The sequence below is a fragment of the Embiotoca jacksoni genome, unplaced genomic scaffold (assembly GCF_022577435.1).
Source record: "Embiotoca jacksoni isolate LCO1_2020_lvr unplaced genomic scaffold, fEmbJac1.0.p SCAF_6, whole genome shotgun sequence".
Taxonomy (NCBI): domain Eukaryota; kingdom Metazoa; phylum Chordata; class Actinopteri; family Embiotocidae; genus Embiotoca; species Embiotoca jacksoni.
The window spans coordinates 11,274,008-11,400,349 of NW_027185414.1; the positions used below are offsets into that span (position 1 = coordinate 11,274,008).

Consider the following 126,342-nt stretch of genomic DNA (forward strand, 5'->3'; position numbering starts at 1 on the left):
TGTACGAGTAAATGGGGAAATGATCCTGTTTTTATCAAGAAAAACAGACTGCACAAGCCGAGACTTGTTGATGAAATATATAAAGGCTGCAAATAATACTTGTAGACTGTAGACACTGAAATTCTCACTCGTGTTTCCCCAATCTGATTAACTCCACTGCCTACAACTCATAAACTCATACAATCTCCTCACAAGCTTATAGTAAAGTGTATTTTTCATATGCTACAGTGTCTTGCTTGCTGTTAACATATCCCTGCTTGCCATGATCATATCCAAGATAGAGTTGACTGTTTTCAGTGTTTACATGCTCCAACCTACAAGAAGAAAAGTAATAATGTCTGTGAGGAAACGGCCCATACAGGAGGGTCTGTTAGGTCTTTTTAAGTTGTGTGGCTGCTGGTGCGTTTGTTCATTGTTGGTCCAGCCTCCTCTCTCCCATCTGCCGCTACTCATTAGCATGGAAACAGGACCGGGAGCATTTTCACACATACACACACTGGCCATTAATCAAGAAGTCAGACCAGGGTCCATTCCCACACATACACACCACACACATGAAAACAAAGACCATGCACACACACAGACACAATGCCTTATCACAGAAATATCCCAGAGCACACTTTACTAGATTTCGACCACTCCTCTCGTCTCGGCGGATCAGAGCTGGAGACCCAAATGTTTGTTTGTCAAATCTGCCAACAAAGTGACGTCTCAATTGCTCATTACGTGAAGTGATGACTGCTCCCTCGTGGCACTGTGAGTGAACATGAGAAGATTTGTTCCCATCAGCTGTTCTCCTTTTTATCTCCCTGGGATGAACTGGCAAGTATTATTGTTTGAATTTGCTGTCTAATTTGTCTACCCTTCATGAATGGCCACGTTGAAGAGAAGAGTGTATTCCCATGAGCTGACTACATCATGTGTGAGGGGTGCGTAGAGGCAAGCCAGCACACTGTGCTGCTGATGGAAACTCCTCCATGTTTGGAAATATAAATGTGTTCAGAACTTTAATTTGATAAAGTTACAGAACATAGATTTAAAGCACACAGACAGCACACCGATTAAAAGCACTGCAACAAACAGCTCAAACAAAAAACAAATATCTTTCAAAAAAATTAAAACAATACATAAAAAGTCATGTCATTTAAAAACCTCACCATTTAAAGTTATCTTTGAGTTAAGGCCTTAAATTGGAATATTTTCAAGCTGCCTTGATTGGTACAATTTTACAATTGTTATTAGAAACCACCGGAAATAAGATAAAAATTGGAGATTTGACTCTTAAAAATCCAGTTCAATCCTCAGCACGACTTAGTGCATGAGCTAAACATGAGAAACCGAGGCTGTGTCTCAGCTCGTGTTCTTCCATTACTGCACTTACATGTAGTACACTACACAGAAAGGACGACTGTAACATTTGAACACATCACCTGTGGAAACATCTGCTGGCTTTGTTTGGTCATTTTATTCAAAACCTGATTGTGTTGTCGTGGCCCCTTGTTTCACGCAGACTATAAACACACGGATGTCTTCTATCCGACAACAGTACAAGTGGTACTAAGTAAGAAATCAACCCTTTTACCCTGTTAACACTTCCTGTGTGTTTAAATGTGACTTGTGAGTTTTACAGCATGTGATCACACTTCAGTTTTTCACGGCAAACTTTCCACGTCTTCTCTGGTGTCTGACATCAAACAAAGATAAATGTTTCCTGCCATTATGTCCTCTCGCTCTGTCTCTAAGTAAGATATATGTCATAGGACTTTTAATGGGCAACTCGGTAGTTTAAAGGGTTGAGAAGAAATCTGAGGGGAACATTAGGAACACTTTGGCTGTAGAAGTCTGTTTCCAGGAAATATCCTGCACCACTGCAGAGAGAATCGATCACAATAGAGATGTGCAAATGTTTGTCCAGCCTGGCGTACTCTGGACTTTCACCTGTTCAACAAAGTAGCAATCATTCTGTCAGACGCAGGTAAAGCTGCCTTTTCTTCACACCTGCTGCCTAAGAGTTGAACACAAATCAAACTCACCGCAGAAAGAGAGAGAGAGATAGAGAGACATCTGCTGTCTCTGTCTCTCTCTCCCCTCCTGTGTGTCCTCTGTGACAACATCTGCTTTCTCTGCTGCTCGTTCCCATCATGCGGTGGGCGTGTCCTTTGTGTTGCCCCCCAGCTTCATTGTTGTAGCCAATCATTGTCCTCGCCAAGCTGTTCCCACGATGCACCAGTAATGACCAGAAGGTGCTGATGGGAGCTGGTGTCTCTGAAGGAATGACTCTGTCTTTACAACCGCTTCAACCCCCATGGGAGAGATGACAATAAACAAAATACAAACAAAAACAATGCTCTCAAAGAGAGCTGAGAAATGTGGCTCGGTTTAATTGCTTCTGACTTCAAACTACACCCCAAATCTACGATTTAAAAAGAAAATGTGTGAACGTTAGAAAGGGGGACAAAAATATTAGAGACATGTTCTGCAAATATTAGCAGAGTCAGAGAGAGACAATCAGGAAAAGAGGAAGAAAGAGAGTGTGAAGTGAGTGAAAGAGAGAGTTGGAGCTCTGGGAAAAGATCAGAGCCTGGTCCCTTGGGAGCTGCGACAGATGAAGTAGCTGAATAAGCTGTCTGTCATTGTGTGACTCGGGCTGCTGTGGTCACTTCGTTTGTTCAAACTCAACAATGGAGGAAGGCTGAGAGAGAAATCTCTGTTTTCCCACAAGATTTAACCCAAAAATCTCTAGTCAGTGATGCTCTGTGAGTGTGGGGATTTGTCCCAGTGACAAATTGAAATGCTAATAATAGACAGAGTGAACAGCGGTGCGGTGTCAGTGGGTCACTGTTATGATGCCGTTTCTTGAAACTGTGAATCAGCAAAAAGGCGAAGACATGGAGAGAAGAGAAGGCTGGACATTTACTTTGTGTTTCAATAAATCAATATACTTGTAGACAAGACTGTCACGCACTGCTGTCATGTGCATAGTGATCAAGTGGTAGTAGATGATTACGCTTTAGTACTTATGCCAATTTGACACATGAATAGTTTAGAAACAGCAGAGTAAATCAAGTTCCTCATAATCATTGTTTTTTATTATTAATATGTTAAAGAAGCCACAAAATACTGTTATTGTCTTTTATTCAAAGTGGGACAATGTCCATAAAACGATGCGATGAAAATGTTTCTGCAACATGTTTGGCTGATAAATCCACATTTACTGAAAATTGAACTGAGACAATTCTTCAACACATTGAACTGCATCCAAAATTATTGTACAGGAAAGAAGGTACCAGAGCTGGATTAAGTCTTTATTTAGTTCATTTAGTCTTTTTAGGCATCCAAAGACCTGGTTTATGTCGTGTTATTCTTTGTTCCTCAATTCCCAGAATAAATGTTTTAGATAGATTTCATTAAGAATTCTCTCCAAAAATTAGCATGGATCCTTTTTAAGTATTGATTATCAGGCAGTACACCTGCACATATTGTTGAAGGCATTGATAGGTAGGTTGCTCTAAGCATCATGGAGAACTTGCTATAGTTCCTCTCTTGACTCAGGCCATTTTAGTTGCTTCTATCTCTTCTTGTAATCCTAGACTGACTCCATGATTTGGACAGACCATCTGTTGCAGGACTCCTTGTTCTGCAAAGGAACCTTTATGATCATCTTTCTGACTCTTGCTGTGTGTTTGAGCTTGTTGTCATGCTGCAGAATTACCTTCGAACCAATTAAATGCCTCTGATGCCCTGATGATGTTCAGTGGTGGGTAGAAATCGAAACATCTGAAGTGGCTTAAACCTTTGCTCAGTACCATACAGTATGTTCATTGGGAATTTTATGTCTTTATTAGAGAAATGATAGGAAATGAGGGTGGACACCTTAAACCCTTCGAGGAAACCCCAGTTTCAAAGGCTTTCGGTAAGGTACTGGTGGTGTGTGTGTGTGTGTGACAGGTGAGCGGAGCACAGACAAAAGAAGAGTCAGTGGTGAAGTGTGAACTTTTTTCTTCCCTCCCTGTTACCCTCTTCCCACTAGTCTGCCTCTGTTCCCCTCCAAACACACACCAACACCAGCAGAGAGTGACATGCATGTTTACATACAAGAACACACTGGCGCACACACACACACACACACACACACACACACACACACACACACACACACACACACACTTATACATTCACAGAGATTATGCGAGAGAGCAGTGTATGAATGGACAGATTAATCAGATTATAGCAGAGACACACTTAAACAGCCTGTTCCCTGGATTAGCTACGGTCCTGCCTACTCCCTGTCAAGATAATAGGTGTATGAGAGTATAGACTGAATGAGACAATACATCTACCGACACATACTTATATTTCGTGAATATTTATGTTCACATTTTTTGTTGATGTCATCAACATTAGGCATGATCCATGACTGTGTTACCCGGCAATGGAAGTCCTGAACCATATGAATCTAAAAAAGCTAACTCTAAAATAGAAACACAATGTTCACGTATTGGCTGCAGGATGAGTGCCATATGAGAAAGAGGAAAAACTCCATGTGAATGTTGGACTGACTGAATAAACATTTCCCCCTATATATTAGAGCATGAAGAAGTTTCGATTTCTGTCTCAGAAGTTCAAAGAGTGCTGTTCTTTATGTGCAGCAGGGCAGCATATGGCAGCCAGTGACCAGGGCTTTGTCTGACTATTGACACCAGAGAGATGCAGAGAGGGAGGATGCGAGTGTGTGCGACTGTTCGGGGGCCGGAGGACAGCCTAACAACAACAAAGGACCAGCTTTAAGCCTGTCTCCTGTGATTTTCCAACTCAGCGAAAAGCTATTGTGGCACTGAAAAAAAGTTAAGTTAAAAAGCTTAGCATGGTATGTGCTAACAACTGCTCGCTGCTTGTGTAATACAAGCAAATACTTTTTGAGCAGCCACAGTTGCAGTCTTTGAAAGGGCAACCGTCACTGTGTCTAGAGCCGGTGGGCAGGTCACGGGTACGATCTGCTGGCCTGTTCACTCAGATGAGATGTGAGGGACACGTCACCCATAATGGGACTCTGTATCAATATATAAGTGAATAGATTAACTTGTGTAGACTATGTTCTCCATTTTGACTCTTACTTCAATCAGCCAGGCCATGACCTTTGTAAGTGTGTGTGTGTGCGTGTGTGTGTGTGTGCGTGCGTGCGTGCTCGAGCTAATGTGCTCCACGTCGACACTTAATACAGTTTGTCCTCTGTAATTGTAGAACATTTCTGATCATCTGTCATCCAATTTCACCGTCTTGTGTGTGTGTGTTTATATAAGACTGCAAACCAGATGAGTTTCTTTGATGACTACTTCTACGTTCCCAGTGGTCGCTAAATGATACATACACACACGTGTACACACACACACACACACACACACACACACACACACACACACATACTGAGTAGTCAGGCAGGGGCAACCGGGACTAAATCCAGGCTTTTGGTTTCTCTCTCCAGCTATAAATACCCCTCTGTTTAAAAAGATCACACACGCACACAGACACACACACACACACACTGATACTCATGTCCTCTTGTAGATAAAAATATCTCCTTCTCAAACACATTAAGGTACAGATTAATATAAACACACACACACACACACACATATATATACTCTCTCTCTCTCTCTCTCTCTCTCTCTCTCTCTCTCTCTCGCTCTGTTACACACAAACACACAAAAAAATACTCATACACACACACACACACAAAGAGATGGCTCTGGCCTCAGATGAGGCTAGCTAAGCGGTCTATGATTATGGGGTGTGTCTTTGTCTCATTTCGTGGTTCCACAAGGAGACAGTCTTCTGCTGCGTCAGACAAACGCACACACACACACACACACACACACACACACACACACACACACACACACACACACACACACACAATACCACTTATACTATCACTTAGTGACAACAAATCCCTCAGCTTGAACTGGTTTGATCGCTTTTTAGAGGAGCTGCAAATTTAAAAATGGCTGCTGATGACTGTATACATTTATTTTTTGTTTTTGCTAATAATGTATCACTTGAGATGATGAACACACAGCAAGACCTTGAACCAAGAGTGTCTCTGTCATGATCAGCCTATTATTGAAACAAACATATAGCCTTTAAATATAAAATCATTCCGGACCAGATGTGCTATATTTCATTCATATTTTATTTTGGAAAAATATTGCGCTTTTTTTCCAGTAATAAAAATGACAGGCTCTGTACATACGACTTTTCTCTTAAATACAACACAGTCACAGTGGTCTCAAGTGCCTAACACAGACATGCATACATACATACATACTTACATACATACATTATCTGCCAAATAAAAAAAAATCCAACTTAAATTATAACAGGTTCAACAAAAACATCACAACAAAATGGAGCACAAATAATTACATGATTAAATTAAAAGAATACATCTTTCTTTAGATAACAAATAAAATAAAAACTAATGGACCTAACCAACGGCAGGCAGGGTGATGGTGTCCTTGAATTGGCTAATAGTGGAAGACCGGGAGTGAAGGGAGCAGGAGTGGGCAGTGCATACATTGACACCATACACAGGCATTACCTCCTCTGTACATACACACACTCACACTCACACAAACACCTCCATAGTGCAATGAGGTCTTGGCAGTTAAGACTAGTCCTTTATAGCTCGGCCTACTTGGGAAAAACAACAGCATCATTAGAGGTCAGGAAGCCCAAACTGTCCATTTTAAATTGCTGCAAGATTGATGCAACATTAATTCCACTGAATCCAGGTGTTTCTTTTTGTAAATGGATTGTAAAAATACAGAATAAAAATGACAGATGAATTGGCAATACACCTCACTTATGTTTTGTTTGGTTTGTTTCAACTAGGTCTCCTTTTTTTTTTGTCCTCGGATGCTGAAAGTGTTTCCTAAGTTGTCCTGCCCAAAAACATTGCCCTGTGTATCACAACCTTTAGGGGTCAGAGGCCAGTATGGCCCAACAGAATCCATGTTGGATCGATCTGCAGTCACTACTGGAGTCTTCAGTTTTCTATTTTCCGCTGAGAACCAGCTCAGCCGACACTGTTTCTCTGTCAGTGCTGCAGAGTTAAAGATGTTCAGCAGCTGTACAAGTCCCAATGTTATTTATTTACTTCTTGTTATTATTTCCAGGAAAGCTCCAATTGAGATTATGGGAATGAATTCTTGACATTAAATAGACTTCAAGTGTCCAGGGATGTCTAATGCTGCTCCACTCTACTCTGCAGCACTGCACAGAACATGAACTATTCAATATCTATCACAGATTTTACACTGCATTGTAAAACCACAGCACATAACAGTACTACAACAGTACTTCAAAAGTTCTCAGTACTCCAAAGGTACTACACTGTTCTTTCAATCAGTACGCCACGGTACTACAATATCATCGGTCAACATCCAAGTCAATACTCGACTGTTTATCAGGAGAGGAGAGTTCATCCTGGTCCGAGCTGTAATTCTTCCTTTTACTGCAGAAGACATTAAGCGCGCTCTTCATCAGTTCTGCAGCAGTCTTCATTTGACTGCATGAGTACTCTGTTAGCACCATTTCTGTACAAAGTCTGTACGAGTGCTGGCAGCGTCATCCGGTGCTTCGTCTGAGTCACTGAGTCAGCATTAGACCTACATCCTTTGAAGGTAAAAAATACTCAGAATTCAACCGTAGTACTACTGTAGTACTAAGTCCTCGCCAAGTAGGTACTGACTGTGCGTTGGCTAATCAGCACCTCGGCTCAAAGTCCTCTGGTAAATCCCAGGGAACAGCAGCAAACAGCAGGAGTAAAACCTCCTGGAGACAAGCTGAGCTCTACTGCTCAGGGCTGGTGTGTGTGGACCGCCATCGACCGGAGGAACCTGGTCCGATCGCGTCTTGACTGGTATCATACCTGTAATACGGAAAGGAAAAAAAGTCAGCGTCTTTATGGAACTTCAGTTATTTTGTGTGTTTTCTCACCAGATAAATCAATGTTTGTGCACTCACCTCTGTAGCGATGATACATTCATCTTTCTGGTCCGATATGACGTAGACTGACTGGTATTTGGTGTCGGTGGTACACTGGTACCGGCTGTCAGTGGGACTTGGGTATTCAACATCACTGGCTGACTGGAATTTGACGTCACCAGCTGACTGGTATTTCGGATCACTTGCTGCCTGATAGTTCAATTCAGTGGATGACTGATATTTTGCTTCGCTGCAGCTTGCGGACTCGACCACTTGTTTGCTCTCTGATGCATCACTGTGGGAGGAGGGACACAAACAGATTCAGAAATGCTGTCCTACAAACAACACATGTTTTGAGTCTATTCAGGGTGATACCTGCATCTGAGCTAGCTTAGTTTAAGGCGTGCACCATGCAAAGCTGAACAACAGAAATATGTATGAAGTTATTTTGACACCTGTGTACCTGTTCTGTCTCTTCCTGTATCTTTCTTCTGTTTCAGACTCATCCAGCATTTCACATTTGGCTTCTGGCTCATCGTGCTCCTCCTCTTTACACAGTAACAGCTCCTCAGGCCGCAGCTCGTGGACCAGGTTGTACTCCACACTGGGGTAGCGAGTCTTAAAGCCGTTCTTCTCTGGTCCGTTGAGCCCGCTGATTCCACTCAGGCCACCCAGTGACCCAGCAAGGTCCGAATGGTAATCTACCTTCTTGTTGGTGTTTTTAATTGACGTTGTCATCATAGCACCGAGTTCCTTGTCACTGCGGAGACAATTGTTGGTGGTCGTCAGGTTGTTCATGGTCTCATGGCTGTCACTGTGGACACTGTCACCGTGGTGACTGTGTCGCTCCTGCAGTTTGACCCTGATGTAGACCACCAGCACTGAGCAGCCGATCAGGACCACAAGAACGAGGAAGATGCCGGCGCACACTGCAGTCCACGGAAATCCACTGTTCTCATCCTCCTCATCATCAGCATTTCCACTTTCGGGGAAAGAATAGCGCCGATCTGGTCCATCTACAACCGGCTGACCCCTGGGAACCTCAGGTAAGAGGAACTGGCAGTTGTGACCGCCGTAGCCGGGCACGCAGGCGCACACGTAGCGACCGCTGCGCTCGTGGCAGGTGGCCCCATTGTGGCAGGGGTTGTGATGGCAACGGGAGATCGGGGAGCTGCAGTTCTTGCCAGTGTAGCCTGCAAAAGGAGTTTTAGAGTCAGAAAAACTGCTACAAAACTACAGAAAAAACAAATGTAGACACAGAGGAATCTGAGTGCTGTCATACCTGGAGGGCAGGTGCAGGTGTAGCCATTCGCTCCCTCCTGGCACGTCCCACCGTTCTGACAAGGGAAGGACAGACAGTATCCAGAGATGCTGCTGCTATCCTCGCAGTTTGGACCTGAAAATCCCTCGGGACACTGACAGAGGTAGGAGTTCACCAGATCCACACACACTGCACCTGCAGAGGAGAGAGGGATTCAGACAAAGACCAAGATTAGTCTACAGATATTTTAATTCTAGGTTTAGGCTTAATTGTAGGTGCCGGTGAAGTTACTGACACAGAAGACAACGTACCATTTAAACAGGGGTTGGAGGTGCAGTGATCGATTTTCTTCTCGCAGTTGAAGCCAGCGTATCCATTCGGGCACTGACAGAAGTAGCCACCTTCAGGGTTGTCAACACAACGCCCATCATTGAAGCAAGGCCCATCTGCACAGGTATTGGCACTTAACTCACAGTTGTTGCCATAGAAACCAGGAGGGCAGGTGCACTTATAGCCATTGTCTTCGTCCTAAATTGGAAAGAATGTAAACAGTGTTTACACACAGGCTTGTTAGGATGACTGTACTTGCTTTTTTTTTTTTTTTTTAAACATTGCCTCTCTGTCTCTCTTCCTCTCACGGGATACTCACAGTGCAGCTCCCTCCGTTGTGACAGGGATTTCCAGAACATTCGTTGACCTGGATCTCACAGCTGGCACCCGTGTGTCCAGGTAGACAAGAGCAAGTGTAGCTGCCCTGGCCAGTGTTGGTACAGGTGGCTCCATTAAGACAGGGTTTGTGGTGTGTGCAGTAGTTCAGATCTGGAAACATTAACAATAAACAACATTAATAAATAACAAAGTGAAATAATGAAGCAAAGAAGGTTGATCGCATAATAGAAGGGCCAAACCATAAAGTTAATTTGTCAGTAAAACTCACCCTGGTTGCAGAACAGCCCACCCCATCCCTCCTGGCAGTTACATTGCCACGGTTGTTGGCAGGTGCCATGGAGGCAGCCCGGGTAACGGATGCAGTCATCACAGTAACGCCCACTGAAGCCGACACGACACCTGGAAACACAGCATTCATTTAGATTTGTTAATAACAAGGCGAAGGGTGATTGTTTCATATATTTATTCATTAAAATTAGGGACCCATCAAAGCAGTTTTGTTGGACTTACTTGCACTCTCCGGGTTTATCACAGAAGCCATGTTCTTCATCACACCCAGGAAGGCAGATTGCTGCAGAGAGGAGACAGTGTCAGAGAACTCATGGGAAATCCAGTGCGTTTCCCCTCCATCAATGTCCATTCACAGAAAGCCTTTTCAAACTGCTGCCTGCCTGCCTGCCTGATTGGTGCCCTGGTCTTCTTGTTTGTTGGCTTGTGGGTCTTTCAGCTTGTCTGGTGGCCTCTCTGTCTGTCCGATATGTTTACCTGCCCGGCTGTCTGTCTGCAGCCTCTTTTATTCTCTCTATTAGCCTGTCACAGAGGCCTAATGTTGATAATTAAAAGTCGTAATAAACAAATTTAGCTGCCACACTGGAAAATGATAATATCTGGGGCGGTAATCAGTGTCATCAGGTCATTCTTAACCTTAGGCTGACGTATGCTCGTCTTCTCAGTACTGAAAAAGTTGCTGAAAATATTCCCTTTAGCTTTTACAGATAAACAGGGAGCTACAACAGTTTTAGTCATCAAACGGGGGAACCAGCCAACAAGCCCTCTCTTTTAACATGGTTGCTCTCCAACACAAAAGCCTCCAACACAAAGCCTCCTTTCTCCCCTTGACTATGGGTCAGAAGTCCCTTTTCTCACCCTTGGCCCTTCTCCTCCTCTTCCCTCTCCCTCCTCCTTCTGATCCTTCTCTCCTCCCTTCCTCTTCCATCCACCTATCCCCTCCCTTCTCCTCCTCTCTTCCTCTTCTCCTCTCCTACATTCTCCTCTCCTCCCTCCTCTGCTCCTCCAGTCTCTCCTCACTCCCCTCCTCCTCCCCCCAGGGCCAGCTGGTCTGTGTGGAGCTAACCACCAGACAGCTGCTCCATTGTCTCCTCTCACCGAGCAGCTGCCCCCTCCACAACAATACACAACCCCGCTTGGCCAATCACCAGCTCGAGCCTCAACAATACCGGACCCCCACTTGGCCAATCGGGGAGGAGGTTTGGGGCGAGGAGGCCCCAGTGGTCTAATGGAAGGCACGCGGCCTGTGAATTACTGAGGAGCCACTGCGGCTCATTAGAAAGGAGGCCTCTGGTGCTATGGGATAACTAACTGACGCCTGTTGCACACGGGCCCCGCATTATGAGGTGGAAAATGTCCCTAAACAATAAAGACAGGCAAATGACTGTTGGGGAAATGAACTTTGAAAGGTAGTTTTATCAACTTTGGAGAAATGGAAAAGTTATTTTCCTCTTTAGTGTTGGCAGTCTAATAAAAAAAAATTTGAAGATGGTATTGATTCCAGTTGGTAAAGTAAATTTGTATTATTACTGCATTAGTTTGAGGCATTATTTTGGGAGCAAGCAGTTTATGTAAACATCAGCACCTGCTACAAATGCCTGTGCTGCTCCTTCTTCTTATCTATCCCAGCAGCAGCTATCAGTGCATTTAAATATTAACTAGTGCATTACTACTAAGGTGAAAAAGTGTTTGTTCCCTTTATCTCCCACTTATGGCCTTTCCTCAAGTGACTCCACACAGACTGAATGATAGTGATGGATTAAAAAGCAAACCCACTTACGTTCTGTGCAATACGGTCCTTTCCAGCCAGAGTTGCATATGATCTCTCCACGCTCTCCGCAGGTGAAGTGTCCAAAAGCATCGTCTCGGGGCCGGCAGAAGACGGAGCAGCCGTCGCCGTAGTAGTGCTCATCACACAGGAAGCGGTAGGAGTAACGCAGCTCCGTCCTGCCGGATGTCTGCATGTCCTTGGACCACTCTTCTCCCACAGTGAGGTGACGCTGAGTGGTGATCCTGCTGATCAGACGCTCTGGGTTGTCTGTGAATGTAAGTCACACAGCTTGTTATGGGTCATGTGTTGTTACTGTTTGTGTTGTGATAGCTAGCAGCATGTAGTTCTACTAAAAATCACCAGCTTGGTGCAATGGGGGAGTTTTATGTGAGCAGCACCCTTTCATTGCACGAGTTATCAATTATATTCCTATTGTTTACTACAGATCTCAGATTGTTGTATCTTTCTCTAATGTAAACTTGTTTACTTGCTCTTCAACAGCACACATGTTAGTATTTTTGAACATGAGGCTGCCATTACTATTTTTTACTGGCTCAAAGTGGTGGACACTGCTGTCTGAATTAAAACAATGCTTCTCTTGTGAACTGTGTTTCACAAATGGAGACAGGTTACACCATAAAAACTGTGGTGTCCACCAGAGATATTTATTTTGTCCACCTCATCCACACATACTTTGCACTGTTGGTTCGTCATCCTCAGTACAGAGGTGAGAGCAGAGCATAAAGATGTCAAAAGCAAATCTCACCACAGGGCAAAACATCAGATCGCCTTTGAATTAAGATATTTATCATCATGATCCACAAGTACATCTACATGAAAAAACATGTCACTATTTACACAAAAACAGGTATTATGGCAGAAAGTGGCTGTTGGAATCAGTTTTTCAGCATCAAAGATGTTATATCAAAAATATGGTGTACATTTTGTTTAATAGAATGAAATATGAGCCAATTTGTCACATTGGGGCAAAAACATCAGATGATAATTAAATGTCTTCTATTTGTACAAAAATATCTACTGTATGTGTGGGGTACAAAATAAGTGAATGTTTGGCTCTTAATTGGGTGTCAAGAAAAGGTCTTAGATAACAGAAATGTGAGACATTACTTAAACTTTGTGTGTCCTGTCATCACTAATGACTGAGCACGAAGTGAAAAACATGCCACTGCAAGAAAACAAAGCCACTATTAGCATTCTGGTCTGTCTTTGAGTTACACTGCTGCCTTCTCTGGCTGCCACCCACCTGTTGTCAGGTCGTCCAGGGAGTCAGTGTGCAGAGCTTCAATGATCAGTGAAAACGTCCCCTGAGGAGAGACAGAGAGAGTCAACAGCTGCTCAGCCTGGAGGCCTCCCTCACAACCCAGAGCAGCAGAGGGCCATTACGAGGCCTCCCAATAAACTTCACAGCCTAATTCCCGTGTTGATTAGGGGCCTAATAAGGCCTGCTACCTGCTCATTTTTCACACCCTTGCTACTATCACACTCTGACATCGCCATAAAACCAAACGAGGCGGAATTTCACGCTGTGCTGCCAATGATGTGCCAACTCAGAGGATGTTAAATTTCCCACCACGGCTGTTCGGAGGAGAGAAGCGTTTGGTGAAACACCCCCACCCCTCGCTCCCCTCTTTCCCTCTCTCTCCCTCTCTCGCTCACACACACACACACACACACACACACACACACACACACACACACACACACACACACACACACACACACACACACCCTCCTCCCCTTCCCCGTTTTATCCTCCCAAAGAGCACAGAAATACTACAATAGCCCCTCTCACACACTGCTGACAAAGACCCTCACAAGTGTTGAGTTTAGGAGCATCTGTTGCGTTTTGCACTCTTCAAAGCTAATATGTCCCACTGGAATAAGACTAGAGTAATTTCAGTCTGTCCTTGGTTTTCATTCACCCCCTTAAAATGCATCTATATCTGTCTTTACTATAAAATAAATTTGGTTATTTTTAATACCCAACAGGAATCCTTCAGGTTAGGTTAGGCTAAATAAACAAAAATGTAGCTTACAAAAGCTTTATTATCACTAAGTGGTGTCTTATTGATTAAAAGATTAATATTTTATAAATACTAATAACAATCCTCATAAAATACTCACTGGCCATGTGAAGCCGAAGGAGAAGTTGATTGGGTTGGTGAAGCTGTCCGCGTTGGTCTCCGGCACCTGGAAGGAGTTGGAGCCCAGGACGGGAGTCACAGCCCCGCCATAAGTGCAGGGAGGCTCCGGGGAGACGTTGGCTTGATAATGCTTCAGACAGACCCGAAAGAAGGTCTTGCACTCACACTGCTGGTGGCCCTGCGGATGCGCGGAGCCTCCTGGGCAGCAGTTTGCGTTGCCCGTGATCCCCTTCTTGTTGAGGAACTCCTGCAGCTTCAGCTCAAACACTCCGGAGCACAAAACCTATAACGCACACACACAATCAATCAGTCGAGTGTGTTTGAGGTAGATGACTTCGGGATGGTTTTGGAAACATGGGCATTATTCTTAAGCAGGACATATTTAAAACATACTATTATCAAATAAATATATAGAAACACAGTGTGCATTTTAATATCCTTGTTATATCTTTAAATTGGACTTACCTGGCAGGTGAGTAGGGAGAGATTGACAACCAGGAGCAGACACAGGCGTCCCATTGTGTTGACAGCCCCTCAACAAGCAGTGAAAGCTCCACAGGTCCGTGTAGCCCGGCTCAAACAATCATGGAGAAAGTTTTAAAAGATTTCCGTTGTTTCACAGTCAAGGTGAGATTTTGACGCGCGCGACGGAAGATGAACGTGTCCTTCTGACTTGTGCCCCTCTACTTTCCCATAGGAGGCGTTAGTTTCTGACAGAAAGAATAAAAGTTTTACTGTGTAAAGTAATCCTCAGCAGAAGGATCCACTTGAAAAAGCGTGAATGAAATCCCCGATGGAAATATGTAACAGTTAATTCCAATCAGTCGGTGTGGAGGCAGCTCTCGATGGCCTTGTTTATTTTTCCACTTGATTGCGCATGATATGCTGATCCTAAACACAAAAAAACAAGTCTCCGTCCCTGTCTGCTTCTCTTGGTATAACAGTGCGTATGTCTGATGGGTCTCCTGCCCTGCGCAGGGTTTTATACCGGGCCAGCAGGCGCAGGGTAATAAGATGCAAATGAGCCCCTCTGCTCCTCTTCTTCCCCTCCCTCCACCACCACCACAAGTCCGCCCCGGGGCCATCACAAAGAAGGGGTTGGGGGGCGCAACTTTTTCTAAACCCGCCCCCCTCCTCTCTTTCTCTCAAAGGGACAGACCAAATGGCTAGTGAGCTGTTAAATGTGCAACAACCCCTTGTTTCCCCTGATGTCTCCCTCCTCCACAACACACAGGGCCCATTTACATTCCGTCAAATTCTTTAACCTCTGCACGAAATCCTCCACTCCGTCAAGAGATTTATACTCGCAGCAGCCAGTCTGACGGTGGCTTCTCATATTTTGGGGTTATGGCAAAACCTTGGCTGCCCTGCTCCCTGCATGGCCAGCCGGCCAGCCAGCCGTCCCAACTGCGTTACAACGACCATCTGCTCCACCACATTCCTATGGTGTTACCCCTGCAGTGGTTTTCACATGTTCACACCCCCAAAACAACTCGATCTGTTCTTATTATCTTATCTTAATTTCTTGGCTTTGATACCGTATATCTCTCCACGTGTGCACTCATAGAGACATTTGCAATTTAATAATGTGCTACATAGTCTACTTGCGTTGTTGTTACTCTGATCGGTAAATGAAAAGTCAAACAGGGCGTTATCATCTAGAAATGTCAGATGCATTAATTTACACTATATCATCCTAAATTCCCAAATTCCTATTTACTCTGACTATTAACAATCTTAAATTATATTTTGAACCATTTAAAGTGGATAAAGACCAGCTTTACAATGTGGGACCGTAAAATATTCTCTGAAAGAAAATCTAAACCAAGTGCGCAAAGACGCACCAATGGCCACAGGCCAGTACACCTAAACCGTTTTCACCGCATGCCGGTGTATTTCCCTCACTCGCTCTTTGGTAGAGGCAGTAAAAAAGACTTGGTGGTGTGTCACTCGCGTGGCTGTCATTAAGGGACTTTGTGAGGAGAGGGAGGGGGAGAACGACGAGGAGGGGAGTCATAGAGGGAGTAAAGTTTTTTTTTTTTCTTTGGGCTTTCAGCTGTATGGTAATTGGGCCGGCAGCACCTGCTCTCCCACAATAATACAACACCAGAGAGAGAGAGAGAGAGACACTGAGAGAGATAGAGAGAAATAGAGGGAAAGCATGGCCGGTTACATAAACAGTAATCTTACAACATGTTTGATAATTAAATATTACATTACCTACATACAGTTACACGAGATAAAACATTACAGACTCGGGTTCAGCAAAAATACCTGAAAGTGTACGTCTGTGGTCATGTGGAAACAGGACACTAACGTCGCACATGGACCCACTGTCTAATTTGCATATGTATGTATATCCGCAGAAAAATGAGAGGAAGAATGCGCACTTGTTGGCATGATGTTATTATGCGCTTAACTCTGCATGTGAAGTAACAGAAGATGTTCCGAAGCAATGAATATTGTCCCAACTTGTATTAAACAGTCTCAAACAAGTCCTCGAATGTGATGTGATTCTGCCGATGTCTTTAGCTATATATACTATGGGTTTATTTGTCATAAGAAATCGAGGATGGCTATTAATTACAAATTAATAATTACAAATATAAGGCTGCTGATAAATGTGATACCTCTAAAATAGATCTGCACATGTTTTATAATGTGGGGTTATGGCTGTTCATAAAAAAAAGGAAATGAAAGAGCTGGGAAGAGAGTTGCTGATTGGACAGTTAATTGGGTTTTGGTGCCACACTTGTCGATCAACCCAACCTTCACAACACATTACAACAAAGATCCAAAGAAGGCAAGAAGGCCTTCTTCCTGAATTATTTATTTATCATTGTGTCGGAGCAGCAGTGGAGCCCACTGGAGAGCAAGCATCAGAGCACTATACCACTTGTAATGTTTACACACACACACACACACACACACACACACACACACACACACACACACACACACACACACACACACACACACACACACCGGGAGGAAGGGGTCTTAATTAACAACTCTAATTGAAGCTGCTCCCTCTGCATGGCATCACTGTTTTTGTCTGCTGCTGTCTACAAACAAGGCCTTCATTCACAGCTTCACATCTAACATATGGACAACTCTCAGCCTGCCATGTCAACACATATAGTGCTGTTGCATTGCCGTGTGAGAGCTGGAGTCCCATCACTGCACCAGCTTGATGGCCGTGCTTGGCTATTCCCTATGGGTAAACGTGTGGATGCTTAATGTGGTTGCGTGTCCATGATGTGCTCTTTACACCCCTTGAGGCTGATTGAAAGGCCGTTAACCTTAAGCTTTAACACTATTATCCTTGCCTGCCACAGTCTTTCCAGATACCAGTATGTGTGTTTAGCTGCAGGACGCTGCTCCGAGCTGCTCATTTCATTTAAGTTGATTTCAGCCCCCTTGTCAATAGTCTGCAATGCTCCTATGTGGCGTGCCGTAAAATTTCTGTCTTGAAGCCTTTTATTTACACTCATCCCAACTTTCAGAGGTCCCCGGCACTCTTTCTCTCCCTCCCTGTATTAGGCCAATATACTATCAGTCATTCATCACCATGACGTGGCACACATTTTCCGATTACGCCAGCAAAGCGTGACTGAAAGGCATGATGGGATGGAAAGTGACCCCCCCCCCCCCCCTTCACCAGCATCAAGACGACATTTTCCCCTAAAACATAATTTATGCCAGGAGATTCTCTAATTGTGTCTTAAGGAAACAGCAGAAAGTAGTTCCTCCCCTCTGATCCCTCCTTGTGTGCGTGTGTGTGTGCGCGCACGCGCGCGCGTACATGTGAGGTTAAAAAATTGTTTAACTGGAGGTCGATTGTTTAACTGAAGTGCTTTCCTGTTGTCTATGTGTGTACGTGTAACTGCGCGTGCGCGTGTTTGTCAGTGTGTGTGTGTGTGTGTGTGTGTGACCAGGAGCTCTGTGACACGCAGGGGGAACAACAAAGGAAGAGGTCTCGCGCCCCGCCGCCCATTCATCCCTTTCTCTCGCGAAGTAATTCCCATTGATTCCCATTGAACGGCGAGTCGCGAGCCCCTCGGGGGAGAACTGTGTGATTTGTGAAGGGTCGCGAGGACAAGACACGCCCCTCCTCGAGCCCCAGCCATCTGCTCACCAAACACCACAACACCAACCAACAACCAAATGGCTTCCCTCATCTCTATCTCTCTAGTCTCTTCATTTCTCAGTTCATACCCTCGTCTTCCTCACTCTGTCAGTCTGTTTCTCCCATCTCTCCGCCATCCCTCCATCCACTCCTTCATTCTTTGTCTTTATCCTCCAACAGAAAAGGCCACATGCCTCTGGAGGTGAAACTACTAGTTGCTCCCAGGGCCACACCACTGAGTGGAGGCATGCAACGGGTATGAGGTGGCCATATGGCCTGTGCGTGTGTGTGTGCCAAGAAATGGATGGATGGCCGTCGTGGGAACCTCCACATAATCACCATCACACCAGCTACACACACACACACACACACACACACACACACACACACACACACACACACACACACACACACACACACACACACTCTGTTGCACAAATGGCGGCCTTTGGTCTGGTCAGTTGTAGGAAGTTCACAGGGACTCTGGATCATTCAGTTAAAGTCCAAACAAGTGTAACTCATTCTCCCATGGTTTCCTCCAGGCACAGCAAGGACACTGGTTTTAATTAGCTGACTGGCGACGAGTGCTGACTGAAATATTTGATTAATGACTGAGCTGAATGAAAAGAGACAGCAAGATGCACTCCAAGTTAAATAGAGATAGATAGATAGATAGATAGATAGATAGATAGATAGATAGATGGATAGATAGATAGATAGATAGATAGATAGATAGATAGATAGATAGATAGATAGATAGATAGATAGATAGATAGATAGATAGATAGATAGATAGATAGATAGATAGATAGATAGATAGATAGATAGATAGATAGATAGATAGATAGATAGATAGATAGATAGATAGATAGATCATTCGATCGACTGACCGACCGACAGGTGCTGAGGGTCTTTAAATTATGATTATGATGATGAAGAGAGAATCGTGTGGCCCGGCCTGTGGCTTGACGGATACGACTCCCCCTGCAGAAACTTGAGACTCACCTGCCTTATACGAGCCACAAAGACCCACCTATTACCCCAGTCAGGTACATGGTGACTTACACCACCTGTCACTCTCAATGTGGGACAATGAGTTATACATGTAACAAAGTAGGCTATTTTGACAACTGGTCTTATTTGAGCTATCCTTAATTGATTAGTCGATCACCAGCAAAGTATCCCTGCAAATATTTTGATAATCAATTGTTTAGGTATTCTTTTCAGCAAAATAGGCAATTGATCAGTTTTATAGTTTTTTAAATATGAGAATTTGCTGCTCTTGTTTTGTTGTTTTTTGCGATATTGAACTGCATTTTGGATTTTTGAAGAAAACAAGTCATTTAAATACATTTCCCACAATTTCTGACATCTTATACACTAATAAATTTATTTCGGGAGAAATAATTGGTAATGAAAACAATAAAAAAAAAAAAAAAAAAAAAAAAAAAAAGGAAAGCTCTTGTTTTATGGTTCTATCATTGCATTAAATGGAAATTTCTAGTTTTTTGTTTTCATAAATTTTACATGCTCCCCTGAGATTTGCCGTGGTGGTCTTGATCAGGATGTAAATTACATCCTGCCACTGTAAACAGTTCTTGACTGCAAACGTGAGTTAACAATAGTAAATCTACTTCTGAAGAGGAATCGGACTTGTGAAGATAATGACACGGCTTTTAAATTCCCACAGGACGCTTTTATTTTTTGTTTGGCTTCACTGTGACATTTAATGTTTGATTTGGACTTAAAACCAGCAAGCAAACAAACAAACAAAAACCCCTGCATTTAGAACAAATCACACACTCCCTGCTCGCTGAGATCCCTGCCCTGTGGCCCCCCAGGGGTCCCTGGCCTTTGGTTTGAGAAGCAGTGGCCTCCAGCAGCAGGATTAGCCAGGCCAGCTGCCCACAGAGACCCTGGGCCCTGGACGCTGACACCGGGCCTGACCCCAGGGTGGCTAGTATCAGGGACCCTGAGGGGATCTGGACAGCACTTGGTGTGTGTGTGTATGTGTGTGTTGTTCACTCAGTTGGACAACTGTTGAGCCTGTACAGATTTGGGCAGCGGTGTTCTTTGTATGAGTGTGTGCGTGCCTGTATGGTCGATTCTTTCCGGGGGTTAACTGCTGATCCAGTACAAATGGGAGGTGTTGGGGGTGGGGTGGGGCTGAGGGCAGTCGTGTGCTCCTTGAACATCTGCCTCTGTTTCTCCTGAGTCAAGCTTTGGTCAGGAGAAGGGAGGAGGAGAGGTGATGGGGGAGGAACTCAAACGGGGGGAGATCGAAGAGGAGAAGGAAGAGTCAGTGTAGGAGGAGGAGGAAGTTGAAAAGATCCAACGTGAATAGGCAACAGACCCAAACACTGAGTGCTGAAAATGGGATGCAGGATTATGTAAGCCCCCTTCTCAGGGCTGGGTACTGTGTTACCCCTGTGTATATGAGTATGAGTGTATTTGTGCATATGTGTGCACATTCAGGTGTATATTGTATGCCTTACCTGTAGGTTTTTCATATGTGACATGAACATAGACTCTATCTACCTCATTGTCAGCATGATTTAGGTACTGCAGTCCTGATCGAGTCAGTACGAACAGCAAAGCTTTAACAGTTCAAATGAAACAAAAACAAACTGTCATGGAGTATAAATGGGGAGAATGAACATAACAAAATACTGTTCATGACATTCCAAAAGTCCTACGGAGACACACAAACACTATCACTCCACATTCAATGAGGATTTCTTCTCCTTCTGACTTTAGTCTAATCTTTCAAGCAGAGCTCCATCTGTTTCAGCTTCTCAAAAGTAAATGTGTTTTTGGTTTTTGTACTTGAGGTCTGTTGGCCCATTTTGGCAACCTGTGACAATGTTTCATCATTTGCTGCCATTTTACAGACTATAACTAAAATTGTGAATCAATCATCAATGAAATGAAACGTTAGCTGCAGTCAGATTGAAGGCCACACACAAACTATCCCAGGTGCTCAGCACTTTCTTTTTGTCCAACCATCTCATTCCTGAACTTCATAACATTAAAGATGACTCAGAAGATTATATCCCACAATTGGAAAACAAATATAGTTAAATGACCCATAAATAATTAATGTACCCCTTTAGATTTGTCATCAGTAGAACCAATTACTTCAGATTAGACAGCTCCACAGTTTCCAACATCAATTTGAAGCTCTATAGTAAGTTGTAAAAGAACAGAATATTAATGCAGCTATTTCAACATCTGTACAGAGTCAGGGTGTAAATTGTTTTAAGGCAAAGTAAAAATAGACTATAAAATATAGTAAAGAGTCATTTTAACCGCAGGTGCTTTTGGGAAAGTTGCCCAAAACCTGTAGGCCAAGTTCTTTGAGATAAATCAAAATGCCTGCATTGTCTCCATGAGTCCAGCAGTCACAACTCTCCACCGGGTGATTGAAAATCATGGTGGGCAGATTTACAACACAGCTCCTCCCTCCTTGAAGATCAGTTGTTTGGGAGAAGTGGGTTGTCCTCACAATCCGCAGAGCATCTGGCTGAGGAACGACAGATGCTGACAGCTGGACTGACAGCCAGCATATGTCCCTTTCTTTATACTGGCTCTGCTCGGACAATAGAGTGGAAGGGACGGGGCTGCTTTGTGTTGAGAAGGTAGACCTAATAGGCTGTGACTCTTGAGAGGAACCCCCATTCTCCAGGGGAGCAATTAGCCCGCCTCTGATCTTGGCCTGGAGAGGTATTATGAGGAGGACTGAGCCCCTCAAAACCCACAGAGGTTCATTCTTATTCATGACACTTTGGGATGTTTATTTCAGCGTCAGTACTATGGCGGTCTATATTACATTTCATTTTTTTTTTTTTTTGGCCCTGCACAGTCTTTAACGTTTGTATGAATCACGCATATAATCTTAAAAAAAGCGACCTACTGATCTTGAACGGCCCCCACCGCCAAGCACGTGCGCTTTGTTTTGCAGCGTGATGACGCCACGCGTCGATCACAGGAAGTAATTCGAATTTACACAGAGGGAGCACAGCACGGACAAATGCTGCTCAAGATTTGAAAGTAAGTTTGTTTGTTTTTTTTGCCACGTGGAGCCATACTAGGGTTAATAGTATTTGCAAATATAACGTAGTATTACATGAGTTTGTTTGTAGGGACAGGAAACGCGTTTGCCTCGGAAATATATAAACGAGTTAAGCGTCTAGCGGCTAAGCTAACGTTTAGAAACCAGGTGTACGCTCACCCGACACTGAGGTGAATCATCTTCACCAGCTGCCACTGTGTGCTTGTCGTCCTGCAGCGATGACAGTTGACCTATTTATTAGTTAAAGAAACGGGAAATGACACCTTCAGTCCAATAGTTTGACATAATTCAACACAGACAGAGCCGAGATGTTTGCAGTAAATGTCTCTCTTTGTTTCTGTCTGTTTCTGTTTCTGCAGGAATGGGTGTGAAAGGTCTTCAGTCCTTTATGGAGCGCTGCTGTCCGCAAGCGTGTGTGACAGTGAACCTGAGGGAGATGGCCAGACGACATGCTGCCAACAGCCAGCAAGGCTTCACAACCACAGCGGACACCATCAGCTGAGTTTATTTCAGTGAAATAATGACGTTCGTAAATGAGCAAACAAATAAAAAGCAGTACATTTATCCACGTAGACCTTTCAAATGCGTGCATTGAAAACGATGACATAAAATCCTACAATAATATCAGGAAATGGCCAAACAAAAACGTAAAGAGAGAACAGGCAGATACAGTGTAAATGGAGATCTGCTTCACTGCTCCAGCAAATAATAAATAGTGTTTACACCTGCCCACATTGGTTTTTTTTCAGTTCATGTCAATGTCATGCAATATAATCACGTTACATCATGTTTGTACTCACAGGTGGATTCAGCTTCAAACTGTTGTGCTTTTCATAAAGTCACAAAGACACAAATTATGGGCTAATGACAGTATTGTGAATCATTTTGGAAATAAAAGACAAATACATGTAATAGAAATAAATGTTTTCTTAAGAACAATATAGTTTTGTTATATTCATAGTATAGTGTTAGCAGTGGCATTTAGTGGCTGTAGTCTAGTGGTAGGTACATGTAAGTCTTCTCTTTAACTGCAGGTCTTAACAATAGACGTAAAGTTTGTAAAGTCTGTAAATTAAAAAAGATAACACTTTACAAGCCCATAATTAGTAGATGTAAGCACTATAGAAATATTTATTTAATGATTTATAACAGAGTATAATGTAGTTGTATGAAGATATGGGGGCAGTTTAATGTTTATTAATGTAGAGTTAGTATTTACAGTTGTCTGCTTAGAGTGGGTTTGCATGCAGGCTTGCTCTCTGTTACATTTGTATTTCTCTATTTCGCAGGTCCAACACTTGTTGTGGACGGTATGGCCTGCCTGCGTCACTGGTACTCATGTAGGGACTGGGTGTGTGGGGGACAGTGGAAGGAGTACATTGATGTCCTGAAGAGCTGGGTGGAGGTGTTTACCTCCGCGGGCATCAGACTGGTCTTTTTCTTTGATGGAGTGGTGGAAGAGCAGAAAAGACCAGAGTGGGTGAGTAGGAAGAAAGATAGTTTTGTGTTGGTGAGTTTTACAGTCACTGAAATATTTATAAAGCAAATATTCATTTTGCACTGAATATTTTTTCTGAGTTTTGACAATTGTACACATTTCCCATTAAGCTAAATGGACTTACCTATAGCACTACACTAGATATTTTCATTAATAACTTAAGGAGTGTTACAAATGGAACTTCTTTATGGGAATATGGTCATGTTTAATTTTTGGTTTTCCTTTATAGCTCTTATGGTGTGTTCATGGTGTGTTTATGGAGACACAGCGCATGTTTTAGCTCATCAATCCAGCTTTTGTGAACCATCATTTGAAGAGTTAGACCATCATTCAGCTGGGGATGCCACTTGATATCCTCAGAAACATGGCTGATCTAACACCAGAGGCCGGGCTCGTTGTGCACTCCAATAACACAAAGGATTGTTGAGCCACACACAAACCATCTTGAGCTCCATTTGCGAGTGATTTACTCAACTGATTTTTCAAGTTTACCTGGTCTCCCCCTCCTGAATACAAACAATATCCTCTGCGGTCTACAGGTGAAGAGGAGACGCAGAGTGAACGGGGAGGTTTCTAAAATGTTTGGCTACATCAAGGAGCACGGAGAGCAGCCTGGCAGGGAGCTCTTCTGTCTGCCGTCTGGTCTCGCAACATTCACACCATTTGCTCTCAGGTCAGCATTGAACAGAAGGATGATGTGCTATCTATCTTGTTCAAAATATATACAGTGATCCCAAAGTTAATTATTGATTTAAGCGAGTACGTTTCCCCAGATTGGATTTAGTCGGTTATAGATCCTGTTGTTGTTGCAGGTCGATGGGCCAGCAAGTGTTTTGCACAGTGCGGGAGGCGGACTACGAGATTGCAAGTTACGCTCGTCAGCATGGCAGCATGGGCATTCTGGGGCAGGACTCAGACTTCATCATATATGACAGGTTTGTAAAAATGATCACGTTGTTACACTTGGATTTTAAAAGTAATTTAAAATGGCTGCAGAATGACTTAAAATGCTGAATGTGATAACAAACTCCCAGATGTTTGGGACTTAGTGTTTATGATAAATAAGGCTGTCTGATGTGATCATGTAGTTTAATCTTATCTCCAAAGTGCCCCCTACTTGTCTGTGGCAAAGCTGCGTATAAACAGCCTCACCACCGTCATGTACGACCGGCAGAGGCTCTGCCAAACCATTGGACTGCCTGTTACCCAGCTGCCACTGCTGGCCTGTCTCCTAGGTAATGATGTGGTGTCTGAGGAGCAGATGCAGCATATCAGGAACATTGCCATGGCAACATACAGGTATGTGTGGAGTTTTTCTCTCTATTGATGTTTACTGTGAATATAGCATTTGAATTTGCAGTGTTATCCTCTTCTAAATATATGCTGGCTTTGTTATTGACTAGATTTACCACATAGAGGCCACCCTTACATAATATTTAAAAGGAATTTCCATTGAGTTATTTTCAAAACCCTCCTTACTTCAAAGTTTTTGTCGTCTGACAAATTGTGATAACTGTACCCGTGTCTGAACATTAGCATGTTCAGTTTTGATGTTCTGAAACCAGATCCACATGACGTGCCGAACCGACACTTATCTTTTTTTGACATTTGCAAGTGAGCCAACATAGTTAAAGGTCTTTATTTTCTTGTTCTCAGGAAAAACCAGCCTGCTCCACACTCTGCTGCTCCTCAGGGCCAGGTGGTGCTAGCAGTGTCCCAGCTGGTGAGCTCTTTGTGGAACAGAGAGGAGGAAGAACCTGGACTCGTCCCACAGTCTCTGAATCTGTCCGCCCCTGACACAGAGGTCCTCCAGAAGGGGATTCGCTCCTATGTTTTACCAGGACAGAAAGGTCTTGAGCTGGGGGAGGACATTTCTGCACCTCCTTCTGCCTCTGCCTTTGAGACATATGTTAGTTCAGAAATATTAAAGGTATGTTGTGTATCACACACTGTCTGTGTATATGTACTGTGGAACTCCCTGCAGTCTTTAGTCTACCAGAATGGCTAAATATTTTTCACTGTGTGGTTTTCCACAGGCATGTAGAGAGAAGCACATAGCAGCAGAGGGTTTCATGGTTTACAATGTTGTGTGTGCGGGAGTCACTGAATGCAGCAACACACTGGAGGATGAGGAGGACGCTGAGCTGCTGCCTCAAGCCCTCGTCTACAAGCCCTGTAGACAACAGATCTACGGTCTGCTGCTGCTGCTCGGGCACGATGGTACGACAGTAAACACACAGGTTACACACACTGACATAAGCACACATGTATATATACACAACGTGAAAAAAATGCATGTGCAGAAAGACACATGAAAACGTACATCGGAGAGTTCACGGTATTACCCACTGTGCACACACACCTCATGAGAAATACATGTCCAGAAGTGGAGTTTGTATTGTTACTTTTTTGTGTTAAAATTGTGGTTGAAGAAATAATGACAAGAATGCTTTGAAGTCAATCTAAGAATAACTTGGACTTCTTCTGTGTTTTTAGGCAGCACTGTGGACCTTCCAGCAATCAGAGAATGGTTTGTCTTCCCTGGAAACCCTTTAAGGGAACCTGACATGGTCCAACCGGTCCCCGTCAGCCTCCCATGTACTGTCCCTGATCATTTTTTATACTTCACACTTTATGTCTGGGGACAGGTTAAGGCAAAATGGGATTTCAGTCTGCTTTTTTTTTTTTTTTTAAATACAAAGGTTTTCATAATCTAGCTCTACAGATTTTTTTCCCCTCACTTTTACAGAGCATCTGGAAAGTATTCACAGCGCTTAACTTTTTCCAGTTTTCAAGTTTAACATTTTTGCAAATCTATTAAAAATAAAGAACGAAAATATAACACGTACATAAGTATTCACAGCCTTTGCTCAATACTTTGTTGAAGCACCTTTGGCAACAATTATAGCCTCAAGTCTTTTTGAGTATGATGCTATAAGCTTGGCACCTATTCTTGGACAGTTTCTCCCATTCTTATTTGCAGGACCTCTCAAGCTCCATCAGGTTGGATGGGGAGCGTCGGTGCACAGCCATTTTCAGATCTCTCCAGAGATGTTCAATCGGGTTCAAGTCTGGGCTCTGGCTGGGCCACTCAAGGACATTCACAGAGTTGTCCCAAAGACACTCCTTTGTTATCTTGGCTGTGTGCTTCGGGTTGTTGTCCTGTTAGAAGATAAACCTTCACCCCAGTCTGAGGTCCAGAGCGCTCTGGAGCAGGTTTTCATCAAGGATGTCTCTGTACATTACTGCATTCATCTTTCCCTCCATCCTGACTAGTCTCCCAGTTCCTGCCGCTGAAAAACATCCCCACAGCATGAAGATGCCACCACCGTGCTTCACCGTAGAGATGGTATTGGCCACGTGATGAGCGGTGCCTGGTTTCCTCCAGACATGACGCTTGGCATTCAGGCCAAAGGGTTCAATCTTTGTTTCATCAGACCAGAGAATTTAGTTTCTCATGGTCTGACAGTCCTTCAGGTGCCTTTTGGTAAACTCCATGCGGGCTGTCATGTGCCTTTTACTGAGGAGTGGCTTTCATCTGGCCACTCTACCATACAGGCCTGCTTGGTGGAGTGCTGCAGAGATGGTTGTCCTTCTGGAAGGTTCTCCTCTCTTCACAGAACAACGTTGGAGCTCTGTCAGAGTGACCATCGGGTTCTTGGTCACCTCCCTGACTAAGGCACTTCTCCCCGATCGCTCAGTTTGGCCGGGCGGCCAACTCTAGGAAGAGTCCTGGTGGTTCCAAACTTCTTCCATTTACAGATGATGGAGGCCACTGTGCTCATTGGGACCTTCAATGCGTCAGAAATGTTTCTGTACCCTTCCCCAGATGTGTGCCTCGATACAATCCTGTCTCGGAGGTCTACAGACAATTTCTTGGATTTCATGGCTTGGTTTGTGCTCTGACATGCACTGTCCACTGTGGGACCTTATATAGACAGTGTGTGCCTTAACAAATCATGTCCAATCAACTGAATTTACCACAGATGGACTCCAATCAAGTTGTAGAAACATCTCAAGGATGATCAGTGGAAACAGGATGAACCTGAGCTCAATTTTGAGTGTCATGGCAAAGGCTGTGAATACTTATGTACATGTGATTTTTTTTTATTTTTTATTTTTAATAGATTTGCAAAAATTTTAAAATAACTTTTTTCACATCATTATGGGGTATTGTGTGTAGAATTTTGAGGAAAAAAATGAATTTAATCCATTTTGGAATAAGGCTGTAACATAACAAAATGTGGAAAAAGTGAAGCGCTGTGAATACTTTCTGGATGCACTGTACAATGATTCACAGATTGTGCCAGCGTGTCTTGGTTGGTTAACTTTGGAATATTCCAAATAAGCACAACACAAGTCGTGTGGTAATATATTTATTTTAAGATTTCCTTGGTACTATGCTTCCTCTGTAAATAAATTAGGTCTAGACTTCACCTCTTGGGCATCAGTGACCATCACAATGACTTTGAAGTATCGTCATGCTTAATACATTAATGACGTGTTTTTCTAATCCAAAATCCTACAGTATCTTTTCTTCTGTCTGAATTTGTAGGTGATCGACCCAGTCTGGACTTGTTATGGTTCAGCACTGGTCCTGAGGTTTCTGCTCTTCGCCTCACAGCCTTTCTTTCGATTTTTGAGTGCCTCAAGTTGTCAGAGCTGCACGGCGTTATTGACGACTCTCTGCTGGCGGCTCTTTGTCTCGTCACATACATTGTCCTACAGGTAGTGTCAGTTTCATAGTAAGGTAATAAAAACACAGCCAGAATAATTTTTATTTGGTTAACAAAAGTTAATTGACGATAAAAAGGAGGAAATGTGTTGTTTAACTAGAAGATTTATGCAGGCAGTCTGATGATTTCATTCTTAGACATATTCGGTAATGTCTCAAGATTTATTTAAATCAATCCCAAATGGCAAATTTAATTTAGTTTCTTTTTAATTGAAACACAGGTAAGTGATTTTCTCTGCTGTTATACATGTTTTTATCCTCTCCCGCGATCTTATCTTGAGTCTCATGTTGGGTTTTCCAGTTATAGAAAACATGAAAACATCATTATTGACAGGTCCTTTGAAAATGATGACGTCTTCTCTGTGGTTGATTGGTCTCTTTTGGTTTTCATTGGTCAGGCTGCGTGTTTGGCTTTGGCTCCAAAGAACAAGTTAAGCTGTGAAATGAATGGGTCGTATAGCTACACCTTGTGATTTATGTAAACAGAAAATGAAAGACCAAATATATTTGGTGACAATTAAACATAGCAGTGAGCTTTTGATTTGGGATTTACATCTATGACACATACACAACAATTATTCTGCTCTTTTGTCAACATGTGATGTGAAGTTAAACATCGCTTGTTGACTCTGTTCCGTGTTGTTTTGTCGTGGCTTGATTGTAGCCATTGTCACCCAATGGGAGCCCAGGTTAGCCACAGACACTGGTCTTTGTAACTCCATCTCTTACGTCAACAACAGGTCTGATAACCATCCAGAGGCTTTGAATATATCAAGAGTAAATTCTTAATTCACCTCAGTGATCTTATGTCCTCATATTGGTTGTTTAAACTCCATAAATCGGAGCTGTTTGTGATCCTGTTGTAATGCCTTGCGACTACTTTTCAAAGTCTGTGAAAGAAGCAGAGATTTGTGCTCTTGGTTTGTGCGTTTTGCATTGACGTCATGTGATTGAGCTTTAACACAACAGAGATCACATCACCTGGATAAAGGATAAAGGTTCGTGCGTCACGTAAGAGAAGAAAACATATATTATGCTGCAGTTTAATTAATTAACTCTGCAGCAAACACTGTTAAATGATTCTTAAATGCCGCCATACAAAGTTGCTTTTTCAAAGAATTTAAACATCTTGAGTTTTCAAACGGTGCTCGTGAAATTTGAGTTCTGTCTTATAATGTTTCAAAATAATGCCTAAATTCAGTGGTTGTTGTTTGCCACACTTTATATGAGATTCATTGTGTTTAACTTGTAGCATTTGATCTTTTTCACATATTCACATAATTTTACCAGCTCAAACAGACGCAGCTGAACTCTTTGAGACACAAAGATCGTCTGGTATCCTTCCAGACTGATGCAGGTTTGTAGTCAAACAGATGGGCGGGTCAGTAGCAGCCAGTGATTAAATGGAATGATGGACCACCAGACATACAGGGAAGCAGCTTGTTAGATGGACCTTTAGACGGCCTGCCAGACAATAGTAGCTTTTGTCTGATCACTGCTACATTCACATTCCCTCCTCACTCTTTTATTTAAATAACTCAAGGGTTTGTTTGTTTTGCCCATACAACTGGGCAGCCTTGTTTGGGCCGTCAGCATTGTTTCTTTTTCTGTTGAAATGTTGCAGTGAGCAGACAAAACAAACTGACCCACACAGGGACGTGATCGAATTGGCTAACCGTATATTTTCCATTGTGTGTGTGTGTATGTTTTCAGGTTCAAACTTTGTCTCAGGAGGACGTGGATGCTTACCTGAGTCAGGCTGTGTGTCTGAGACTAAAATCCCCTGAGGAGCTCCAGCAGATCGAGGTCTGTCACAGCCACCAACGCACACACACACACACACACACACACACACACACACACACACACACACACACACACACACACACACACACACACACACACACACACACTCTCTCAAACACACACACACACACACGCGATATTAAAGCCCATTGTTTCTCATTGTTCGTAAAAAATGTGATTCTGAATTTCACCCTCACTTTCTGTCACCATAAATCCAAACATTTCTGTGTTTCCTGGTGCGAGGAGACAGTGTTCAATGACGTTGACAGTAAACAAAGCCCTCTTGTGGTAAACAAAGCTCTGAAAACTTTTCCATTAATAGAAAGTGAAGAGAAAGAGGAGAGAAAACACAAATGAGCTGCTGATTGACAGTGTGTCCAAGGAAATGCAAAACAATAACAAAAACAGAAACAGTTATGACAAATAGCAGTGTGGTTATGTTGCAAATGGAAATTTTGAACTATGGATTTTTTCAAAAGTCTTTAAAGTTGAAAATAAACACGTTTATTCCGATTTTCATTTTCTCTTTTGTAGTTAAATATTTAAAATGTTTTAAACTTTCTGTAGCTGATGATTTTATATTTTTAATTATTCTGGTATCATTTGTTGAGTCTAGAAAAACTAAAACTCTGTGAATAATTTGGTAGAACATGAAAGGTATTAATGAATGAATGACACATTTTTAGGTTAGTAATGTCGATAAATATGAATGATCCTCAGCTGAAGTTTGAATCAGAAGTGTATTTAAAGTCATCGAGGCAGCAGTCATACTACTGTCTTCTCACATCTCTTCAGGGAGCTCGGTGGATGTGAGTTCTCACAGATCTGAGCATCCGAAAGTCACCAGTGCTTTTCCATTCTCTGGGAAAACGGCTGTTGTGTTTGCTGCCTTTTTGTAGCCCCATTTATTTTTACTGCTTAATTACCATACTTATGTCTAGTAATTTGTATTTTTGCTGCTTGTCTGTTTTCTACACAATAATTAGGGCTGGGCGTTGATTTGAATATGCTGTCTGGGAGAGATGCAGAGCTGCAGGAGGGGTTTTAACTGAGTGGCTAGTGTATGGATTAAATACACAAACACACACACACACACACACACACACACACACACACACACACACACACACTCTCCTTACATGTACAGTGTATATACTGATATGCAGACGGACAAATGGTAAAATATTGATTGTGTGTGGTTTTGCATTTGCACATTCACATCTGTGTGTGTTTGTGTGTGTGTATGTATTTAATCCATACAGATCCATACAGCAAGTTTGTCTACTCACATTACAACTTGAAAATCTTCCTCTGTATTTTATTACAACAAACCATATAAGATGTTAATTTATTAGAGAATAATGTGTGTGTTTGAGAAAATGAGTCACTCAATGTGTGTGTGTGTGTGTGTGTGTGTGTGTGTGTGTGTGTGTGTGTGTGTGTGTGTGTGTGTGTGTGTGTTTAGGGGAAAGGGGCTGTGAGTGGGTTTTGGGATGCGTCGGTTTTGTTGCAACATTCCTCCCCATGGGACTATGATTTGTGTGTGTGTGTGTGTGTGTGTGTGTGTGTGTGTGAGAGAGAGAGAGAGAGAGAGAGAGAGACGGAGAATATGCTGGCGACAGTCGCCTGTCTGTCCTGGCTGACGCTCACCACATGGAGCTATTTACACCACACACACTCCACCCCACTGGACACACACACACACACACACACACACACACACACACACACACACACACACACACACACACACACACACACACACACACACTTCTGTCTTTGTCTCCCTCCTGTTTTGTGTTCTCATGTTCTTCCACTTTCTACACTCGACCACTTTCTCTTTTTCTGTCTCTCTTCATGTTGCTTTTTTTTCTCCCTCTTTCTTTGTGTGTTTGTGTGTGCCGTCAGGCTTTTGTGTCTCTGTCCAGTGGTTCCTTGTTTTCAGAAGGTGAAGCTGTGTTTGACTGGAAGCAGGTGGCAGACAGGGCTGTGTGCGTGCATGTGTGTGTGTGGGCGCGCGCTTTTGTGTGTGTGTGTGTGTGTGTGTGTGTGTGTGTGTGTGTAATCACTGTTATCAGTGCTATCTGCCAGAGGGCAGCTGAGAGCACACACACACACACGCACACACACACATCTGCCTGCTGTTACCGGCTGCTGTCGTTACAGTCAGCTTGTTCTCTGCGTCTTTATCATCCTCTTACTCTCTATTGTCCTTCTCTATTTAGTTTTTCTCTCAGTAGCACAAATAGTTTGTATCTAATGTTGTCTCTATATTAAAAGTAATCAATAAGTTTAGACATCTTAATTTTTTATAAAATTTTGAGTTTCATAATGTTAATTGCATTTTTTATTTGTTGATTGGACTGCTTTGCTTTTTAAAATAATACAATAACTTGTATTTTATATTTAGATAGATATAAAGTACACTTAGTTTCCGTCCCATTTATTTCCCTGTGCCTCATTGTTGACATAAAGCATTTAAATTCATACAAAGGCAACGTAATGTCTTGCTTTACTTTGTAATTAAATTAAGTCAAAGTAATCAAATACGTTTCACCACCACTTACAATCATCCCAATTCTTTTGGCCACAAATAGACAGATAAATGTACAGATACAGAGATCCTCACTGTTGAGCGAGGGGAACCGGGGTCGAGTAACAGTGAAGTGGGTGGTCTGAGTTGTATTTCATCATGTGATTTATGTGTCAGGGCTGAGCAGATAAGATTGTGCAAATTGGGGTTGGGAAACACTAATTATTTTAGCAACTGTGAGGGAAATGTTCAGGAATTTGTTTTCAGGGTGGTGACACCAAGGTTAAAGAAACAGATGGCTCTTTACAGCAGGACTCTTCAAAGATGCTGCAGTGCAGGAGGATATTTGTGGAGTGAAGATTAAAGTTGGCATTGATGCATCAAGTAATGCCACGGCTTGTCATGATGATATTGTTAATCAGTCAAAGATGAATGAGTCAACGTCAAACGTAGCAATGATACAGCAAATCTGCTGAGTGTGACATTTAGATGTGGCTGAAAGCTCAGACAGACAGTAAGCAGATTTAAGATGTTAAGTTAAGATTTTTTTGTCAAATGAAGATTTGGTAATAATCAGAGATTTATCAATTACATAAGTGAATGAAACAGCAAAGTCTCTCTACATGGACTATTGAGTAATCGGCTGTGTGGTTGGTTGTTGTGGGAAACTGAAGACCTGTTCTTCGGTTTGTAAAACTTGAGCTGAAAAAAATATTTCCACGCGTGTGATCTGCTGGCACCAAACCTCCCGACTGTGTTATCTATCTTTACGCTTGGTGTCAGAACATACAGCAAAATATCGAACGTCACGATAAAGGTGATCTACCAAACATACCAAATATACAACCATCTCTTTCTTTCTTCTCAGCTGCCTCTCCTCTCCAGTCGTGCCGTGCAGCTGGGATCTCTGTACGTCCGAGGACTGAGCCACCTGCTGGGTGCAAACACTGCCAGCGGCTGCCCGCTGCCCAGCGCGGCCCTGATGCCTTGGCACAGCTTCGACGGACGGCTGTTCCACTCAAAGTACCTGCTGGCACACAGCGGCACCGAGACAACCAAGCTGCTGGACAGCGACGTGAGTGGAGACACAACAAAAAGGGGAAAGTGTGCGTGTGTGCGTGTGTCAAGATTTTCAGGAGAAAAAAAAAAAGGGACTGCTTGTATGTTTTTGTTTTTACCGTGTATGATCAGTATCATTTTGAGTCTAATCATACACATTAGACTATGGATGCAGTCTAATGTGTGTTGTAGTCTAATGTGTGTTGTCGTCTGCCTCTCTCCCCAGCAGTCCTGCCTCTCTCTGTTTCTGCAGCTGAGGGTGAAACTTACAGAAATCTGCAGGAAGAGAGGCAGAATCCTGCCGTCCAGACCCAACGCACCACAGCAAAGGCCTAAAACAACACGACACAGACACACAGGTGAGTCACTGACTGATCCCTCTTTTTAGTTATGGGCCACCTTCCTACCACTTTAGGTACCTGCTTACAGGAGATCTTTCCACTTGGCTGAAAGTTTTTCATCATCAGCTCACGTCAGAGCGATCACCAGTGCTGTCTGTCATCTGTCAACTGCTGTGAATAAAGACCTTGCTGTATTTATCCAAAACAACCAAAGAGTAACAGTTTCCTTCAGACTAAATAAAAAACACAAGAATGGTCATTATGCATGGTAAAAGTATTTCAAGTGTCTTTTGAAATCTTCGCATATGCAACACTTTTAAATTAATCTTGGTTCATTTTAACCACAAAATGAACAAGTGCAGTTGTTTTGAATACTTGTTCTAGATTTGTTGACATGTTGACTGTTTTTTAAGTGATTTAATGCCTTTTATATTTCCGTCTTTTCTTAGTCTTACTCAACATTCACTCTGTGAAGCTATTGTTTGCGTGAAGTATAATAATGCTGCCATTTGGGCAAGGACTCTGGAAAAAAAAGTTTTGATTTTGAGACCTTCAGGATCAGAGAGAGAAAAATGTTTTGACCTGAATTAAGAAATGTTATAGTGTTTCCAGGGTGCCCTGGTTAGCATATAACCACAATGGGCTCAGTACAATGCTGCGGACCTTTGTTGACTGCCAAAGCCGTATTTTTCTACTTGTGATTCCTGTCTGTATTTACTCTGTAACCTTTCCAATAAGAAGGCAGAAAAGCCTTAAAAGAGATGTCATAATGTCTCTATCATTTGTAATGCTTCAGTTTAATTTTTATAGTCTGAGTTAATCAACGTCCAAAGTACAGCGAACCAAAGAGGTCATCGAAATCGCAGCTCACATAAAAAACGGATGAAAATATTCCTGGAGCCAAACTGAGACGCCTCATTTTAATCTGACAGTTGATCTGCGGTTGTAGTTCTCTGGGCCCCTCACAGAACCACATTACCCAGAGGGCCGTGCTGTAACGAGCTCCATGTGTGCTGCGGCCTTAATGCATACCGCCGTGTGTGTGCACACACTCACGCTCACATGCACGCTTGGATCCAAGACTTGCTTTGTCAGTGCACTAGTAATAGTAGGTTTCTGTTTATAGGCTGGGAGAGCTCTATTTTAAGACACACAACAAGACTAACTGATTACAGACTCCTCTCGGCTGCCTCTCCCCTCTTACGGCTCCCCTTCCCCTCAGTTGTTCCCCTCAGTTGTTCCCCTCTCTTTCTTCCTTTTATTTCTCTCTTCTCTCTTTGTCCTCTCTCTGCTTCTTTTTCTAATCTCTCCCTGTAATTCTCACTCTTGTGCTTTTGAGTACTTCTCACTCTCCAATAATCTTTCTTGCTTGTCAGTTACAGTTCTTGAGACAGATTTACCTTCTTACACACCTACTGGTTTGTTTTGTTTATGTGTTCTGTCTCTATATGATGGACTTTGCTGCCCTGCGCATTAGAGTAGGCTTTAGGCCAAGTTGAGCTCTCTGTTGGCACAAAACTCGTCTGTAGTTTACAGACTCCATCCTGCTCGGTGGTCAATCACACAAGAAGACTCAGCAGCAGCTTATGAAATGTGAACCCGTAGTTTCTGTTCAACCCTGTGAATTATAAACCTTTTTTCTCTGCGTGCCATGTTGGCGCAGAGTTTCCGATTTGCGCCGAACTGTCTGCTTTTTGCCCAAGTCAACCCTTGTGGGTCTCACGAGGATGTTTCTGGTTTTACAGATGGAAGGTTATACACTCTTTATACCTCAGTGTTTCATTTCTGGCAGACGCAGACACCAATCATTACTACAAAACTATGGGGAAATGAAGAGTGTGTGTGAGAGACGGAGAGAGAGAGAGAGTGTGTGTGTGTGCGTGAGAGAAGTGGTGGCGCTATGTGGTATCGTTGAGGACCCGGTTTGGTTTTTGTTTGGAATCAGGCCTGATGTTTAGTCTCCTCAGCAAATATCTCCTCTGCCCGCCTGCCCTCGCAATTACACTCCGACAGTGAATCCAGTATAGCTGCTCACCCACATCTCTTCAGTTTATTTCAGTCCAAAAAGACACGATGTAAATGAAAACAACCTCTAGCTCTACAAGGCTCTTTCCGGTGTGCATCTTTCTCTGAGGCTGAGGGGAGTGACGTACCTCTCATCTCTACTCCAATCTGTCCTATGATTTTGAATTGTCATGAGCTCACATTTAACTCTCTCATGGACATGATATATCCAGCCTAATCTCTAATCACAAACCCTAATTATCTCCCTCTTTCGGTTTTACTCCGAATCTCAATCTGAGAAAACTTTACAAAAGACAACAACCACAGAAGTAGACCCGTAAAACGTTTTGGTGCTTGTGGCTTCACTGACACATCGTAGCATGCTGGCATGTGCTTTTTTCCTGCACTTTCGCAATCAGGCAGCGAATGGAAGTTTGGATGGTGGCCTGATTTAGCCGAGCAAGCTACAACTCTCTTTTGGTGAAGCCTGAAGATGTTCTATTTTGAGCACTTTGTAATTGGCTTAAAATCACATGCCACATCTGACAGAGTTCCTGAAGTGAGAAGTCTGTCGCAACCTTTTCTGAATACTTGAAGAGTTTAAAAGCAGTTCAACAGGCATCAGGAAACATTCAGCTTTTTCCTGCCAGTTAATCAATTTTATAAACAATAGTTGAGCAAACGTCTTTCACAGCCATCAGTACAAAATAAACCTCTTCCTTCTCAAATGTTTTTTGATTCGTTAGATGACAAGAAACATGAAACTTTATTCTTTCTTTGAACGATTCGGCTTTCAACGCTGTCAGACTTGTCGAGTGTGTGTGTCCTCTGATAAAACTTTTTTGGATGATTGCGGACAGATTTGAAAGGCAAAACAGGAATGCGTGTGAGCGTTTGACAGGGAAACAATTGTTGTTACTTTTAGCACAAAGAGGAGCATTTAAGATGTACGCAGATAGCTAAATTTAAAAAAAAAAAAAAACATTCAATCTTAATGTATTGCTCCCATCAAAGTCCATTTCTTGATCTTTTACAGAATAAACAGTGAAGGCGAGTGTGTTAACAAACAAACTAACACGTTATGGACTGCATACACAATGTAAGAAACAACACTAAAGCTTGGCAGAAGTTATCTTTGAAGCAAAGTTAAAGCAGCTAAAATCTTTGTGTATAATAACAGGGAAATGTAAAATGTGGCTCACAATGATGAGTTTATAGAGACTCATCAGATGACTGAAGCTTTACATCTTTCAGTTTGCTCTACTCTCGAATCGCTCATCAGCACCGATGCTGGCCTTGATTTTCCAAACTTTGTTAATGAAGGTTTTTATGACTAAACGAGCTCCACATTAGAGTAAATATTTGAAACTTCAATAACTCAGGTAACTGCTTCATCAGGATCCCGTGGATATTGTTAACTCAGACCTGACATCACTTTTTTTCCCCCATTAGAGCCCAGTGCACTTAAATCAGTGATACAATCGCAGACAATAGAAATCGAAGACTGCATGTACGATCCCATCGCTAAGAGTCTAAAGCTGTTTGATAAAATGTGCTTTCATTTTTGAATGTTTGCTTCAGCCTCAGCTTCATTTCTCACGCTCAGGTTGGTCTCCAGGTGGTGGTGAGGCCTGGAGGGGAAGAAGAGACGAAGCGGGAGGCCATCGACATGAACGTGGATGGAGGGAGAGAGGAGACGAAAGAAGAAACCAAAGTGAATATGAAAACAGAAAACAGAGCCAGCCTCCGAAACAGTCCAGCGGTCGATCGTATAACAACAGAGGGAGATACCAACTGGCTCCCAGGTAACACCAGTATGACACAAAAAATGTACCTGGACTTTTCTCTTCTTCTCTAATGTCTCCTCTCCTCTCCTCTCCTCTCCTCTCCTCTCCTCTCCTCTCCTCTCCTCTCCTCTCGTCTCCTCTCGTCTCGTCTCAGCTGGTCGCTGCCTCCTGCTCCAGGAACATAACTCCACCCTGAACACCGAGGAGAGGAGTAAAGGATTAGAGGGGAGGACAGAGGGAGTTAAGAGGATGGAGAGTCGTGATGAAAGGAGAGAAGGAATCAAATTTCTCTGAACAAACCGATTAGTGAATGACCCTCAGGAATGTTTGTCCAAAGGATGCGGTAGGTAGAGAAATGGGGATTAAGAGGAGGCAGAATGAGGAGATTAGGAATACATTTGATTTGTCAGTTCAGCCTGAATTAGTCTGTCTGTGCTTCTCAAAATAATCCTGTGGAGAAGTCAATCACCGGCCTCTGCTTTATCTCAAGACAACTTATCTGATTAGTGTGACAGAAAAAACAGTATGAAGGAGAAGTCATCATACAAACACAAAGTGAGCCAAACACAAGCCTGTTTCTGTCTCTTATCTCTGATAGTAAAAGGGCAAATATCTTAAAAGCTGTGTGTATTCAGTGGCATAATCCTTTTAAAGGCACTGGTTTAAGTAGAGAAGTGATTCTGGAATCAAATATCAAATGAAATAGAACATCAGTTCCACAGGTTCAAACACTTATACAATCAGATACCATTTATCATGTGTCAAAAACAAAAAGTGAGGCCACCAAAGTTGATGCTTTTTCAGACATACAACACCATTAGCTGTCTGATATAGATACTAATGGAAGAAGGTGTATCATTTTTACATTTGCTTTTTCACTCTGAATATAAATTGTCTTTAAACTAGGCACTACACTACTCTTATCCTACAGCTCCAAAAATCTTTCATTATATCTTATTATAAGATTATTATAAGACAGGGAATCAGTGAATAAGGCCTGAGTCAAGTGAGCATGAATATAATATCTGTTGTAAAGATCCCCAGAAGCATCACTGTGTTGTAACAAAGCTGACCTGTTGTTTTTGGTGCTTTTTTTCACCACTCTGTAATAGCTGTAATTATTTTCACACTTAGCGAGGATACCATTTGAATTTAGTGTGTGGGGATCAAATTACATTTGTGCATATGTGTGTTTGTTTATTAGGTGGGTTGATGAGGAATGTGTGGTGTGTATATTCTTCTTGTATCACTGTAAACATTGTAAAATATACGAGAAAATAAATAGATTCTCTCATTCCTCTTGTGTGTGTGTGTGTGTGTGTGTGTGTGTGTGTGTGTGTGTGTGTGTGTGTGTGTGTGTGTGTGTAAACAAATGGAGTGGAATCAGCTTGTTGACACGATGGTGAGACTGTGTTTCTCATAACAGAGCTGATCCACACGAGTTCAAAGATCCGCTCGGCGCTCACACACATGCTGCTCCAAACTGCATGTCTTCAAGGAAGTGAATAATAATATTTATAAAAGTGCGTTTAATAAATATGCAATGCAATGCGCTTCACGAATCATGAGAAATGTTGTGATGTTTAAACAATAGTAAAGGTTTCTAAATGAACAATTTGAAGTTTTGTTGTTGTTGTTGTTTAATACGCATTAAACCTGCAGGGAGGCTGTTCAGAATTTGTGGTGGGGGTGGGAGAGATCTGGCCTTAAAATACAATATGACAAAATACTAAAAAGTATTCTATTTTACATTCAAAGACTATACAATTGCAACAAAATAAGTGTCAAATGAACAGGTTGCCTTTGAATATTCGCACATATTATCGAGGTTTGTTGTACATCTGATCTTTTGTAACCAAACGTTTTCCACACTGCTGAAGTGAAATACCTCATCCACCGTGCAGCCGCTTTCAGCCCTGCTTGTTGTTGCTGTGCATAACACAGATAACACTTCATATCATTTCACAGTGTAACGGTATGATGCATTTTACGTTAAAAAGTTTTCTTCATCATATTATTCAGAAGTATGACACAAGCCAACATGACACAACCCTAGTTTGAACTAAATGCAGTATCGGTGCTTTACAGCGCTGAACAGAGCAACAGTTAATGTGAGAAAGTCTGCAGACCACTGTGATCTGTAAGGATCATGAAGTGAGATTGATGTAGTCTATCGAGGCTGTGTAGTCATTTCAATACGATGACACGCACCGAATATTCAACTGCAGAGCTCACTGGTTACCGCTGGAGAGATCGTATTTGTTTTAGTCCTGACTGCTGTGCTGTGAACCAGCTGTAGTCTGAGGAGATTTCAGAAAATAAAATAAGAAAAATGTTAATAACTAATCTGGTGTTGAAGGCTGATACTTAAACAAATGAATACCAACAACAGGGGAAGATTAAAGGTCCTGTAAATTTAGCACCAAAATATGAGTCTTGAGTCTTTTGACTCCCGATCTGCTTGACTTGTATTATCTGCTGAAGTTCTCTGGATATGACTTTACAGTGTTTTTATTCTAATAACACTGGAGTTTGCGTAGGCTTCGTGTTGTGTTGTTTTTCTATTTTCTGTTGTGATTTTACCTGATTGTGTAATCACTTCCAGGCCAAAATATATGTAAAGTAGCTTAACAAGAGCATCAACATGCTGTTTTACAGCTTCATCATAATTGAAGTAACATGTTATATGAAATGCTGCATACTGTATCGGTGTATTTACGTGTTTTACGAATACTAGATTTCAAGAAATGTGCGAATTTGCTAGAAATCTTTAAAATTGTGAGTATTTAAGGAGAAAAATCTGGCTAATCCCTTTGATTCTTTAGTTTCAGTCTATTTAATATATGCATCAGACAACAGACTGTTGACATAACTGCTGAAGAGATAAGGGTAGATATTTGATGAACACTTTACTGATTTAAGCACATCACATTATGGAAATGTGTTCCTAAGAAAATAATGACTTTGTGTGTGCTGTATGTATAGATGTGACTGCAGAGGAAAAGTAGTGCGAATGTTTTTAGTTTCACAGAAATATGAGTCAGGCTGCTTGTCAAACATTATTTTGATATGTCGCATTGTAAGTTTATATATAGTGTACAAGGCCTCTGTAAAAGACAAACATTTTATCTGCTTCGGTTATAACGGTTCAGAGAAGCACTAAATTGAGCACCTCAAAGACTGATAGACGTATAAAACCTTTTTTAACGGCTTGCGACCACACCGTCCACTCCCTGTCTTTCTTCTCAGGCCAGTGGCAGCAGAAGAAACAACAGAGCATGTGGGTGTTTTGGGGTTAGTAACTGTGGTGAGTGGAGTGGGTGTGTATGTGAGGAGGCACAAGGGTGGGGCACGCAACACACACATCCACAACTCGGGTCCAGCCGCCCCTTGTAGATAATAACAATAACAGGAGGAGGGATGTTTTCTGTGGTGAAGAGGAAGTGAGGGATGGAAGGTTAAACAGAGAGGAAGAGGGGAAGAAAAGCAAATGTTAGAGGGAAATGGAGGAGTTAAAAGACGAAAGGAGTAAACATTGAGAAAGACAAGGAGCAAAGGAAACCCGCCAGAGCGATGGACGACAGAGAGGCGGGAGACTGAGAATAGAGAAAACAACAGAGAATAGGATGAGGGCAGAAGTGAGAGGAGGTGAAGTTAAAGGTGAGGAAAGGGGAAGACGACAGGAGAGCTCAGCGCACAAGCAGCCTCGGAGTTGCTAGTCTTGGGTGAATCAGAGGAAACCCTGTTGGCTCCCTGACAGATCAGCGTCCTGTCTCTCTGTGTGTGTGTGTGTGTGTGTGTGTGTGTGTGTGTGTGTGTGTGTGTGTGTGTGTGTGGTGGAGGTCTGGGCGTGGTCCCTCCAACAGCAGGGAGACAAACAGACAGTCAAACCCCCTTCTGCGGTCTCCTCCCTGAGATTGGCTCAGGCCTCTTTCCTCCCCGGTGGTGGTCATTCAACAGGCTGTCTGCTTTTTTTGTGTCACACACTCTCTCTGTCTTATCTAAACTTTCGGAGGTTTTCTTCCCGCTGGGGTCATCAAACCAGATGCCCGTTTGTGTAACCCAGTTGGACCAAAAGGGGATTTGAATGAAAGCCTTGTGGTACCCAGTAGTGGCCACAGAGGGCTGGATCTAAACAGATCCTATGGGGACCACAAAACGCTTCAGATTTGAGTATCCCAAGCAAAAGGCTCAGAGGGGTCATTTGTGCTGATTGTGCAGTCACCTGTAGACAGGTGTAACATGGTAACACTACTTTCTACTGATGATACCGACTCTACTCCACTTACTCTACTCAGTTCTGGTATCAGGTACTTCTTTTGATCTCCTCTGCAGTAAGTACCCGCTCAGGACATCATGCGGCATTTCTATACTAATGACGCCACATGAAACTGCCATGACATAATTTACATGAATCAACTACGGCACTGATGGCGATTACATGTTTACATTTTACAATGAAAAGGTCATCTTCAATGTCTCATGAGATGAAACTTCTGTAACTGTCATGGCATGAAGTCATTTTTTTCAAATTGATTTTCATGTCTCTTCTTTCATGACTCTGTCTCCACACTGAAATAACAGCTTATTGGATAGATTGTTAGGAAGTTGGGCACAGACGTTAATGCCACCCTCAGGACGGGTTGTAATAAATCGGTGACCTTTAACATTTGATATTGTCATCCAGTTAAAACTTTAGCTTGTCCAATACTTTGGTGTGTGTGTGTGTGTGTGTGCGTGCGTGCGTGCGTGCGTGTGTGTGTGTGTGTGTGTGTTTGCATGTGTGCGCTGGACATGTTTTTATATCCCGATGTGGACTAAAACCCAAGTATGCACCAACCCAAGGGAACGTGTCACTGTGGACAACAAATGAGGTCCTCAGGGGTAGAGTCTGCTTTTGGACAGTTTTAGGGTTAGGGTAAGGGGCTGGGGAATGCTTTATGTCAATGAAATCTCCATGGGGACAGTTTAATAGTCCGTGTGTGTGTGTGTGTGTGTGTGTGTGTGTGTGTGTGTGTGTGCATGCGTGCGTGCGTGCGTGCGTGCGCACATATGTGTGTAAACATGCACAAAGAAAGACTCTTGTTGACGGGAACGGCTGTTATTTTGTTGTTGTTTGAGTTGATTTTACAAAGGCACGCGCCAGTGAGACTCAGGGGTCCAAAAATACACCGAGTCATAGTGAACAAATATAACCCCAGTGTATTTACAGCAGAGTCTATATATACAAGCTGCTTTCTTTAGCTGAGGCCTAAACACAGGGAACAAGTCCCACACTGTTCTCTCTCTCTCTCTCTCTCTGTGTGTGTGTGTGTGTGTGTGTGTGTGTGTGTGTGTGTGTGTGTGTGTGTGTGTGTGTGTGTGTGTGTGTGTGTGTGTGTGTGTGTGTGCGCGCGCTGGTTGATAACATGTAGTTAGTGGAGCTGGACAGAGAGAGGGAGAGTGGAGGTGATTAAAAAAAGGAAGACAGTAATGGTAAATGACAGAAAAATAAACAAACTCCAACTGAGAAGCAGATGAGAGAAGCAGCTTTATTACCCCGACCTAAAATGTCTTAGATCACCCCCTTATGTAACCTCTCTTCGCCGCCACACCAGCCAAGTCTGAAGCTGATCACCAAGCCTTAACTTTCAGACACTTTGTTTTGGGTGTTTGCAATTACTGCTGATGACACTTGAATAGACAGGAAGTACACAATTACTAAAATATTTTGTATTGGTTTTATTCATCTTTCGATGCCATGCAACACATTCACAGCCTTTAGGTTAGGTTAGGTTAGGTAGTTACTTTATTAATCCCCGAGGGGAAATTTTTTTGCTACAGCAGCATACAGGAAGTAATAAGATAATAATAGAACAATAGAAAAGCAATAAAATAGCAGTACAAAATATTAAATATAAAATGCACAGCATATACAGTATATACAGTACAGTATATATCTATATATATTATATACAAATTTACAATGACTGGCAGTGAATAACACTTGTGTTTTAGATGATATATTTTCCCCTGTGCACAAAAATACAAACAACTACCCGGAAATATACGTATGACAGCTCAGCAAGGAAACGCAGAAAACAAAAGGGAAGAACTTCCTATGAAAAATACTGCAACTTTGGAAGAAACTGTGTTGATCTTGCAAAAGTGATGGTGACAAAATGATTTCAACACACATACAGTCTGGTATTTGAATATTGTATTGCAGCAGTTTAACATTGAACAATGCTTATTATTTGGTTTTAGGAACTAGTTTACTTCGTGCTCATGTGACTGTTAATGATCCAGTGAGGACGATGCAGTGAAGCTCTGGTAACGGCAGCCACTAGTTAATGAACTTTTCAGGAAGCTGTTTTCCTTAGTTTGACTGAATATTAAAAAAAAAAATTCAGATTCACAATTTATGCCTATAAACTGAGAGCTGCGGATTTTTTATACAACAGCAAAAACAAAAAGGTGTGGCCTCGCTCTTCACCGCCATGTCAACATCAGCACTGTCGGCCAGTGTGTTTGGTTCCAGCGGTGGGCAGGAGCTCTTTGACCACTCCCTCCCTCTTCTTTCTCTCCTCCAATCAGCCCCTTACTCCCTTTTCTCATCTCCCCCTCCCTCCTCCTTTATCTCTTTTCACCTCCATCCATCCCTCTCCCTCACTCTTTTGCCTACCTCCGTCTCTCCACAGCCAGCCCCCACCCACCCAGCACCCAGCACCCACCACCCCCGTCTGTCCTTGAATGAATGCTCTCTGACTAGTGGAACATATGCTGCTGGTTGTTCAATACCCTCCCTCTGAGCGGGGGCGCATCCATGCATGTGTGTGTGAATGAGACTCAGAGTGTCGTGGGTGTGTGTATGTGTGTCTGTCCTTGTGTGAATACAAGTCAGTGTGTGTGTGTGTGTGTGTGTGTGTGCGTGCGTGTGTGTGTGTGTGTGTGTGTGTGTGTGTGTGTGTGTGTGTGTGTGTGCTTGCGTGTGTGTCTGTGTGTGTGTGTGTGCGTGCGTGCGTGCGTGCGTGTGTGTGTGTGTGTGTGTGTGTGTGTGTGTGTGTGTGTGTGTGTTCATTGAAACATATGCCTCCTGTTGCACATTGGCCATCTGTTCCTTGAATGGACTGATGGAGTGCTGCTGTAACCATGACGATAGGCCATTCAGTCAAATAGCCCATCAAACAACCCCTGTCTCGGTGTGTGTGTGTGTGTGTGTGTGTGTGTGTGTGTGTGTGTGTGTGTGTGTGTGTGTGCGTGTGTGTGTGTGTGTGTGTGTGCGTGTGTATGTGTGTTTGTATGTGTTTATGTTTAGGAATTGACTGGCAGAGTGGAGGAATTCCCACATGTTGATGAAATGAGGTTGACCCTCCAACACGACCTGCTCCCACTTTGTCCCAATATTCTCCACTGGTCTCCACATCCACACAGATTTTGTTATACTGTAGCTGACAGGATATCATCTCCACAAGACCTGCTCACCCAACCAGACCATTTACAAACCAGGGTGAAAACACCGCACCAATTAAACACCAGCAAATAATGGAAATTATCAGGTAAGAAGTAAAAAAGGTAAATGCTCAAAACTTGAAATTGTCTTTTGTTATGTTCAGATTCCTTTTTATTTCAACTTGATGCAATGAAAGTGTAGTTTTGTGTTAGTATTTTCTTTATTTTGTTTTTATTTTGTTGTACTTTCATGTGAACAAAACCTTATTATTCATCTGAAAGAACTTTCAGACACACACACACAATCAAATAGCAGCAGGGCAACAGTGAAAATGAATATTGAGTTTCAACTGTCTCTAACCACTGGTCTATTCATCTGCACCCTCAGTCAGACCATTCAGCAGCCCCACCCTCTCACACACACACACACACACACACACACACACACACACACACACACACCCTGCCCCACCCAGTGCAGTGGTCTGCTGGCCATATGTCAGCCCATCTCCTCTGAGACACCTCTCCTGGGACCCCCACTTCTTTTGTATGTGTGTGTGTGCGTGTGTGTGTGTTTGCCATCTCCTCTCACTATCTCTCCCATCGCTCTCCACCGCATTCAGTAAAATTACAACAAAGCGTGTTAGTCCAGCTGACCACATAACATCTGTGTAGTTTCAACATTTTTAAATTCTGGTCTCGCTGCTGAAAACAAAAACTTTTTTCTGATTTGTGATAAAAACAGTGGATGTGTTTTAATTTGAACCTGCTGAAACCAGTGGCTTGTTTCTCTGCGGGGCATCACTGACGCAAATTTCTGGAGACACAACAGTAAACTCAGAATCTGGGTTTCAGCGAGTCGTCATAGTGGCGTCTGTGTGTGTGTGTGTGTGTGTGTCTGTCTGTCTCACTGTAGACCCTCTAACGTAAACAGTCACTCAAAAATAACGCAAAACAGAAACAACCTTTCCACCAATGCTCGCAGCTCAAGTTATACACGACAGTGTGTTCTGGTCCTAAAATGACTTAATCTCAGATATGGTCTCTTTTCTTTTCGATTATCACCCGTATCTTCCTTCAACTTGCTTTTTGTTTTTAGCTAGCTCTTAAATTTATCATCACACCAAAGGACTGTTAAACGAATTCCATGTTTTCATTTATCTCTAGTTATGACAAAAAGCTCTATTTTAAAAGAAACCTCATTAGAAAGTGGTACCTCACTCTTAACTTAGTGGTGTCAGGAAATGTAGAAAGTTTTAATTAGATTTCATAGATTCAACTGCAATATCTCTTCACAAACCCAGTGTCCTGATTCCTCTTGATAATCCCCGAACTTCAATCAGGCATTTTTATAATAGACTACAACTTCAGTACAGCTCCTGTAAAGATTCTGAAAAGATAATGACGTGCACTTTGACACGATGTCTCTATAAGAGAGCATTTCTAAAGCGATGGTACAACACCTGTTTCCACTCCACAGTGTTCAAGAACCACTGATCTCATATCTCATTTGAACATTTCCTGTTCTTTAATACAATCTGGAGGAATATACAAGTGCATGTTACAGGATTTATGCGATTTTTGTTTGTTTTGGTAAGATGTAAGTAGGCAACATAACAACAGGTTTAGACTATATGTTTTGTATATTATCTTACTATTTATTTAATGTTCATCTTTAAAAGATACAGCTATTCTGTACTTTTGTTTTACTGTTTATAAATCCCCTGAAAAGTGCAAAACAAAAAAAATTCATTAGTTAATCTCTCAGTAACTTCTTTGGGTCTGATTTCCAAACATATTAGTGTTTATTGTGGACTGAAATCTTTTGTAAAAAAAAAGAAAAAAAGCCGTGGGATTCAGTTGGACAGCTGGACACTGTAGTTTTGACAAAACCTTACTCTGACAGGAGCAAATAATGCATTTGTTGGGAACTATTTTCAAAGGCGCAATAACTAAAAAAATGTTTGTTCTAATGAGTATTTGTGGCTGCAGGACAGTGTATGTGAGATTATATCCAAATAAACTACAGTGCCCAGATATACTGTAATGTAATGTATCCTCATAGTTTATGTGGAAATTGTTGGGTTTCTCTGTATAATATTGTAAAGTTCTGCTGTAAGGACTTTGATGTGTTAAGTGCCATGAAATAACCTCTGTTATGATTTGGCACTATATAAATTAAATTGAATTGAATTGAATTGAATTAATGATGGAGCATGTCACCCAGAGCAACACTGGCTCTTTGGTGTATTTTTTTTCATTACTTTTTGGAAAAAGATTATGTGCTCTTCATAAAATGTATTGTTGCATGAAATGAAAACGCACCAAACAGAGCAGCAGGTTTTGGAGAGGCCAATGCAGTAAGTGGTTATTAGCGTCCTTATAATGCATTATTTATTGATTAACAACATGTCATGAGTTATCTTTTAATCAGTTGATGAGCATTAATGTGCAAAAATGAATGTTTAATGCATGGAAATGATGGTGGTGGGATGAAAACATCTAAAACAACAGCTCGGCACTCACTGGAGCGTCCTTGTTGTTTGGCAGGCGGAGGCTCATTCCATGTTGTGGTGTTTTGTGTTTGAGCCCAAATTATGATCTTGGTTTAATGTCAACCACCTAAATTCTTTCCCATTTTGTTGGTCTCTCACCACTGTCTCCTCTATCTAGTAACTCAGACATGGCTTAAATATACAATTACATTTTCCATAAGTAATACTTTAGCTATTATGAGTGTTAATGCTGATTGGTTGTCACTGAGAAGAACCATGCCCTTATACTGCTCATCCCCGACGACAGGAGACAATCGTTTCCTGTTTTCCTCAGACTAAACACAATGAAACAAGTGTGAGAACAACAAATAGATATTTTCAATTATTCATGTCCATGCCTATGTTTTAGTCTGTCAGTATGACTTGTGTGTGTGTGTGTGTGTGTGTGTGTGTGTGTGTGTGTGTGTGTGTGTGTGTGTGTGTGTGTGTGTGTGTGTGTGTGTTAGTTGACGAAGGAGACCTAAAAACAACATAATTTAGTGTGTGAATCAAGTTCAGCTTGAACAAACGTTCTGTGAAATCACCAATAAATAAAGTACAAGGTGGATTTCAGCACTTTAAAATTTAAAGGATCAGTTCACCAAAATGACTAGCTATAATTATGGTTAAAGAAACGTTTACAAACCCTTAGATGATCACTTATAAGCCATTAATATGAAAAACTTAAGCGGTACCAAAATATGTTTTTGCAGTTATATATCTTTGGAAGAAGGACGTAGACTGTACTCTGACATGCACTCTGATGAGATCTGATTATTCACTAAAGTGGTAATAAAACATCCAATGACCCGCTGAAAATAAGATCCAAGTTCAATAAACTGGAATGATCCCTTTACGACCTATCGAGGAGCGACAGGTTTTCAGCCCCCTCAGTGTCTCCATGCGTAGATAAAACTGCGTCACACAGGCCTGCTTGTGAAGCTTCTGCTTTCTCTTTATCGGCTCGGTCCTGAGCAGTTGTAAAACTATCTTGGTTGACAGATGCAGAAAAAGCATATAAGCAGACATGATGAAGACAATATATATCTGTGTATGTAATATTGTGCAACAACAACTGAATCATAGAAAATATTCAGCAAACACAGCGTTACTGACCGCAGTATTCTCAACTAGTTATGGTCAACCAAAATGTCTCTCTGCATTCTGTATGTATGTATGTATGTATGCAAACTACAGTAGTGAACCACATCTGGTTGTGTGTGTTCGTCAGTATTATAGCTGCAAACTGTTGCAACCCCAGACCACTGTTCGTCTGCTATTTATTTATTTATTCTTCTCTTAATGTCTTCCCTTGTTTTGTTTGCACTTTTCTGAAATGACTCGCACCACTTTCTCGCTTCATCTTCTCCCCCCTTTTTGTCTTTCTCTTCTGTCTCTAGCATCTGTGTGGGGTTTGTGGAATTTGGTGCAGTTGTACAGTCCTGTCAATCTATCCTGCTTCTCTACAAACACTCGTGTCCTTGGTTCTGCTTTGAGCAGTCTCTGACTGACACATTGATTGCCTCCATCTGCTGCTATTTTGTGTTCATCCTAATGATGAACAAAAAAACCTCCATTGTTTTGTCTCTCTCTGTGAGACAGTCATCTATACAGATGTCTGTGGGTTTAGCTCCTATAGTTGTAATCCAGAGTATATGTGACTGAGTATACTTGAAGATTGGTGAGTTTTGGCAGTTGTGGTGAAATCACTTAAATTTGAGACTTAAAAGTGTAAAATTGAGTGTAGTATTAGTATCAGAAGTTTTCATTCTGAAAAGTGTTAAATCACGTGCTGAAAATCACAAGAATTGAATGTTTCATAAAAGTAGGTGATCATTAAGCTCCAAAGACATGTAAACAACCGCTCAGATAAATGATGCTGTTAAACTATTCCTGCAAGCACTGTTCCCAAGGTATTTCTTAAATCTAGCCTCACACAACATCATTTTTAGTCTCCACAAGAGTGTCGCTTCAGTTGCCATTGATGTCAACATGGGATCCTATCAGCTGTTGGTCTGACGAGGGTTTACCATGTTGGGGCAACCCTCAATATTTCACTGGTTCTGATACAGCCAGCAGGTGTCGAGGCAAAGACCTCTTCTGTGCGCTGGTTGTTGTTTAACTGTCGACACATGAGAAAGGAGTTAAGAGATGATGTCTATGACTGGATTATTTCACAAGTAGCCAGTTTGCACTCAGTTAACAGTTTAAAAACACTACAACAATGCTTTATTGGCTTTGTTGTATAGCTTTGTATTGCTCCATCCTAATCAGAAGACAGCTGATGAGTTTTGAGATTGCATTTCAGCCCATGTGTTCTGCTTCTTTTACTCTCCACAGACACTTTTTTACCTGCTTTACCATCTAAAGCTCACTCAAACACAATTGGTCAAAAGTACTCAGACTACAAATGGAAACCAGAATACCTTCAGCTCCAGCATCTTGTCCTGTTGCCTTTAGATTTGGCATTCAAATATAGATATCTGTTTATATAGATTATGTTGGTGTCCATTTGATCTACATAATAGGAAGCCTTTATCGCCATTAATCTGATTACTGTCAACTAACATTCAATGTGTTGTTGCTATTCCTTTATCTTTATGTTCCTATAGATCTCAGTTATGCATGTTCTTAGTATGGTAGTATTGTAGACATATTTATGAGGTTACCTTTATTTTAGTTTTTTTTAAACCCTGCAGGTTTACAGGATAAGCAGCACAGATGGATTTTGTTTTGCTGTGGATTTTCCCTTTAACTAGATCATCCTTTGCATGCCCATGCTGTCCCCCCTGCTGCTGGAAACTAATGTGCCTGTTCCACTCCTCAGTGGTATTCATGTGTTAATGCATGAATCATGACACTGAGTCTGTGCCTCACTTTCTTCCTCTCCGTCACTCTCATTCATATCACTCTGTCTTTCAGTAACGGTTTAAGCCTCCACAGATGACTTTCTGTTGGGACTTCCTCTGAAGTGCTGATGGGTCACATGCATGACGCTCAGGTTAACAAGCAGGCACGTTAGGGAGGTGAGGATGGGGGGTCATGGTCAAAGATCAGGATAACACGGAAATCCCAGAGCTCAATGCAGGGACACTCGTCCTCCTGTGAGATGATTACTTCACAAATGTACTTTGATCTACAGCTTGTCTAAAGCACTTATTCTCCAAAAGATCGCAGCAGACTGTAGTTATGTATTCTAGTATCTTGTAACTATTTTCTCCCTTTACTCTGCAGGTTATTATTCCTTTTCAACTTAAACACACATTATTTGCTACTACAAGAAATACAGCATACAGCCAGTTTCCATCCTGTTTCTGCCAAACTGTGAGCAACAAGTGCTTTTTTTTTGGATCCACTTAGTAACATGTGTTGAGCTTTTGATACACAAATCAGTCAACACAATGTAGATTTAAGATGAATGTGTGAATAAATAATCAGCACATGACGTATACACTTAAACTTTAGAGACAGATCTGATACAAACCGAGAAGAAATTAGCTCAATGCTGACTTTCTCTTGGGATAACTTTCTGTTATCTGAAGTTGAAGTTTTAAAAGTTTTTTTTGCCAGTCAATCCACATGGCAGCAGTTCAAGCTAGTTGGTTTGCGAAGCAAACATCTTACTGAAACAGACCACCCTGTCAAACATTACTGAACTGAGCAGTGACAAAATGGGAAAGCAGGCCTTTAAGTCTGTCACACCACCGTGGCGTCTTCCTCTGTGTAAATCACAGTCACGGCTGTAAATGCCTTACTGGAAACTCTTTGATCGTCTTGAAAAAAAGAAATGTGTGAGGGAGAGTGTGTCAAGATTTGACTGGTGAGGGTGCAACCTGCCAGGTCATCTTGGTGGTGGGGGGTAACAGCCCAGTAAAGAAGCTGGTAGCTCCTCAGCAGGTACAGTACATGTCAGCTCATCCTGCTCTTTGATAAGCACAGACACTTCCCTTTAGCCATAGGACTGACAAACACACACACACACACACACACATACACACACACACACACACACACACACACACACACACACACACACAAGCAGCTTTAAAAATCCGCCATTTTGGTTTCATATGCCAGCTGTCTTTAGTATTGTTTGCATTTTTATCACTTTGTATTGTTACTTGCTTTTTTCTCTTTTTAGTGTTTGTTTGTTGTGTACCACAACACCAAAAAAACCTTCTTGTTGTTTGTTTAAATATAAAAAAAAACAAAAAAACTTTGCACTATTGTTTAGTTAGTTTTAATTCAATGTAATTATTCTATTTTATTTTATTCTATTTTATTGTATATACTGTGCATTTTTATATTTAATATTTTTTTACTGTTATTTTATTGCTTTCCTGTATCTATAAATGCTGCTGTAGCGAAAAAATGTCCCCTTGGGACATAGATAGATAGATAGATAGATCGATAGATCGATCGCAGCTGACATTGCGATGATGTTTTCACACCCGACAATGGAGCGTTGCAAACGTAACAATTGATCTGTATGTCGTCAGAAGGTTTGCAAGGCTTAATTATTTGATTAATGGTCTTAGTGCAACAGCTCAGAAATCACTGGTAGTGTTTGATCAACATTATTCACTTGACATCAGAACAAAGAAAAATATATCATGGGGAAGGGACTTGTGAGTTGTGTTGTTTCGATACACAGTAGAAGTGATAATTGAGATTTAACTGTTTTCCTCATTCCTAGACTGTATCTATGTTATCAGCATAATGAGTGTGAGTGCAAGAGGTTTTGTGTGAAAAGGCTCAAGTGATCTAGAGTTAATGAGAGAGTTAAAATTACTGACAATACTCACACCCAGAAGATGAGTAAGATACAGGGCAAGGCACAGGAAAGGCAGAAAGAAGTCTCACAGAAGCCTTAAATAGTACAAATGAGTCCCAGTCTCTCTTTAGCATGTATCCACCGAAAGGAAGAGTGTGTGTGTGTGTGTGTGTGTGTGTGTGTGTGTGTGTGTGTGTGTGTGTGTGTGTGTGTGTGTGTGTGTGTGTGTGTCTGAAAGTTCTTTCAGATGAATAATAAGGCTTTGTTCACATGAAAGCACAACAAAATAAAAACAAAATAAAGAAAATACTAACACAAAACTATACTTTTATTGCATCAAGTTGAAATAAAATGGAATCTGAACATAACAAAAAGACAATTTCAAGTTTTGAGTGTTTACCTTTTTTACTTCTTACCTGATAATTTCCATTATTTGCTGGTGTTTAATTGGTGCGGTGTTTTCACCCTGGTTTGTAAATGGTCTGGTTGGGTGAGCAGGTCTTGTGGAGATGATATCCTGTCAACTATAATATAACAAAATCTGTGTGGATGTGGAGACCAGTGGAGAATATTGGGACAAAGTGGGAGCAACTTTTGGCAGTTTAACTTGACTTAGGCCTTTTCTTATGATGTGTCAATCATTATCAGACATGTTTATTATTATATTATAAAATGTTATATTTTATAGGTGAAATAATGTGTTGTGCAAGCAAGCCAATTTGTTGTTTTGGCCGATGTCAAGACTGAATTTATTGCTGGATAAACAAAAGATGTCCTTCAAAGTATAAGTAGCTTTATGAAGCCTGTAAAATATACACATAAACTCCTCTGTCCTTGTGCACACAGCTGCAAGTCTTAATCTAATGATACAGGTGGCTAGCTAAGTGGGCATGTGTGCATGTTGCGGAAAGGTTAGTAGGTTGAAAAATATATCTTAAAACATAAATTAATCAACATTATAACAACTGCTCTACAGAAAACGTCACAAATAGTGGCACCTGTGACAGTGAAAGCAGAATTTCTTTTTTTTTTTCTTTTTTTCTTTTCCTTGTTTTTAGCCCATTAAAAAAATCCACTTGAATACATTTGAAACTACTTGATCTGGACAATCCATCTCTCAAAGTACTGCTAAAAAAAAAATAAAGGGAACACTTAAACAACACATCCTAGATCTCAATGAATGAAATATTCCAGTTGAAAATATTTATTCATTACATAGTGGAATGTGTTGAGAACAAAATAACATAAGAATGATCAATAGAAATCAAAATCATTATCCCATGGAGGTCTGGATTCAGAATCATACTCAAAATAAAAGTGGAAAAATCAGATCACAGGCTGATCCAACTTCTGTGAAAATTCCTCAAGACAAGTCCAAATGAGGCTCAGTAGTGTGTGTGGTCTCCACGTGCCTGTATGCACTCCCTACAACGCCTAGGCATGCTCCTGATGAGATGACAGATGTTCTCCTGAGGGATCTCCTCCCAGACCTGGATCAAAGCATCAGTCAACTCCTGGACAGTCTGTGGTGCAACGTGGCGTCGGTGGATGGAACGAGACACGATGTCCCAGATGTGCTGGATTGGATTCAGGTCTGGGGAACGGGCAGGCCGGTCCATAGCATCGATGCCTTCATCATGCAGGAACTGCTGACACACTCCAGCCACATGAGGCCTAGCATTGTCATGCATCAGAAGGAACCCAGGGCCCACTGCACCAGCATATGGTCTTACAATGGGTCTGAGAATCTCATCCCGGTACCTCTGGCTAGCACACGGAGGGCTGTGCGGCCCTCCAAAGAAATGCCTCCCCAGACCATCGCTGACCCACCGCTGTCACACTGGAGGATGTTGCAGGCAGCAGAACGTTCTCCACGGCGTCTCCAGACTCTGTCACGTCTGTCACGTGTGCTCAGTGTGAACCTGCTCTCATCCGTGAAGAGCACAGGGCGCCGATGGCGAAGCTGCCAATCTTGGTGTTCTCTGGCAAATGCCAATCGCCCTGCACGGTGCTGGGCTGTAAGCACAGGCCCCACTTGTGGACGTCGGGCCCTCGTACCACCCTCATGGAGTCTGTTTCTGACAGTTTGAGCAGAAACATGCACATTAGTGGCCTGCTGGAGGGCATTTTGTAGGGCTCTGGCAGTGCTCCTCCTGTTCCTCCTTGCACAAAGGAGCATATAGCAGTCCTGCTGCTGGGTTGTTGTCCTCCTACGGCCCCCTCCATGTCTCCTGGTGTACCGGCCTGTCTCCTGGTATGTCCTCCGTGTTCTTGACACTGTGCTGACAGACACAGCAAACCTTCTTGCCACAGCGTGCATTGATGTGCCATCCTGGATGAGCTGCACTACCTGAGCAACTTCTGTGGGTTGTAGACACCGCCTCATGCTACCTCTAGTGGTGAGGGCACTGGCAAAATGCAAAAGTGACCAAAAATCATCCAGAAAGGATGAGGACAGAGAAATGGTCTGTGGTCACCACCTGCAGAACTGTTCCTTTAGAGGGGTTGTCTTGATAATTGCCTCTCATCATGCTGCACAACAGCAGGTGAAATTGATTCACAATCAGTGTTGCTTCCTAACTGGACAGGTTGATTTCCCAGAAGTGTGATTGACTTGGAGTTACATTGTGTTGTTTAAATGTTCCCTTTATTTTTTTGAGCAGTGTATATAGTCCCATTTCTCAATTTAAAAGTTACATTCTCAGGCATGGCACCATCAGAAAAACTCCTCTCCATTGTCATTTACAAGTACAATGTGATTAAATTTGCAACTTCCTTCGTATATTCTGTAAAAAATTATAGGTACAGCAGCGATTGAATATGTGACCTAGGTGTGCAACTGTACCATTACAATTGTACAGTATAAACAGTGTGTGGCAATAGTAAATAGTGCAACAGCTCATATGTGCAATGCAGCAAACAAAACCGGTATTAGAGTGTGGGAATGTAGCTACAGAGTCTTCATTGAAAAGACAAAAACAAAACCACAATTTAGATAAATGTATTAATCCCTGAAAGCAGATAGGTAGGTAGGTATTTACTTTATTAATCCCCGAGGGGAAATTTTTTTCATTCAGATGTTCTTAGTCACTGTGTGGTAGTGCAAACCTTTCGATGCAACACAATACCCAGACAGTGACACAGAATGAAGGAGGATAGATCCCTAATGCAAGATGTCTGCAACTATTTTTCCCCCCTGCTGGTGCATTTAAGGACACTCTGACATCCAAAATATGAGTGTTCTGTAAAAGAACAACATTTTTAGTGCAAAAAAAACAGCAGATTGTAACAGGATCGTTGTCTTCCAGGTTGCCCTTACAGATATGTTGCATGTTTTCCACACAGGATACATGTGATCACATGAAAGACACATGTTTACCACATGTTGCAAAATATGATAACATGGGGAAAATATGTGGAAAAGTTTTCACATGGGAATCTATATGGGCTTCACACATTACACCATGAAAAATGTTCCAAAACCACGTTTCACGTGCACAATCACGTGCGTCATGTGGTCACGAGTTTTTGTACATGTGAAATTCACGTGTTTTTTCTGTAAAACTGATGACAGCATAACTTGCACAACGCTACCTGCCAATAATGACATTTCTGATGTTGGAATTTTAATGAATGCTGCACAAAGGAGAAGTTCCTGCGTGATGTTTGAAAGATAAATAAAATATATCGCATCTAGATTTTTCTGTAATCTATTACTTATCTCTTTATTGTGCTTATCGATATCTTGTACGGCTGTGTGTGTGTGTGTGTGTGTGTGTGTGTGTGTGTGTGTGTGTGTGTGTGTGCGTGTGTGCGTGTGTGTGTGTGTGTGTGTGTGCGCGCATTAGAAGGTTAATTACAGGATCATCTCCTATGTCAGTAAGGTGTGAATCCCAGACGTCTCATGCCCCCCACCCCCTCACCCCACCTTTACACCAACCCAGGTGTTAAAGCCCCCACTGAGGTGACACTTATCACTGGTCTGGGAAAGAGCTGCTCCGCAACAACCCACACACACACACACACACACATATTGACACACATATATAAGAGGATGACTTGGGTTGGAAAATGTCTCTCCTTCACACCAGATATGAAGATTATCAAGTCGAGACAAGGATGATAATACGACTGTGTTTACTTGACAACAAGCACTATTAAGTATTAAACTGCTCATTGAAATATACTGGCTTTATACTCTTCCCTGATTTACATCATCTGGCTCATGCTGGCTCAGAGTGTCGGGCCTAACACTGACACTCACACAGATTTATTTCTGACTACCTGACTGGTGTCTGTTTTTAGGAGTGTATCTTGCTCTGGTCTCCCTCCTCCTTTAAGATAAATGTGTCACTCTCACTGCTGAGGATGTGTGTGTGTGTGTGTGTGTGTGTGTGTGTGTGTGTGTGTGTGTGTGTGTAGTTGAGAGCGGGTGTGTATCTAGATGATGTGAGATGTTGTGTCACCCACTGAAGGCAAGAAAACACATCAAATAAACAGCATTATGAAAACAAATACATTTTTGTCAACATAGTGGCAGACTTAGTGAATACACTCTTTGATTACAGTAATGCTTTGTTGTTTTAAACTTAGTGGAAACCTTTGTGTTTGCCATGCAACAGGATACTTCAGCGGGGCATTAAGGACAAACACGCAAACAGCAGAGTACAGAATATAAACATTTGTGGAGGACAGTAGCCAAATGTTCGTAAAAATGACCTCGTGACCAGAGGGTCAGTGGGTCAAATTCCTCGACCGCCTGGCAGGCAGAGAGCTGAGGCACAACAACTCCCCTCAGGATGCGGTGGAGCGAAGGTCCCAAAGACAGATGAAACTGTTTCTTTGGTGCAAATCTAAATGCAACTGTCTGCCAGAGACGATAAGGTACATCTTTGATATAAATTCAACAGCTTTATTTGTGAAAAGCTCGTGCAAAATGGATACATTCGAGATTTTCAAGTGAGTGCCTATAATGTGAACATGATACCATCACTAACCTCGCTGGAAACTCTGCAACTCTGTGCTGCCGTCAGATGATTGTGTGGTTGAGAGTCCTTTGGCTCCCTCTAGGTAACTGTTTGCACACATATTAGCACTTTAGAAACTTTGTTGCTGTGAGTTTGTTTTGCAGTCAACTTTGTGCCTCTTGACTGCGAGCATCAGTCAACATCATATTATTGCATCATATTACATTGTGATAAAAGATGCATATTATATGAAGTGTAAACAAGACTGGTGGACCCTCTTTTAAAAAGGAGGGCTCGTGTGCAGCAGTCTATACTTTTACAAACTGGCACTTGCTCCTAAACACTCTTTTGTCTGTTCACCTGACAAACAGAGATCATGCAGCTTTCATTTGCTGACTCTGCCAAATGGACTCTTGCTTGACCGGGAGTCTGCTGCAGTCAGTCTCAGAGGGAGATGTTGATCAGTTGAAAACGTCTGTGTATTAGTTGGTTTGGCTGCTTGAAACTGCCAAAAGTCTAAATCAAAGTGGAAAAGCACATTTTGAATTGGTTTACATAATGTAACATCTGTAAACTGATAAACTGGAAAGATTTGCGCCCCATCTGCATTTTTAAACAATGGATTTTTAAACAATGGATTTTTAAACTATTTGTCTTGACTTGTTTTTGTACCAACAAGAACAACAACTCCCCATGTTGATCAGCTGAATGGAATAAAACTGGTAAGTATCACTGGTCCTGTCTCTATAATCTGTGTTGTCCTTTTAAATGAAGGTGGCTTCACATTCTGGATCCTAGTAATGGCATGCTGTCACCTCATGTGGGACCTATGTAGGTAGTCTAGACAGTTATGCTATAATAGTCACTGTAACCTTGTGTGCAATCATGTGACATCCATTTGATAATAACTGATGTCCTGGTAATTGGTGTTATCCAATGTGCTGTCCCTGTAATCTGTACTGTCCCACACCAGGAGTCTCCCAGGTGACACTTAGACTGAGATGTTTGATTTATCACAACTCGGCATCGTCGCCTTCACATGTAAATGAAATCTGATGCTCTGGTGTCAGTATTCATCGCACCTGGCTGGAGTCTTGATGTGTTTACCATTTAAACTGATTTAAATTAGCCTTCTTTTAAATGCTGGCCTTTGATAATCACATTGTCCCACACCAAAACATCCAAATGAATCTAACAGGCTGCGTAAATATCTAAATGAGATTGAGGGTCAGCACAGCATATGTTTTCATGTTAGCTTTCACATTTGTGGTTATTGAAACAGAAATATAAATCTAGGTAAAATAAGTGATCGGGGCATTCTTAACAGCAGCTTACAAAACGGAATAAAAGGCACACTACTCTAATTATTTACAATAATAACAGGTTTTTTTCAATGAAATTTGCTTTATGTTTACAAAACAAGCACTTCAAAAGTAATCCACCACCTGATATAAATCATGTTAATTATGAAGTTTGTATCATAAGCAGCCTTCCTGGTGTGCGTTTACCACAACACAGTTCCAGTAGCACAAATAAAAACATTTTCAAACCCAAAAGAAACAGAGAGGAAAAGAACAAAAAAATAATTGTCATCTCCAGAACATTATGTACAAGAAGAACCCAGATACATATATCATTTCTTGTCCTTTAGTTGTGTTTTCAAATGAGATGTCAGTTTGAATTATTTTCATATTTAGGGCGGTAAAAAGCTTAGAGAACCAAGGGATTCTGGTTTATTGACTTCAGCAGAACTAGACAGATTCCCACTGCTAATAAGCTAATAAGCATTTAAAAGAGAGCACTGAAAGTTTTTTTATCACCTTAAATTAAGCCTCCGGGACACCATCCATATCAAAGCCCTCCAAACCCAAGAACTGAGCCCAGAAAAGAGTCCTGCATGTCAGTTTGTGCTGAGACTAACTGCCTCCTCTCACACACACTCTGACCAATGTCACAACAACACTACTTTCCAAACACCAATATAATTATAATGCAATGCAAAGAAACCTATTGCAAATTGAAAAAACTGAAAGCCAAAGTAGATAAATGATTTTATCTAGCTCTAAACAGACAATGTAAATCGGCAGAATATCTCCACACTGTCCAAGACCAAATGCAGAAATTGAAAAAGGAAGATGGAATCAAAAGAAAACAGAAAATGTGATCGCTGTTCGACAGGTGAGGTTGAGATGGAGATATACTTCCTACTATTATGAAAGACATTCGATAAATCAAGCAACATTTAGTTTAACGTGTTTGACTCTGTAATTTCAGATTTTTAAAGAGATTAATAATCTTTCAGAATTAAAAATACTCATCGGAGAAGAGACGGGGCAGATATTGGAACCCAATTTATATCAACACAGTGAATGACAAAAACACACACACACACGCACGCACGCACGCACGCACGCACGCACACACACACACACACACACACACACACACACAAATATGTTCATAGGATATACTTGTTTATATGACTAGTAGACTAATATACATCAATCTTAATTCTGTTATTTTTTACTGTCCAAATATTTGGAGAAACTGTATTTTAATGCTTTAACAAGATTGTTTTTGAAACTTTTTTGGTTGTAAAGCTTTTTGAATTGAACTGAACTGAACTGAACTGACATTAAATCGTTTCAGCTGTTCAGTGACATTAAAACAGAGGTGGTAAAAAGAAAAGAGCAAATCCGCCATCTAGTGCAGGCAGACAGGAAATACACTGAATAACAGTCACTGGTAGGAGTCATAGGCCTATCATTTGAAGGTTAGTGATGCCCATTTTTAACATAGACATTTACAATTAGACATGTGGTAACAAGTAAAAACTGTATGTTGCACACAGGTTTGTAAAATTAAAATGTATGTGTACGTAAAATTTAATGACTTTAAATAGTTAACAGAAATGCTTTCAAGCTATTTGTGTGTTTGCTTTGTATTTTCAGCTCATTTGATCGTCTCTTGTTGGACCATAAGGAATCTTCATTTGTCTTTTAACTGTAGTATTAGTACCACCATGTCCATGTTACAGCACTGCTACTGCACACCTAATATTTTCACTGTTTGTTTTCTGTCTGAATCCACGTGCAGCTGCTGCTGCTTTATATAGAAGCAACTATTGTGAACTAAAACAACAAAATGCGAAATAGGCATACCATTTAACTCCCATTCCCATTTCCAGTGTGATCATTTATTCAACTTTTATTTTGAATACGTGAAGCTTCGTACTTCCGCCCCGCCGAGAGAAACGAACACAGGTCGTTGTCTGCCGACGACGGGACTTCGCGGTGAAGTCGACAGAAATCAAAATGAACACCCTGGAGAAGAAGCTGGCCGACTTGATACGCGAACACCCGAATCTGTACGACCAGTCGCGACGGGACTACAAAGACAACATGAAAGGGCATCTGTCGTGGAAAGAAATCGCCGACGCGATGGGAAAGCCGGAGGAAGAAGTGAAGCTTAAATGGAAAAATCTACGCGACAAGTTCTGCAAAGCGAAGAAGCGAGTGGTCACCAGAAAGCTCTCCCTGCTGGACTACGAGGACCCGGTGGAGAGGCATGTGCCGGTTCTGTTCAACCAGATGGCCTGGCTCAGCGCCCATGTCAAGCCCAGAGTAGAGAGGGTCATGGGGGACCTCGAGGAGGTGCGTGTCTCGGTCTGTCATGAAGTTATATGTATTTTATATTAACATGAGCTCAACAGTTATCAGCTAACAGTTTTCCCCCCAGTGAAGCTGATGGAAACACAGCCAGTGCCATTTATCTATCTGTTACAAGGGAATGACTCTCCCGGTATAGTTAGCTCGACTCCTTGCCGACGATATATATACACAACTACATATCAGCAACTATGTGTTTTTTATTTTGCAAACTAAATGAATGAAAATATCCAGTCCCGTCATTACTGACAGCTGCCTCTCACAATATCCGCCCTTCGTTTTTCAAAATATAAGCAGTTGGTGGCGCGCAGGTAAACTTCAAAACCCACAAGATCAGATGTGAATTATTGCAACGTCACAGATACGGGATTTTTGAGGCTGAATGAGATATTCTAGGATGTCAAAATTGAAAGGTGCGGAGTGTTTAGGATATAGGAGGGTTTACCAGGAGAATAACAATAGACACAATTTGTGTGTGTTTTCACTACCTTACAATGAGCTCTTCATATCTGCATGGTCCTCTTCCACCATGTCCTCCGTATTGCACTGCCATGTTTCAACAGTAGTTCAGGATGGACAAACCAAAAACTGGTTCAAAAGAGAGCCTTCTGAATCCCACACACTTCTTCACAATACATGTATTGCATATCATTTTAAACAATATAAAACAGTCCTATGAGGGACTTTGATGTTTTTGGCTGTGGTCACCCAAGAAATTGAAGCTTGTTATCAGTGTGTTGTTGTTGTCTGTTTTAAACAGCCAATATGCTGTTTCCATGTCACACAGGCAGCTAGGAGAGCAGATGAAGTGGAGAAAGAGCGAGATAAAGAGGAGAAGTTGCATCACGGTTCACTGCCAGTCGTTAGTACTAGTTTCTCTCTTACGGAGTCCTGTCCAACCAACCATCAGGATATGTTAGTCTCTCTTAAACGCAAAAGGCAAACAACCACAGAAACTGACATACGTTCTGTAGATGCCCTTACCAACCTCAGAGATGAAGATGAACTGTTTCTGCTTAGTCTTCTGCCCTCACTGAAGAGGCTCACCATTAAAAAGAGGATGGAGGTGCGGATGAAGTTCCAGCAAGTGCTTTATGCTGCTGAGTTTGAGGACTGAAGAGCTCAAAAGGCAGAAAACAGTGGTATGTGGCAGGAGTCGTCATGCCATATTGACAATGGTCCTCAAGCATCCATCTTGTAAATGTTGATTTGTAACCATTATAACTTAATATTTATTTTTGGATCACTACTGCTGGTGAAATATATCAAAATATAGATCTTGGTAGTTGAACATATATCAAGAGCTTTGTCACTGGGTTTGAACACAAGTGTCTTTAATTTTGAATGTAGGTGACAGAGACCATTCTTTGTTACTATTTATAATACTTCAGTAAACAGTTGTTAATTTGGTACATGTGCAGTAAAAATCAGTTGGAATCCAATACAGTACAACTGCCTTATAATAAGTCCCTCTTTTATAAAATTCACAAATGTGAAAGGGAAATGGAGCAAACCTTTATGTGGTCATATGGGGTGGAGTTTGTTGCAAAACTCCTGTTTGGATCCATATTGCTTATCGTTAAACTTGACCTGAAGTGGGCTCTCGGTGTTGTCAAACCAAGTTGTATTTTTTTAGGTGGGTATGAAACTCTGTCACAACAGCTACACTAAATGTTACCAGTGCATATGAAGACATTTCTTTTTCTTTTTTTTTACAAAAATGTAGTCTCTAATTGATCTTTCTGCACCTTAACTTACGGTTGCCAAGTCCTTCTTTAAAGATTGTGAATTCCAACCAAATAGTCCCAAAATATTTCTGCTCGCCATCGCTGCCTGATTGATTTCAAATATTTTTGTAGATTAGACAGAGGTCTCTGTCTGTACATAAAATCTTTATCTTTCTGAAAGGAGTAATTTCTACTGTATATATTTTATAAATAAATAATGTCTTGCTTGTCAAATACAGCATTTGCCTCCAATTATTTTTGCTAGTCCCATTGCATGACAGTAATGTTCAAGACTAGAATGAGATGTGGCTACCTGAGACTCTTTTGTCCGCCAGCTCGGTCTCCAACAGAAAAACAGAAAATAACAGGAATCTATTTTCAATTAAAAAAATATTTTATTTTTTTTACTCTAACTCCTCAAGTATAAAACGCATAAATGGACTGTATACGTATATGTTCTATGACAAAAACAAAACCATGATTGGGCCTTTAAATATTGGTGTTCTCTTTCATGCATGTGTCTATACAAACATCGTTTGTCTCTCTGCTCATTCTGTAAACTGCTTTCTAGAAAAGTAGTCAGCTTCTTATATTTCCCAGAAAGCTCTTTCCGGCTGCAGCGATAGTGTTTCATTCTGTGCTGCAAAGTCATTCACGTCCAAACGAAGCCAATCGCTTTGCTGCTTCAGCGAGGTCCTCCCTCTCCATCTGAGCCCTGATTGGATAGTAACAGTTTTGGCCCTCCTCTCATGTGTTCTGCTTTCAGAAATCACTATTCACAAACTGGTATGTTTTCAGTCATATCTTTATGCATTTCTTTCATATTTTCTTCATATTAAGTTAATCTGTGGTTGTGTGTATGAGTACAAGTAAGAGCCTCCCTTCCTTTAACCCTCTTCCTGTTGTGTGTTTTTCTGTCATCTCTCTCCGCCTCTCTCTGTACTTATCCCCCTTCAAGCCTCCTCCCTCCTCTCCCCCCTCTCCCCCCTCTCTCCTGTCTTTGCCTTTACTCCCATACCCCTCCCCTCTCCACTCCTAGCCTGCCTGCTCTGTTGTCATTGGGTGCTTTGTGGGGTGATGGTTGTGGTTTCTGTCCGTGATATCCCCATAGCATGTACCGGCTTCCTGCTCCTGAACTACAGACAGGCATGTTGATATTGCAGTTCTGCAGCATTAGGATAGATGTATCCTAGATAAATAGATAGATAGATGTATAGCTATATAGATAGATGTATAGATAGTGCTGATGATGTGTTTATCAAGGGACATCCGGGAGCTGCTAATCGCTGCCTTTCGCTGCTACAGCTGGATTGATACACTAAAGCTTTGCTGAACATTAAAGCCATCCTGCCCAGTTCGCACAGAGTCCTCGGCTGGAAGTCCACATACAAGACCAAAGCAGAGACTTGCCTTGTTTTGGAGCAGACTACAGATTGCTGACAAGCTGCATAACCAAGGATCATCACTATACCTATTCCTACAGAGGTGAGACGCAATAATTTCACACTAACATGCACATTTAAGTAATTATAACACATTAAGAATGGTGATGTCAGACATATAATTGGCATAATTGTAGCCATAACACAGTAGTTTGTATACATGTTGTTATGACACTGCTTTAACCATATGTATTTTTGTACTATGTAAAATGTCCACATCATCACTCCTGATAATTAGTCCTGTTCTTTGTTAATCCAAATAATGATACCAAATCACTGTGTCAGAGCCTGTGAGCATAGCACAACTCCAACTGCAGCATTGCTGCACAATGAAAGGCTGGCTACTACAATGAAACAGCATCATCCTGCTATTGGTGGAAAGAGCTACCAGTGACAAATACTGATTGGTTGTTTCAGCTCCCTTTAGTGTGGAAGGGCATGTTCCTTGCAATGATTAAGATATTCATATGGTACAAACACATACCACCCTGGAAGTAGTGTTCAGTAGTGAGTATGTTTAGGTGTGGTTCAGTGATGAAGGGAGAGTGGGGGGAGGAAGGTGGAAGGAGGGACGAGAGACATGGAAACATGAATCAGCGATTAACTTATCTCTAGGATGCATATACAATATGTATGATTCAAAATGCAAATGTATTTAAGCTCAAATGATGACACGTAGTTGTTTGTTGCAATTACAGATGTGGCACATTTTTGAAGGTATAGATACAGACAAACAGGTTGGAAATGTGTTGTCTTTTTGCTGAAAGACTAAGATGAAAAATGGCTCTACATGTTATGGTAGGTAACAAAACAGGTAGATGAGTAGAAAGAAAACAAGTCAAACAGTCAGATGACATAGACATGAATACAGATAAAATAACTGTGATGCAGACAAGACAATCAACAGAGAAAGAAAACAAGAAAACAAAACCCACGGACATCATCAGCAAGTCAGGCAGCAGCGGCCTGAATCTTGTTTTCTCTGCAGACGGACATTCAGAGAATTAACACACGCAGTGGACAAACAGCTAAGGAGTGCACATATCTGCACGAAACTGGTCATATGACTCCTGGTCAGCCCTGAGCTATTAGAGAGAGAGAGAACAAGAACAAGAGGAAACCACACAAGAGGAAGACAAACAGTGCTCTTTCTAATAGAGTTTACTGTAGCCTTTTAGACATTACATTTGTAATGGATCTAGCATTGTGCTGTTGTTGTGGTGGGAGACTTTTACATCCATCCTATGTTGAGGTGGAGGCCCACTGCATGCATTCCTTATAACTGAAAACAAGGTAAAGCTCCTGTTGATTTTTGCTTGGTCTGTGCTATTTTCACATGAAATCAGGATAGGATTTAAAAAAATAATAATAATAATAATTTACGAGGGGAGAAACATTTATTATCTCTGAAAGGTGTGTTTATGTAAGTGATGTTTGTGTGGCTCAGCGACAGGATGTAGAGACACAATGGTCTCTATTACAGAGAACATTTTGAGGAAACTTTGCTGCCTGATAATCAAACTTGTAGTCACTTTGTTGAATTTCAATTATTGTTCTATTTTAATAGAACAAAAGACCAAACTGGAGATGTGGGTAAACTCCTTAGTGGTCTGGGACCAGGTTAGCTAAGTAAACAGCTAGTTTCAGCCTCGCCTGATTTATAACGTGTCTATATCACAACATTCCTGGATGTTGCCTCACCAGATATGTTTTATTCTTTTAAACAAGCAAAGAGGTGGGGCCATAGCTTACTTTAGGTCAAAAATCTGAATCCCTGGAGTAGTTTGCTGCTGATGAAAACTCCTCTGCAATGTCTTTTTAGGACTGTCTCCTTCTTTACTGTCTTTACTGTGTGTTCTGCCCCAGGCGTCCCTGTTCAGCTCAGCAGAAGCCCGGCACATCCTGGGACTGGGACCAAACCTGACCGAACTAGAACACACCATATTAGTCCACCACAGTTAAGGAAACCCAAGAAAAGTGGCACAGACCCAACAGAAACCAGACCAGAGCCGGACACATCAAGACTCAGGGACTCACTATCTCCTTTGTAACAAGACAGTGGACAGACGAGAGACCCACCCATCATGTACTCCCCTCAGAGTCTCCACCGTTGGGGCATCACTCACAGTGAGAGTATGGAGCGGTTAGCCTACAGCCAAGGTACGATGGAAATTGAATTATATAATGATATATAATGAACTCCTACTGCATCCTGGTCTCATATTATTGCCCTGAAGTGTCTCAAAGAATAGTGCCATAACCTTGTTGGTAGGCACAAATCACTGCACTAAAACAAGTTAGGCTCAACAAGATTAAATAAATAATTTAGGGCAGCTAACTTCACCACAAAAAAGCCTTCATAAGTTATTGATATTGTTACAAAGTCCATACATGTCTATATATCTTTTATATGTTCCTAAAGAGTAAAAATATAGAAAATACACACTGTGAGTGTAACACAATTATATTATTGAATCATTATTACTGTATTAATGTGAAAGTAGTATTTTTTTTACTTTGTAGCTGGTTGTAACTCCTTTTTAACTATTTTACTCATGCCTACATAACGATTGGTAGGTTACCCAATAATAATGGGTTATTTTATATATAAAATTATATTTTCTTATAGGAACAATAACTGTCAAAATCATGTAGCAGAGTAAAAATTACAATATTTCCTTCTGAGTTTGATTGAAGTGTAAAGTAGTATAGAGTTAAAATATTTAAGTACCAAAACACTAAAAATCCTTTAACATGGAGGTAAATGTGATAAGTAAATGTAGTTGTACTTCCTTCCACCACTGAAGAAACATGACCAGCCTCAATGAGCTAAGTGGTGACTGTAACAGTAAACATTGGGCTGATCTTTCTTGATATCAAATCTGAAAACAGCTGTCTGGGCTTGTGCACCCTCCACCTGCAGACCGCCCTGCAGTCCCCACGTCCAGCAGCAGGGGGCGGCAGGCTGCCTCCAGAGCCGCTGCTGAAATCATTACGTAGTGCCGCCTTTTGTGTGTCTCGTGAGCCCTTCTGACGCCGCCCCTCCGCAGGGTGCAGCGGGACCGGGGAGACGCCAACTGTCGGTGAGGTCTGCTGGCTGTAAACAAATATACACAACCAGCACGATGCACGGGAAAGACACGTTTGCCGAGCAGCGGCTCTCCGCGCCGTCGCCGCCGATGCTACAGTTCACCATGCAGCGAGACGACGCTTAGTTGACTGGTTTACATCCCGGTAGCGTCACGGCGGTTTGGTTTGTGCTACCTGTGATTGTTTTGGCCGGAGGTATCGCAGGTATTTTTTTTTTTTTTTTTAAAGCTGCAATCGTCGTAATGGTCGCCCGGTGAATTGTGAAAACAAAGCTAACGCGCTAACAGTTAGCAAGCCGTCTGAATCTGTCTGATTTGGCACCGAGCGACACGGAGAGCTGCAATCACTCCGGACGCGTTTGGACATGGCATCGCCCCCGGAGCACGACCTGGCTCTCTCTGAAGCGGACAGCAGCAAGGAGAAAGCTCATGTGTTTGGGATATTGAGGATGCAGGAGGAGAAATCTGGCGCTGCGGATAAGGCTAACAGTAGCAGTGCAGTTAGAGGTGGAGGAGGTGGAGGTGGAGGAGGAGGTGGAGGAGACGGCCGATGGCAGGCTCCTATCTTCGCTTTGGCCAGGAAAGCGTCTGAGACTATTTCAGGGAGCATTCACGTCCTGCCCAAAGTGTCGGAGCACAGGACGTCTCTGCCGGGGGACTGGGCCGCGCAAGGTAGAGTATGATCAGCATGAGGGTGTGGAGGGGCCCCTGGTTCATAGTCACAGCTGATCACACCCAGTAAGGGATCCAGGGGCTGGTTTGGAGACGTGATTTAGTCTTTCTAGGAGGTTCACAAACAATCATTCAATCAGACACTAACTGGAGCAAAATGAATAGATCCAGCCGGGTTTGACAAACCTCCTCATCTCTCCTCCTGTCTCTCCCTTTTCACCCTCTCTCTCTCTCTCTCTCTCTCTCTGTGTGTGTGTGTGTGTGTGTGTGTGTGTGTGTGTGTGTGTGAGACCAATTGATTTTTCATACATGCCTTCAGCTCTCATGCTCTGATGGTGCATCCTCATCTAGGACTTTTAGCAGTGATACAGTAGCTGAGCAGCTGTCTGCCTGAAGCATCACATGCTGCACTGATGCAAATGGAAAACAAATATTCCCCTTCTTGAGTTCCCTGGGGGTTGTCATGCTTATTTATTTTTTTTTTTTTTTTGGAGCACCCTTAAGTGTTGTCACCTTATTGTTCATGATCCTACAAAGTCAGAATCTGTGTAGTGTTTGAAGGAACTCAGCTATGTCCCTCTTTGTCAGTAGCACCTCAAACATCACACACTTGCATTTGAATTAGGCCTGAAACAAAAAATAACTTGGATCAACTGAAATATAACGGCCAGTTAGTTTGATAATTAACATGCAAACATGCCAAACCTCTGCAGGTTCCAGCTACTCAGATGTGAGGATTTGCTGCTTTTATCTCTTTTATGTCATTGTGAAGACATTTGTCTTTTGTTTTTGGGACTGTTAGTCAAGCAAACTGTGCAGTTTGAAAATGGAAATGTCTCATGGGAAACTGTGACGGATGAGACAAGAGATGTTTGACGACAATTTTAAATGTCATGCAATATTTTAAATCACTGTTACAGCTGTAAGGATCCAGATGCTTTAATCTTGTAGCTTTTTTTTTACCACCAGCGTGTAGCAGGAGTCACATGGTGATACAGCTCTTCCAAAAGTTCCTGTTTTTTTTCCTCAGTATCGTCACAGCCCCTGCCTCGAGGGCTGCTAAAAGTCATGTATCTCCCAAGAAGTTATTTGTTGATTTGCTAGTTTCTCTGCCTCAAGGCAGTTAAAGCTCTTTTATATTGCTGTGCTGCATCTCAGTATGTTTTCACCCGACATTATATTGCTCTGTCCTGTTCTGTCTGGCTACATATTAACCCAGAGGTCCACGTGTAGAGCATGAAAACGCATGTGGAAGGTGACAATCTCTCATATTTTCTACAATGGAAGCTGCAGAATGGAAGAGACAGGACACAGTTGAAAAATGGACGGTCAAATTAATTATTACCAAACCAATGAATCATTTCCAGGTTTGGAAGAGTCCTTTTATTTTTGCTCACATGTTAGGGTGGTCTCTTGTTCCATGTTACCTATTTGTCTTTTTTACTGCACTCACCTGAAATACAAACCCAAGTATGCATTGTGCCTCCCTATGGTAAACATCTTTGTGATAATGACCAGTTGTAACACATTACCTTGCTGACTCAGTTGTTAGAAACATAACCAGTCCTTGTAAGGTTTAATGACTAGATCGGATATGGTTATTTACTGTTGCTCTCAGTTCTGTGACAGGACTCATCTTTAATTTCTATCTAAATTCTTTATGCTGTTTTCTTCATTCTTAAGATATGTATTTTTGTTATCATGCAGCCCATGGACTGTCTGCATGCAACCACTGATTTGAAAAATGTGATTGACTCAGTTTTCATTTCTGCTCAATAAAATGTATCCTGTCGATGGTATTTTAAGCCCACTTGAATTGTTTTGTCCTGCAGCCTTGCGAGACCCCATGGCCATGGAGCGAGCCAACCTGCTGAACATGGCCAAGCTGAGTATCAAAGGGCTGATCGAGTCGGCTCTGAGCTTCGGACGAACATTGGACTTGGACTACCCGCCTCTTCAGCAGTTCTTTGTGGTCATGGAGCACTGCCTCAAACATGGGCTCAGAGGTAAGAAAACTGTTTCAGTTACATCTGCTACCCCTTAACTTTATGTGTAGGCTGGGTAATTAGATTTTGCCCGTCATAAAAGATGCTATTTGCAGATTTCCGTATGCTTGTGTGCGTTTGTCTAAAAAGTCTCTCATTCTGCAGTGAAGAAGTCCTTTCTCGGCTTTAACAAGTCTCTGTGGGGTCCCCTGGAGCTGGTGGAGAAACTGTGTCCTGAAGCAGCAGAGATCTCGGCGTCTGTCAGAGACCTGCCTGGACTTAAGTAAGAACTACTTGTATGTACATACACGTTTGATCTCATACGATCTGACCTAACATCCTGGTAGAGGAACGTGAACTACAACAGCCACACGCTCACAGACAGGAGTAACATGAAACTGTAACCTCAGCCACATCAGGGAAGTACCTGAGTGTTATTTACTTTCACTTCACCTTTCCTCTCCCTGCTGTCCAACTTCTGTATGCTAACTATTTCTGTTATTCTTTTGTACAGATACATTTTTTTAAAGACCTCCTACTGCATCCAGCAGTTAGATGTAAAAAAAAACAACAAAGTTTTAGTTTTAGGTAATTGGTAACTAAGAATAGTCAGTAATGGTGCAGTAGTATATTTATTGCCAGTGTCAGGCAGATTGTTGAAGTGGTGTTCTTGTGACCTTTTTATTTTATTTAAAAAGTTTTTTATTTTGACTGATGGATAAGAAAACATTTGAGTGTTGATAGTGCCAAATAAGAATGATCCAAAACTCTGGTGGTGCATCCTGCAGTAATATGGAAGTAGAGTCCTCTTGTGGCTGAAGTAATCAGGGTCCTGCTAAACCTCACACGATTGCCTTATTGCTTTTAACTCCACCCAAATATCAGTCACAAACTCACAGACCCTCCAGGCAGGGATTCAAGTGAGAAACATCCACGTTTTGTCTGAGCCGGCAAAATGAGGAACAGTCGTGTTGTTTCAGATGGAGGACCGAGTCCATTTCCTTTGCTGGTGCTGAGTCAGACCAACTGCCATGTGACTAAGCAGGATTTTAGCCACACTAATTGCAGACCTAAATGTTAGATACTGTACAAGGAAACGCAAACTGTGTGCTTGCAGTAAAAAAGAGTTTTGGATGCTCAGAAACAGACTCAATGAAACATTAAAGAAAGGAACAGTTAATAGTGTACACGATCCCACACAGCGTTCAAGAGATTTCACTAATATGCAAATAAGGGAAAAAATATTTACACAAATGCTGCTGTAGCCGAAAAAAATTCCCCTCGGGGATTAATACAGTACATATAAAATAAAAATAAATACAAATAAAAAAATGTAAAAATATATGATGAATAAAATCTAGAAGCTTTTTTTTTTTTTTTTTTTTTGGTTAGACATGAAATACTAAATTTTTGCAGCCACACAAAGACCCTCAGAACCTCGTTGAAATATGACGCTATCACTGCTGCGTGTTCTCCAGGACTCCGTTAGGGAGAGCCAGAGCATGGTTGCGTCTGGCTCTCATGCAGAAGCGGCTGGCCGACTACCTGCGACTCCTCATCACCAGAAAAGACCTGCTCAGGTACGCCCCCAGAGAATATTAGGAATTGTTATATTTTGACTGCAAAGCTTTTGTTGCAAAAACCCACAAATATACACTCTCGATTGACAGCTCGGGCTGTTAAGGATGAAGGAGACAATGGAGTGTGAGAATCTGTTGTCTCCTCCTCCTCAGTGATTTCTATGAGAATTCAGCACTGATGCTGGAGGAAGAGGGAGCCGTGATCGTGGGCCTGCTGGTGGGCCTGAACGTCATTGATGCGAACCTGTGTGTCAAAGGCGAGGACCTGGACTCACAGGTGAACACTGTTGTGAAACACTATTCTGACAGTTTGACTAAACAACGTAGCTACGTTCCAAGTCAGATCTTCATCAGAACATATGTGGTATTTTCTGGCAGTCTGCTGTACACCGTGCACACCCTGAAGCTCCACCTCTTGGAAATTGTAGTTTCATTGGAAGCCATATTTGTTGAGGAATACACAATTAGGGTGGGTACAGAACAAAGTTATACAACCAAGAAGCATCTCTGAATGGTACCATTCATATATATTGTTTTTCATAGCACAGTAAATGGGGCTTTGAGAGGAATCGGGCTTGAAGCATCATAAATCAGAGACCCCAAGCCCTTTAAGAAAACAAGTATCTCCAAAGGATAGAGCAACAATACTACAACGCGCTATACAAGGATATCAGTCATGAAACATAGATCCAAAAGTTCTATAATAAACATGAAGAAAAGAAACATCCTCAGGTACATTAGAATATATATCACTTTGTGCTGCATGAGATAAAACCCTTGACAGGAAAACTTCTGCCCAATCTTGGATGTGTAAAGTTTTTCATGTGTTGTTGCATTGAGCACAGTTGCCACATGGATATTTCCCATCCCTAGAAAAGTCTGTTTTAAACCTGTCTTAACGTTGGCCCGCTTCAGCTTATTACACACAAGTTAGAACTTCTTCTGAGGGAGGTGATTCCAGCACCTTAGCAAAGATTCAGCTGGGTGGAGTGGTAGTATTCCTGCATTGTCGACAATTTAACCAGAGAAAACACATTTACACTATTCATTAAAATATTGTCTAGCTCTGGGTGTGTTATCTGGCTGTAAAAGATCTGATGTTGCACAACTGGTATACATTGTTCTCCACTATGATTGAATCTATTTTTCGGCTTGCACAAAGAATGTTACTCCACTTGTACCTGCTCGACCCCTGACCTGTTTCGGTTTATCTACTGTGTTCTGTTAAATAATTGTATCTTGGCAACGGGCAGACGGAGAGCTGAGACTGTGTTGTCATATCTCCACTCCATGGGGGGTAGAGACTTTGTACAAACACATTTATCCTCCAACGCAAACACCGTGCGTAGCTTGTGTTTCCACTTGACTGAATGATGGTATCAGTTGGATGAGCCATTACACAGAGAAGAAGACAGACAGACAGACGGGTGTAAATGAGGCCTGATACCACCTCTAAATCCAAAATGATCAAATTTACAGAGGTAACAAGAAAAAATTCTGCCAAACACTTTTAGGATTCTTGTGTAGGGATGTAGGTGAAGAAATTAGGAATTAGCAATTATTTTCGGCTGCTACCTTTTGGGGGCTGCAACTAATGATTATTTTTTTATTACCAATTAATCTGGCCAATATGTTTTTGCTTGTTTAACTATGAATTGTCAAAAGATAGCCAAGCAATACCCAGCGCAACTTCTCAGAGCCGAGGTCTTTAAATGACTTAAGTTGAAAAACCAAAGATACTCTGTTTACAACTACAGAGGAAAGATGAAAATCCTCACATTTGAAAAGCTGGAACCAGAGATTATTTTGTATTTTGTATTATTTTTGGGGGTAAAAAAAATGACTGAAACAATATTCCTTGATTATCTTTCTGGTGATCAGCTAATTGACTATTCTTTTTCGATTCTTCCCCCGCTGACCACTTTACCAACTCCATGGTGGACTGGTGGCTATGATGCATATGTAGGGTTGACAGTTAAATTTGTGCGATTAGTAATTGCAGACGCATGTAACAATAGACAGGAATTATACACTTTATGTTTTTTTTTTGGTGTTAGTTTTAATTTGTGCACATAATTAACAACATAATTATAAATGACCTTAATTCTTGCAAATTATCTAATGGAGTGCAATAACTTAAGTCATGATGACTAATTTATTTAAATCTGTGGTTGTGCAACCATTGCTACTTTTGAGTGATATTGGCTCCTTCATTTTTCTTGTTTGAGGTCGGGGTGATCGACTTCTCCATGTATTTGAAGAATGATATTGATGATTACAGGAGTGAGGAGAGGTAAGGTCTTCCATCATCTCACTGCTGTTTTGTACAGCTGGTTTCTTTCTCCAAATGTGATGCAGAACTGTGTTTTATTTCTTGTTTCCATGACAACAGGAATAGCCAGATAGCATCCATCTTGGATCAGAAGAACTATGTAGAGGAACTGAACCGACAGCTTAAGTAAGACATGTTTTATATTGGATGCTGTGCTGTCCTGTCTGCGGGGTTTTCCAATGAGTTCCAGGAGTTCATGCTGTTGTGGAGTTAGAAATCTGTGTGACTACAAACTGAATTTTAGAGGTTAGCATTTTGCATTGAACTGAAAAGTGAGACAAAATGAATGATAGCGGGACCAAAAAACACGGGTCCACTTTATCAATAACGTTATAACCAGCATTGTTGCTCGTGACCTATAATTACTCCATAAGCAACTTTGAACTGTAAATGATAGAAGCAAATCTATGTCTCACATTTAATTGCGCTGATTATATTATTGTCACTCCAACACGTTCCTTTTCACCGCATTTACATCGCGCACGGTTTTATAAATGGGAATATTTTTGGGCTTTCGGCTTTTGTGCGCACGTACACTTTTAGTACGGATGCCACGCAATATTTTATAAATGAGGCCCCAGGTCAGTTATCATTTTTTGTTCTGCAGCTCCACAGTTCATGGTCTTCAGGGCAGGGTCGACTCCCTAGAGAAGTCCAACTCTAAACTCATAGAGGAGGTGAGACCCACAGTCAAAATATCTGAACTTAATCCTCAGAATTTATGTTCACACCCCGACTGAACGGCCTTTGTTATTGTCAAATTTTGTGTTTGTCTCCACGTGTGTTTGTGTCTGCAGTTAGCCATAGCCAAGAACAACATCATCAAACTGCAGGAAGAAAACCAGCAGCTGAGGAGTGAAAACGGCCTAATTCTGGTGAAGGCGCAACAACATTTAGAGGTACACAGTCACAAATACACCAAATTAACAAAACTGTATTGCCGTTTCAAAACAAAGAAATATGAATGGATTTATTTTTAGGTTTGTTTTTAACTGCAGTGAAAGCTGAAACCAAATGTAGATCTATCCTTTAATATTCCACTGCTTATTGCCAGCTCTTACCAGAAACTGATAAAAATGATGAACCGCACGGCTAATATGTTCTTCCTGTTGCTGATATTGTCCAGGTAACACAAGGTGACGTGTCAGTGGAGAGAGACACGTACAAACAGTCTCGTCAGGGCTTGGATGAGATGTACAATGAGGCTCAAAGACAGCTGAAAGAAGAGTGTCAGCTCAGACAGGTCAGACTGTGTGTGTGTGTAAGATAAATGTGATTCTTATGTAACAACAGATTAGAATACATGTATTTTTGTCAATTTTCAGGATGTGGAGAACGAATTGGTAGTCCAGGTGTCGATGAAACAGGAAATGGAGCTGGCCATGAAACTTCTCGAGAAAGATATTCATGAAAAACAGGTTTGCATATTTTCCTCTTTTTTTTCCTTCCCTCTTCCTTTTTCATCACTGAAAATATCAACAGCTAAAAGAAGACAGAAAGGAAGCTGCAAGACTCCAGTTACTGTTAGTGAATGCACCAACTCATTAAAATCACAAAACAATGTACAGGTTGTGGGCGTTGTTAATAATGGTGCTGCTGAATCAGTTATTTTTTAGATATATTTAGACATTTCTGGCAGCCCTGCCATTGTCTGGCCCATCTCCACCAACATGTGAACTGTGCAACACAAACACCACCCGCTGAGGTTCGTGGCTGAGCTGAGGTTCAGTAGCAGTAGCATCTTTACAGCTTTGTAAGGAGGCTGCTGGGATTTATAATATCCCAAATGTCATGAGGTGAATCAGATGTCAAACTGGAGGATATTAGGGTCGTTACCATGCCAACATTTGTGCCATGCATTCTTACATTCAGTTTATCCTGTTTACATTTAATTGTGTCTCAATCTTTTGCTATGAATATGAACATTGCACAGAAATATGACTCAACTATGAAACTGACTACTACTTATTTGTGTGTATGGTGGTGCTGGGTTTAATCTTGTACAGTGTTGAAATTATTCAAAAAGTGAATAAGTATATGCACAAATACATACATAAATCGTTGAAGAAATCTCTGTGATAAATGAATAAATAACAAATGAATGAAAAAATGAAGGAAGAGCATTAAGTCAATTCACTTAAGTTTAAGGTACTGCTGTAGGGAACCAGAAGCAGTTACATGACAGCCAACACTGCCCAGAACACATCATCACCATTTGATTTTTGACTAACAGGACACACTGATCGGCCTGAGACATCAACTGGACGAGGTCAAAACCATCAATGTAGAAATGTACCAGAAGATGCAGGTATATACCCAAAAACACACTAATCCTTGTATCCTCTAAAAGATAAAGAAATAAAGGAGAAATATTGTCATCATTACTCACCGCTGCTTATGAAAAACTGTCACTCTCATTTCTCAGTCATCCGATGAGGAGATGAAGAAGAAGAACGATATGATCATTCGTCTGGAGGAGAAGACCAATCAGATCACTGCCACCATGAAGCAGCTCGAGCAAAGGTGAGATACGCTGCCTGCAAAGGCCCGGCACACACCAATCAAATCGCTTTGTCCCATAAGCCTCCACAGTACACAACATTGTCTAAACCAGGTTCTCTGCTGCTCTCTCAAAATGTCTGAACCTCTTCAAACCTTTGAGTCTTATCTTTGACCTCCCTGAAAATACATCATGTCCCTTTAGGAAAGTAAGTTTGATGCTTTTGACACATTTTAAAAAATTGTTAAAGGAACTTAAGATGTAGTTTGCAGCTAGCAGAAGAGAACTTGGGGAGGACATGGACAAATTCTTCCTCAGCGCTGGTGTTGGGTTTCCCCAAGGAAACAGGTTAGGAGGTGGAAATCCTTGTGCCGTACTCTGGTTTCTTTCTTCCTGTACTGGACAAACAAAAAAAATACCTCAACACAAAACTTTGTCATTAAATTGCCATGTTTTGGATTTTTACCTTTACTCAAATGCATGGCCTTTTTCTTGTGTGTTTCCTCTTCTCTTCTCCCTGAAGATTTCTAAGGTTTTATTCTGGTGCTTTTTCTGATTGCCAAAATTCAAGATACAAATCTTACATTTGACAGAGTTGTTATCTGTTTGAATTTGCTTTAAAGATATAATTTTTATAAAGAAAAAAACGCTGCTCCAAAGCAGAGTTTCCGGCAGTGTTTTATTGCAGAGATCAGCCTCTTCCGTCCATTACTATGAAATACAGCGTTAACCTTCAGGGACGAGCACTGGGCCATCACCGACTAACTAAATTGATTACCAGACAACATGTCAGTATTTACTCAATAATGTCCTTGTGGAAACCCTACAATCCTTAATTTATCAATACACTGCAGATGTTTCCATGCATGGAACCGTAAGCTCTCTGTCAGTATTGCACTGTGTCCTTCTGTGTATAAGTGCTCCTTATTTGTAATCATGTAGCTGTGCGGTGGTTCGTTGATGCTTTATGATCCCTCCTCGCCGTATCGTCTCCCTGTCAACACGGTCCATCCCTCCCATCTTCTCTCCCATTGCTTTGAATCTGTTCCATCCTATTTGTGATTGGTTGTGAATGTTTTTTGCTGCCCTAAAGGTTTATGGAGGCTGCTGCTGCAGGACACAGACCCCGGTTACACTTGCTGTTTTCAGTGGGAGCTTTGTGGTTGTTTTTTTTAGCTGAAGTGTCTAGTGAAGAAGTTAAGAAGGTCGTGATCAAATTATCAAATCAAGTTATTTACCAGCTGAGAGAAAAAAACCTCCCATGTTGTCTATTTCACAGATCAAAACAGTGATGACTATTGTAGTTGTTGTTGCTCGCCATCCAGGCCGAAATTAATCATGTTCATAGTTTAGATCTGAGCAGACATAGCCTGAAAATACTACCAAAAAATTCTACTGTAGTTGTATTCATCTATCTTCTACATCCACTTTCCCCGCTTCTCCTCCCAAACTCTTCTCATTACTCACGCTTACTATGAAAGGAAACGTATCCAGACTGTAGAAATCTGATTACAGAGTGAACACGGCAGCCTGAAATCAGATTTCTGTGTTTTAATGCCTTCCTGCCGTGTTTGTGATGTTAACATTCACAAAAAGTGTTCAGTGTAACTGGGGCCACTTAGAGTACTGATGTAATGACATCCTTTCTTCCTTACTTTCTTTCTTTCCTTCCTCCTTCTTCCCTCCTTTCTGTTCACCTCCTTTATTCCATCCATCAATCCATCATTTTTGCTCCCTTGAAACCTCCATGTTTGATTTATTTCCCTGATTTAATCCCTGCTCCTCTGTGTAGTGATAAGGATTTGCTCAGTCAGACCAGAACGCTTGCTATGTCATTTGTTAAGTGTGCCAGCACAGACACAGAGCACCAGTACAAACTAGTCAAGGACATCTCCTTCTGAGGACATGGTCACATGAATAAATGGACTTAAATTAAAACCACATTCCTGTTTTTTTTTTGGTTTTTTTTGCTCAAAATATTCAGATGGTTTTACAATCAGGTGAAACTGGCCTGCATTTTTGGTTTAGTTATTCAAACATCTTCATCAGCTAAGTGCTTGGATTCATAGACATTATTGCAACATGTCTCATGGTCTTCGGTTAATTAACATTCCCGACAGTTTTATTCATTTTGTGTACTTTGTGGCCGTGTATAGCTGTGCAGAGAACGGTCTAAATGTTACATCACTTATACTTTTAATAGAAACTGAAGAAATATTTTGAATTAATCTTACACTCGTGTATTTATTCACTCACATGCTCAGGTGTGCTAACACATGTGTAATAAGATTCTGCTGCACATTCCCTCCGTGTCCAGCAGTCAGTTTATATGCAGTAACACTGACGGGAAGATAGTCGATTGTTTGGACTCTCGGATGTTATCACACGCTCTTTGTTATTGATTGCATTGAGTTTGAGTGCAGTGGGCTTTCACGCTCATATCACAACTACTGAGTGGCTTTACCTGGCAACACTGGGAAATCAGTAACAGAGCTGAGTCTCTGCGGACTGCATCTTTTCTCTCAACCCTTCTTTCTGCTTTCTGTTAGAATAATGATAAGTGACATCCTAAAATCCCTCCGGCTACTCTCACAAAGGATGTAGACTACCCTCCTGGGAGCAAAATAACTTTCTTGTTGGCCCTCCACGTTGGCTCGGCTGACCTCTTTCAATAACTGCTTCTGTGTCTTAGCTGTCCGTCACGGTTCCTGTTTTTTTATTTTTATCGTGCAGCAGCTGACGCCGTTTAGGCCGCAAGCAAGTGCAGTAACATGAAAAACCTTCACACAAGCTAGACCAAACAATCTCTGCCGCTGCCTGCATGTCACCACAGTCAGTGACTACAATTGTTTAGTCAGACAGGAGTGTGTTTGTGAAGCCTGCTGCTTTTAATGTTGCCAGTTTGCTCTGCATGTGTTGCACCTCCTCCTGACTTGCTTCTCACTGGCTGATAACCCACACTGTGTCCGACGTCAGTCATTCATTCAACCACAAGCCTTGTTTAACAGACACCGAGCGGTGAGCAGTAAACTCTGATTTCCGACACAAATCTTTGCTCCATTTTGTGTCATCACTGACATGACATTATAATGTTATGTTGGAAATCGCATGGTGGCATTGTCAAAAAAGAATAGTGTACATACATTGCAGGATAAAATTGTAGGCACTATTTAGAGGATCAATTTTACACTCAGGATTTGGACACTCGAATAACAAGTTGGAAAGTAAATCTAGTGCACTATACCTTTAAAAAAAATAAAAATAAAAAGGAGTGATTGTGGTCACGGCTCGTCTCATCTCACCCTCCTATATCTGCCTCCTGAAGTGAAAACTAAGGTAAAGTTTTCTAGCTGTAAGCAGCTCAGTGGGACCAGCTGCTTCAGCTCGATTAGTGTGTGTTGTGTTTGCAGATCAGACAGCCTGAGCCAAGTGTAAAGAATTGTAGTCACACAGCTGTAAACCTCTGCAGCTTATGTCAAGGGAACTGCGTTGTTGTGTTCGTTTTGGCATATTTATTGACCTTTGTGATATATCATGAAGTAATCATTCTACCTATTCTAACTCCATGTTCATAATGCTCTCGATTTGTAGTAGAATAAACACTCGGTACAGCTGTTTAAAACTTACAACAACTGTCTTTTACCACCGTGATCAATAAAGTTAGATGTTTTGAAAGTGCTGGCTGTGGTTTGAGTTTTTGGCCTGCTGTTGATATGTGTGCAATGGTACTTTTTTTTTCCCGTGTCGATTTATGGAGTAATATCTCTAAGTCAACAGTTGCTCTATATCGGGGTGTTGTGGGATTATTCTCATCTTAAATGGCTCAACGAGATATAAAACTTGAATAAAAACTTGTGAAATAGGTTTCCTCCCTGTATAATATTGGAAAAGCTGGCAGTGCATAAGGAAGGTAATGACAGTTCATTCTGAGACACTGCAGCCGTTTAGCTCCCCTTCTCTTGGCCATTAATTTGCTATAAAGTGCTTCCCCATATTATTTTATTGATTCATTGTGCGTCTATATTTTGAAGTCATCACCCCTTTTCAACCCCTTCAGTTCAAATCTCCTTTTTTTTTTTTTTTTTTCCCCTCCTCCTTTTGAGTTTTATTTCCTGGTGTTCTAACAGTGCTAATGACAGCACCTCCCTTCAGCTTCATCCATACCTCCTTCATCTTTACCCCCAGAAGTCCTTAACCTCCCTCCTCACCGTCCATCCTCCCTCCCATGTTCCTCTGTTGTTTTCTCCTTCTACACACCCTCCTCCTCCCAGTTTTTTCTCTTCCATGGTCCTGAGTTTGTCCCTGGTTATAATGGTGCAGATTACAGGAGGCAGAGAGGCATCGCACTTCGGCCGAGGAGGGAACCAGGCGCTTCAAGTTTGACTTTGCCAACAAGGCCGACAGCCTGCAGCGGCAGATCGAACACAGAGAAAAGCAACTGTAAGCAAAACGCCTGCAAAGACAGACTTGACCGGTAGACTCGCTCACACACACCTACATGATATGTGCCACATAGAGAAGCAGTGCAGCATGCTCAGTTAGCTGTCGGTGCTGATAGTGCTGGTCTGTTATAGCTCTAATCACAAAGCTAGGAGTAGTGCATCTGATTTACAAATGTTTCCATTTAATTGCTCAATAGACATCAGATAAATAAATCGGTGCGCTCCAACATAATTCTTTCTCTGTCTTGTCATCTTTATTCCTGTTGCCGGTGTGGTTATGGTGCACCTGTAGCCAGCAGCTGGAGACAGACCTAAAGATAGAGAGGGAGTGGAGACAGACATTACAAAATGACCTGGACAGAGAGAGAGACACAGTGGCTCAGCTCAGCACAGAGGCGCTGCAGATCAACGGACTAAAAAAGGTAAGTAGAGAGAGAAGGAAGCATATCACGTGATTATGCCTTTTGTATTTTTGATTGAGTGATTTATATCTGAAGCTTGTCCTCTGTTGTTTGTGTTTTGTTGGTTTTCCAGGAGTTCCACCGTCTCCAGGATGAAAACATTCAGCTGAAGACCATCTGTGAGGACCAAGAAAAAGCTCTTGAAGAACTTGGCTCCAAACTCAGCGAGTATGTAAACTGTAACTACAAATGTTCTTTCTGTTTCTCAGTTTAAGATATGAAGTATAGGCTCAATTAGATTTAAAATAAATTTAAAAAATATGTTTTTAGTGAGGTTTTTGGAGGAAATGTAGCCCTTTGACATGAAAAGAATATAACATAATATTGAAGTAGTAGTAGTCTGTTTTTTGTTTTGTTTTCATTATTATTTCAGCTTATAAAATTCCGTTATCTTCGTGAAGTCTGCAGTTTTGTAAAGATTAAGTCAGAAGATTGACATGTTGTGGGTGACTGTCGCTGTCTGTCATCAGATCCAAACTGAAGATTGAAGACATCAAAGAAGCCAACAAAGCTCTTCAGGTAAAGTAGCAGACAGCTTTAAAAAAATAAGAGAAAAATACTACTTTGATCTCTCATTGCTAACATCTTAGCAATGAAGATTAAACATCTTAACAGAGAAAAGATCGAGTGCTGCACAAGCCATAAACGATTTTAGCAAAGCTGTTTTTGGATCAGTGATCCACACTTTGTTGCCGTTTTGTAATGTGCGGGTTGTCGTGTTGTTTCAGGGGGGCCAGGTTTGGCTGAAGGACAAAGAAGCCAGTCACTGCAAGCTGTGTGAGAAGGAGTTCTCCATCTCAAGACGAAAGGTCTGTCCTCACAAATAATAAGAAAACTGATATTTACAATTGACAATCTGCATAAACAACAGCAATAGAAAACATTTGTGAGTTCCTGAATCGTTGTTGAGCCACATCCTTTTCAAATAACAATTTGCATTACCTTTCGATTCTGGTTTTACACCAATTTTATGTGCAGTCTTCCCTGCAAAAAAAAAATATATATATCAGGGGCACAACAAGTAATTTATTGTATTTTCCAGCAAAAACCGCTTTGCTGTGAAACTCCACAGGACATTTGTGGCTTTAACCTGAAAGTGGTGCTGAAATTACCAATTGATTTCTCAATGGGCAGAAAATGAATAGCTCACTAGACCCAACATCAATTCAGGTGATTCTCTGGTCTCCTTCTGTCCGTCCGTCCGTCCACAGCACCACTGCAGGAACTGTGGGGAGATTTTCTGTAACAGCTGCTCGGACAATGAGCTTCCTCTGCCGGCGTCTCCCAAACCAGTCCGAGTCTGTGACACCTGCCATGCCCTCCTCCTCCAGCGATGCTCCTCCAATCCAACGTGAGAGAGTTGCCAGGACAGCTTGAAAACCATCAGACTCGGAAATGTCAACTCTCTGTAAGATGCATCTCACAACTTGTATCAACTGTCAATGCTGCTATGGGTGGACAACGTGCATGAACATTCAGTACATTTGTCTTTTTTTTAGTTTGAAAAAGTCCCTCGCAGATAGAATGAACATCTTCTCTTGTAAACAGACACAGAGCAGGCAGGTGGTTAATATGTCCGACTTGAAAACAGATGATGACTTTGGAAGAATTTTCTGTAAGTTTTACAGTTGAAACCTTTTGTTTACAGTAAATGTAGATATCAGGCCACATTACTCAAAATATACTCATGAAACAAAATGAAGGAACCATATTCAAATGTCTGCAGCACAGTTTGTGTTTCAGGGCGCAGCTGAATCAAACAACCAGACTGTTGAGGTGATAATCAAAGATGTCAAAAAGCTGTAAACTTTTTTTTTTTTTTTTTTTTTTTTTAATATCACCGTTTTCATCGATCTGTTTGACTAAAGGTCACTTAAAAACCAAGAAAAAGAACCGGCTCTAAAAGGCACAACAGGTGTGAGTGTATCAAGGAGATGCGGTGCTGTCTCTCCTCTGCACAGACATGATCAGCAGGTCAGGATTTAGTAACGCTGAGGAGGAGTTCAGTCACAAAAGTAGAAACAACTTTACAAAGAGCTGTAAGTGAAACTGCACCGACTGTAATGAGCGCTGCTGCAGCTACATGCAGACAGTTTTTTTTAAACAAACCCCCAGTTTTACTCGGCACTGCATCATTATTTAACGCATGTGTCAAACCTCAAACTGCACACACCGACTGAGCAGCCAAACTGATGAGTTGATATCCTTCATACATGCAGAACGGTGGCCTTGTTGTCGAGTCTCACTCCAAAACCCCTTCTTTTTGAGGTGAACACAAAAAAGTCTTAAAGCAGCGTTTACACCGGCACCAGAGAAGAAGTCAGGTCGACGGGTTAATTCCAGATTGACCAGATACTACACTGAAATATGAACTGGATATATTTTTGCGTAGGTGGCTGTGGGAACACCGGAATTGTTCCACAAAATCAAACCGGTCTCACCTTTGTTTTAATTGCAGTTGTGTTGACGGGAGCGACTTTAATATATGTTGTGTCTGTTCAGGCAGATGAATCGGACAGAAAAAGGCCTGCTGGTCTGATCTGTACCCTCACAGTCCTCGCTGTGAAGCAAGTCACACTCAGACACTCTTCAGACTAAATTCAGGAACATCTACTGCTCCAAGCAGTTTGGGCTCCGCTGACACTAGGCTGGACTAGTTACCCGTAAACGTACGGTGTTGTGCCATATGTTCCCGTTCAAATGCAGTGAATATTACCAACTTTCCATGTTGCCAAAACAAACCCTACATTACTACAGCAAGGATTTCTGTAGAGATAATAAAAGCCTAAAATATATATAAAAAAAATTAAAAAAAAAAAAAAAAAAGCAACACTAGCCTATACTAGCCAAGCCAACAGTCTAGATTAAAGGCACATTTCACTGTTTGTTGCAGACACTAATGCAGTGGATGCTGCTTTAAAGGACCAAGAGGAGCAACACATGTAGTCAGCTCTGCAGGGATTACTTTGTAAATCAGAAAATCAAAGTAAGCCCTGCAGCTCTGGTGAGTGACTCCAGTCGGCATCGGTCTGACTGCTTCTTTTGTTCATGAACCACTGATGGAGCTCACAGCATGACCACTTCACTAGTCAGTGGTGGTTATGAAGCCTTGAGTCTTACACACTTCTGACAACTAAGCCACAAAGTATGTTTGAGCACTTGTCAATCAAATATTGTCTGCAATATAGATTTATTTGAGAGTATTTATATTTGATTTTGTGTTTCATGCACATTAATTTGTACTTGCAGAAGTCCGGGGAACTTGTCTGAACTTTACCGGATCACTTGAAGTCGGTTGTGATGAGATGTTATCGTTTTACTGCTGCTCTCTTCCTTAAAGGGAACGTTTGATATTCTACAAGTTTTTAAATTTTTTTTTTTTATAAACAAGATCAATACCGGTTTTGTGTTGTCAAACTAAATCTGATTACAGTCATGGACACAGTCTTCAGTGACGGGTTATAACACGTTCCATTTCTTCCATTTCACATTCTGGTTTTGTACTTACAATGTTTACAACCTTTTAGCAACTGGAAGTATTCATTCCCATGAGGAGAAAACAGGCCAATGTTCATTTCAACGGGTGTTTTTTCTTGTTAAAAATAAGTACAACCGGCAAATGTTTCTGAACTGAACCCAGACCGATTTGTTTTTTGGGGGTTTTTTTTGTCCTGCATTGCTCTTGTAAATCTCCCAGCTTTCGGTGGGACTTGTACAGTGTCGATACGACTATATGTTGGATATAAATAATGTTGATAATCACTGTGGCCCTTTAGCTTACTAAATCCTGCCAGTTTAATATTAACTCTATTGCCAACAGTCGGTTGCTTGACTGTGTAGCAGTTTGATTAAATCAAGTTACAGAATAATTCCTGTTGTTAACTGTCATTTTTCTGTAGCTGATTGAAAGTCCTCAACGTGATCAGTGTCGGGTCCTTCTTCCGTGTCCATCTTAAATTGGTTAATTAGGGCGCGAGCACTAATTGTGCACTCTTATTATTATTTTTCATTCTGTGCACTCTTAACATGTTTGGAATTAAAAGTAATAAAAAAAATTAAAAAAAATGTTTTTGTTAATCGGTGTGCCCGGGGCGTGGCGGCCAAAAAGTGACCCAAAAGTCATGCTATCGCCTGTTGTCCAAAACAGCTATAATGCCAACAAAATAGCTTTTGGGTGACTTTCTGCTAAAATATTATCTTTTTTTTAAAGTCATGACGATGGGGGGGCTCAAACCCAAAATCATCTTGTTGAGAGGCAACACTGCTAACTACTGCACCACCAATCTTCCCAGGAGATGGTTTGCATTGTTATAAATCTTTGTGTATGCAAAACATTTTCAATTTCTCCAAACATTTCAACTTCACTAAAAGTTGAATCACCATCAACAAGCCAAGGTGGAATCTTGGCCTGCTGAGTTCACCAGACTGTTGGTTGAGTCACTGGAAGCTCTGATTGAACTCCGTGAAACACTTTCGCCGCAGCGACTCTTTCTTCAGCGCTGAAGATAGTACAGTGGTCTACTGCACCGCTTCAGAGCTGGACACGACCTCATGAGGCTGCGGGTTCAAACCCCGCTCAAGGTAATCCACACAGTTCACAGAGGGTGATTACACTAAGGGTAAGCCACACGGTTTTGGGTTTGCATTGTAAATGCAGTCATACTAATACCAAACCAAAGGTTAACAACAATATGAAACAAAACCCTAATTCAAAATAAAAACTCTAACAGAAATTAAAGGTTGTGTCTAAATCCCATTAATACATTTTAATGCTATAGTATGACTTTTTAAAAAAATTTTTTTTTTATCATATTTCAGACATATGCTATAGTATGACAGTGGTGCAGTGGTTAGAGCAGTTACCTTACAGTGAGAAGTAACTGGGTTCAATCCCCACTTGAGTCATGCATGTCAGTTCAGAAAAAGGTCATACTCCAAAATGTGACTCATACTATAGCACTTGTAAACTGCAAGCGGTAAAATGCCGACCCTCGAGTGCTGCAGGTCGGGGAGCCGGCGGCCCCGACCCGCTGGATCCCCGACGTGCTGCATCAATTAAGTACTTCATAATTGAGATTTTTTTTTTTGCAGCTATAATGCCAACAACTCTTCAAACGTAATGTCAAGGAGACGAAAAGACAATTAAATATAAAATTTATTAGGCAAAATGTACAACAGCTGCATTAGCTATCTTACAGCTCAAATATAGAGACTTTATTTTACTTCCACTCATTGAGAGTGGAATTTAATATTCAGTTTTAAATTCTGTAATGAACTGTGAAAACATTCATAAAAAAACCACACAGGCTCACATTTATAAAACCATTCAGACCGGGAAAGCTGATCTGAAATTCAATTTGAATGAGTATCAGGATGGGACTCCAAAAAAAGAAGAAGTTTGAACTAGAAAAAACAAAGATTACATTTTTTTCAAATATGAATTTCTCACAGAGAGAAAGACTTAGAAATGTATCTCCACCTGTCTTCCAAGTCAAACAGTGTTCTCATCACGTGACCATAAGTGAACATGCTCAGTCCTGAGCGCCACTAAAAAGTTGTTTCTTTTCTTGTTTATCAAACAAATGCCACAACTGAATTTGTGCGATGTTGTTTGGCCTCCTTGCTGCATCTGCACTGAAGCTCAATGAATTAAAAGTCACTGAACACTAACACATTCAGTTTTAACTCTTTCAAAACCATATCTTGTTATAGTTGAGAGAATGATGACACACTATATTACAATATCCAAGATTAACATGAAACATGACCCATCAACTATGTTCAGCACCTTCGATAGCTCCACTATATTCACGCTGACAAGTTGTTTTGTTCTTCATATGCATTTAGGAATGGTGTGAAAACAGTACTTCTTAGGTCATATCTGATAGTGTTTTGTATGTGGGGTGAAGTTATACTACAACCCTGTACAAAAAAAAAAAAAAAAAAAAAAAAGTATATCTGTGATGCAACAAATGCGTAACTTCGCATCAGCTTTCCTGCTCAGAAACACTAATCAATTAAATGTGGCCTAAAGAGACGCGAGACAAACGCCAGGATGGATTGGAAGCGTAGGATGACATCATCAGTATCCACCTCGCAGCCCACTGCTCCGTGAGCCTCCGCCTCCCCCTGAGTTGCCATAGTAACTGCCACTGCCACGGCCTGAAAAGAGTTACGAAAAGGTAAGTCGGGTGTCAAAAAGCGGATAACGTTCCTCCAAATCACGACGACAGTAATCGTGCAAAGCTGAACGGGTTATTCAAACACATAATAAAGTTGCAGATGGTGTTCATTGCCTGAATGAAAACGGTTGATGAAAACTCACTCATTTCAGCTGCTCCACTGGCTGTTGAGTTCAGAAACAGCTCAATGTAGCGATGCTCTGTGGAGAGAACCGCATCCCGTCATTCATACTGAAGAACCAGCGTTCATTTTGATAAGTAATGTAGATGAAATCTACCTCTTGACCTTCACTAGTTCCCCCCCCCCCAGTACAACCTGCAGTAAATATCTCAAACACTTCTTCAATTCACACTGTTCGGGACTTGCTTGCAAAAGGTCTTTTCAGAGCACAGGTCATCGTGAAAGCTAAGATTGGTTTCAGGCTTGATACCAGAATGTTTATTTTATTTTTTTTTCATTTTAGCTTTTAAAATGAATTCCTACATTAAATCTGCCTCACTAACAAACTCTTCATCAAAACCGCTCAAGACTGAAAGTGCATCTGTTCAATTTGCCGATCCGTGCTCTTGTTCTTCTTTAACTGTCCCGTGTCTCTACCGTCGGTCAGCGAGTAGCTCTGTCTCATAAATACAGCACATCCTCGTGTCACCGGAAGCAAAGTAAGAAATGTTGGGAGGAGTAGGAGAGGACATACGCATGTGGTTTTTGTCTTTGGACATGGCTGCCACCGCGTCTTCGTGGGACCGAAACTCCACATCTGCCTCTCCGGTCGACTTGCCGTTAGGAGCCGTATCGATGTGGACTCTCATCGGATTTAAAGGCGAGAAAAACTAAAAAAAACAAAACACACAAAAAAAAAAACAAAAAAAAAAAACATTTTTTTTTTATTGGATTTGTTGACATCACAGAGCACTAACACAAAATGAACAGAAAACACAGCCACGGGGCGCCACAGGTGTAAATGAATGTTCATGTCTTTAATCAGGCTCTTTTTTGGAGCTTTTTACTCCCACGTAGACGACACTTTGTTACCCGTTTCATGAATATGTCCAGTATGGTGTGAAAGTGTGATGGCAGACCAGTGGGGAGGATTTGTCCAACAGTTATCTATTACTATATCACATTTTTTTCAGTACTTCCCAGCAGTGTTAAACTATAATTGATATACATTTATAAGAATTAAGCATGAATTCTATTAGGTTTTTGACAGTGTATTTGCTGGAGATCTGATGGTGTTGACTCAAACTCCACAAAAAAAAAGGGATTGATCAGCGTCCTGCACAAACAACTCGTTTTGTAGACTGTCCCAATTGTTCAGAGGTGTGTAATTTTTCTTTTCAACCAAATACAAAAAAAAACGTACCATTTTATTTCTGCGTACAAATTAGAAAAGTGAAATTCAAAGCTTTTCAGGACTTTTCAAGACCTGCAGGTTCCCTGCAGACAGCCCCATGGTCTGAAAATATTAAAGAGCAATAATCAAAGTAACTGTCTTACTTTAGCGATGTCTCCCTCTGTGGCACGGAAAGGTAAACCCCTCATATGGACAAAATGGCCGCTGTGAAAGCCCGAGCCACCATCACCTTGACCACCATAACCGTGGCCTCCCATTCCTGAGTGGAAACATACAAACAAATTCCACAAATCAAATATGACCTTCAGTGATGTTAAGAAACAAGTAATCTGATACTGCCGGCTTTTAATTTATTTTATGAAAATGAAACAAAAAAAACCCCAACAAAAGATAAGAATGAAAACATACTGCAGATATATTTATTTATTTTTAAGTTACTAATGTTAATTGAAAGTGAGAAATCTTTATGTAACCTCTAATTAGAGCTTTACAAAACCCAATCCTTAGTTTTATCTATTCATATCCACAATATTCTACTGAAAATTGTTGAGCCAAAAAAAGGTTCATTTAATGGAATTTAGTGGAAGAAAATGTGAACAAATATTGGAAAACATTTGAACCTTTCAGCAGAAGTACTAAACTAGAAGAACAAATGAAGGCTTTCAAACATGTATTCAGTATGTCTGTACCCTCCCTCTGGAAGGTAAACAAGGTTTGAACTTTACCTCTTCCTCCCCTCTCTCCTCTCACTCGCTCGTCAAATATGCCGTTACCAAAACAGTAGTTGTTGAAACCGTTGTAGTTGTCAAAGCCACCGTAACCTGGACACAGAGCAACAAAGGGAGACTGAGGCTGTAATTTGGACATCACACAGTTAAAGCAGGACTCCACCAACAGAATCTGATAGTAAAAACGTTGTTTGCTGCAGGCTCAAAAAATAAATAAATACTTTTTTTTTTTTTTTAATAATTAAAAAAAAAAGAAGATGATACTCGAGGTGAGCCAGTGAAGCCTAGACAACCCTCCACAGTAAAAGTGAAACCTCAAGTGGCTTATCAAAAAAAAAAAAAAAAAAAACAAGACAATAAATTAGTACCTCTGGGAAATAGCAATTTTGCGATCGCAATAATTAACACGCACCCCGCCAGGTTTTAATATCACACGACATCGTGATGTTTTGCAGCGCCGGCTGAAGTCGGACCAAATTTCGAACCATCATGCGATGGTTGCAAGTCCAGCGTGCGTCACTTTAAGTCAGCCCTGCGCAGCGCCGCATTAGAGTCAGATGCACCCGAGGTGTTCGACTTGACAGCAGCTTTTTTTTTTTTTTTTTTTAATTCTCCCCCGCTGCAGCCAGCGGCGGCCGTCGCCGACCATCAAGTCAGACGGAGTCACGCGCAGTTGAAGTCGAACTGTCTGTTCTGTGAGGCGGCATCACTTTTATGATTTAGTTTGTAACTTTTAGCACCTCGGCTTTCCAAGTTCAATAAATAAATTAAAAAAAAAAAAAAAAAGATTAGAACTAAATTATGTATGTGATGTGCAGCATGATTATTAGCGCAGGAAGTGATTACATATTGATTCTTTTATCAGGTCGTGCTTGAAAAAAACATTTTTCTTTCTCAACTTGCAATTTTTTTATTTTTTTTTTTATAATTCCCGCAATTTTATGCAAAAAAAAAAAAAAAAAACCTCACTTAAAACTCCGCAAATTATATTGCAATTTTTGGGGAAAATCCACCACAAAACCGAGAATTTCTGATCGCATCAATCACAAAAAAACAAAAAACAAACCCCTCTGCGAAACCCTGGAGGGACTGATAAATGTGTTTAGACTAAACAGTGTTTGTTGTCGTTTGCCCACCTCCTCCGTATCCTCCTCCACTCCTCATGGTGTCCATCAGGGCTCCGCCGCGGCCGGGCCCAAGCCCAAAAAACCCTCCTCTGGCGCCCCCCATCATGGGTCTATCGTAGGGCCCTGGTCTCTGGCCTCCCATTCCTCGTCGGGGCAGCTCGTAGTAGGCTCTGATCTCATTACGACTGCTCTTAAAAATCTCTATGTATCTGTAATGTGAGAGGCCCGTGGGATGAAACGGGGGGGGAGGGGCAGAGGACGGGATTAAGGTGGAGAAATGGCTCAGCTCGGGTTACATACACAGATATGGTTTACAGAGAGAAGATAAACACACAAAGGATAAATATTCTAAGTAGTGGTCTGAAAGACTGAACAACCTCAACAAAGTCTCATCATTAGCTGGGCTTAGGGCTGTAATAAAGGGTTTCTACGCCAACCTGTTACTTCAAGACATCCCTACGGGGCTCTTTTGGTGTGGATTGCTTTACTGATTTAGCACAGCAGAGATGCTTTAATGGTAGAGACTGTCTTGACTGTTGTTTGCAATATTTCTACACCTAATCCACCCTTCCACAGTAAATTATCTACTGCATATGATACATGTATGAAGGATGTAAAGGAAATGCCAATAAATGATCTAACATACCCAAATGTTGCTCTAAGACGATTAAATAGAACTCCCTGATCTTAAATGACCACAAGAAAACTGTCTATAGCATAACATGATTAGACCAACTTCAATCAAAGATGAGATAATAGCCTTTCATCCCAATATTCAACATGTAATTACAAACAGAAACCCATTAAAATCTTTCCATTAGCATACTAATAAATATTACATGGCCCACCCATTTAAATTCCCATTTTATCATTGGTTAAGCACAATTATTCTATCACACCAACCCATGTTTATCATTCAACCACAACAGAACCCATCCCATTAATACCATGATTACTCTAATATGACCACCCATTAAATACTACAATAGAAGCCCAACCCAGTCCAGCCCGTCCCTTTCCCGTCTGTCCCACCTGTGCCCTATTCTTTCCTTGTGTTTCCCCAGAGCCTTTTCTGCTATCTCCTTTGAGGCAAACTGCACGAAGGCTTCCCCTGTGCTCCTCCCCTGGTAGTCCACTGGCAGAGTAATCCCATTTGGCACGATTCTCAACCCTTCAACCCAAGCACACATAAATACATAGGTCGGTAGGTAGACTGATAGAATAGATAGAACAACACCCACTGCATCGGTGGAGCTTTCAGGATGAATATACGTCATGAAAGCGAATACACAACAGCTGTAGTATCTCATAAGACTGCATTAATAAGGGGCATCTCAAAGGTATTAATTTACACTTGCTGGTCCCCCAGCAGTGGAATAAAACAAATACTGGCCTGGAGTCAGCATATAAACCACGGTATTATATATATATATATATATATATATATATATATATATATAAATATAAATATAAATATATATATATGTTTCAATTCTAGAATACGCTACAGATTATAGGTCACTGGCCAAATTATTTTCTTATTAGTGTTGAGTGACATTGCTCTCTATGGAAATCATTTTTCAGTGCCGATTACACTTGCTAAGAAGCTGCCACATAGCATATTTATGATACTGACCCCAGATCAGTTGCATGGGACAGTCTCCCCTCAGCCAAACCAGCCCAGCTCATCCTATCGTTAAACCCTTTCAGGAGTCATGATATCCAAGTCATGTTCAAATTTTAAACGATGAGTTAACATGGTTGGCATCAGATTAACATTTCTTGATAAGGACGAATTAGTAAGCGTGATTTATACTACAAGAACAAACATGCATCAGTCCTTTGGGCCATAACACACGGATGTGTTAAATGACCACAAGTCAAGGTAATAACTTTGTATTATGAGATCCAAAAAGCGACAGCATACTTTGAATGTTAATGTATGCTTATGTTGTGGTGTGTTTCTGTGGGGTTGATCTGCAAAGTGGAAAACACCGTTTAAAGTGCAGTTGGCACAACATTTTCTTTATTTTTACGATACAATCACATTTTCAAATTGGGTATTAATGTACAAAAACTTGTACAAACATAACTTTGGAATCAGAATGATTTTAAAGACAAACAATAAGACAGGAATTCTATATATTAAGAGTTTAAGATATACCTGGGTCTTAAAACGTGGAACGATGTACAGACGTGAGAGTGGACTTTTTCTTAGACGCGTTTCATTTGAACTATTTCTTTGTCATATTTAGAAAAGCCGAAGGAGACATTTTATGTGGTACGGGAACATATGGAATATAAAGGGCTATAATAAAAACTAACAAAGAGAAGAGAGGAGTGCTTTTAGAGCCTACATGTGTCTTTTAAGTTTCTTTTAGTGGTGTTGTCTCGTTTAATTGCCCTCAGACCGCGGAGTCAACAGTGGAAAAACTACAACACTGGATGAACAACATGTCGGTACAAACTATCCTTTGGGTTAACATAAAGAGTGTAACATCACTACAATTCAATATAGTCATTTGATAAAAGTTTCGGTGTTCATGTACCTGAGAAGAACTGAACAATCTCCTCCTTGCTGCAGCCAAAGGGGAGGCCTCTAAGTCTCAGCATGCAGCCGCTGCAGCTGTCATAGTCAGCAGGACCGCTACGTTTCAGCACCCAGTCCATCTCACTACGGTTTGACTTGAAAACTGATGCAAACAGACAGATGGACACACGAACCCCCACACGTCTGTCATTTGAAAGGATGTTTCAAACAACAGAAAATTAACATTTGGTAACTTTCAGGATTGTTTTACTAAAGGCTTCACACAGAAATTTGGGGGGGAAAAAAAAAACAACCTACAGATAAACCCTGAAACATGAACACCGACAGCGACATCCCCACAATAAACCGACGAGATGAGCAACAGAGTTACAGCACAAATCACACGAGCACTGCTTGTGCCAATAATGTCACATTAAGCAGCAATTATGCAAAGAAAAAAATAAATCAGGAGATACGAGGAGGTTAAAAACGCCAAACACTCATAACCTGTCGATCTGTTGTAACTGTTTTCGTTGCTTACCCTCTATGTATCGGTGTCCCATGTATTTACGATCCTTAGCAAGAGCATTCTTGAAATCCTCTGCTGTTTTCAGCTCTATAAACGCCTCTCCACTGGGACGGCCTTCTTTAGAGTAGGTGAAACACACTCCGTTCACTTTTCCCACGATGTCACAGTCTGCACATGGAGATTTGTTCAAATCTTTGAAATGATGCCTGCTCTTAAGACATTTCTTCTTATGAACACAGAAAACCTCATAATAGGGACATTTGTTTGGTTATACCACGTTACAACAAGAGATGATAAGAAGCGTTGTGCTTTACGACTAAAGTTTTGATTTTAAAATACCGTCGGTGTGTTGAATATCGCAGCGCGCAGCTTTAAAGACATTCACGAAAGCGGGTTAACCGCTTTGAAACAAAATACGTTAAAGCACCGCTAACGGCTGATTTCATGCTTCGATCTGTAAAAACATGCGTCTCACCGGAAAAGAAACCGGCGACCTCTTCCTGCGTGCAGGACCAGGGAAGTCCTCTGATCCGGACCACGTACCCCTCATCGTTCAAAGACATCCTCGCTGCCACGGAGAGAGAGAGAGAGAGAGAGAGAGAGCACATCACAGCAGGACGACATTCAATTACTGCGTCCTCAAGACATTCAAGTAAACCCACGACATTGTTGTGAGAAAATTAATTTCTCTGATATCATCCAGCCCTAAATCAAACACCTGATCTACAAGCACCGGTCACGGTTTTGTCTCCGAGACCAGATCTAAATGAAGGACAAGAGACACCGGATCTAAATGAAGGACAAGAGACACCGGATCTAAACGAAGGACAAGAGACACCGGATCTAAACGAAGGACAAGAGACACCGGATCTAAACGAAGGACAAGAGACACCGGATCTAAATGAAGGACGAGAGACACTCAGGTCTAAATGAAGGACAAGAGACACTCAGGTCTAAATGAAGGACAAGAGACACCGGATCTAAATGAAGGACAAGAGACACCAGATCTAAACGAAGGACAAGAGACACCAGATCTAAACGAAGGACAATAGACACTCAGGTCTAAACGAAGGACAAGAGACACCAGATCTAAATGAAGGACAAGAGACACCAGATCTAAATGAAGGACAAGAGACACCGGATCTAAATGAAGGACAAGAGACACCGGATCTAAACGAAGGACAAGAGACACCAGATCTAAATGAAGGACAAGAGACACTCAGGTCTAAATGAAGGACAAGAGACACCAGATCTAAATGAAGGACAAGAGACACTCAGGTCTAAATGAAGGACAAGAGACACCGGATCTAAATGAAGGACAAGAGACACCAGATCTAAACGAAGGACAAGAGACACCAGATCTAAACGAAGGACAAGAGACACCAGATCTAAACGAAGGACAAGAGACACTCAGGTCTAAACGAAGGACAAGAGACACCAGATCTAAATGAAGGACAAGAGACACCAGATCTAAATGAAGGACAAGAGACACCAGATCTAAATGAAGGACAAGAGACACCAGATCTAAATGAAGGACAAGAGACACCGGATCTAAATGAAGGACAAGAGACACCGGATCTAAACGAAGGACAAGAGACACCAGATCTAAATGAAGGACAAGAGACACTCAGGTCTAAATGAAGGACAAGAGACACCAGATCTAAATGAAGGACAAGAGACACCAGATCTAAATGAAGGACAAGAGACACTCAGGTCTAAATGAAGGACAAGAGACACCAGATCTAAATGAAGGACAAGAGACACCAGATCTAAATGAAGGACAAGAGACACCAGATCTAAATGAAGGACAAGAGACACTCAGGTCTAAATGAAGGACAAGAGACACCGGATCTAAATGAAGGACAAGAGACACCAGATCTAAACGAAGGACAAGAGACACCAGATCTAAATGAAGGACAAGAGACACCAGATCTAAATGAAGGACAAGAGACACCAGATGTGTGATATAAAGTGGACAAACTGTCTTGAAGAAAAAGCACTTAAAGTTTTGTATTTATAAACGATATAGTCCTGCTGTCTCTCTCTCTGTGTGTTGTTTGTATTTGGTTGACACTGATGACTGAAACATGTTTTTATTTTCAGGTATCTTTGGAGCCAAAACGACTTAATTTGCGCAGAAAGCTTTAAAAACTGATGTTGTGAACAAATCTCCAGTTCCGTAGCAAAGTAAAACCACGTCCACAGACGTGATTTTAAGGACGTAAACGATCACAAAGCATCAGTAGAGAACAAGTTTTAATGTCGCTGATGTTGTTTTCTACCACAACAGTTGAAACAAGCTAACGTTTGATCCTTCCCGTTTCCAACTGTTTGTCCAAGTGTTGGTAAAAAACCGAGAGGTTGAGACAACCTTCACCTCGCGCGTACAAAGACTAGTCTTACATGTCCTTAAAAGACGTTATCGACCAAAGCTGCTTCTTTAAAGTTCCCGACAGGACAAGCGTCGTCCAGCCTGAGACGTCAACGTTAGCCTGGTCGCGGTTAGCGGGGCTAGCAGCTAAGGACACCGACAGCGGTCAAACGTGCAACGCAAACTCGTCCCCGTCCTCGTGGTCGTGCGCTGTTACCGGATATCAACATGTACGCCCGGAGAGAAATATACCAGTCGTCGGGGGGAAAATGTCATCAATGATCTCACAGTCGCTCTCGTCCCCGGTCTCCCGCTCCCCGTCCCGAGCCTCAGGTGACAGCCAAGCGAACCCGGTCAGGTAAGTCATCGCGAGACTTCGGGGGTGTGAACGAGAACACCGAGCCGATCGATTATTACCGTCACCTGCAAAGTAATAACAACATCAATACGTTGACATAAGTGGTAAGAATGAGTGTAAACGCAAACATGTTTTTACTTTTTTTTTCTTTTTCTTTTTATTCGAACTGACGTTGATATCTTTACTTAACTGTGATGTAGATGTACTCAAGTTAAAATGTTTATGTCCAAAATAAAACAACGAAATGTAAATGTGACGTATATATAAAAAAAACAAAAAACCGAGCCACTTTTAACTCTTAGACAACCCCAGTTCATTAATTGTTTTGATCAAGAGAACAGAGCTTGACGTTTTCAGTGCACTCAACATTTGACATCAGCAAACTCGCGTCCGCCACCACCAAGTGTGAAAGACAGGTTTTAAATCTGGCAACCCTTGGAAAACTGGCAACCCTTGGAAATCTGACAACCCTTGGAAATCTGACAACCCTTGGAAATCTGGCAACCCTTGGAAATCTGGCAACCCTTGGAAATCTGGCAACCCTTGGAAAACTGGCAACCCTTGGAAATCTGACAACCCTTGGAAATCTGACAACCCTTGGAAATCTGGCAACCCTTGGAAATCTGGCAACCCTTGCCATAACAAGGGGACGCTGAGGGCAGACAGCAAATACAAAGCAGGGTCGAAAGTCCACCCACAGCAGCGGAACAAGTGTGTCAAATACCGACCTCACTGGGGAGTCCTGTTAGTTTTCCAACCCTTTTCCAGACCATCAACAATGGAAATTACGGTGTTTACTTTGGACGCCTTCACCAATTTACCGTTCAAGGGAAACCCTGCGGCAATTTGTCCTCTCATGCATGTGAGTAGGAATATTTGGGTCAATGTGCAGTGCGTCATCATAATTTAGACTCGACAATGGCGGTGTTACAGCTAAACCTCTGTCTCATCAGATCACAGGGATTGAGATGGAGTGATATCAGGGCATGCTTGGACTGGGTCTTGGAAAAATGTCGTCCAGCTCTAAAAACACGTCAACAACTTTCGTAGTTTGTGTATTTGATTGTTTAAGCACAGAACACATCTGGTCCTTGTGACACATTGAACATTTTCAGAGCAACGTTGAACTGTTTCAGTGTCAGTTTTTTAACAGTGTCACATGATTACTCCATTGATTTGTGAAATAGGCAAAGTCTAAGCAGCCAATGCACACCATCAATGTGCATGAATCATGCACTATTAATAATTATTACAAAATGTTGATATTTGCTGTATTCTGTGTTCCTAACAGGAGCTGAATGATGACTTGTATCAGAAGATCGCTGCAGAAATGAACCTGTCAGAAACTGCTTTCATCACCAGGCTCAACCCCTCTGACACGTTCACTACAGGTCATCTGTGTTTAAACAGCCTATCATTACACAATTTATCATTGATCATAGATGACAGTTGAGATGTGGCACTCTGACGATTTAAAAGAGACACACCTTTCTGTGACAGGTTAGCAATTCATTATTAGTTAACCCCAATTTACAATTCTTCTATGTATTCTTATTGAGGCTGTTGGTGCAGGGATAAAACAGTTTTAGGGGATCTTGTTAATTACAAAGTCACTAGAATAAGGGCATAAATACCTGCTGGCGGCCAATGGAAGTGGTGACATGGACTATTCCTTAAAGTTTGGTTTTGTAACAGTTAAAGCTTATAAAGTAATGATGTTAAATATATTAAAATTGTGTTCAGAATGGCACAAAAGAACAAGCAATCAAATCACTCACACATTAGTATTCATTCCCTGGAGTCCATTATTATCCAAAACAAAGTTGATGGATGTCTGTTCATCGGGTGATTGTGCACATATAAGTGTAAATAACTGCAGGTAACAAATTAAAAAAGTCTAATTGACAAGTTAGATGCACTTAATGTTCCTTTGCGCAGATAAACATCTTTGTGCCTCTGCAGTTTACTCCGGTCATGTTTCCGTTGTGTGTTCTTGTATGTACACAAACTGAAAAAAAAAAGACCTGTCCTCAGCAGTCTGACAAATAACAATGATAAACACACAGCTTAGACTTTCATTGTTGGAAAATAGAAGAACAATACAAACAGCTGTCAGTTAAAAATGCAGGGTGAAGCCACTCAGTGTTTCACAAATGGTACATAAGACCAAAGTTTTATTCACACACAGTTTAAGACTTTCTTCCTTGTATGTGAATATTTTTAACCAGAGTCCCTGTATAACTCACTAATATAACTCATAATTATTCTGTTTTAGCAATTGGTACCAAAAATAAACATACCGCTTTATAACAACAATAAATTGTACAATATGTGTAACTTCCAGTGTTTGATTCAGCTCCATTTCCTTTGTGCACAGCACTGAGAAAAGTGTCCCCCAACAACTTGCTAAGAGATTGATCATCATGGTATGCATTCTGTCTGCTTTAGTACACTTTATTGTGTCACTCAAACCCTCTTACAATCACTATTTACTATGAAACTGGTAGTTTCCCGTGAGAAAAGGTGGATGTATACCCTTTATGGCGTGAGGCTTTGGGTCATCAGAAGTAAGCCATTTTTTGCAAACTGTTTTAGATAATTGCCTCAAACAAATTGTTTGAGCTCTGTGGACAGTTAACATGTAAAGAATATGGAAAATGTTTTGTGTGATAAAGTGTTTGTCTGAAAATGTGATGTGATTAACAGGATCAAGGTTCCGCCTTCGGTGGTTTACACCAACCAATGAGGTGAATCTGTGCGGTCATGCCACTCTGGCCTCTGCAGCAGTGCTGTTCCAGTACAAAAGTAAGACACAACATTTACACACACAGGCATGAACAGGATATCAAGGTTAAATAGGGTGGATTTATGCTTTATATCACAGTCATACAGAACAGGGTTATTGGAGCCATAAAGGACCAGTGTGTAGGATTTAGAAGGATCATCTAGCTGAAATTTAATATAATATTTAGAATCAGGATTTCATGAATCACATGAAACTAGGATAGTTGTGTTTTCTTTACTTTGAATGGCCCCTTCATATCTACAGGGTCCTCCATCACAAAGCTCAACATGTTGCACCGCCATGTTTCTGTGGAAGCCCAGTAGGGACAAACCTGACACGGGCTCCAGAGAGGGCCTTTACGTTTTTCATCGTCTTTACAAAGTTCTCCTCATATAAATAAAGCTCTTCCATGTAACATGCAATGCTGCATACAACAAGAAAAGTAAAATAATTTGCGTAAACCCAGTTAATCAGCTAGTGTGTGAGTGTAATACAACGTGTCGTGTACTGTATATGTTCCTTCAGAAAACATAAATCCAGTTCTGGTGTTTGAGACCAAGAGTGGGGATCTGAATGTTACCCAGCAGGAGGAAGGATATGTCATGGACTTTCCTCTTAATCCACCCACCCAGGAGGTATACAGTATATAGTCAGATAAATACACCAGGACAAGGTTGTAGAAGCAGACAATCCTAGCCAGCATCTGATATCACAGTTACAATGCGATGGCTTTGCTATATGGTAGAAAATGGAGTGTTTAGTGTTAGTAACTATTTTTTCTGTCATTATTCAATGAATGAACAAATTCAACTGAGCAACAATAAAGTCAAATACAGCTCTAGGTTGAATAGCAGAAGTCCTACATCAAGCATTTTATGCTTTATCAATGCAAGATTTCCAAAAACAAAAGTTTTCCAAGCATTTTGAAAAGTATTTTAATTAACAACGAAATGCTATCATCATAATGTTTTTTCTTCTGAACCCCTTTTATCTCAGGATCCCAATGAGTTCAGAGACATCATCAAGGTCAGTATAATATTTCCATATAAATCATGAGCCTGAACAGTTTGTGCAAGTGTAATTATATTAGCATGTTTTAGGTGTGAGAGTGTGTCTTTGCTTTTTTCTGTGTGATACAGGTGGCAGTTGGAAACCACCCAGTTCAGGATGTTTATCTGAGCTCCACCACTAAGAAACTACTGATTCGACTGGCTGACAGCTGTGAGAGGTTACTAATAAAACACAGACACACACAGAGACAGAAATGTAGCTTCCAAATGAGTCAAGACTGAAGAGTATTGACCTATTATTTTTGGTAAAGTCCTCTTATATCATGAACAGCTCTTTCCAAAACGTTCACTCAGCCGTAACCATTACCCTTATATTCCTGAGGCTCTGCCTATGTGGGAAGCTCAGCAATATGGCAGCCAGAATTGACAACACTGACCTTCTGAAGCCACTTTGTACCATAAATCACTAAATGTGTACTGTATGTGCTGCACGTGTTTTGTCAGGTCAGTGCTATCCAAACTGAAAGTTGACCCTGTCGCTCTTCAGAGCAGTGAGAAGAGTGGAAGAGTCAAAGGAGTCATCCTCACTATGAAAGGTAACCAGAGATAACTATTACATATTTGAGTTCGACCAGTGCGATATTGTTGGACAGTTTGATGACTTACTGGGCCCGACCACATGCAGTAAATTTCATTTTACAGTGTTGTCAAAGATAACGTGTATCATTATCACAACATGAACCCTCAGACTTTAACTTCTACTGACGGTTACTGCCCATGAGGCAAACACAAATTAAAACGTAAACATTACTGTTAAGACCTGCCCAGGACGTCAACTAACAACCGTGGTCTATCAAAGCATCCTCCCTTTCAAATGATACTCTTGACAATAGGATCTCCAGACTGCCAGCCAGGATACGACTTCTACTCCAGATTTTTTTCTCCGTGGAACGGTATCCCTGAGGATCCTGTCACTGGTAATATGACTGTTATTATAATACTTTTACTGTTACTGAAATAACAATTATGAATCTGACAACAAAGTTTTAATGTTAAGTGTACTTTTCTCATTACCGTGTTGTTTTACACGTACAAGCAACAGGTCCAAACTATAGATGAAGCGGTCTCGGATGTTTTGCACTCATGCAGTAAAGTTGCTAAATGTTTAGCGCGTCTTGTGAAATGTACCTGTTAAAATCTGGTAACCAGTCCTTGGAGTGTGTTTTTTGTTCTTGCAGGATCTGCTCACACCGTCCTCGGTAGCTACTGGTCTAAAAAACTAGGAAAGAAAAAAATGCTGGGTAAGTAATTTAGTTAAACTGTGGTAGATCAGATCCATAATGTTGATTACACTAGAGGTAAAGTCTATTACTAACCATTAAACACCATATCATTTACTTGGAGCGTGTGTCGAGTCTCACTATAAATAGTCCATTACTGACACTCGGATCATCCTGTGTGTTTGTGTAGCTTTCCAGTGCTCTAGTCGAGGCGGGGAGCTGAAACTGGAAGTGAGAGATGACGGGAGAATCAACATAGGTGGGCAGACCGTCTCTGTGCTGCAGGGAACGATCACACTATAGTCACAGACATGCAAGAAGATGGTTTGAGGTGCTGACAGTCAAACCTGCAGACAGAGGCTTTGTGCTACTCGCTAAAAATGAGATGGTTTAAATAAAAAGCTAAACAGAATCAAGTCCAGACTGGTCAATGAAACATCACTCTGCTTACCAACACGATACAGGATTGAAAGAACATTGAACAATTTGATAGGATTTGCATTATTTATTTACATAACACAACAAAAACACAGTAACAAGAAATAGAAATACAAAAACAAAAAGCAAAAATCAGAGGATGTGCTTCAAGTAAAAAAAAAAAAAGGTGCAATCACAGTTTGCCTCTGACATATGCTGCTCGCAGTAATGAAAGGGAATCAAAAATGAATCATAGCTTATAATTCCCAGTTGATCTGATTTACAAAACATTGACAAAAATGATTCTGAACAGAATAAGTTTTGACTCAAATTGTGGTTTCTTAAAAATTCCCAGTTATCATTATACTCTGTTGTTTTTCCTCTGTAATTGTACCATTTCTGTGCAGCTTTAGGTCTGCTGGTCTCCAAAGAAACTGAGATAAATGACTCAAATGTTTAGCTTTTGCTGTTACTGACAATATGATGCAGTGAACTTAAGTTTTTAAAGGAGAAATCTAATTTATCAACCAGTTTGTTGTTGACTGGTGAAGTGAAGCCCATTCACAAATCACAACAGCGTTCATGTTATACTCTTTTGGTCAAGTATATTTGAAGTAAAAAAAAAAAAAAAAAAAAAAAAAAAAAAATCCAGTGACTTACAGTCAACTTCACTAAATAAGAAATGGTACACTACACCTCTCGAGGTGTGAGGTGGAAAATCATTGATTTTATAACAAAGACAAATTAAGTTTAAGTCTAAAGTTTTTCATTCCTTAAGTTGAGTGACAGACATGTAAGAGCTTATCTGACTGTAGTAGCTGAGTGAAATAGATAAATCTGTTTGGTCTTCATATCCGCATATGTTCACACCAAAAATATTGTTTGTGTAATGACAGAGGTATTTGATGAAAAATATCTGAATAGTGACCAGTCCTACTTGAGGTTTGATGCTTTGTACCGTAAACTATCACCGTGTCAGTTCAACACATTTTACCTTGAGAATGAAATTTGTGGCCAACTATTTCAGTTGTTCTCAGGACCTTGTTTCACAGCATAAACACAAACTTTTAAAACTAGAGTGTTTTAAATTTGTTGCATTAAAAACAGATTGAAACATCAACAATAGCAGCGGTGGCCTGAATGTCTCTGGCCATCTACTGATCTGCCACAAGATACAGAAAGAGATGTTGAATTTTGAATGTCAATGCAACAGAGGGTTAAATGCTGCATGTAGCAGCATTTGTTTTGATTTCAAGTTAATCCAGATCTTATTTGATATATTTCAGTTTTATACAACAAAGCGAGCTCAGTTTCCAAATGCATTGTTCTGAATGGTAAAGACCTTCGTTTAAAATCATTACAAAGAGACAATGTGCCTCCAGACGGATGATTCAGTGATCATGCAAATTCAATTGTGTGCCCTGTGATCCACGGCCACCGAGATAGACGAGTGACCAGAAACACCATCATGCCTTTGTAGATGCCCGTCACAGGGCCATGCTGGGTAAGGCCTTGTGGGCAGCCGGTGGGAGATGAATAATGTGAAGCAAAGTTCAGGAAAAACAACAACTCTGTAGACACAGAAGTCATGAAAAACAACTGCTAAACTGTAATTTGTTAGGAAAATTGATGACTTAATGTTAGATTCTGCAACACTAATTTTGCAGTACATTACTACAATGTATTGTAACAGTGCTGTATTAAGAATGAAGAAATGTTTAGTAGCAGCATTAAGATGTATTTGTAAAGGATATCATGTTCTCCTGCTGGAGATGGTCGAGCAGTTTCTCCACCGGTGTGTAGCGTCGCAGCGTTGTGGCAGAGCCCACCATCAGTAGCTTGTGTTTAGCCCTGGTAATGGCTACATTCAGGCGACGCCAATCCTTCAACAGCTCTCCTAACTGTGAATGGACAGGAAGGAGAGAATCGGTCTGACTTTCACACAATTGTTCAGTGGTTTGTTCTTCTAAGCAGAGTCAGAGGTGTAAAGAAGAGAGTGCAGGAAGACGACTTAAAAAAAACAGAAGACACTAAGAGAAACACTTACGTTTCCTTCCTCTGCAGTACTCCTGACAAAAGAAAGAACAATCAGGCTTTTGTCCCGTCCTTGGTATTTGTCCACTGTGTTCACCTCTACGCCGGTGAAAGCAGAGGACTGCAACAGAGCCGAGATACTCTTTAACTGCTGTCTGTAGGGGGCGATAACACCTATATCACCGGGCTTACAGCCCGCCTAAAAACAAGAAGAAGAGGTTAATAAGAGAACTAAGTACACTTTTCAATCCCATTTATTAGAAATGGAATAAAAAGGTAATTTCTTAGTTTTTAAATATATGAGCATCGATTGGGGAACTGATGTACCTTTATCAGAAGTGAAAGCAGTATGTGTAGGAGGGTGGCTTCAGTGTGATTGCTTATTCCTCCCTGCTCCACCGACTCCAAGGCAGGCACCTAAAGAAATCAGTGGAGAGAAACAAGATTAAGACCAATGCACCTACACTTCTTTCTCCCAAACACTGTCCTACAGGCTGACAGGCTTCCAGCCGAACTGAACCTGCTGAAAAGCAGTCTTTAGTAAACCAGCCTTACTTCAGTTAGACCACTTTCTCCTGTCACAGCGGCTTCCTGAGACTCTCGACCTTCAGCTTAAATTGAGTATCTACCCGAAATACTATTCAGAAGCTACTGAACTACTTGAAGTGTACTTCAACCAACCATTGAGCAGTCTAGGAAGCAAACGGCGTTTCTAGGCAACAATGTGGCCTGTATCCAAGACAGGTCGTGCTGGGGATGAGTCAGAGTGTAGGAACTAAGCTCCGACTGGACAGAGAGCAGGAAGGGCAGCGTGAGGAGGGCAGTGGCCGTCCTCTCTGATCCACACTCCAGCCGGCCGTCATACATCACAGAGTTACTGAGAGACATGATCTGCCTGAAATAAATGAGAGCACAGGCTGTTCATTGTGAAAAGGAATCCTTTTGTTTGGACAAACTGCTCTTGCTGTGCCATTTTGTAAACATTCAATTAATAAACAGAATAATTTTTCTCGGCAATGCTACAAGACAGATCAAAGTTAAAGCAGATTTGAGTCAGTACAGCTCGGTAAGACCAGACTACCAAGGCATGCAGCGTTATCTCGGTATGTGGGTTTACCTGTTCATTCGGTACTGTACATTGAGCTTGATCACTGCCTCACTGTGGAGCTCTAGTCTCTTAAATAGACTTTCATCCATACCAAGTGACCTGAAAGACAAATAAATATTTAAGAAATAAATAATTGCTTCACCTTCCATCACATTCCCTAAAGGCTTGTTGTTGTGTTTTAAACTGGAATAGGTAATGGGAAAAGATTTTCATTTTCCCTCCCAGTACAAACATGATCAACAAACACCATATTTATAAACACATATGCTTGACCTGGCTTCCCGGTTTTGTACTATTGGTGGCAGCTGTTGATGGTCTCCAACCAAGACAAATCTTTTGGCGTAGAACAGCGGTCCCAGACAGATAGGCTGGCTGATCTGCGATGCCTCGTCTATGATGCAGAAATCAAACCGACGACGTGCGAAAATGGGATGCTTGATGCCCATACAGGTGGTTCCCACTACCAGCTGGAAATACAGAGAAAATCGGCACTGATTGGGAAGACATTTCCTATTTCATATGTTGTAAATTACAGTATCTACAAGCGAAAAAGAGAGCAAGGCTGATTGCAGTCGATTTGAGTCAAAGTGATAGTTGTTCTAATAATCAATATCCCAACAACTAACCCCTCACCTCTTTGTTATAAAGCTGCTCCAGCTCTGACAGAGTGTGAACCCCATTCTTCCTCACACTTTCTTCTGTGTATGGTAGGATGTCTGGATGAACCTGGAGAGCGCAGCAGAAAAAAACTAAATCAGAAGTCACAGAGGCAATAGTATAAGGGGCAAAAACAAGAGATCTACACTTTTATAAAAACTTCATTTGTTAGTGAAATGCTCCTTTGATATTCCATAAATGCACATTATCTCATCGTTCCCTCATCACTATTCTGATTTATTACTATAGAACTTAAATATCATCGAATAATAATTTGTGCTCTAATGCATATTACTCTGAAAAAAAAAAAAAAAAAAAAGAAGCTTAAAAGAAACACCAGATATAATGTACAAGACCGCGTTTATGTTTATGGCTATAAAACCAATTTGAGAAGTGAAGACACGGTCATCACCTTCTGTCCCTGCCCCAGACGCAGAAAGCCAACCCGGAAACGTTTGAGCTTCAGCAGGATGTTGTCAACAGCAGAATGGGTGTAGCTGGTCAGCAACACACTAAAGCCACAAGCATGAAGGATACGAACCTGAGAAGAAAAGTGAGGAAGAGACAAAGAGCAAGAAAGAAGGAGAGACGGATGAAGGTCATCACATGAGAGGAGGAAGGATTAGAGTTGTAGTCTAACAGGGAGTAGATCGTGTTGATTTATGGTTCAGGTAAGTTTATAGCTCAGGGTTTGGGGTTACCAGGGTGCAGATGGTTGTGGTCTTGCCTGTGCCAGGCATGCCAACAATCAGTGTATAGTCTTTGGATAACAACACCTTCTTCATGGCCTGCTTCTGGGGTTTGTTGAGGCCTACACACACACACACACATATAAATTGATCGAACAGGCACTGATTTGCACAAATGATAAGAAGTCTTCATATGAAACAATAAGAGGAAAATGAAGAAAACATTTCTGGTGATGCGTGTATCATTCCAACCAATATTTTCCATGATGTTGCTCATTTGTAACATTGTCCCTTGCAGTCATGGCATGCAGAACAAAACTGGACATAAAAGAAAACATGAGCGGCAGAGCAGGAGAACAGCGGTGAGTCACCTATGAGGATGTTGGCCACAGTTTCTTTGGCTTCTCTGGGCAGAACAGAGCTGAGGTTGGAGATGAACTCTGGAGAACGAAGGTCAACCACCAACTCCCTCAGACGATCACTGCAGAGAGACACCTCAGTAAATCACACTGCAAAATTTTACCAGGTGCCATTTCAAACTAGAAAGAGCAACTAAAAATGTGCGAGGCCAACATACTTGTAAATTTCTCCTGCATCAGTGTGTTTTATCATCACCTGCCTGCTACGCTATCGTAACTTCATATTTCATTTTACTGTACCTACCTGTCCGGACAGTGTTCCATCAGTCTGGAGAGATTGGTGAGGTGAGTGCTGAGACCCACGACACCTTCATCCCCATCCAGTCGAAACAACACACCGCTGAACTTTGACAGGTCCCTGTTGAACACATTGAACAAGAGAAATGGGTACAAATCATGGAAGTGACTTTAACTGAGCAGTCCAGACAACTCACCATCCTTTAGACATTCTTTTATAAAAACACTCAAACAGCAGGTATATGCAAGTTCATTTTCACCTGTCCAGAGTGCAGCTGATAGATGTCCTGCTGACTTCACACAGGTAACCTGTTGCCAAGCCAAAAAGACGACCTTCCTGGTCGCTAACAACAATGCGATCCCTGCTGGCCAAACCGCAGTTGGTCAAACCTTCCTGCGATGCAGCACTACTGCGCTGGAAACGATGGAGGAAAACACCCTGAGACTGCAAAGTTACTGGTCCACAGAGCTGCAGATTCCCCACACAGCTCCCTTTCTTCTCACTTAGAAACACAAATCAGAGGAAACTCAGCAGAGAATTAAAATGATGCAATTCAAGCAAATACTTTTAGAGTTTATACAGTATAAAGATGTCACCATGTCCTCTGGAGAGGAGGCAGCGTCTGAAGAGGCCTCTGAGGTAGTCAAAAAGCTCCTCGGTGGCAAGGCGCCGGGGGTGGATGAGATCCGCCCTGAGATGCTGAAGGCGCTGGACATTGCTGGGCTGTCTTGGCCGACACGCCTCTTCAATGTCGCATGGGGGTCGGGAACAGCACCCATAGACTGGCAGACCGGGGTGGTGGTTCCCATTTAAAAATAAAAAGGGGACCGGAGAGTGTGCTCCAACTATCGGGGTATCACACTACTCAGCTTCCCGGGCAAAGCTTATGCCAGCTTGCTGGAAAAGGAGACTCCGACCGTTGTCGAACCTCAGATTCAAGAGGACAGTGCGGATTCCGTCCCGGTCGTGGACCAGTGGACTAGTGGACTAGTGGACCAGCTCTTTACCCTCGCAAGACTACTGGAGGGGTCCTGGGAGTTTGCCCATCCAGTCTACATGTGTTTTGTGGACTTGGAGAAGACTTTCGACCGGGTCCCCCGGGGGTTTTTGTGGGGGGGTGTTGCGGGAGTACGGGGTGCCGGACCCGTTGCAATGGACCATCCGGTCTCTGTACAACCGCAGTAGGAGCTGTGTTCGTATTCTCTGCAATAAGTCAGACTCTTTTCCGGTGGGTGTTGGCCTCCGCCAGGGCTGACCTTTGTCACCGATCCCGTTTGTGGATCCCTAGACAGGATATCTAGGTGCAGCCGGGGGGAGCAGCACGTCGGGTTCGGGGGTTTCCGGATTACATCTCTGCTGTTTGCAGATGATGTGGTCCTGTTGGCCTCTTCGGACCGCGACCTCCAAATCTGAGGCCATGGTTCTCTGCTGGAAACCGGTGGATTGCTCCCTCCAGGTGGGGACAGAGTGCCTGCCTCAAACGAAGGAGTTTAAGTATCTCGGGGTCTTGTTCACGAGTGAGGGGAGGATGGAGCGGGAGATCAACCGCCGAATCGGTGCGGCTGCAGCAGTACAACAGGCGCTGCACCGGACCGTGTTGGTGAAAAGGAGCTGAGCCGGAAGGCGAAGCTCTCAGTTTACCGGGCGATCTACGTTCCAACTCTCACCGATGGTCAGGAGCTCCGGGTCGTGACCAAAAGAACGAGGTTGCGGCTACTAGCGGCCGAAATGAGTTTCTTCCGTAGGGTGGCCGGGCTCAGCCTTAGAGAGGGTAAGGAGTTCGGACATCAGGAGGGAACTTGGAGTAGAGCCGCTACTCCTTCGCATCGAAAGGAGTCAGCTGAGGTGGTTCGGGCATCTGATCAGGATCCTCCAGGGCGCCTCCCACTGGAGGTTTTCCAGGCACGCCCAACTGGCAGGAGACCCCGGGGAAGACCCAGGACACGCTGGAGGGATTATATCTCCCGGCTGGCCTGGGAACGCTTCGGGATCCCCCAGCATGAGCTGGAAAATGTTGCGGGGGAGAGGGAAGTCTGGGTCAGCTTGCTTGGCCTGCTGCCACTGCAACCCGACCCCGGATAAGCGGAAGATGATGGCTAGATGGATGGACGGTATAAAGAGGTCCCCTTCATTCATAGGTACACTGAGTGCTCTACTGTGAGGGTTTCACTTTCTGACAATAACAACTGGAACATTCAGTAAAAAGCCAAAGAATATCAGAGTCCAGCTTCGTACCTTTCCTCCACCGTCTGAAGCCACACACGCTTACGACTGTTCTTGGCCTCCATGGTAGATGACTCCAGGCAGCAGAGGAGCAGCCAGTGTGAAAAATAGTTCAGCTGTGGCAGAGTCAGGTGACCAGTCTCTTGCTGCAGAAAGTCACGCACAACATCCTCATTGACATCTACAGAGCTGGGATCCACCGCTCTGGACGAATGGTGAAGAGGAAGGAGACGGATAGGGAAAGGGAAGAAATTGTATGTCAATGAGAACATTTAATGACTTTACCTCATTGTAATTCACAGCTGAGGATTTTGCTGGAGATTGAAGATGCCTGAGATTTTCATAAAATTTGTTTTAAAAGGTTTACCTCTCATATAAAGCACAGTTTCTCTTTTGGGGACAGTACTGGCAGGGCTGTCTATTGGTCAGGATGTCAGGCAGTCTCGAGAGGCAGCTCCGCTCTGCCTCTTTCGCCACACAGTTGTGAATGTGATGGACCAACGTGTTCCTTAGCTTCAGCAGCTCTGACATAAACACAGAGTTAAAACAAATTAAGGTGGCAGCAGAGAGGCTGCTGTAAAAGAGGAATGTTGGTGTCACTGCACACTGTGTGGTTGTCAGGTGGACACAGTTTAGTTAAAAGGAGAATTATTTCAGTGGTAAAGTTCTTTCTAAACATATTTTTTTTGTACACGTGCAGAATATTCTAAGCATGAATAATTATGAAAAGGAATATTAATGCAGCATCGTTCAGAACTGATGTTAGGCAGGTTCGGTGAGCACATGTGGGCATACTGTACCTCTGCGGTCCATGTGGCTGCCTGCTACAGGGTGCATATTACCAGTCTTGAGGTAAAGCAGTAAACCGGCCTCGGGATTGTATCTCTCCAAGCTCATGAGAGTGTACAGAATCACCTAAACAGAGTAACACACACACACATATATATATATAGACAATTAAAAAAACTGATTTGTGTGTCAGGTGATCTGATGCGTGTGTCGGACTAGCAGATAGTCCACCAACCTGACTGCGATGCTCTATGGAGTTTGACTCCCGTCCGGTCTTCAGCTCCAGGGGGACGGTCTTTTCCTCTGGACTTCTGCGATTGCTATTTCGTGGTCTTTGGATTCGAACCTGTGCCGTCACATCGATTTTCCCTTTAAGGCCAAATCTCGGGGACCACACATTCTCCTCCATGTCTGCCAGCTCCGTAACCGTGACAACAGTTGCAGCGTCCTGACACCTGCTTGGAGCTTTGCTGTTACCAGGGCTGGAGCCATGGAGACAGAGATGAACAAATAATTAGCTGTTTGAAAGTTGAAAAAAAAATCCTTTCTGCGCTGGTTATACATTTTAAACTGTGATCAACCTTTTCAACGAGCATTAGGTATGTTCCTATAGAGCTGGTAAAGTTTTGCGTGTACGTACATTTTCAGGCTGATGGCTTTTGGTGTTGGTGAGCTGAGGTACTCGTTTGCCCAGTGTTCCAGTGAGGGTAGATAATCATGCAGTTCCTGCTTCATCTCTTCCTGACTTACACCCAAAGTATACCTGTGAACACATGGATGAAACACAAACATGAGGCAAACAGGAGAAAGGTCACACTTACAGTCAAATCCTAAATTATTACAATCTATGTTAATTGCTCAGGTTGCCTTTCCATCAACTCCTACTACGAAATGTTAAGCACTTTCCTGAGCTCATAATCTTTACTGCTTTCTTCAAACCCTATATTCTGATCGACTGCTATTTGTTTCAGTACAGACAGGAAAACATATGCAGCACACTTCAGAGTATAAATCACACTACTTACATGTCTCCGAGGTACTGAGGACTGTGCAGTGCCTCGCCAGCCAACTTAGACAGTTTCTCCAAGGAAAAATCTTTCGCTGTAGCTGCTCTCTGGAAGACTTCATGGACCATGGTGCCGTTCAGCATTTGCTTGGAACCACCATCAAAACTCTGCATCAAAGAGGAGAGGAGGTAACGAGTATAAGCATTGTGTTATTGAGGTATACGAATTCAAAATAAGATTAATACTAGACAATATAATGTAATTTTGTGCAACTACATCAAAATACTACCTGAAAGATTATTTAAATCAAAATCTCTTTGAAAGAGTCAAGAAAAAAAAGTGTACATTTAAATTAAACCGAAGATGGAATTTATTCTAAGGTCAATGTATTTCAATACGTTAGTACCAAAAGGTACAAATGTACATTCGAGCTATTAATCTCACAGTACCCCAAACAAACATGATGTACGGATGCTAACTTCACCTCTTAGATACAGAAGATATCTTCAAGATAAAATAGAAAATTCAAGAAAAACATATGATAATCAATCATCAACATAAAAAATGTGGTGAATATTAGTAAAGCCTTTTACCTTGAACATATCACTCAGTACGGCACGCCTCATGCAGCGGATGGAGCTCGAGATGCTGGTACCTGAGATGAGGCTATCAGGCAGTAAAACCAGGAAGCCATGGTCCCTGTCCACTAACCAGGACCCACCATCAGGGCGACCCTCCAGATGAACCACATCACCTTGGCAGACAGGCGTCATCTCCCTGGAAAAAAAGATCAGGAAAGATCCTTTTAAACGCATCAAAAGAAAGCACACATGCACAATTAAGCAAAAAAAAAAAAAAGTATGAATATATCTGCAGTCTTGAATATTGCCACATGTTGTGATGTTACATAATGTAAAACACTGGGCGATTTTAATGAAAAAATGAAATGCAAAAGCACTATTAGTATTTACTCTGATACATACTGAAGTTGAAAAGCCAACACAAAATACATGGATCCAGGCTGTACCTGGTCATTGTAGGGAAAATGTGAGACATTATGATGTATACAAATCAAATGACAGAATATATCCTGACACACAGCCTCACCATCCATCTTTGAGCAGACACGTCTCAGTTGGATGTAGAGACTTGGAGCATGAGATGGTCAGTGTTTTGTGGCCAGGTCTCTCCTCAACGTCCAACACCCAGTAGCGGTTGTTTAGGCCTCCAGACAGGATCACATGGTCTGGTACCTTACTGTGAGGACAGAGAGGACTTTTAGCATGCAGTTTTATTTCATAAAAAAAAAACCAAAAAAACCCCACAACAACATCCGAGTTAATTTGTTCACCTGGAAGAACAGACATACACTGTCTGTCATTTTGTCCTGAGTAACTTTCTCAGATAATTTCTCAAACTATGAGAACAGACCACAGACACATTGACAAACACAAAAAGATGCTCATGCTCACCAAGTCAAAAACTTCAAACCATATACAGTCCAGACTATAAGTACAATTACGCATTGTGTGTTCTTCAGGCTGTATGTTTCGGCCTATTACAGTTACAATGAAGTATCAAAGTGCCAAGTCTCAGCTTTAATTCAAGGTTTTCATCAATACTAATAGCACTTTGTGTGAGATATAACACGTTATTTCAAATTGAGTGTGCTGTCCAAATACTTATAGTGTGAATGTATAACTCCCCCTGTGTGCTCTTCTTTACTTTTGGGTTATCTTTCTCTCTCCCCTCTGCAATGACATTCACTAAGACAGTGTGTTCATGCTGATTCTCACCGGTTTTTTTTGGATTTATCCTCAGTCCTAGGATCTTCATTATAATTCATCTGCTCCGCAAACCAGCTCTCATCCAACCTCTCCTCTACGGGACACGCAGATGTCATTCCAGTATTTTCTTGTTTTTGGTGCGGAAAAAGCAACAGAAAAAGACAAGTCAGCAGAGATTTGAGCAAACTTGATTCAAAGAAAGAGGTACGGGAAATACACCGTCGTAATATATTGATATGACAGTGAGTATCGTCAGACAGCTTCAATCTTTACATCATTTTCTGGTCTTCAGGATGACACTTCTGGGAAGTGATACCATTTTTTTCCCCCCTTTAGGCCCACCACAAAGACAGTTTGTGTGGGAGAAAAGTTTAGGATTTCCAGGTCGTTCAGTGGAAGAATAGGTTAAAGCAGGTTGGGAAAGTGCTTTGACACTGTGAGCTGACAAATACTGGACTTTCCAGCGGGTACTGATATCAATATTGGGGTGCTTTAAAAAAACAAAAGCAAAATATCAACTAATAAGATTTCTTGAAACAGATCCCTCATGTTTCGTCTTTAACTTATGATGAAGATACATGCTGTGCAACACAGTGTGAACACCAGTGATCAGCTGACCGTTTCTAAATAACATCCTATTAGGTTGGCATTTCTACTTTGCAATTTTTTTGTTACTTACTGCTGATATATTCAATTTCTGGCTCCATTTGACAGAAATATATACAATTGTGGTGAAATGAATCACAATAATTATTTAGGAAATATAGTAAGAGGCAGGTCACATCTGTACCTCCAGCTCGCTCATGATGTGATAACGTCCCTTTGTCCCCGTCTTCATCAGTCACCGGTGTTCTTGTAGTTTCTTTTCTCTCCAGGTCACTGTGACTCTTCGCTGCAGCTCTGACAGTTTGTGCACTGTGTTCATGCACATGAGCAGTGAGAGTGTGAGTGTCTCTATCCAGACTAGTGTGTAGGTTTCCATTCGTTTCAGCCTTACATGATTTCTGATCTGTTATCACAGTAAAACCAGAATCTTTCTTGTTTGGTTCTTCCGGATGTTTTCTCTGTTTCTCCAAGGAGCAGTAAGAAATAGGCTTCAGTGAAATCATTGCATTTCTGCTGTCATTAAAGACCACTTCAGTACCTCGGCTGTGACCCATTGAACTCTCAGACTGGTCACTGGAGAATTGAAGCGTCTTCGCAGGGCCATTAGTTAGTTTCAGGTGGCTACCTGTGGGGCTGATTGCAGCTCTTGGGGGCAATGGATTGCCATTTCTTGCTCTCTTGGCATTTTGGGACTCTTCGGGAGGGCTGATCAGTCTTTTCAGGGAGCCAAACCATCCACCTTCGCTTTTGTTTCTTTCTCGCTCCACAGCCATCAGTCTCCGTACACTCGGACCTTTAGAGCGAGGACTGCGACAGATAGGGGACAGTTGGCCAAGGTTTGCTGGGCTCAGCACCTTTCTGCTGGGCTTTGGGCTCAGTTGACCCGCCTCTCCAGAGGGAGAGGAGCAAGCGAGCCTGATCTGACTGTTGGGGGTTTCAGGCACAGAGAGGACAAGATCTGGTGAGGCATGAAGTTGGTTTTTAAGGTCCCCAAAGATCCTCCTCTTTAACGTGGAACGGGATGTGAATAGAAAGCTTTCACCACATTTGATCTGAGTCTCAGTCTTGGTGAGTACAACACCAGTGACTGATACTTTTGTGGGAGATGACAAGTCCTACAAAACACAGACAAACAAGTATTTCAATACAGAACCTAGATACATTATTAACAGTTAAATTGTCTCTGTACGTCAGAGAGAAATGCAATAGTTCTTAACAGAAAAATAGAAACAGATGAAAAAACAAGACGACCCACTACAGGTACAGAAAAGCAGTGTGATGAAAAACCACTTCCATTAGAGCCACTTGCTTCTACAGTCTGTCTACAGCTGTGAAACTTTTCTTTTATGCATCCATCTTACTATAAAATCCACTCAGTGATGAATTACTTGATGTTGTATTTGTCTCCAAGTGCACATGAATAATCCCTCTTTTACACAGAAATGTTGCTTACAAAAGTCTTAAAAGTAATATTACCTCTCTTATGTTGTGTTGTTTTATCCTAGTCTTAAAAAGCTGTATTACAGCAATTTACAGTTACTAGGTGCAACATTTTTTTTAAACTTATGATTGTTTTTATTGGCTGAAATATATAGTATACTGTATCAATATTACTACTAATTATCTCTCTAAATCTTAAACATAAATAATGACATTAAGTAATAATATTAAGATTTTGACATCCCTGTCAAGACCCTGAACAAATAAGGAAAACAAAAGTCCTATTTTCCTGTTACCTTTTGCTTCTGGAAGGAAAAGAAGGTGGAGATGTTCTTCTGCCCTCCAGGCGCCTGAGAGAAATCACGAGTGAACACATTTTTAGCTGTTTGTTTGTGGTCCAACATGTTAAGAAGAGCATCCAGTTTACAAATTCGGCATGTTTAACATTTTAGACTGTAAAAACAACCAACCAGCTGCTGGTCAGAGCAATAAATCCCCCTCTTCTTATAGATAATACACGCTGAGCAGCCACAGTGGAGGAGGTACTGCTTATTGCTCATCACCATCTTGCCTGCATGGTCTCTGCTCACACTGACACATACAGTGTAACACATGCTTACTTGGTAAGCCACTGAAAACCTCAAGTCGTGGGTTTTTTTTTTTTTTTTTTTTTTACACGTAAATGCATTAAATTCCAGGAAAATAAAAGACCCACAAATCAAATATGACTCTACTGGTGGGGTCAGAGGAAACTCTTAATGGCGGCTGATGGTAATCATCGACAGCAGATGTGGGTCACGTTAACGGTTAACGTTGCTGCTTTTCACCAGAGCAGCTCCTCACCGTGGTTTTCTTCACTTTGGTCCGGTTCATGGTGACTTCGGTTAACCAGCAGCCTGGTGTTTATGTGCAGGTGAGTTTGCTGACGGCCAGCTCGTCTCCCAGAGTTTAAAGAGCTGATCTTTAGCAGGACGTGTTCATCCCGCGGACCGACGGTGTTGTTGAGGGGAGGCGAACCTCCGCAGCATCAGTTGCAGCTTCCCGGAGACAGCCTGTTCGGTTTATTTCTGAACGACTCCACATCTCCACAACCCGGTAGATTATTCAATAAACTACCAGCTGATGTTACGTCCCCCGTTAAAACCACGGTACTGGTTTAGTACAAGGACAGAGTCGTCTTCTGGCTGTTTGTTTGAACGTTAGTGGCGCCAAAATTTCAGCTTCGCGCAACGGAAATGACATCATCGTGACGTCTTTGGGGGACGGAACAGAAAGCGAATGAATAAGACCGTCGTGTTGCCACCTGTTGGTAAACAGCAGCATCTGAATATACTCTTTAACAAATTCACTTTTTTTTTTATTATCAATACGCTGTAACACTAACAGTTCCTGTGTCCCGTGTATAAATGCATTTAATGTTAAAGGACAAAAAAATACTGCTAACTATATCTAAGGTAAACCTATAAAATGTGGCATCAAAATCGTGGGTCTGGTAAAAAAAAAAAAAAAAAAATTCAAATACAATTTATTTAAATCACTTTAGAAAGTTTTTAATGTTTTTCCCCCAGGATATAGTGTTGGTTTGTTGTGTACATCTTTAAACTTTAAAATATTGTGTGCAGCAGGTACTCTAAAATATTATGAAGTCAAAGCCTCTGGCCCTTTTTTCAGAATCAGATCTACTGTAATAATGCCTGGAATATTTACACATTGTTGTAGGAATATAATTTTTTTTTGCATTTTCACAAATAGTTGTGCTGTTTAGTTTGAACATACACTGTACTAACCTTATTTCCTTGGGTAGGTCATTAGGAAGTCTGTGTTCTTTTTCTTGTGTAAAAAAAGAAGCAGAAAAAAGTTTCTCCGGTGCAGCGGGTCGAGCTGTTCCTGCTCAGGTTTCCGAGTTCTTGTTGAAATTTCCACTCACCACTTGTCTTCAATGAGGACATACACTGCATTTAATCTGCGGGCGCACCTTTATTTGCTTTCGCCTTTGCCTTTACTGGCTCCTCGTAACTCATAGATAATTTACATTTATTACTGAAGGTCATCATTCACACACTCAGTTTACTGTCCACACTGAAAGCACTGCACTGAAACAATTAACTTCACTGTGAATTTAATAATTACAGTACAAAAAAGTAAGTAAGTACAAACCCCCTCCTCCCCAAAAAAGAAAAAAAATAAATTCTAATTTACCCTAGGCATTTTTTTTCTGCATTATGCGCTGTAAAAACGAAGTTTATTTATCAGCGCACATCAGCTGACATACATGTTAATATTGACATATCTGTGATAAGCCAGTATCAGCTGATAAAACTGGCTGGTCAATACATCAGGGCTCCATTAAACACACAGTGTATGATTCAGGAATACTGGAAAGGCCATCACTGACAAACTGGAGAAGTACTGATAATTTCTGAGGTAATAAAAAGGCCCTCTTTGTTTATTTCTGTGCCTTATTTGAGTAGTTTATACAAATTCCCTGTAGAAATATATAGTAATACACCTTTTTGAGTATTTTAGCCCACAACAGCACAGACACTGGTTAGTACAAGATTTGCTTCATTTATAGTCTCACCCACTCTATTGAGGAAATATCTATCAAACATTATGGATATAATAATTTCTCTGGTCTAGAGATTCTCTCCAATGTGAGTCTTCATATGAATGATTAAATGGGAGCGGCGGATGAATCTTTTATCACACGCAGTGCAACTATATGGCCTCTCCCCTGAGTGAGTTTTCATGTGGCGCGTTAGATTGGACTGGGCGTTGAATTTCATATTACACACAGCGCAACTGTACGGTTTCTCACCGGTGTGAATGATTGCGTGCTTGATAAGGTCTGCTTTTTCTCTGAAGTTTTTGCCACAATCGGTACAGCTGTGAGGTTTCTCCCCCGTGTGGATTCGTATGTGGGCGTTCATGTTTCCAACCTGTGTGAATCCTCGGCCACAAAAACTACACGTGTATGGTTTCTGTCCAGAGTGAGAGTTCATGTGCGTCTGCAGATACGAGCGCTGAATGAAGCTTTTACCACAGACAACGCAGCTGTACGGTTTCTCTCCTGTGTGTGTCTTCATGTGGCGAGTCAGAATGGATTTAATCCTGAAATTCTTGTTACAAATGCTGCAGGCGTACGGTCTGTCTGCTGCCTCACCAGATCTCTGTGGTTTCTTCCTGTGAACACCCGAGTGAAGTCCTCCACCGTCTCTCCATTCATTGTCACTTCCTTCACTTATCTGACAGTCACTAGGTGACGCTGATGCACCACAGTCTTCTGTAACAGGCGTCGATGAGCAGCCGGGCAAAGGCTCTCCCTCTTTATCTTCAACCGTTTGGCTTCGATGTGGTGAATCTCTTCCACCCTCATCACTTCTTTGCACATAAATTATATTGAACATAGAGTCTTTGGTGTCAGCCTCCTCCTGCTTTTCACAGGCCTGAGCTGTCCACACTTCCACCTCCTGTTCTTCTTTAATGTGCGGGGGCTCCTCTTCATCGTCGCACAGGTCAGTCTTCTTCTCAAAGTGGTCCTGCTCAGGGGAAACATCCGCTTCCTGGACAGAGGTCTGCAGGGGGGCTGGACAGTAACACGCAGCAGAAAATTATATTAGGGTGTCATTTCATGAGATACACATTTTGTTTTGCATATGTTCAACAGGAGCTAAACAAGACAGGCAAACCATTGACACGTGTTCCACTATGTGATCAACGCACAAATGCAAGGATATAATATATTTAGAGGTAAGAATTATCTTAACTACCACACTCATTGTTTTACAACCATTTGTATCATACAAGTTGAAATAATAGTATGCACAATTTATAAGTTTACGTTTAAAAGCAGTGACTGAATACACACTGCTTTTTATAAGATGTCAATCTTCAACAATGTGTTGTATTTTGTAAGCTTTTTATATTATTCATTGTGTCAAATCTTCATCTAAAAAATAACTCAAGCTGTCAGATAATTGAAGTGAAGTAGAAAGTATAATATTTCCCTCTGAAATGGGGTGCAGTGGAAGTATAAAGTAGCCTGCCACCAAATAAGAATAAGTACAGAGCAAGGAGTATACTTAAATACTATACTTAAGCACAGTAGCTACTTGAGTAAAGGTCTTACTTAGTGACTGGAGCATTTGTTATGAGAATGATTGTGGACAGGATGTCTCTTTCTGATGACAAAGTAATAAATAAGCTTTTCCAAACAGCTTTTACCTTCCTGCCCTCACTCCATTCATTTAGTTTATTCCTTCTTAAAGCTGTCATACTGACAGGAGAGCAGTGGAAGTCAATCAAAACATAACGATGAGAGGATAAAAATGCTTTCACGCCCAGTGCGGTTAAATACATCGAGAAACTGGTTTAGTGCTACATTTTGGCAGTGCCAGCCATTTTGCATCCCCCTCCTCCATTCAGGGATGCAAAATGGCGCGACATGCTGGCTTTTGTACCACATTAACTATTTCGGGGATACGACTGCAGGCTGAAGCCTAACAAATACACCTAAACAAATAGTAAAAATATTAAAAAATAAATAAATAAAAAAATACATCCCGAGTGGTGTCGTGAGGTTAAAGTTTACCTGAGTGTGTCCTTGCGTTACCTGTCGGCCTCCCCAGCTGTTGTTGCGCCATGCGCTGCTTTGAACAAAACACTTCCTCCTCGTAGTCTTTAATAGTTTTTTCAAAGAGGCTGAATATCTCATCGGCGGCTGCCTTCAGTCGGTCATTCACCAGATACTTTAGTTGTTCTGTTTTGAACATTTCCGCGGGTCTGTGTTTTGACGGGCTGACAGCAGGAAGGTGGTTGTTTGAGTTGCCAGATATCGCGAGATAAATACGCAACATCAACCATCCAATTAATCCCTAAACAGGGATTCCCACTCACTTTGTAATTTACCAATTAAAACTGCTAGTGAGTAATCAAGCTTTAGAAATTGAATACATTTAAATAAATGTTAAGCTCGCTTAAATAATATAGTTGAATGTGATTTTTGTGTCAACTATTAAGCCTGTGCTGCACCAACCCAAACAAAATCTATTAAGTAGACAGACAGAAGCCCAAATACTGCAACGAGAACTTTAGGGGGTAAAAACTTCCGTGATTAATGTGAACTGTTAAACTTGTCCATAATGTGTTAACCGTGCTTGTATTAGACGGAAAAGGCAACACGAGAGGAGGATCACAATGGACCGAGGTCCTCTGCATGATGGAGCTCTGCTGCCACCTACTGGTCATAAAGTAAAACAGTGAACCAAGCCCTCGGGGAATGATATGTGTTTGAAGGCTATGTCAGCAGTGGTGTTGCCAGTTTTATCAGGTTATATGGATATTTACTATGCAAGCGTAACAAAATGAAAACAGTTAAACAGGAAGAAATGGAACAAATTCAGCATTGATTAATTTTATAAAATTGCTTTGCTTATGGTTGAAATTAACCATTATTTGCATTTGCAGCGGTTGACCAGTTGATGACAGCAGAGATCCAGGTAAAACCCACAGTCTGAGTCACACTCAACACAGCAGATGATTTCATTAACTGTACAGTCTGCTTCAGGCAGAGCTGCAGCCACAACCTAAACTTTTCAGATAAACCAGGATACACTCGATACAATTTTTTTTTTTTAATTCTTAGCATGTCTTTCCATTTTCTTCAAAACCTGACTCAAACATCCTGATCATCAACTCAACTCATGTTGCTGTCATTTAACGTCACTCTTATGTTGTTCTAAAAACATTCTTCTCATCTAAAATATACCACAAGTAATACTATTGCATCCTTTCATAAATCCATAATGAAACATATCAAAATTATTTTGTAGACAAATTGTTATGTTTTATGTTGAATTGTTTTATTTTACTTCACTTATAATTTTGTGGCTTTAAATATAGAACAATTACCACCCCATAATATTTTCAGTTAGTCTGTTTCTTTGTGTCTCTGTCAGGCTTTAGAAAAATACCAGCAATACCGTGAGCTATCTGTTTAGACATGAGGATTAAGGTCCACTGTTTCAGTTTGGTCAGACAATAACATACCAAAGAGGGGCCCACACACAGCAGAGCAGAGACCAGGACAGCCCCCTGTAAAATTTATATTATATGCCAGTGTGACAGATCCATACACACCAGCTCGGTCTGCACAGGCCCCACACTTCTCTCTATTTACTCCAGTTACCATCCGGCTGATATTAAAACACACTTTAATGCCAAAACATTACTGAGTTTTGACATCTGGTTTGTGTCCTCAGCTGTCAGCCAAATCTGCATTGAAAAAAGGAGAGTAAATTAAGGCTTTTAAAATGAATGTGCTATTAAGTGGCACTTGTGAATCTGTCTGGCATCTTCCTTTGAGACGTTAGAGCTCAGTGCATGTTTACACTGTATACAAAATGAGTATAACTTATAAAAGAAATCTTTGGAAGTGAGGATGAAAACAGAGATCACACCTCATTGCTCTTTCTTTCATTTTCTCTCTGTCCTCCTGGAAGTTCAGCTGTCATTAAAGCACAGTGCAGTAACGCAAGCAACAAGACTGACTGTATTAAACACAAGAAAGAAAGAATTCTGGTATCACGCATTGCATTTTATTGTCATTGTTTATGTCCCTCATTCTGCACTTTCAGTAATCCTGGATCATACCCAGACTGTGTGGCATCTTTGCACTGGCAGCCTGCCTATTCATTTTATTCAGTTGAATGTTAATGTCTGTTGATAATCTCCTTTGATCAGGTTGTCACGTTACTGTTTCTTCGCTGAAATCATTATCAATGTGTCTCTAATACCACACTACGTGTTATGTGTTACGGATTAGTTTATTAAATATGATATGGTAAGATTAGAGTGGAGTAAAATACTCTACTAGTTTCAGTTGCAGGTGAGTCAGCTGGTGACACAGAGTGACGTGGCAAAAGAAATGGCGCTAACATGGATGCCATAGAAACACTTATGATGGTTTTCTGTCTTTCTCAGATGTCACAAATTAGCCTGTTTATTGCCCAAATAGTAAACACTGATTTGAAGTGGTCAATAGCTGCACACACTGCAGATTGTACCTAATTGCTTTTTTGTTTCAATTTCTGACACCTTGAAAATGAAGAGTATTTTTCAAAGGGATCAGTTTTACTTTGGTTCTGACTTGTGGCTTGAGTCACAGGTGAAGCCTGTTGTTGATTTGAAACCTGTTAGCATGACTTTGCTGCAGGGCTGTCATGTCACTACTGCTGTTATCTTGTGGTGGCCACAGCTCAGAGGGATTGCAGCAGGAGTCCATACCTCACCCTGTTTGTGAGCCTCCGTGATGCATTTACCAAGAAGCTACAGCTCTGAGAGGGATTAGGATCACAGGCAGTAAACTCCGATGTTTACTGCTTATTAACACGATTTGACCCACTCCTTTACACTCATTCATTCACTAATTCTTCAGTAGTGTTTTCATCTGTCTTTGTTTCCCTGCCTCGCTACCATTTCCTCAAAAGGTCACAGCCAAATTTAGAGAATTAAAGAAAGAAAAAGAGACAGAAGCAAAAACAGAGAGGTAATTAGTCTTCAGTAGACCCATTGACCTTTTGATCCCTTTCTACATATTAATGATCAAGCTTTTTTATTGTGCCCAGTCATGTGTAGCTCATTAAACACTCAGTGGTTTCAGTGTTTCTAAGTCTGGACTTTCACATTTAGAACTCCACAGGGCAAAACAAAACTTTGGGTGTTGAACCTTCAAGAAAACAATCTATGTGGTGGCAGGGTGTGGTTTGGCTCAGCTGCAGGAGGGACTGATTGGGGGAGTGGTTCAGGGGGTGCCTAGAAGAGGCTTAATTGGCACAGCTGCAGGCAATCACTGATTTGTCTCTCTCCACATAAAGCAGGCTGGCTGGCTGCTTTGAACCTTAACAGGGTATGTCTGATATATTGCACAAGGTAAGCAAAGTAAAAGTAAAGCCTTAAAATCAAAGATTTTTTTTTTTTATTATTATTTTTTTTTATAGCAGAATGTTGTTGACTTTTCTAGCTGTTCTGCTCCGGCTGTTTTTCTAAGGAATACTCATGCAGCAATTCTTTTGACACCCATGCTCAGCCTTATAAACCACTGCTATAAACTTGTTAAGGCTGCTGCGGACTTTACAGCAGTCTGCCAGGAGCGGGTGCATGATGCATTTATTGCATTAAATTGTATCAAACATTAGATTACTGTCATGCAAACAGGAGGAGCTGCAGAGCTGAGTTACCCCTTCAGAAAATGAGGGAGCCTTTGGGTGAACTGCAAGCTGGGAATTCAGCTGGAATTTTTCTCTAAATGTTCTGAGAATATTAGGGAATGTTGTAGTAATGTTTTCAGCAGGAAGTTTTTGTTGTTGTTCCCAGAATGTTCTTCCTAAACATTGCATAATGTCGTCTAAAACCATTCTAAGAAATATTTAGTGAGATATTTTTGTTTTTCATTTAAAAAAAATATCTCAAACATTTTAGGAATGTTTCATTATCAGAACGTTCCTAAAATGTTCGATGCAGCATTTTTTTTTTTTAAAGCTCCCAGACTGATATAATTAGGATAGGTGCTTTGAAAATAATGGACAAATGTTTTAGGTTGGTTTTAGAGAGCGTTATTCTACCGTTGAGAACATTCTGGGAACATAAACAACCTTCTTGCTAAAAATATCCCTCGAGCATTGCACCATTTCAAGCAGGGTAATGTCCATTAACTGAACTTTAAACGTGGACTGCTTTGTGAAGTGCTGTGTCTGTAATATGATGCAAGAAAAACATCTAAATGGATTGTATTCGATGTATCATTGTGATTATAATATAAGAAAATGTTAAGTAAAATATAATTTTAAGATTGTTTTGATCTTTAATGAATGCGCTGTTTATGTAAAGACTTATGTAGGAGTTTGACATAATTGTCATTTAGGGTTTAACTGACTCAAAGTCAAATGGTGTAAAATGTAGGTGTTTTTAACGTTTTATAAAAACATATCAAAATTTGTTTGTATGCGAGTGTGTGTGTGTGTGTGTGTGTATGAAAGTATTGCTGTTTTTAAAATGTGAAAACATTTGCTTGTAGTGTTTCCCACACATCAGCCCAACAGATAATCTCTTCCTGACAACTACAAATATGGTTATTTGAAAAGATTTTAAACTGTGTTTTGTTTGAACTAATGTACTTGGTTACAGTATATTGTTTCAATAAGTTTTCTATATACACGTAGACTATATTTTTTTTTAAAGTTTGTATACATACAACTTGGAGTCACAAGAACAGCACTCTACTAACTCTTAACTTCAACTTTGCATGTGCTAATGAGTTTTCATGACCTGTCTATGCATGTTGGTGCTGGTGGGAGGTGTGTCCTGTGCACTAGGTTTTTACAGTTGCTTGTAGTTTTTTTTTTAGACGTATAAATATCGTGTGGAATTAATCAAAGGCTGCACATTTTTAGCCTCTTCCCAACAAGTTGAGTTTTCATTAACGGCTGTTTTTCAATGTAAACTTAGAAATTAAAGATTTAATTTTTGTTTTACAAAAATATGTCATTGTATTATCTTAATGAATAACTGACTCTTCTGTTTACGTCCTCCATGTGGTGCTTTTGTTGGCTGCTCTTTTGAATTTTTTTTGTGGAGATTTCTGGCAAATATCTGGCTCAGCCCTCGTAGCAAAATACAGATAAAATGCTATTAAAGGAATACAGTGGTAATAACTCTATTTTTCAGAACATTAAAGCGGATAATAGTTATTTGACTTTTTGCCCAGTTACTGTGAAGTTGTCTTTTGCAGGAGCACTATTAAAGACCATTTATTTCTACATTATCACATTCTCTTAGTACAACCACAACCATTGATTTCTGCACCAGAACAGCTCCATCAAATCAGGTAAAAGTTGAAAAAAGTTATTAAATGAGAAAACAACGTTGCTCAGTTAATTTACCACATTCATCATTGAATTGAAGTTGCTGTGCTGGTTTCCCCTGAGGTCACACAGCTGCCTTTCTTCTTTAAATAGTGTAAAAACCTTTCTTTTAAGAAAAAGAAAAAATTTGTTTTACAAGAACACAAAAAAAATTAAGAGCTTATAAAGGTCAAAATTCACAGTAATGAACAGTGAGAGTTAATACCAGAATGTCATTTTGGCCAAGGAGGAAAGGCAGGTCAATCAGCTCTGACAGGTTCTTCACCTTGCTCTCATCTTGACGAGAATTACTTCATAAAAAAAACTCCCTAACACAAACGTATAAATCCACAATGAACGATCTCAAAGGTATTAAATGTGTGTGCTCATGCTGAAACAGATATTACTGTGTATGCGTGCATGCGTGTGTGTGTGTGTGTGTGTGTGCGGGCATGAAAGCATTGCTGTCAGTCTGTAACATAAACGAATCTGACCCATCACCACTCTCCTCTGTGGAGTGAGCCTAAACAGCAAATTAAATTTCAAAAATGTCATTCAGGAAGCTGTAATATAGTTGAAGGACTGAATAAAATGTCAAACCAATTTAATGGTAAATCTATATGTCAGCACATTACAAAACACCTCTCATGTCCCTCACCTTTTTTGTGCACTTATCTACTGTCTTTAATTGTTCGGCCTTTTATATTTCCTCCTCTCAAATGAAATGAAAATGAGCTGGAGGTTGACCCTCGTATCGTCTCATTTTAAGAACAAATCTAATTCGCTTTAGACACAGGTGAAAACCTCAAACATTCAGGTTTAGGTTTAATCAGCCTGCCAGGGGCTGGGGTTCAGGGCTTTAAATATGGCAGGGGCCTTATTTTGGTTGCAAGTCTGTCAGTCCGTCTCAAAGGAAAACTGTGTGCAGGCACATGGAGCATGACCAGGGCGAAGCTGCTGCACCACGCTGAGATTTTGAGTGAAAACTGAGTTTAACTGGGCAGGTTTTCTGCACTGGCCTCCACAGGCGTCAACACGTCGAGTCTGTTAGTCCTCGGAACAGGCC

General features: G+C 41.4%; 8 protein-coding genes across 18 annotated transcripts; 4 read left to right on the forward strand and 4 right to left on the reverse strand.

Annotated features, from left to right (window-relative positions):
* Nucleotides 1–6,214: 6,214 nt before the first annotated feature.
* On the reverse strand, nt 6,215–15,068 carry dld (deltaD). The gene is made up of 12 exons (XM_069174480.1): nt 14,606–15,068; nt 14,121–14,423; nt 13,240–13,300; nt 11,985–12,242; nt 10,427–10,487; nt 10,185–10,315; nt 9,897–10,066; nt 9,559–9,775; nt 9,269–9,442; nt 8,450–9,179; nt 8,026–8,281; nt 6,215–7,930 (listed from the first exon to the last, which is right to left on the reverse strand). Exons 1-12 carry the CDS (start codon nt 14,657–14,659, stop codon nt 7,925–7,927), a joined length of 2,421 nt encoding a protein of 806 aa, XP_069030581.1. The 5' UTR covers nt 14,660–15,068; the 3' UTR covers nt 6,215–7,924.
* A 7,206-nt stretch (nt 15,069–22,274) lies between these two features.
* On the forward strand, nt 22,275–38,352 carry fam120b (family with sequence similarity 120 member B). Of its 3 annotated transcripts, none has more exons than XM_069174072.1 (15): nt 22,275–22,319; nt 22,701–22,838; nt 23,631–23,821; nt 24,379–24,512; nt 24,652–24,774; nt 24,947–25,138; nt 25,496–25,769; nt 25,876–26,059; nt 26,336–26,437; nt 28,395–28,567; nt 30,288–30,380; nt 33,782–33,988; nt 34,199–34,331; nt 37,924–38,122; nt 38,259–38,352. In XM_069174072.1, exons 2-15 carry the CDS (start codon nt 22,703–22,705, stop codon nt 38,287–38,289), a joined length of 2,172 nt encoding a protein of 723 aa, XP_069030173.1. In that variant the 5' UTR covers nt 22,275–22,319; nt 22,701–22,702; the 3' UTR covers nt 38,290–38,352. The 3 variants fall into 3 exon arrangements, with proteins under 3 accessions (XP_069030173.1, XP_069030175.1, XP_069030174.1); XM_069174074.1 differs by having other exon boundaries at nt 37,936–38,122; XM_069174073.1 differs by having other exon boundaries at nt 34,202–34,331.
* A 22,714-nt stretch (nt 38,353–61,066) lies between these two features.
* Nucleotides 61,067–63,421, forward strand: LOC138213072 (transcription factor Adf-1-like). Its single transcript, XM_069173917.1, has 2 exons — nt 61,067–61,463; nt 62,266–63,421. Exons 1-2 carry the CDS (start codon nt 61,125–61,127, stop codon nt 62,593–62,595), a joined length of 669 nt encoding a protein of 222 aa, XP_069030018.1. The 5' UTR covers nt 61,067–61,124; the 3' UTR covers nt 62,596–63,421.
* Nucleotides 63,422–64,274: 853 nt separating this feature from the next.
* Nucleotides 64,275–85,780, forward strand: rufy2 (RUN and FYVE domain containing 2). 4 transcript variants are annotated; one of them, XM_069173433.1, is made up of 20 exons: nt 64,275–64,690; nt 66,514–66,807; nt 70,241–70,414; nt 70,559–70,676; nt 71,872–71,973; nt 72,127–72,250; nt 74,202–74,266; nt 74,366–74,431; nt 74,913–74,982; nt 75,103–75,204; nt 75,432–75,548; nt 75,631–75,723; nt 76,539–76,613; nt 76,731–76,828; nt 81,126–81,245; nt 81,540–81,669; nt 81,782–81,876; nt 82,179–82,227; nt 82,437–82,517; nt 82,920–85,780. In XM_069173433.1, exons 2-20 carry the CDS (start codon nt 66,732–66,734, stop codon nt 83,061–83,063), a joined length of 1,899 nt encoding a protein of 632 aa, XP_069029534.1. In that variant the 5' UTR covers nt 64,275–64,690; nt 66,514–66,731; the 3' UTR covers nt 83,064–85,780. The 4 variants fall into 4 exon arrangements, 3 of the variants coding, with proteins under 3 accessions (XP_069029534.1, XP_069029532.1, XP_069029535.1); XR_011179495.1 differs by lacking the exons at nt 64,275–64,690; nt 66,514–66,807 and adding an exon at nt 67,670–68,408 and having other exon boundaries at nt 82,920–83,116; nt 84,602–85,774; XM_069173431.1 differs by lacking the exons at nt 64,275–64,690; nt 66,514–66,807 and adding an exon at nt 67,670–68,408.
* Nucleotides 85,781–86,845: 1,065 nt separating this feature from the next.
* Nucleotides 86,846–96,869, reverse strand: hnrnph3 (heterogeneous nuclear ribonucleoprotein H3 (2H9)). Of its 5 annotated transcripts, none has more exons than XM_069173647.1 (11): nt 96,819–96,869; nt 94,635–94,727; nt 94,172–94,327; nt 93,650–93,793; nt 92,133–92,271; nt 91,110–91,309; nt 89,971–90,066; nt 89,389–89,504; nt 88,586–88,721; nt 88,034–88,090; nt 86,846–87,870 (listed from the first exon to the last, which is right to left on the reverse strand). In XM_069173647.1, exons 2-11 carry the CDS (start codon nt 94,720–94,722, stop codon nt 87,791–87,793), a joined length of 1,212 nt encoding a protein of 403 aa, XP_069029748.1. In that variant the 5' UTR covers nt 94,723–94,727; nt 96,819–96,869; the 3' UTR covers nt 86,846–87,790. The 5 variants fall into 5 exon arrangements, with proteins under 5 accessions (XP_069029748.1, XP_069029747.1, XP_069029746.1 ...); XM_069173646.1 differs by having other exon boundaries at nt 96,783–96,865; XM_069173645.1 differs by having other exon boundaries at nt 96,748–96,826.
* On the forward strand, nt 96,801–102,375 carry LOC138212934 (phenazine biosynthesis-like domain-containing protein 1). 2 transcript variants are annotated; one of them, XM_069173651.1, is made up of 10 exons: nt 96,801–96,888; nt 98,180–98,279; nt 99,595–99,693; nt 100,199–100,308; nt 100,670–100,699; nt 100,813–100,901; nt 101,188–101,279; nt 101,577–101,660; nt 101,922–101,984; nt 102,154–102,375. In XM_069173651.1, exons 2-10 carry the CDS (start codon nt 98,219–98,221, stop codon nt 102,264–102,266), a joined length of 741 nt encoding a protein of 246 aa, XP_069029752.1. In that variant the 5' UTR covers nt 96,801–96,888; nt 98,180–98,218; the 3' UTR covers nt 102,267–102,375. The 2 variants fall into 2 exon arrangements, with proteins under 2 accessions (XP_069029752.1, XP_069029750.1); XM_069173649.1 differs by lacking the exon at nt 96,801–96,888 and adding an exon at nt 97,586–97,750.
* A 1,735-nt stretch (nt 102,376–104,110) lies between these two features.
* On the reverse strand, nt 104,111–116,491 carry dna2 (DNA replication helicase/nuclease 2). Its single transcript, XM_069174460.1, has 24 exons — nt 116,221–116,491; nt 115,674–115,727; nt 114,122–115,052; nt 113,341–113,458; nt 112,652–112,801; nt 112,138–112,321; nt 111,563–111,711; nt 111,178–111,300; nt 110,773–111,019; nt 110,549–110,663; nt 110,116–110,272; nt 109,761–109,952; nt 107,785–108,027; nt 107,532–107,645; nt 107,240–107,349; nt 106,881–106,990; nt 106,592–106,720; nt 106,156–106,248; nt 105,796–105,989; nt 105,532–105,621; nt 105,096–105,309; nt 104,742–104,831; nt 104,428–104,613; nt 104,111–104,281 (listed from the first exon to the last, which is right to left on the reverse strand). Exons 1-24 carry the CDS (start codon nt 116,248–116,250, stop codon nt 104,111–104,113), a joined length of 4,194 nt encoding a protein of 1,397 aa, XP_069030561.1. The 5' UTR covers nt 116,251–116,491.
* An 879-nt stretch (nt 116,492–117,370) lies between these two features.
* LOC138213145 (zinc finger protein 771-like) lies at nt 117,371–120,162 on the reverse strand. Its single transcript, XM_069174046.1, has 2 exons — nt 119,969–120,162; nt 117,371–118,963 (listed from the first exon to the last, which is right to left on the reverse strand). Exons 1-2 carry the CDS (start codon nt 120,147–120,149, stop codon nt 118,014–118,016), a joined length of 1,131 nt encoding a protein of 376 aa, XP_069030147.1. The 5' UTR covers nt 120,150–120,162; the 3' UTR covers nt 117,371–118,013.
* Between the last annotated feature and the right edge of the window lie 6,180 nt (nt 120,163–126,342).

Coding starts and splice junctions, on each gene's coding strand:
- dld (XM_069174480.1), bottom strand. CDS start 14,659: ATGGGACGCCTGTGTCTGCTCCTGGTTGTCAATCTCTCCCTACTCACC. Junction 13,301..14,120: donor CCTTCGGCTTCACATGGCCA/GTGAGTATTTTA, acceptor GTCTCTCCTCAG/GGGACGTTTTCACTGATCAT. Junction 12,243..13,239: donor CCTGGACGACCTGACAACAG/GTGGGTGGCAGC, acceptor TTACATTCACAG/ACAACCCAGAGCGTCTGATC.
- fam120b (XM_069174072.1), top strand. CDS start 22,703: ATGGGTGTGAAAGGTCTTCAGTCCTTTATGGAGCGCTGCTGTCCGCAA. Junction 24,775..24,946: donor GACTTCATCATATATGACAG/GTTTGTAAAAAT, acceptor TTATCTCCAAAG/TGCCCCCTACTTGTCTGTGG. Junction 38,123..38,258: donor AGATACCAACTGGCTCCCAG/GTAACACCAGTA, acceptor GTCTCGTCTCAG/CTGGTCGCTGCCTCCTGCTC.
- LOC138213072 (XM_069173917.1), top strand. CDS start 61,125: ATGAACACCCTGGAGAAGAAGCTGGCCGACTTGATACGCGAACACCCG. Junction 61,464..62,265: donor TCATGGGGGACCTCGAGGAG/GTGCGTGTCTCG, acceptor CATGTCACACAG/GCAGCTAGGAGAGCAGATGA.
- rufy2 (XM_069173431.1), top strand. CDS start 68,102: ATGGCATCGCCCCCGGAGCACGACCTGGCTCTCTCTGAAGCGGACAGC. Junction 72,251..74,201: donor GCGAGGACCTGGACTCACAG/GTGAACACTGTT, acceptor TTCTTGTTTGAG/GTCGGGGTGATCGACTTCTC. Junction 75,205..75,431: donor AGGCGCAACAACATTTAGAG/GTACACAGTCAC, acceptor GATATTGTCCAG/GTAACACAAGGTGACGTGTC.
- hnrnph3 (XM_069173644.1), bottom strand. CDS start 94,767: ATGTGCTCTCTCTCTCTCTCTCTCTCTCTCTCCGTGGCAGCGAGGATG. Junction 93,794..94,171: donor GGGACACCGATACATAGAGG/GTAAGCAACGAA, acceptor TGTTTGCATCAG/TTTTCAAGTCAAACCGTAGT. Junction 88,091..88,585: donor CAAAGACAAAAACCACATGC/GTATGTCCTCTC, acceptor TTCTCTCCACAG/AGCATCGCTACATTGAGCTG.
- LOC138212934 (XM_069173649.1), top strand. CDS start 97,667: ATGGAAATTACGGTGTTTACTTTGGACGCCTTCACCAATTTACCGTTC. Junction 99,694..100,198: donor AGTGCTGTTCCAGTACAAAA/GTAAGACACAAC, acceptor ATGTTCCTTCAG/AAAACATAAATCCAGTTCTG. Junction 101,985..102,153: donor AGGAAAGAAAAAAATGCTGG/GTAAGTAATTTA, acceptor GTGTTTGTGTAG/CTTTCCAGTGCTCTAGTCGA.
- dna2 (XM_069174460.1), bottom strand. CDS start 116,250: ATGAACCGGACCAAAGTGAAGAAAACCACG. Junction 113,459..114,121: donor ACATCATGAGCGAGCTGGAG/GTACAGATGTGA, acceptor ACCAAAAACAAG/AAAATACTGGAATGACATCT. Junction 105,310..105,531: donor GTACAGTACCGAATGAACAG/GTAAACCCACAT, acceptor CATTTATTTCAG/GCAGATCATGTCTCTCAGTA.
- LOC138213145 (XM_069174046.1), bottom strand. CDS start 120,149: ATGTTCAAAACAGAACAACTAAAGTATCTGGTGAATGACCGACTGAAG. Junction 118,964..119,968: donor TAACGCAAGGACACACTCAG/GTAAACTTTAAC, acceptor GTTACTGTCCAG/CCCCCCTGCAGACCTCTGTC.